The sequence below is a fragment of the Schistocerca nitens genome, chromosome 3, assembly GCF_023898315.1.
Source record: "Schistocerca nitens isolate TAMUIC-IGC-003100 chromosome 3, iqSchNite1.1, whole genome shotgun sequence".
NCBI classification, from domain to species: Eukaryota; Metazoa; Arthropoda; class Insecta; order Orthoptera; family Acrididae; genus Schistocerca; species Schistocerca nitens.
In genome coordinates, this window is record NC_064616.1 from 791,485,161 (window position 1) to 791,629,339 (window position 144,179).

Consider the following 144,179-nt stretch of genomic DNA (forward strand, 5'->3'; position numbering starts at 1 on the left):
TTTGACAGTGCACTGATCTGCTTCATACTTCACCTTCTGTGCTATTTCTGCAGCTATACAGACTGCAAGATCATCTGCAAGTAAGTAAGTCCTAGTTGACGGCCCAACTATGTTACATGGTAAGTCATTTATACACTCCTGGAAATTGAAATAAGAACACCGTGAATTCATTGTCCCAGGAAGGGGAAACTTTATTGACACATTCCTGGGGTCAGATACATCACATGATCACACTGACAGAACCACAGGCACATAGACACAGGCAACAGAGCATGCACAATGTCGGCACTAGTACAGTGTATACCCACCTTTCGCAGCAATGCAGGCTGCTATTCTCCCATGGAGACGATCGTAGAGATGCTGGATGTAGTCCTGTGGAACGGCTTGCCATGCCATTTCCACCTGGCGCCTCAGTTGGACCAGCGTTCGTGCTGGACGTGCAGACCGCGTGAGACGACGCTTCATCCAGTCCCAAACATGCTCAATGGGGGACAGATCCGGAGATCTTGCTGGCCAGGGTAGTTGACTTACACCTTGCAGAGCACGTTGGGTGGTACGGGATACATGCGGACGTGCATTGTCCTGTTGGAACAGCAAGTTCCCTTGCCGGTCTAGGAATGGTAGAACGATGGGTTCGATGACGGTTTGGATGTACCGTGCACTATTCAGTGTCCCCTCGACGATCACCAGTGGTGTACGGCCAGTGTAGGAGATCGCTCCCCACACCATGATGCCGGGTGTTGGCCCTGTGTGCCTCGGTCGTATGCAGTCCTGATTGTGGCGCTCACCTGCACGGCGCCAAACACGCATACGACCATCATTGGCACCAAGGCAGAAGCGACTCTCATCGCTGAAGACGACACGTCTCCATTCGTCCCTCCATTCACGCCTGTCGCGACACCACTGGAGGCGGGCTGCACGATGTTGGGGCGTGAGCGGAAGACGGCCTAACGGTGTGCGGGACCGTAGCCCAGCTTCATGGAGACGGTTGCGAATGGTCCTCGCCGATACCCCAGGAGCAACAGTGTCCCTAATTTGCTGGGAAGTGGCGGTGCGGTCCCCTACGGCACTGCGTAGGATCCTACGGTCTTGGCGTGCATCCGTGCGTCGCTGCGGTCCGGTCCCAGGTCGACGGGCACGTGCACCTTCCGCCGACCACTGGCGACAACATCGATGTACTGTGGAGACCTCACGCCCCACGTGTTGAGCAATTCGGCGGTACGTCCACCCGGCCTCCCGCATGCCCACTATACGCCCTCGCTCAAAGTCCGTCAACTGCACATACGGTTCACGTCCACGCTGTCGCGGCATGCTACCAGTGTTAAAGACTGCGATGGAGCTCCGTATGCCACGGCAAACTGGCTGACACTGACGGCGGCGGTGCACAAATGCTGCGCAGCTAGCGCCATTCGACGGCTGACACCGCGGTTCCTGGTGTGTCCGCTGTGCCGTGCATGTGATCATTGCTTGTACAGCCCTCTCGCAGTGTCCGGAGCAAGTATGGTGGGTCTGACACACCGGTGTCAATGTGTTCTTTTTTCCATTTCCAGGAGTGTATGAATAATAAATGGAAGTGGGACAAGTACAGAACCTTGTGGGACACCTGTGCCCACAGGTAAGTAATCTGATTCTTCACCATTAAAAACAGCCTTCTGATTTTATCATTTCCAGAGCACTACCTGTAAAGCCATATAATTGCAGTTTGTTCAATAAGATTTCATGAGATAAAGTGTCGAAATCTTTTGATAAATCATAGAGTTTCTTTTGAACCACTAGCCTGCTTTCTAGTTGCTTCACACACAGTATTAAAAGTAATAAGGCCAGTTTAACAGTTCCTAACCCTGATCTGAAGCCAAATTGACTATCAGTGAAGATTTTGTTTTCTTCAAAGTATTTTACTATTTGATTATTTAGTATAGCTTCTATCACTTTACACAAGATTGGCACAATTGAAACAGGCCTAATATTATCACTACTTTTTTGTGTATTGGAGTTACTTTAACAAACTTTAGTGTATTTGGGAACTGATCATCCAATATACATGTTTACTACACGTGTTATCAAATTTGGCACTTGAACTGAATCACACTTTAACATGGCTGAACTTAAACCATAAACATCATTACTGAAAATGTTCTTCAATTTCTTCAGTAAATTAGTAACATCCTGTACCTTGACCAGTTTAAAGCTAAATGTACTTTCAGGCTTTGTGGTGTTTCTCAGGTAATAATTATGGTCAGTGGCTATATTGGAAGTGCCGATCACCTTTATTATTTCTTGCACCTTCTCAGTGAAGAATGTATTTAACTGTGCAGCATTCAGATTACTGCTTTCAGCCTGTGAAGTCATTTTCCTATTACACTGGCTATTAATGATGTTCCACATTGCATGTGTCTTATTTTCAGATGTTAGTATTATATCTTCATTTTTTTACACATAGCTTCCTTTAAGGCACGTCTTCATCTTTTCTTTTTCACTGTGAGCATGTTTTTAATTAATTGAGAACCTGTACTTCCATACCAGTCATAATACTAATCACACTCCCTCTTGATCTTCAACACCTTTTCATCCTTGACCTTATTTACTCTAAGTGCCTTTTTACTATTTAGTAACTTAATGGGAAAGGACATCTTAGCATATACAGAAAGAGTGGATATGAGATCTTCCACCTTTTTATCTACTGCATGTTCTCGATAAACCTGCAACCAATTACTTTTATCAACATGAGACTTAAACATATTTAGATTATCGTAATTACCCACACATACTTTCTTCATTGCCATGTGCACTGAGTCAGTGTTACAATTTCTTTTTATATCTGTTTCAAGAAATCGTGGCCAGTGGTCAGATACCCAGGTCTTAATTACCGCTGACTTGAGGTGCATTAGCTCATTTGATACAACTACATTGTCAATACAGGTGCCTGTTCCTTTAAAATGTGGCCTTGTTATTTCAGTGGTTGTAATATAAAGAATTTAATAAATTATCTACATATGAGTTATAGATAGTGGACAACTCAAAATTCAAACTGAAATCTCCACAGATTATTATCCTACACTTATACTTACAGACTGTCTCACATAAAGACTACTTGTTAACGAAATCATCTGTTCAATTGCCTCCAGTCTTAGTTGAGTACAAATCTACAACTATTACATTTGGATCTTTTAATCTAACAGCTGCAATTTCACAGAATATTTTCTAAAAATAATGGCTTAACTTTTGCTATTGGTTCATATTTAATCCCTTTTTTTTTAGAAATATCACACACCCACCATGATTTTTATTAGTTCTACAATATTTTTCAGCTAGGGTGTAGCCCTCAGGGAGTATAGATCTATTTCATCATGCTTTAACCAGTGTTCTACAAGACTGTTTACATCTATGTGGTAAGTCTCTATGACATCTTCCACTACTTCCAACTTTGCAGATAAACATTGTACATTCCAGTAAAGGACATTAAAACTGTCTGATCTGTGCTTGAGTCTGTTTAGCTGGATATCTTCCTCCCCCTTCGGCTTACCACTAAAAATCATTTAGATGGGAGGGGAGCACCGTTTTTAGTGTACTCACCCTGTTAGTATATGGTCTTGTTACTGGGATTAGTGATGATGCTGATTCTTCTGCTGCTGCTGCTGCTGGTGGTGGTAGTGGTTCTGCTGTGGCCGATGGTGGATTTTCAGCTACTGTTGTGACTATGCCTACTGTTGCTGTTGGTGCTCCCGGTGATTCCACAGTTTCCATTTGTGATTAGTTCTTTATGAGGTGAACCTGTGGCTTGACTGTCTGCTGATGTTTCTGCTGCTGATGGTGGTTCTCTTGTGGCATCTGATATTTGTACTGCTGCTGTTGTTGCAGTTACTTCTTTCTGAACTGAAGCCACCACTACTGATGTGGCTAGATTGACTTCTGCTCTGATGGTGATTCTGTTGTGGCATCTGATGGATGTACTACTGTTATTGTTGATACTGTAGCTGTTGTTCCTAGTGTATTTACCATTTCCATTGTGGTTTCTTGTTTTTCATTTAATACTACTATTACTGGTACTGCTAGGCTTAATTGTCTAATGTCTTCACTACTTTTTGTAGGTGAAATTGTTTTTAAGGTACGTTTTACCTTCCAGAAGGACCTTATTAATATGATAATGCTTGCACATAGTTTGCTTTTTCCTCCTCTATTTAAATAAGAAGAATGATGTATGAAGTGCCCCCTGTGCAATATATCATTCACATCCAAGGCACTGACATTGGAGTACACACCTTCGAAGTACATTATTGCACTATTTAGTGTATATATTGCTACATTGTATTCTTGTTTATCATAACGATAGGGAATTGTACATATCACAATTCTGGTATTGGTAATTACTGAACATAATCTTTTTGTGGTACTCATAAGATCGTTAGTGCTTTTATCACAGTCGTTTGAGCCTGAAAGAATTACAATTACATCATCTAAGGTAAAGTCTTTTGTTAACTTGTCTGCATCCTTGATCACATTCCCAAACAATACATTTGGTTTGATCACTGCAGACACATTGAACTGTGATTCCAGAGTTTCCCTTGAAATTGAAGCTCAACGTCTGCCTTGAGCATCTGACAACAGTAGAATCTTTTTGGATCCATTAACATTACATTTCACAGTGTCCCTGCTTTCAAAATTAATAATTACACTTCTGTCTACAGTGTTACTGTGAAATAATTTCAATACAGATCCGTGATTATCAGTCTCAGTTTTAGATACTTTTGTGACGATGTCCTTGTCTACACTTTTTTTGGTCATTAAAAAACTGGATTTGTCAGTGCTTAAACCTACAGCCTTTTCTTGTGTGTTATGTTGGGAGGATGAATTTTTTAGGCCTACCACGGTTTGATTTCTTTGTGGCCTCTCCTGTAACACTAAACTGTTACATTTGGCATAGTTGCAGAAATATTATTTTCGTCCTCTGTTTGAAGAACTTCAAACCTGTTGCCTGTCCTTCTAATTGATGAACGATCTTTTGAAATGCCTCTCACTGTTTTAAATCTCTTTTTAGACACCATATATTGTTTTGTTTTCATCACAGTTTCATTAACACAACATTGATCTTCACATGATTTAGCAATATATTTTTTCTCTCTTCGAATTTCACTATCATTTTGTCGCTTCTGTTGAGGAAGAACATCGAGATAACTTTTTAGTTCTTTCACTTCATCAATGAGCACGTTAATAACTTCATAAGAACACTCTTTGTTATTCAAATTTAATCCTAATTCGTCTCCCATATATAACCAAAGTTTTTGATTCGAATTCACATCTACACAGGTGGAATGAAATACAGTTTTGCGTTTGATACACATTATTCCCTTGCACACATGCTTTCCACAATAACAGAGTCCTGAGACTTTTCGAGGTGAAATTGTACTTTGCTTGTAAGGTGTTGTTGCTACGTTATTTAATTTCACCATTTCCTCACGTCTCTTTTCCATAAGTTTTGATGTTATAAAGAATGTCTATTTATTGCTCCAAGAATCAGTTTTGTACATTGTTTGTACATGTGATATAGGCCAGTGGTAAACCTAGTTAGTTTACAATACAGTAGTCAGTTTGACTACATTATTGACATAATAAAAATGCATAATAATGTAGGTTGGTGTACTACATTTCTTCTACATGTGGTAATAGGAGTTAATAAGTGAGATGATATGATAAGCACAATTGACAATTAGTGAAATTCGGTAAATGAAGTTTACTTATTATGATGTTTCATAAACTCAGACGAAGAATAGAAGCAGTGGTCAAGCAAGAACTGTTTTAACTTTATTTTAAATGCATTTAATATTGGTATGAATTTAGGTAAGAAACCATATGGTTATATAATATAGCTCCAGAATGATACACTCCTCTTTTGAATAAGTTTGTATTTACTGTGTTCCTGTGTAGGTTCATCTTCTGTCTAGTTTCATATGTGTCTATATCATAGTTATGTTTGAAGAGATTTTCCTTTTTCAAGATGCTCCCTTTTCTGAAAATTAGTATTTCGTATATATACAAGCAAGACACTGGCAATATTTTCAGAGTTTTAAAAAGAGGTCTACAGGAATTCTTACATTTAGCTTTTTTGATTACCCTCATAATCTTTTTCTGTATTTTAAATGTTTTTATTTGTGGAATTCCCCCAAAAATTATTCCACACATAAGTAGCGACTGTATACTGCAATGATACATTGCCAGCACTGATGTGCAGCTTGTATTTTGAGTGAGGATCCTAACAGCATACGATAGTGAATTTAAATTGCTTAGGTCTACCTCCCACTTCAGATCTGCTAGAAATTTTGTAAGTCTAGCTTTCAACACATTTCTTCCTTCGATAGCGAAAACAGGGTTTGCAGGATGGAGGTTTTCTGTGGTATGAATGTTAACTGCCACTGTTTTTTCAGCATTTATGATGAGCCTATTGGTCTTGAACCAGTGTGCTAAGGTATGCATAACTGATACTGCAGCCTCCAGCTGATTTTCCTAATTCTGTCATTTAACTATAATATTAGTGTCATTTGCAAGCATTACAGCTGTTCCATAATGTATTTTACTAGCCAAGTCATTGACATACAGCAGAAAAAAGACAGGTTCTAGAACTGACCCTTGTGGGACTCCATACTTGATTTTCTGCTCATCACTGTAAAAACTAGAATTTTTTGTGTTTAACTATCTTTGTGTTTTATTTCTGTAATCTGCTGACAATTGCTGAAGTATGACTGGCTCCACTTTTCGGACTAATTCCATAATTACTTAATTTACACGAGAGTATGCCATGATCAGTTACATAGTTACATCAAAGGCCTTACATAGATCTGGAAATATCCCAGATACATATTGTTTATCATCCACTGCTTTTAATACTTCATTTAAGCAGGCATAAATTGCTGACTGAGTTGACTTTCCAGCTCTGAACCCATGTTGGGAGTCACTTATCAGCCTCTCTTTATTTAAGAAAACTGTTAATCTTATAAGGTACATTTTTTCCATAATTTTGCTGAAGCCTGACAAGACTGAGGCTAGTCTATAATTAGCAATATCACTTTTTGTACCTTTGTTATGCAAAAGTGTGACTTTTGCAGTTTTTAGATTATTTGGAAATACACCACCCTCAAAAGATGAATTTACTATGTCTGTTCCACAATAAATGTGGTTCCACAATAAATGTTGCACTAGCTTTCATAATAGCATCTGGTATCTCATCAACACCCACTAATATTTATTATGTAATTCTATTAGGATTCTTGACAGTTCCTCAGGTGTTGCTGGATACAGGAATAATGTGTGTGAATGCATTTTTTGATCTGAGTGACTGTTTGCCATGGTGTGTATTGATTAACTGCTGTACTGTATTTGAGAAATAATTGTTGAAAGCACTAGCAACATGTTTGGGGTCAGTTAGTTTATTCTTATTCACAATCAGCTCTATATTACTGTGGTTAACTGGCCTGGTACCCATTTCTTTCCTTATAATTTGCAAGGTTTCTTTAATTTCATTCTTGGAACCACACAATATTTTTGTCATTTTCTAGTTTTTTTCTTTTGAAATAACTCGTGTTAGTATTCTTTTGTATCTTTTGAAATGTGCAATAAAGTCAGGACTGGTATTATGCTTGGAGTAGTCATACAATATCCTTTTATTTTGACATGATATCCTTATTCCTTTTGTAATCCACGTGTTTGTTTTTTGAGTAGAGTTCAAAATAGTTGTTTTCTTGGGAAAAGCCATTAAAAAAATGTTTGAATGTAGCCATAAACTTATCATATTTCTCATTGGTCTCATTATAGTCATATACAGCTTTCCAACTTTCACCCTCTAGGAGAGAACAAAAATATTCCACATTTTTTGTACTAAAATTCCTTACAGTGCGTTTTATTCGACTGGGAATTTGGCGTCCTGAAACATTCATTGCAAGAATTTGAGCATAGTGATCGCTAAAACCCATGTTTACAACTTGTGTGTCATAGGCAAATTTGCACATATTTCTCAAGATCTGATCAATAATAGATGTAGAGGGAGGTGTTTCTCGAGTTGGTTCAGTTACTGTTGGACTGATGTTGAATGATTGTAGTAAATTTATAATGTCATCTCTGAATTTATTGAATTTCGAGAAATCAATATTAAAGTCACCACGTATAATTATATTTTTCTTGGGAGAGTGAATTTCTTCCAAGAGTTCCTCCATGTGATTGTAAAACACTTTTTTGTATCCATCTGGTTATCTGTATACACAAATAAAACTGTATTTTTGCCTTGGTAGATCAGCTATAGAGAGTTCTATATCTTTTTCACAGGACAGTTTATGGTATTTAGTTACACTATTGAATTCAATATTTTCTTTAACACATATATAAGTACCCCCATGAATCGACATTTTCCTACAAAGCATACTTGCAAGTTTGAACTGAGGAAGGTATGGTTGGTCTAACATATCTTGTTTGAGCTAATGTTCGGTAAAGCATAATACAGAAATATCATTTAGATCATTTAATATTATTTCTCCTTCATTTAGTTTACTCAGGATCAACTGAAGATTTTGATGGAGTAATTCAAAATTAGGGACAAGGAGGGAATCATTTTTTGCTTGGCCACTTACCTCACTATTTGAGCTAGTGTACTTAGTGGTAAAAAATCCTCTTGTTTTCCAGGGATGGTCTTCATGGTGTTTGCCATGTGGCTTGGTGGTTCACCGTTTGTGGGTTCCTGCCTTTCTTCTGTCGAAATATTCCCAATTTTTACTTTTTTCCGTCCTTTTTCACCCATCTGTCCATTAACGACTGCCTTGTTGCTGCATTTGATGGCCTGAAATTCAACCTAGTCAGTAAGTTGTTATAACTTTCATTGGGCTTATTTTTTGTCATAAAATGGTCCATAACTGTCTGTTTTTTCGTGGCTGGCACTTTCACTTCGAGACTGGTACTTTATATCTGATAGTTCGTTTGCGTATGCTTTTTTCCTGTACCGGTACTTGGTTTTTCAGTTTTCGCAGTGTGTAAGAAAGAAGCAAGCCTATTACAAAAGAAAATCTTTCCTTGTTTCTTCTGATGTATGCCATGAGCTGTATATTCGTTTCTTTTCAGGTGTTCGATTTGGAAATTCACAGATGATCTCTTCCTACACATGCCTGTGATAGTGTTGATTTTTTCTAACATAATGCGGTTTGCAGCTTAGATTTTTCCATTTAGACGTGGTGCGTCATGTCTAATCAGTATTTGATGAATTATTACATTTGTTTTTTGCGTGAATTTAAGTATGTATTCCAAAGAATCTTTCATGGTCCTCTGCAGTTCTTCTAGAGGTTTATCAGTGTCATTTGTGCCAACATTAATGATTAAAGTATCATTGACAGAGAAGTTATCAGTTAATTTGTCTGCGTTAACTGGCGCCCCAGGTTTTATAATACCCTGCACACTGAATTTTTGCCTAATTCGTCTTGTAGTATATTCGCACAGTTTCTGCCATGGCTGTCGCTTAAAACAAGAACTTTATTTCCCTTTGTAGCAGTTGTTTGAGGCCTAACAGATCGCGAGTTTTCACACGAAACATCGTTACGGTTTTTCACTGCATTTTGCTCATTATGAGGTATTTGTGCTTCTGTTTCTTTGTTTTTAATCTTCAATGCACTGTTTTCTTCTTACAACACTTTTTTAACTTCGTTCTTGATCACTTGAGACCACTCGTCAGAAAAGGGCGTTGTTTCTGGCGGAATTTTGGGTTCACTTTTCTTTATCAGCGGTTCACATTTTGGTGTTTAAAGTCTAGTAATTTTCATTTTTAGTGTACTGATAATAAACTGTAGACTGGATACTCGTTCGTGTAGTTTCGGTATTTCACCCTTACAATTTGCACACGATTTCTTCTTACTGGCAATATTTACATTTTTCTGAGGAAATGCACGACATACTTTTACACTGGTCACCACATTGCTATATGTTAAACACATATTTTCGCTATATATATATATATATATATATATATATATATATATATATATATATATATATATATATATATATATATATATATATTACACTTGTCAATATATGAGTTACATTTACAACACTTATTTACGCGAATTTTACTTTTATTTGCCGAGTATTGTGACCGACTATTCGAATTTGACGCCATCTAGCTCATGAGAAACAAAAGCATGGAATCTTCTTCTATAACATGAGTAAGTGTGGGGGAATAGGCTAACTTCTGACGTTAGAAAATGACGCAACAATCCTTTCCCAAACATCAACGTCAAACTTTCTTCTTGAGAAACATTGACATTGTTTTTCTGATTCTTTCCATTGATGGCCTGTGTGAATGCCACCAATGTCAGAAGTTAGAAGCCTTAAGTACGGTGTACCTCAAAGATGTGTTATGGTCCTACCCTCTTCATTTTATTTGTAGATAATGTAAAAATATATGACAATGAAAAAAAACTGTATGCTTATGACATGACTATGCTAAATCTTTCAAACAATTCTGAAGCACCTGAGGAAAACACTTTCACACAGCACAATGGCACATGGAAAACAAATTAATTATTAATATGAAAAGAAACTGTGTTCATGGGTTTCAACACTAACCAAAAGGAAGAACACATAGATGTTTTTCTAGGAGAAAAGGAACTGGAAGAAGTAAGTTCAGTTAAGTTTTTAGGCATAGCAATAGACAACGAACTTAATTGGAAGCAGCAGACATACATACGTACATAAATACAGATAAACAGTGTTTCCAACAAGCTAAGCTCAGTGATACCCACAATGAAACAAATGGGTCAGTATGAGCATCAAGGCCTCTGGGCCACTGTCTACCATTGACTTTTCGAACCACACATGCAAATGATATCACAGTATAAGGAAACACAGCCATCACAGAAATGAAAATAATATTCATACTACATCAGAAAGTCATTCGAATTATATTGAAAAAGAAGCAAAAAGAATCTTGTAGAAACTGTTTCAAAGATCTTAGTATTTTGACATTTCCATTAGTGTATACTCATGTATTCTAGACCATTGTGACTGCATTACAAGATCCCACAAAACTGGAGACCAGTGAAACTGCTCATCCACATAACACAATGAACAGAAAATAATTGCCATGCATTTCACATAGACCTCAAATTTTCGAAAAAAAGACCTAAATACTCTGGTAGAAAGTTACTACAAGCATTGGCAAGAGACTTACAAAACCTCTAACTGGGAAGATGTTCGCTACAACCCTAAAAAAGTTTTTAATAGAAAAAGGACTCTATAGTGCGGCTCAGTTCATGAGCAGAGAATCAGCAAAAGTTCAGTCTGTGAGTGATAAATTGTGCACACCTCATTATGAAAAACTAGAACTAGAAATTAGTGTTGAAAAGTAAACTAGAATTTAGACTGTTTACGTACCATATAAGATTCACAAAAATGCTTTTTTAAATCTGGTGTATGTACTTAAATCGTTTAACGTTGTGTATGTACTGTGCAAGCTGTTACATCTATTTACTGTATATTGGTCGGTTGGTCGATTTTGGAGAAGGGACCAAACAGCCAGGTCATCGGTCCCATCGGATTAGGGAAATATGGGGAAAGAAGTCGACTGTGCACTTTCAAAAGAACCATCTTGGCATTTGCCTGAACCGATTTAGGGAAATCACGGAAAACTTAAATCAGAATGGCCAGACGTGGGTTTGAACTGTAGTCCTCCCAAATGCGAGTCCAGTGTAGTGTTATAACCACGGCACTAAAGAGAGACAGATTTTTTTAAGCATAATGACATGTGCTGTGGTACAATTACATACCTGTACGAACAGTAATGTATGGGAGCAATAAAAATCACAGTCACCATTTGAAAGGCACTGTGCAATGTTTTCACGTCACGTTTGTTAGGTGTGAATTGATCTATAACTTCCTACCTCAATTACAGTCAGCGCATTCAATATTCATTGCAAACCTAAAGTTGAAGGAAAGCGCTACTTCTGCTGTACCTCATCGGGAAATAACATGGAATCGTATCCTGTTATAACTCATCGGAAAATAAAAGGGAGTCATAAAAAGTGTACTCATAGTGATACTGTAGTTAACCACTTCCACGAATCCTCGTACTACCGGACGACATTGAAGCATAGTGATATGACAAATCTGGAAGTGGTGATCTTTGGTGTTAGGACTCACCACCTTTGGGTGGAACGAAATTGATCAAAGATTGTGAAGTACAATGTTAGGGCGTGTTGTTATTGAATGTGTGGGTTGAACAGTTCGGGAAATGGGTCACACCCTGCTTTGACGTTAATGGGTCTGGGAGAAGCTGTGCATACATTGTTGCGGTTACCCGGAGTTTGTGTTGCAACTGACAAGGAATTATTCATTGTAAGTAATTTTGTTGTTTCCCAGCACCATGGAAAATGTACTTTGACGATAGATTGTTACGGGGTTCAAATATAGTAGTGTATTGATACATGTATCTTCCTGTCATGTTTAGTTGTCTCATTTGTATTGAATGTATGACGGACGTAAGGCTGGTTCCGGTTTGAACTGTGTGTAGATGACATCACGTCTTCTCTAATCGTAGGATTGCCTCCTTTGACCCTAGTGACATTTACGTCTGACACTGTTGAATGAAATTGGAAACTGAAGGTTCGTTGTATGGCTTTAGATTATTAATCTGTTGAGGTTAATGTATATTATTTATACCGTGTCATTTTGTTATATTTCACGTAAATCGTAAAGGGAGAATTCATAATGTTGTGAGGTTCTGGTGTTTACACAGAATTGTTTGTGTTGAATGACACATGAGAAGAGAGTAATTTAATTAATATAGAAATGTAATCTCCGTCGGTGTTTTAGTTATTTTATTTAGTAGCGTGCGTTTGAAAGCGAGGGATACACTTGGTGCGGGCTCCTGTGACGCAGGTAGTTTAGGTACTGAGTTGCAGTAACCTGAAGGAGACAACAAACGATGAACTATATTGTTTATCATGTGGTCGCTACTCACAGTACTGCTGTTTCACAGACGTCAATCGGGTATGTAAGCGGCGTTTATCAATTGTGTATGGGAGTGAGCATAATCTCTATACTGATTAAGTGTTCATTCGCCAAATTTTAGAAACGTTAAATAATAGCGCCGTTTGGTATTTTCTGCGACCTGTGTAAGGCATTTGAATGAGTCACAGTATTCTGCAGGAACTGAAGTTTTATGGAATTAATGGTGTAGCCAACCAATGGATAATCTTCTATCTTACAGATAGAATGCAGAAAGCTGTTTGTAGTAGTTCAACCAATGTAATTAGGTGGCATTCTGAATGGGGAGAAATAAAGTATGGGGCTCCCAAGACTTACTCATAATCGACTATTGTTGCTCATACATGTAAACAATCTTCTAATAGACAACAAGCACAATTAGTTCTTTTTGCAGATGACATTAGTATAGTAATCAATCCAAGCATACATACAGAAACACAAGAAATAGTAAACAATGTTCTCAAAAGTATAATTGAGTGGTTTTCTGTGAATGGTCTCACCCTCGGCTTTAAAAATATGCAACACATTCAGTTCTTCACGTCTACAAGTACTACACCAGTGATAAGCGTAACATGCGCTGTGGAAATAATAAACATGGTGGAAGCTACAGAATTCTTAGGGGTCCATTTGATGACAATTTAAACTGGAAAAAGCACATTTTGGAACTCCACATTTTCTTCTAGAATCATTGCAAATCTTGGGGAGAGACAAATCAGTAAATTGACATATTTTCATCCAGTAATGTCATATGGAATGATATTCTCGGGTATCTCATCTTTAAGAAAGAAAGTGTTCATTGTGCAAAAACATGCTGTAAGAATATGTTGTTCTTGCCCATGATCATATTGTAGGCACCTGTTTGAGTTGGGCATTCTAACTACTGCTTCACAGTATATTAATTTCCTCATGAAGTTTGTTGTAAATAATCCACTATAGTTCAAAAGGAACAGTGATGTGATGTGCGTAACTATAATACCAGAAGGAAAAATGACATTCATTACTCCACATTAAGATTGTCTTTGACATAAAAAGTGGTGCACAATGCTGCAACAAAAATTTTTGATCACTTACCCAGTAATATCAAAGTAAAACCTGAAGACAAATTGAAAAAGTTTTTCCGTGACAAGTCCTTGTAAGATTTAAAATGAAATATAATCTGTGGAACATGAAACTGTGTATTTCTTCGTGCTGTGCTGGATTCCATGGCAATGCCCTTATTTTGTATGTGTTGTTACACAGTTATTATAGTGTAGCAATAATTGTAACAGGTCTGTGAGCTGGATTTGTTAGTGATTGTACACATAGGGTGACGTAGACTCTTTAAGGACGATGGTAGTCCAAATCCGCATTGAGTCAACCAAGTTTAAATTTTCTTTGATTTTCCAAAATTATTAAGGCAAAAGATTGAATAGTTCCACTAAAAGGTAAAGTAGATTTCCTTCATGCTTGGAGTTGAGTGTCACTTTCACTAAAGACCTTGTCATTACGTTAAATTACATTAATGCTTGGGCTGTTGATCAAGAATAAGATATTTCGTAATGATGTGGAATGTGTCAGCTTAAGATAAGTTTTCTTTAGCCAATAATTTTTTTGCCCCCTTCATATCTAAAATTTCATTTATTGAGTAGGAGGGGTTGTCATTCAGATCTGCCTTTTTTCTAGTATTGTAGCTATGCACTTTGCTATTATTTTTGTGCTGGGATGATTTATTAACAACAAATTTCATGAAAGTGTATGTATTGCAAAGAAACTGAAGAACCAGAGTTCCTTAAATAAATGTGTACTAGCTGACCTTGGGTAGGCTCCAGCTATCATTCTGATTACACGCTTTTGTGCGAAGTATACTTTTTCTCTGGGTCGACAGAAGTGTCCGATCCCACGCGTCGGCTTTGACCCGTGACGTAAGGGTGCTGTCGTGTGTGACGTCATGACGGCGCGGAGTTTGGTTTGAGTGTGGCTGTCTCCAGTTCTGTTTTATCTTATTTTATTTACTTTTCTGATCTGTTCGTTCTATCTCGTGAGATATTTTTAAATTTAAAAACACTTATTACTTATTTTAATTATCTGTTTCCTCCAATTTCTGTTTTAGTTTATTATATTTATCTTTCTGATCTGTTCGTTCTATCCCGTGAGATTTTTTTTAAAAGACAAAAAACACTAATCAGCTACTGAAGCATCTTTATCTTCTATGGGTTGCAGGGGTTACGACCCCTGGGGAGGTGGGTGGGTATTCATGCATGGCTGTCTTCACTTACACTTTGTAGCTACGCAAGGCATCTAAATTTGTTTATATTTAGTTTGCTTCCCCACCCAAAACACCCCATTTCCCGCGCTTGTCCCATTAGTGTCATTAGGCTTCTTGTGGAAAGTGTGTGTGTTTATTTTTGTTTCCGCCATATTTGGGACGTCATGGGTCAAAGCAGACGGGCGGCATCGGACGCTTCCGTATTTCCTTTTCTCTTAATGATGAATTACCCCAAAATATATGTGTATGAAAGTAGGCCTATTTACTGATATGTCCATCACCAAAATTTCAAATGTTTCAGCAGTTCATCAATGTGCACAGTCCAAAATTTGGAATATTCTGTCTTAGCAGCAGACTTACATTAAAAGTCTATATTTATCCATGGTATTATGTCATTTACGGTACAGAACTATGTATACTGTGCTGTCTCAAAATTTAGTGAGGGGCCACTTGCAGAGCTGCTATTTTCAGAAAGACATTATTTGCAATTTCCTCGGCTAATTCTTGATTAGATTATTCACTTTTCGTTCCATGGCCCCAAAAAATGAGATGATTCTCGTGGATGTGGAACATGTTTGTTGGGTATAATCAGCAAAAAGAACTAGCTTTGCATCTTCACGAACATAGTGGCAAGTCATTAATATATATTAAGAACAATAAGGGACTAAAGAATTCTTGATCTCTCTCCAGTTAGTGGACTCTATTGATTATTTCTGTAGTGATTGTAACAAAAATGAAAAAGAAAAATAAATATTACAATGAAGTACTGGTTTTGGTTTCAGTATGCTTACAAGGGAACCTCCCCATCGCACCCCCCTCAGATTTAGTTATAAGTTGGCACAGTGGATAGGCCTTGAAAAACTGAATACAGATCAATCGAGAAAACAGGAAGAAGTTTTGTGGAACTATGGAAAAAAAGCAAAATATACAAACTGCTTAGTCCATGCGCATGATAGGCAACATCAAGGAATATGTGAGGTCAGGAGTGCCGTGGTTAGCGTGAGCACCTGCGAAACGAGAGGTCCTTGGTTCAAGTCTACCCTCGAGTGAAAAGTTTAATTTTTTGTTTTCAGACAATTATCAAAGTTCAGGCACTCACACATAATCAACTTCGCTCTCCAAAATTCCAGGATATGTTCAGATTTGCTTGGACATATGCAGGATTTGACGGTCTACACACGGAAAATTTTGAAAACGTTACAAACATATGTTTTGACAGAGCACAGGGAAAACTGTGCGACTGTGAAACTGTTGCATTCATTTGTTGCAGTTTATGTGACAAACTCTTATGTTTTCATCACTTTTTTGGGAGTGATTATCACATCCACAAGAAAACCTAAATCGCGAAAGGTAGAAGAATCTTTTTACCCATTCGCCAAGTGTACAAGTTCGGTGGGTCGACAACATATTCCTGTCATGTGGAGCACATGCCGTCACCAGTGTCGTATAGAATATATCAGACGTGTTTTCCTGTGGAGGAATCGGTTGACCTATGACCTTGGGATCAAATGTTTTCGGTTCCCATTGGAGAGGCACGTCGTTTCGTCTACTAATCGCACGGTTTTGCGGTGCGGTCGCAAAACACAGACACTATACTTATTACAGTGAACAGAGACGTCAATGAATGAACGGACAGATCATAACTTTGCGAAAATAAAGAAATTAAAATTTTCACTTGAGGGAAGACTTGAACCAAGGACCTCTCGTTCCGCAGTTGCTCACGCTAACCATGGGACCACGGCGCTCCTGAGCTTACAATATCCTTGATGTTGGATATCCTGTACATGGACTACTCAGTTTGTATATTTTGCTTTTTCTTCATAGTTCCACACAACTTCTTCCTGTTTTCTCGATTTATCTGTGTTCAGTTTTTCAAGGCCTATCCACTGTGCCAACTTATAACTAAATCTGAGGGGGGTGCGATGGGGAGGTTCCCTTGTTAGAAATGTTAATGTCAACACAACACACTTAATCATTTTTGTCACATTATAGTCTGGCTGGAATGGAAACTGCAAACAAATTTTACACAGTTGTTACAGATTGCTTTTATTTTGTCTACGTTTCATGCATGCAAGGAATGCCTTTCTCTTGTGGTGAGTTGGTGATTCATAGGTGCACTCTCTCCTTCAGGCTCATGAGGGCAAGATCACTTTCTACTCCCTCCTATTGAGTAGTCCCCATTGATGTAAGGCGCACAAGCAGTCATCATAACAGCAACAGGAATTGCCATCTGTACTGATTTGAAGCCTTTGTGGGTGATGTAACACCCCTTTAATCATTTCAGTGATACCAGCAATGTATGTGCAACAGTAAGACAGGCCAACACCTGGTGATGCATTTCACTCTATATGTGCCCACAAGTTGATCCGTGATGTCAATGCCCCCTTGTGTTTATTCTAATGCTCCATTACAGAATGCCTTTTTGTATCACCAACTACAGTTGCTGAGAAGGAAGGAGACAAGTATAACTGCTTATGATTTCTTTGGTCCATATGATAATACTAGTGATAAGGAATTGGAAAATACAAACAAAGCTGAGATCTAACATAGTGGATTTTACTGCTAGCAGTCCTATCACTAATAGTACGCTACTGAAAAAATTGTCAGCTACAGTATTGCATCATTGTTGAACCATCTTGTAGTTGGATCTTTTATGACTCTGTAACCCAGGTAACCTTCCTGGCTGGGTTGTTTTCTCAAGTAAATCTGCCCATTCAATGGAAAAACAGTTCCATCTCTTCCTAATTTCTTTGGTATAGATATCTCCATTGCTCTCCATACTATTCCTTTGAATTTAAGCTGCATATGGTCTATGTTCAGTCAGATGGGAAGGTGTGGAGACTTAAGAAGATGCCAAGTGAATTTTTATCTGCTTTTTTAAAATATATTGTGTAAATCGGTTCTATTTCGTACTGGGCCCATGGTACAGTAAATGGTTATCAATCTTTTGAAATACGAAAGTGTCAGTTGCAAAGTCATTATTTACAGAAAGTAATGCTTTTTACCGTTCTGGGGCTTCATCAGAGTGATGTAGGGGTAAAAAATGATGAATAGTGAGGCATAATCAGATAAAAATGGGAAAATGGAGTTAATATAAAAACACAAGAGGCAAAGTTCCAGGCTGTGCATCCTTCTCTACAATTAACCATAACTAGAAACTTGTGTAAAAATTATTTGGAAAACCAACATTTGTCTATTAATGCTCATATATGTCGCTAGGATAAAATTTTATAAGGAACCATCATACTATTGTCATGAGATAAATGACAGCACTACGGAACCTGGACCTGCGAGTACAATGCCAAGTATAATTAGTCTGCTGGCCAGGAAGAATGTGACAAACCAAGAGAAATTTAAGAAATCTTACTTCAGTAGATCATACAATTGAGAACAGGATATGTCAGTCCTAAGCCGGCCACACAAACAGAGCTGTAGAGGCAAGATTATACACCTGTAGTAGCAGACATTACAAGGCAGATGGCATTTGCTAACCATTGTGCTTACAAAAAGCAATTACATAACTAAATTACATGTGTGGAAGGCAGATTATGTAGAACAATGAATTATTAAACCTGAATTTAGTGCAAGAATATTAATAGAATAGGTGAAAATTTGGTACAGATAAAAGGTATCTGACTTGCAAAATTTTTAAAATCTGTCAAGCAGTAAAACTTAAAATGACACTAAAACATTAATCAGACAAATAAAATCAGTTAAATTGTAAGGAATCAAAAAAAGTAGCATTATATTCACAATAAAAGCTATTAGTGGGTTGGAATAGTGGGTACCGTAATATCATAAGACTGGTTTCTGCTAACCAGTTGACCATTCAACAAAATAAATTTCCCTGTACCAGAGTGTTTCAGAATGTAAATTCCTTCCAAAATATTTCTAAGCCCTTTGCCTTTGCTGGCAGTAGGGAGTACATGTGAATTGCTCAACATTGGATAATGATGCCCACTGGATTTTAGGTGCTGTGTGAAGGCTGAATTCTGTTTAATTTGTGCATACTTGTTAAGCAAATGTTCACTAAATCTGATTAAAAATTTCTTACCAGTCTGGCCCACATAGGAAGTCTCACAGCCGGCGCACTACTGTGCAAACCATGGATTCAGTGTGCTTGTCTTTAGTAGATATTTTATTATGGATGTACTGATGCTGGACTCTGTTTGTTGATGAAAAGGTGACGTCCAAACAGTATTTTCCAAATAGATTTGCAAGGTTGTATGATAAGGTGCCCACAAAAGGATTTTAAAAAATCTAGTAATCTTCTGTAACAGACGTAATGGGAGTTTGGATTCATCAGGATTGGTTCTTCCCCATACAGATCAATAATATTAGGGTTGTATTTGTTGCTGACAGCAATATTCTGGAGGTTACCAAATCTTTCTCAGTGGAATACTGATGCAGTGAATCACTGATTTGGAGAAGCTCACTGTATGATGATATGAATCACAAGAAGACGAATTAATAACCAACTTCTAGTAGTAATTGTAAATCTAAGTAATTGATAAACTTGTCAACCGTTACCTCATGGGCGAAGGCCCTCTGAGGGTGAGGGTGAGGGTTAGGGTGTACGTAGTTACAATCTTCAACTAGACATGGAACCTTGTCCAAAGTACCATTAAAGATGATAAAAATGTCATCAACCTAATGCCTATTGAAAAGTGTGTGTTTAGATGTAACTGTATTGTTCTTAAGATAGTTACCTTTTAAATAATTAACAAAAACATTGGCAATAAAGCCCGCCAGACAGCTACCCATGGCTAAACCCTAGTGTTGCTTATAAAACTGATGATTGAATGAAAAATAGTTATATGAAGTGAGTAATTTAAGAAGGGAGACGGTTTCAGTGGTCTCATCTAATTTGAGCGATGCTGTCTACAAAGATTTTTCAGTAAGAGTAATAGTCTCATTCTTTAATTTTTAAAGACAACAGAAAGCAGTCGGGGGTGGGTGGGGGGGGGTGTCCACACAAGACTAACAAGAGCTTTCCTGTTACGAAAGCAAAACATTCTTCAGAAACATTTTGCAGCAGCAGCTGCAGTAAATATTTAGAAATTGGTTCTCCTGGGTTCTCTATCCCATTAGAAATTGGACGAATCTTGTAGCCTGGTTTGCATCCTCACTAAAGCTTTAGGGTTCATGACTTTCAACTTTGCGGCGACTTCAAAACATGTGGTATTAGGGCAGGCCTCAAGACAAGTTTTTAGTTCTTTAGCTATGTGTCAGTGTCTATTTCTTTAATGTTATTATGTTCAAAGAAAGTGTGTTTTAGCTATATAGTCTTCTTTGTGAAGAATGACTGAAGTATTACCATTGTCAGCACGAATTATCATTGTATAATCAGATCTTAGCTTGCCATTGAGAATAGTGAGTGCAAGATATTCTTTATTTCTATGACTATTTTGTGTAGCCCTTTGGATGAATTCACTTGCTCTATATGATACTTTTATTTTGTTGGCCTTACTGCATGGGGTGGCACAAAGTGCCATTTTCAAATCACATCTAGACCTGTAGTGGTCTTTTCATTAAGTTTTGGTTGACTGCAATACTTTACACCTTTCTTCAGTAGCAGCATTTCTTGTGTACTAAACTCTTATTTTATCTAGTGACTTACCAAATGAAAGTGCTGGCAGGTCGACAGACACACAAACGAACACAAACATACACACAAAATTCAAGCTTTCGCAACAAACTGTTGCGAAAGCTTGAATTTTGTGTGTATGTTTGTGTTCGTTTGTGTGTCTGTCGACCTGCCAGCACTTTCATTTGGTAAGTCACATCATCTTTGTTTTCAGATATATTTTTCCTACGTGGAATGTTTCCCTCTATTATAACCAAACTCTTATTTTAGTTAGGCAAAGGGAAAAATGCACTGCTGTGCTAGCATATCGCATTTTAGTGAAGCTATAGCCAGCTTCTTTTAGCTTAAGCAACTTCTTAGTGTGTGTGTGTGTGTGTGTGTGTGTGTGTGAGAGAGATAGATTGGCTAACTTTCCGTAAGACAAAATTAAGGATTTTAAATGAATTATATAAAAGATCACAAGTTAAAATCCTTACAGCAATAAAATAGGCTCTGTAAGATAAGAGATCAAGCTCACCCCGTCCTTAATAAAGTCTATTGATTTCATTAGAAATCAGGATTTTACTACATTTCACCATGTCTTTACTGGAGCACTGATCCTTGCATATGTTCAAATGTTCACGAATATACAGGGTGTTACAAAAAGGTTCGGCCATACTTTCAGGAAACATTCCTCATACACAAATAAAGAAAAGATGTTATGTGGACATGTGTCCGGAAATGCTTAATTTCCATGTTAGAGCTTCTCAACAACAGATTCGGTGACCAATAGATTGGTAGAGGCGGACCAATTCCACGGCCTTCACGCTCTCCTGACCTCAACCCCCTTGACTTTCATTTATGGGGGCATTTGAAAGCTCTTGTCTACGCAACCCCGGTACCAAATGTAGAGACTCTTCGTGCTCGTATTGCGGACGGCTGTGATACAATATGCCATTCTCCAGGGCTGCATCAGCGCATCAGGGATTCCATGCGACGGAGGGTGGATGCATGTATCCTCGCTAACGGAGGACATTTTGAACATTTCTTGTAACAAAGTGTTTGGAGTTACGCTGGTACATTCTGCTGCTGTGCGTTTCCATTCCATGATTAATGTGATTTGAGGAGAAGTAATAAAATGAGCTCTAACATGGAAAGTAAACGTTTCCGGACACATGTCCACATAACATATTTTCTTTCTTTGTGTGTGAGGAATGTTTCCTGAAAGTTTGGCCGTACCTTTTTGTAACACCCTGTATACAGGAAGTAAATGCCCATGGAGGCACTGTTCGCTAAATTGCATATTCATTGAAGTCTTCATTAATTTTAACTTGTAGGCACCTTATCATATGGCCTTGCAAATATATTTAAAAAATGTGGTGTGGACATTGCCTTTTCATCAACAAATGAAATCCAACATCAGTACATCCATAATAAAATACCTACTAAAGACTAATATGCTGAATCTGGGGTTTACACAATAGCATGTGGACTGTGAAGCTTCATATGTGGGCCAGACTGGTAGGAAATTTTGAACCAGATTTGGTGAAAATTTGCTTAACAAGTATGGACGAATTAAGCAGAATTTAGTCTCTGCAGGGCACCTAAAATCTAGTGGGCACCGTTCTCCAACGTTAAGCAAATCACACGTACACCATACTGCCAGCAGAGGGAAAGGACTTTAGAAATCCTACAGAGGGAATAGAAATTCTGAAACACTCTGGTACTGGGAAATGCATTTTGTTCAGTGTTCTATTGGTTAGCAGAAACCAGTCTTATTATGATATTATGGTACCCACTATTCCAACCCACCAATAGCTTTCATTGTAAATGTGATGCTACTTTTTTATTCCTTATCTTTTAACTGGTTTCATTTGTCTGATCAAGGTTTTAGTGTCAGTTTAGGTTTTACTGCTTGACAGGTTTTAAAAATTTGACATTTCATTGATGCCTTTTTAGCTGTATTAAATTTGTGGTTTTGCGCCTGTTTTATTAATACTCTTGCACTAAATTCAGTTTTAATAATTTGTAATGTCTGCTACTACTATAATCTCGTTTCTATGGCCCTGTGGGTGTCGCTGGCTTGGAGGGCTGATGTATCCTGTACTCAACTGCATTATCTACTATTTGTCAGCTGTACGCAACACTCCATGCTGTGTATGCCGGAACGCTGTTGGCTCTGTGTTAAGTAAGATTTCTTAAATTTTTCTTGGTTTGTCATAGTTTTCCTGTCCAGCAGACAGTGTAGTTATACTCGGCATTGTACTCCCGGTTCCACATACTGTAGCACTGTTGTTCATCCCATGACAATAGGATGATGGTTCCTCATAAAATTTTATCTTAGCGCCATATGTGGGCATTAATGGACAAATGTTGGTTTTCCACATTTATTTTTACGTAAGTACATAGTTAGGGTGAATTGTAGATTTGGATGCACAGCCTGTAACTTTGCCTCTTTTGTGTTTTTATATTAACTTCATTTTCTCATTTTAATCTGTTTATGCCTCACTGTCATTTTTCACCTCTAGGTCAGTCTGATGATGCCCCAGAAGGGTGAAAAGCATTTCCTGTAAATAAAAAAGATTTTGCAGCCAAGACTGTCTTATTTCGAGATACATATTTTGTGTTTATTTTTTTGTGGGCTTGGATGTTTATGGTATTAGGTCTTGCTACAATGACCTTGTACTTACTAATCCCTGTATCTGTTACAAAGCTCTGTATTTGCTCAGGTTTATTTGTTGGTAGGAGGTAAAATATGTTTTCACAACCATTTACACTTTAAGTTGGCTCCTGATGTAATTGTTCAAAATGTTTGAAGAAAACATTTAGTATGATTTTATATTACATTTAATGCCTACTACTGACCTTAAACATTTGTTCTGGTCAACATATCAAGGCCCCTCAGGGAGTCCACAACTCTTTTGTGGATATGTGCATGGAGAGCATGGGTCCCTGAGTTTTTCTTCTTTGCTCTCTCTGCAAGAAAGTCTCTGTCCTCCCTTTGTCCTTCTCTTTTCCTTGCCTCTTCTCTTTACCCTGTTCTCCACTGCAGCATTTGAGACCCCTTCTCTTCCTCCCTTTCTTTGTCTTTCCTCCCTTTCTTTGTCTTTCCTCCCTTTCTTTGTCTTTCCTCCCTTTCTTTGTCTTTCCTCCCTTTCTTTGTCTTTCCTCCCTTTCTTTGCCTTTCCTCCCTTTCTTTGCCTTTCCTCCCTTTCTTTGCCTTTCCTCCCTTTCTTTGCCTTTCCTCCCTTTCTTTGCCTTTCCTCCCTTTCTTTGCCTTTCCTCCCTTTCTTTGCCTTTCCTCCCTTTCTTTGCCTTTCCTCCCTTTCTTTGCCTTTCCTCCCTTTCTTTGCCTTTCCTCCCTTTCTTTGCCTTTCCTCCCTTTCTTTGCCTTTCCTCCCTTTCTTTGCCTTTCCTCCCTTTCTTTGCCTTTCCTCCCTTTCTTTGCCTTTCCTCCCTTTCTTTGCCTTTCCTCCCTTTCTTTGCCTTTCCTCCCTTTCTTTGCCTTTCCTCCCTTTCTTTGCCTTTCCTCCCTTTCTTTGCCTTTCCTCCCTTTCTTTGCCTTTCCTCCCTTTCTTTGCCTTTCCTCCCTTTCTTTGCCTTTCCTCCCTTTCTTTGCCTTTCCTCCCTTTCTTTGCCTTTCCTCCCTTTCTTTGCCTTTCCTCCCTTTCTTTGCCTTTCCTCCCTTTCTTTGCCTTTCCTCCCTTTCTTTGCCTTTCCTCCCTTTCTTTGCCTTTCCTCCCTGTGCGTGTCTGGAGGCCGACTCACACGTAACTGGTGACAGGGTAATGCGTAAGTCCGCAGTCCGGGTAGACAGGCAGGACATGTATGTACCCACTGGTAAAGGCCAGGCCCAGGAAGGGGCACTTACCTAAGCTGGTACCTTCCAAACGTGCGGAATGGTCCCACTGTCCGTTTTTCCGGATATGTGACCTGAGGTGTGGACAATCACCCATGGGAGGAGTACCCCCAGAGAGGCTCCCCACGAGGAAGGAGCATGCCATCGGAGACGTCGATAAACATAGGGGATACTTCCGGAATGGTTTCCTCTGTCTAAAACGTCTGCCCCCAAGTAAAAGCTCGATGAGAATCAGCCACGGACAATCTTTCCATCAGTGCCAAAGTTGCTAGTTGTTTCTCGGGCTGACGAAGGTAAAGACTTCCCCACAGTCAACCCTTTCATTATTTAGAAAGGTATCAACGCATTTGCGGGTCGTGTAAAGTCTTTTTCCCAATTATGAAATGGCACCTTGTTGTTAGAAACAATCGGTGCCCTCCAGGCACAAAAACTGCTGCGAACTACACTGCTACACACCTTCCCTGTCCGGTTGGAAGTGCACCACACGTTAAATTCATCATGCGGGGTGGTTTATACATGCTCATTCAATGGATTGTCCAACGAGGACATTCAAAACTACCTTTCTGACCAGGGCATAATGGCTGTACGTAGTCCTGCAAAGGGTTGACAAGGACTTGATACCGACGTTTGACAAACTCCCATCAAACATTAAAGTGGCATATGAGAGAATTTCAGTTTGCCCTTACATCCCCAACCCTACACGTTGCTATCAGTGTCAGCGGTTAATTATGCCAACCAGTCATGTTCCAATATGGCCAAATGCATTACATGTAATAGGGGTGCCCATGAGGGTGATCGTCCACCTCCATCCCCTCATTGTATCAACTGTATGGGCGACCACACTGCTTCGTCTAGAGATTGCCCAATTTTTAATGATAATGAATTATTCAGGAAATCTGAGTGAAGGAAAAGGTGTCTACCTTTGCTGCTCCTAAGTTATTCACCAGCAGAAAACCCTGGTGCGTAAATAAAGCACTGTGCTTGTGCATCTCCTCTGCCTACTAAGGAGGTAGCCACGCAGACTTGGGATCTCACCTTTAGTGCCACGGTAGTCAGATCAGCCAGCCTAAAGATTGCCCATTCAATGTCTCCACTGTCACCTGCTCACTCTAAGGCTCACCCCTCATCGGCTCCTGCTAAACCACTGGCCCAAAAATCGGATGCCTGGACTTCCAAAAAAGAGCCTACTCGTGAAGATTCTTTTACGTACCCTGACCTCACAACCATTGATTCCTCCCTTATCTCAATGTTCTGCTTCCAAGAAGGCTCATATGAAACAAAGTTCCTCTCCTTTTCCGCCACAGCGTGTTTCCTCTATACCACCACCCAGCGGTAGCCGCCCTCAGCTGTCTTCCATATTGCCAAGATGCACAGCTGGCAGCTGATCAAACAGCTGATCACTGGCGGTAGGAGCTGCCCCTGAACATCCTATGGATCAGGATCTTCTGCCTTTGGCTGAATGCCGTTCCACGCCATTGGCTGCCAACTCTCAGCAGTCATTGAATTGACAACAGCTGTGATGAGCTGTTTACCTTTTCTGTCCTCCCTATGCCAATTTTCCATTGGAATATCCGCAGAATTCGCTCCAATTTGGATGAATTGTTGATCCATTTATGATCCTACTCCCCGGCCGTCTTCTGTCTTCAGGAAACAAAGCTACATCCATATGATCGCTTTGTCTTCCCTCATTTGCAATCAGTCTGGTATGATCTCCTCTCTGTTGATGGCACTCTGGCACATGGTGGACTTGTGATTCTTCTCCATGATACTATCCATTATCACCCAATCACCTTAAACAGTTGCTTCCAAGCTGTTGCTGTACTTCTTCCCCTTTCTGGATACGCCTTCTCTCTTTGTACCGTATACGTTCCATTGTCTACACCAATGACAAGAGGCGATCTCCTTCATCTCCTTGGTCATCTCCCGCCCCCTGTTTGCTGGTTGGGGACTTCAGTGCCCCCCACCTGCTTTGGGGATCTCTGCGTCCTTGTCCATGAAGCTCTTCGACCAAGCGGATCTTTTTTGTCTCAACACAGGGGAACCTACCTTTTTGTCTGTCTCCACGTCAACCTTCTCTCATTTGGACCTTTCGATCGGTACTGTTCAACTAGCTCAGCGCTTTGAATGTTTGATCTTGCTGCTAGACACTCGAGTGACCATTTTCCATGTGTCCTTAGATTACAGCTAAAATTGCCATCTATGTGCCAAAGTCGCTGGAAGTTTTCCCAAGCCTATTGGACATTTTTCTCCTCTCTAGCAACATTCAATGACCGTCAGTTTCTTAGCATCAATGATCAGGTCACTTATGTTACAGAAGTTATTCTTACAGCTGCAGAACGTTCAATACCTCATACCTCCAATTTGCCCCCCGGCACCCACCATGCCGTGATGCAGTACGTGAGCGGAGACGTGCTCTTTGCATTTTCCACCACCATCCTACGTTGGCCAACTGTACCCGCTGTAAGCAGTTACGTGCGCAATGCCGTAGCATCATCCGCAATAGCAAGAAGGCAAGCTGGGACTTCCTTACCAGCGCCCTTAACATCTTCACTCCCTCATCTGTAGTTTGTGGAGTCAAATTTGATGGTTATCCAGCATGTCTAGTTTCTCCCTTCCAGTCTCTGGGCTCACTGTCATGCATGATACCTTAGTGGATCCAGCCGCAATTTCTTACCCATAGGGTCAACACTTTGCTGACGTTTGAAGCTCTTCAAATTACTCTCCAGCCTCTCTCCTGAAGAAACGAGCAGCAGAAGTGTGGCCTGTTGCTTTCGCCTCTCAAAATCGCGAAAGCTATAATGCTGTTTTCTCTATGTGGGAACTCCAAAATGTACTCCCTTCCTCTCGCTCTTCCTCCCCAGGACCAGATGGCATTCATGTCCAAATGTTGCTGCATTTATCATACCATAGTCTGCGTTACCTCCTTCAGCTTTGTAATTGAATTAGGACCAACAGTACCTTTCAGAGAAAATGACGGGAAGTTATCATCATTCCTGTTCCAAAACCTGGAAAGGACCAACATCTCCCTTCTCTCGCCAGCCATTTTCTCAGGAAATGCCATACAGTAGCAATATTTTTTGAACTTGAGAGAGCATGGTACCTGTTGGAGGACAGGCATCCTCTGCACACTGTTCTCTTGGGACTTTCGAGGTCGGCTACCCCTTTTTCTTTGTGAATTTATGACAGAGCACACATTTAAGGTGCTGGTGAACACTGCTGTCTCCAGTACTTTCTCCCAAGAAAACGGGGTGCCCCATGGCTCCATGCTATGTGTTGGACTGTTTGCCATCGCCATAAATCCAATTATAGACTGTCTCCTTCCCGATGTCTTGGGCTCCCTCTTTGTCGACATTTTTGTGATCTTCTACAGCTTTCAACGAACCAGCCTTCTTGAACGACGTCTTCAAGGATGTCTCGATTGCCTTCACTCATGGAGCATTGAAACTGGCTTCCGCTTTTCTCCCCGTAAGACTGTCTGTGTAAATTTTGTGCATCATACAGAGTTTCCTCTGCCTTCCCTGCATCTAGGCCATGTCGACCTTCTGTTCGCAGACATTGCCAAATTCTCGGGACTTAAGTTTGAGAAAAAACTGTGCTAATCTTCCCACGTTTCATATCTTTCGGTTTGCTGTCTGTGATCTTTCAACACCCTCTGTGTTCAGAGTGGTACCTCCTGGGGAGCGGACAGAGTGGTGCTTCTCCCCCATATTACGTGTTAGTGCGCTTGAAATTGGACTATGGAAGCATTGTTTAGTCCTCTGCATGGCTGTCTATTCTTTGGTGTCCAACTCGGTACACCGCCATGGACTGCGTTTAGCATATGGAGCTTTTTACACCAACCCCGTGGAGAGCCTTTATGCTGAGACTGCTGAACCTCCGCTGTCCAATTGGCGAGCTGTCCTGATTCGTTACACTAGTCATCATTCACGCCTGCTCATGCAGTCCATGCTCTCTCTCTCTCTTTTTTTTTTTTTTTTTTTTCGCCTCCTGGGATTTAGGGTATGCAGGCCAACCTTCCTCTCTATTACCACCAGGAGTCTGCTTCCATCAACTGCTACATTCTCTTTCCTTCCACTATCCTAAAACTTTCTGGGCAGATGAGGGTACGGCGCCACCTTGGCTTTGTCACCAGACGTGCCTGCTTCGTGACCTTTGTCAGCTTCCCAAGGATAGTACGCCCCCCCCCCCCCCCCCTCCCCCAATAGCTTATCGTCAAACAATTGCTTCTCTATGCGCACGAATGGAGGATTCCACATTTATTTACACTGACGACTTAAAAACCACATTTGGTGTTGGGACTGCCTATGTTGTTGGCAACACCCCTAATAGATTTTGGCTCCCCGATCAGTGTTTGGTTTTTACTGCGGAGCTTCACGCGTTTTTCCAGGCTGTCCAATACATCTGTCGCCATAAGCGGCTACAGTATATTATATGCTTGGATTCGCTCAGCTCTCCCCTCAGCCTCCAAGCTCTTTATCCTGTCCACTTTCTGGTCTACCGGATTCAGGACTGCCTCCACTTCGGGGTTGTGTCTGTTACATTCCGCTGGACCTCCGAGCACATTCGTATCCACGGAAACGAGGCAGACGATATAGCAGTCAAGGCTGTAGTCTCTCTTCCTTGGCCTGCTGTTCACATGGCTCCCTTAGCTGATCTACAGAGTGTTTTATTGCATCATGTTGCTCTTTTATGGCACATACATTAGTCTACACGTCCTGATAATAAATTACGGGATGTGAAACCTCTTCCCTGTGCTTGTACCTCTTCCTCCTGGCCTTGTTGTTGGGGGAGGTAATTTTAACTAGACTCCAGATAAGGCACTGTCTTTTTAGCTACTGACATCTTCTAAGTGGCGATCCTCGCTCTCTTTGTCCCCACTACTTGCAACTATGGACGGTGAGACACCTTTTACTTCAGTGCCCCTATTTTAATCTGCTACTTGCCCATTTACAGATGTCGCCTGATGTATCTTCCCTTTTAGCAGATGACACGCGCTCAGCCGATCGCGTTCCTGAATTTGTCAGCGAGCTGACACCGCTCATTTGAAGCCCGTTTTTGGGAAAACAACCCCCGTTCAGTAGTAGTTTTGAGATTTCCTTCTGTTTTTAGTTTCCCTCGTTTTTGAGTTTCGGTCACATTGCTGATTTAACATTTGGTTTTTTGCCCTTCCCTAAGCCACAGAATGGGTGCTTATGACCATCGCAGTTTTGTGCCCTTAAAAAAAGATAGAAGTTGCCTGATTCCGTAGTCTTGAGTGTGACATGTGAACTGTATAAATTAACTGTAAAACAATTTTAAAATATCCCAAATTAATGATTCCCGTTTCAACATATATAATTTAAAAGGAAATTGATTATATTAAGTCTGAATAAAGAATTTTCTTTAGTTAATGAAAATCTGTTATTAACCAAAAACCATGTGTAATGAGTATCACAAAATTCAAAAGTGCAACTTAATACTTTGACCTGTCAGGGAAAATTCTGTGAATTGAATGATTATATGTAAACAAATTAATAAGTGCATAATTCTGAAAACTTATTAGTGATGAAAATATCGGAAAGAACGTAACGCTATTTTCAAAATAATAGCGTATTTTCTGTTGTCATGGGTGTGACGTGTACAAACTTCTCTAAATAGTTCAGAAAAACAAAAATTTTAAATGTATTAAAATCCCATTTTTGGCAGTTAAAAAATCACATTGCTTAATTAAGTGGTGTTAGAGTTAAATTAATAAACTCAGTTCTTTAAAAGAAACAACTCATTTTTAACTAAAACACCCTCTTAGTTCTTAAACATATTACACAATATGGAGAATTAAGCAGTGTCATGTTAAAATAAAGGATTCAGTAGTTAACAAAATAAAGTAGTATACACCAAACACTCGTAAATAACTTTCTCATGAAAATAATAAAAACTAGATTTTTTCCATTGGATTGCAGGAGGATACAAAATTGTAACAACGTTCTTTTGTAAAGAAAAAATTGAAATGTTATTTTCATTAGCACAAGAGTTTCTTTTCTTTCTCGCAGCATTTTAAAAACACGACATTGATATTATTCTCCACACACTCTGATTGGCAAACAGCAACAAAACTCTGTCCATTTTCCCTCACTTTGAAGCTCTGTGATCTTCAGAAAGATTCATGCTTTAATTTACGTCGTTGGATTTATGGTTGCGTGTACTTTTTCTGATGTTGCTTGATTATCTTAAACATCACTCTTCTCAATCTGAATAAACATAAGAAAATTTCAGCTGTTTCTTGGATTTAGGGATCTCCTGAAAGATTTCGTATGTTGCCATTTCGCTGCCAGATGTTTCTGTAGCTAAAATATTAGGACTGTCATAGTTCCTAAAATAATGGTTAGAATGCACATCAGGAATTGGAATGACCTTGTCTCAAGACTTTCCTTTGTCACGTGTACATCGTTACTTCAACTGAAGAGAACTTTAACATCATTCAGTTTATCACTAGCACAATCAGAAAATTCCTTTGTGTTAGTCACTCTCTTTCTGACTCCTGATTCCTCTCCATATGGTTCTCTTCAATGTCCTCCACCCCCCCCCTCCCCCCGCCCCATCCCATAAACAGTCTCTTTGCAGTGTGAAGCAGCAAAGAAGTTCCACTCAGTTGCAACTCCCAAACATGATATAGCATGGCAGAAGTAGGACAGAGTAAATTTATTTTTAAACTGTGCTGTGAAGTGTATCTGTGAGAAAACATGCGAACTTTTTGTAAATTTGGATTTTACTGTTTTAGATGTACTATTAGTTTTTCAAGAAAGCGCCAAACTGCAAATTTGACGTGAGAAAGGTAATGCAATTGCATAAGAAGAAACATTTGCACTGTCCCATTCACAGCATGTAAATAATGTTAAATATTATTCCTCGAATGCGCAACCTAAATTTCACCTTGTGACATTTAAGAAAAGTTCTTGGTGAAGTCAGATTGCATGGCAACATCATTCTTTGTAAGCTCTTCATACAGAATTAAAAATATTCGGCTTGTTTCTCCTTTATCCAGAAATACCTTTTGAGAGTTAACATTTGGTCCTCTGAGGTGTCCCTGATCCTGGTAGTAAATGAGTTGGTCTTGGTTCATAAAATGTTGACTTGAATTCCTCATAGGCCTCACCAACAGTTGTAATCATATGCTGCTTTCGAACCTGTTCTCATTTTCCACTTAATGAGTCTTTAACAGATTTTACGTTATGAATACTGGGAGTAACTTGACTGTCATCATTGTGACAGAAATACTCAGTTACTTTTTTTGTTTCAGTTGACAAACTTCTTGAACCTTTTGGGGTATCTTAATTTTTTTGTCAGAAAGATCCAGTCCCTTAATCAGTTTCCTAACAGCAGCAGTCTGTTTCCTTGGACTGTTTGGGAATGACTTCACCTTATTTGCAGTTTTACCTAATATCTGCAAAATTTGTAGGACCGTAACTCACTGGTGGTGTTTGTTTCTGCAATATTTTTATGTTTTCTTTCTGTGAATCACCTTTTTCTAGTTTCATCCTTCTTTTGTTTTTCTTCATTCTTCTCATGTTGTCCTTTCTTTCTGTACCTTTTTAAGTTTTCATGTTTCAGTGAATCTTCCTTCATTTTATCCCACAGCTTTCTCATTATTTCTGTTGAAGTTCATTATCTGGGAATGTAAGACATATTATTTACATTTATTTTCGTGTCAGTAGACCTATATTTGGCATAGTCCATATCAATTCATAGGGTAGGAGAAAAAAATTGAAACCTGGTCATTACTCCAATGATACCCTTGTATTTCTTGTGGAGAAATACAGACCAGTTCTCAGCAAAATCACTAAGAAGCACTAAACATAGTTCTTCAGCCTGTACACACCCTTTCACTTCTGCACTGTATTGTTGTTGCAGTTTCTTATGATGCTGGCGTGTTACTGCTTTCACTGACCATTTACCAAGTTCATCAATGAAACAGTCAAAGGCCACAGTTTTCTTAGTTTATCCACCTTGTTCAGATACTATCATTATTATTCTGTCTAAACATTTAGAACACAAAAAGTCATCACTGGAAACATCTTCACTTTGAAACAGTCTTCAAATGAGAACACTTATTCCCAACCTGAACGAAGTCTGTGTTTTTGTTTGTATTACGTACCATTCCTTTATGGATATGCAAATAGGACATTTGCTCTGCTGTGGCCCCAGTCAGAAGAAATTTCAAACAGTCCTTTTCACAGAACATTGCATCTGTGTCAACTGGCAAATTCCTCACAAAAACACAGAACTCACTGGATGGTCCCAGATTTCTTAGAAGCCTCTTCATAAAACAAATTAGCACTGAACAACTACAATACAGAAACCTGCAAACAACCACCATGACAAAGAAACTGACAAGAAACTACAATAAAGTGAAAAGAAGTAGGTGCAACAATGGAAGTGAAAAGAAGTAGATGCAACAATGGAAGTGAAGACATACATTACCCTTGAAAGTATACAAAATGTTTTTTTAAGGTAAAACCTGTCAAAGTGGAAGCTCTCGTTTTCAGAGAATGTAGAACTAGATGGTACTAACCAACAGAAAAAAAAAAAAACAAATTTATGGATTGGCATTTTTGAAAAAAATTTTTTTTCCATAAACTATAAAGTTCAGAACACTGTAGTAAAAGAACGTTGTCAGATAAGTACAAATGGAGGATTTCTTTGTATTCATAAAGCAATTACCTTTAAAATAAAAAACAATAAAAATTTAGAACTGTTCCAGGGATACAGCATTTTAATATTTTTCCAAAATTTGCATGTTCAGAATGGGGTTCACAGTGTCATGTTTGGAGGCCTATATCTCGGGGCAGGAATTTTTTTGGAGGAAACAAAAAGATACGTGTTTCTTACTTACTCCTGAATTTTAACATATGCTACAATCAGTAACATCAGAGACTATGACGGTAACCGCTCTGCCTGAAGTGATGCAGATTATGCAATTTATTTTGCATCTCCAACAAACAGTTTGTTGCAAATTTTATATACTGGTATTTCATTATGCTGGAATATCCTAAAAAGTGTGCGTATTGTCACACCTGTGACAAAAATTACTGTTGTACCTGTGACAACATTTCAGTATAAAATAGTTAGTCTCAAAGTTTAAATATTTATTATAATGTATATGTAATTAATATATTCTTAACCTCACTTTCGCAGAATATTAAAAATTATTAAGTACTTGTTGAAACAAGAAGCAAACTTTCTTTTTTTCTGTCACAGGTGTGACATTCATTGGACACCTCCAGAAAGAGAGAGAAATTCAAAAGAAAGCCTATATGAAAAAAAGTACTCAGTGTAGGAAACCTATTGTTACATAATTTGCTCATTGTTTCACCCTCTGTTTCACAGAAAGCAAATCAGTTCAGCCAATATAAGTTTCTTGGTGTTCATGGAGTACATTAAACTACAATCTTTGTGGTTACAATTCATAACTAAATATCTTGAATACAATGAAAATGAGTTAGAAATCATTAAATCTTATGTTTTGTTAGTGCATTCATGTGCTCAAATCTTCACTTTCCTGATTTTGTAAAAATCACCATTTCGCTCATTTTGGGCTCAATGAGCCAGTTGCCACAAAATATAATTGTAAGTTTTGCTGTCTGTTTGAAATGACTGTGCAGGAACTGATCCTCTGAGTTGGAGGTTGGTAAAACAAACCAATTACTAATTTATTCCAATTGTCAAGTATAACCTCTACCCATACGAAATCATAGGAACTATCTACTTCAATTTCACGAGGTAAATTACTTCTGACAGGAATAGACAATGCACCATGAACTGTGTTTAACCTATCGTTTCTGAACATGGTTAGGTTGTTTGTAAAAGTTTCGGCTAAATTTATGCTCAGCTTTAGCCAGCTTTCTAGTATGTATAATGATTAGTGCTTCTATTAGTGGCTGGAGCTTTCTTTCCCAACAGAGTTACACCAGTTTCCAATTGAAGTACCAATTGTTGCTAGGTCTACCCTTGTGCTGTTTGCTCTGCACCTTCTAGACTGACTCATGTCTACTACTAGGCTCAGTACCAAAGATCCACAGTCAATCCTGTAGATTATTCTACAGGTGCTGAGCTTCGCTTTCGTGTAGCAGGCAATACCATCTCAGCTAGCCATCTGAAATGAGAGAATTGCTTCCAATCCAAAGTGACACACATCATTAGTTCAGACATGAACCACCACCTACAGCTTGTTGCACACTGTGCTCTTCATGGCATCCAAAAGCACCCTTTCAATGTCTGGAATGACTCCTTCTGGTATGCACACAGTGTACAATGGATTCCTTCCCATTTTTGGCAGCCACATTCCTAAGGGGTCCCATTATATGTCTAATGCTCCCAATTATTAGTAACCTAGCTCACTGTGACCTGGGAGGCCATTCAATCAGCCCCTATGGTCATGTGCATTGGTAACAGCCTCAAGCTGTGTAATCAAACAGACTACCACGTGGAACTGTGAGCAGAGGGTCACCAGCTTGACTCACATGTGAACAGAACAACCACAGTCCATATCCATACTAAATGTGGCAGAAAAACAGGGTGTATCAAAAAAATCGGATTTCAAAAAAATCTTAACTATCATGTTGTTTGAGGTTTGTATGTGAACAACATACTGCTGGAAAGAGCAGAATCTAGAATTTCACAGGGTTCTCACTAGGTAGCAGCAGTGTGAGTCCACTTCAGTTCTAGTAAAAATGGTGTCTGGAGAACAGAAAGCATTTTGTGTTCTAAGTTTTGTGTAGTGTGAGTCAGTTATAACTGTTCAGCGTGACTTTCATACTAGGTATGGTGTGGATCCTCCTACAGCAAAGAGCAGTAGATGATGGCATGAACAATTCTGAGGAACAGATTGTTTGTGTAAAGGAAAATCGCCAGATTGTCCCAGAGTGTCTGACACAGACATCGAACGCATCTTGCATAGTTCAACAAGGGGTCCCCAGAAATACGTTCACTGTGGAGCTCGACAGCTCAGTGTGCCTCCAATGTCTGTCTAGCATTTGTTATGTCGACATTTACACATGAAACCCTACAAAATTCAGCTACTGCAAGCTCTTTGTGAAGGTGACCATCATCATCATCATCATCATCATCATCATCATCATCATCATCTACCCCACCCGGTGGACCCAGGGGGTTAGAATAGGGCCGAGGTATTCCTGCCTGTCATAAGAGGTGACTAAATGGAGCCTCGCACATTTCGGCCTTTATGTGATGGTCCCCTGTAGGGTTTGACCTCGATTTTTAAGATTTTCTCAAAGAGTGAGCCAATTGGGGAAGGGCGCCTTACATGGTGCATAGTGTCCATCGTGCACTGAGAACTCTCGCATCCTACGTTGAAGTGGATGTGCACTTCTGCTCATTCTTCCTGTTGGTTTTAGCCCCCTGACCACTCAGGGATCTCTCTGCTGATGGCTGCGCCGTTAACTCCCCACGTATGCCAAGGAGTAGATGCCAGTCACCCTGGAGCATTGGGACTCCTGGCAATGGCCATCCTGCCAGGTGGCCTGTGCTGCGGCTGGGTGGTGCCCGTGGGGAGATCCCCTGGTCGGAGTGGGTGGCATCAGGGCAGAGGACACGCCATGAAGCGTAGTATTTCATCTCTTGCTCTTTGTCAAACACCAGCAGTCTCTAAGCGGTCAAGGGCTAACTTCAATGCTAAGAAATATGATCCCAAATCGTCCCCCCCCCCCCCCCCCCCCCGACCACACCATGTGAGGAACACCAGGCTAAGGATGGCAGCGAAGCTTAATCAGCCTGGTACCATGTATGTAAAAGAGTTGATGGGGAATCTTTCTTGTTAATGAAACATCAGTTTTTTGTGGAGTATTTGGAGGACAATTTTGGGGAGGTGGAGGGCTTCTCCAAAATGCGGTAAAGGTCGGTCTTGATCGAAACAACATCCTCTGCCCAGACATGGGCACTACTCGCCTGTGACAAGCCGGGGGATGTTTGTTTCTTTGATGCCATATAAGAGCTTAAATATGGACCAGGATATCATATTTCACAGGGACCTTATTTCCCAGTCTGACAATGAGCTGCGCACCAATTTAGAGCAACAAGGTGTCCATTTTGTCTGGCACGTCCACCGGTGCTGCCATCTTGGCCTTAGAGGGTGTCACATGAACCCGATAAGGTCAAGGTGATAGTCTACCACTGTGACGTAAAGCCGTAGATACCTTCCCAGATGGGTGCTTAAAGTGCTGGAAGTTTGGCCGTATGTCTTCCCACTGTACTTCCAGCATCACCTGTCGGGATTGTGAATGTCCTTCACATCCCAATTCTCTCTCTGCCCCGCGTCCCATCTGTGTCATCTGCGGAGAGCACCAGTCGCCTTGGGGACCGATGGCCATCGCAGTCTGGTCCCTTTAATCCCACAAACCAACCAACCAGTCGCCTTGCTCACCAGACTGCAGGATTCTCCTGAAAGAAAGAAAAATAATGGAATAAAAGACCCTGGACTGACCGACCCACACTGAGGCTAAGAGAAAGAGAGACTACATCATGTGCATATGTCAACCTATGCCGCCACTATGATAACGATTCTACCATCTTCCATTCTGCCATGTACAGTTGGCTCTGAGCTGTCAGACTTTTCACCTGCCCCCTTGATAGTGGGAGTACTTCCCTCCCCATTGCTCCTGAAGTAGGTTGTGCAGGAGCAACACCCCCCCCCCCCCCTCCCTCCCCAACGCTCGGGACGTCAGTCCCCACTTTTCAGCCAGAGAAGTGTCGTCCTCTTTGCCATCGCCATTAACCGTATAATGGCCTGTCTCCCGCCGGGCATCTCTGGCTCCCTTTTTGTTGATGATTTTGCCATCTATGCAGTTATCCACAGACCTGTCTCACTGAGCAGTGTCTTCAGCGATGTCTTGATCATCTTTACTCTTGGAGCATCGACAATGGCTTTCACTTTTCCACTGACAAAACCGTCTGTATGAATTTCTGGCATCGCAAACGGTTTCTCACACCATCTTTACATCTTGAGCCTGTTGCCCTTCCATTAGTTAAAACTACGAAATTCCTAGGGCTCTTGCTTGATGGGAAACACTCGTGGTTCTCCCATGTGTCTTCCCTGGCAGCCTGCTGTACGTGGTCCCTCAATCTCCATGTCCTCAATAGTACTTCCTGGGGTACCTATTGAACCACCCTCCTCCGTTTGTACCAGTCCTGTCTCCGTTCGAAAATAGACTATGGGTGCTTTGTCTATGCATCTACACGTCCATCTCTCTTATGTCGTCTCAACACTATCCCCCATTTTGGCATCCATTTGGCTATGGGCATGTTTTACACCAGCCCGTTTGAGAGTCTGTATGCTGAAACTGCTGAACTACCACTGTCTTACCGCCTTCACGTTCTCATCAGCAGGTATGCATGCCGTTTGTCTGCCATGCGTGGCAACCTATACTATGCTACCTCCTCCGATGATTCCTTTGATCGCCAGTATGTGGTGTGTCCCTTTTCTCTTCTCTGTTACCTCCTGGAATCTGCTTTTGGCACTTGATACAGTGGCTTAACTTCACACTACCTGCAACTTTCCCAGTGGGTGTGAACCCTTCACAACCTTGGCTTCATGAAGTGGCCCATGTTAACTTTGACCTCCATTCGCTTCCTAAGGTCACTACTCCAGCCTTGGTCTATCACCATCAGTTTCACAACCTTCACATGGAACTTCTTGATAGTACCTTTGTATACACTGATGGCTCTTGGACTAACCATTGGGTCAGGTGTGCCTTCATCATTGGCACCTGTGTCTTTAGATATTGGCTTCCAGCAAACTTCTCAGTATTTACAGCCGAGCTCTTCGCCCTGTATCAGACCATGGAGTTCATCTGGTGACACAGCCTTTTCGATTGTGTTCTCTGCTCAGACCCACTCAGTGCCCTTCAAAGTATGTGTGTTGTACACTGCCCATCCCTTAGTGCAGTGGGTCCACAAAACTCACTTGCTCACTCTTGGTGGAGTCAGTGTGATGCTTCTGTGGGTTCCTGGTCATGTTGGTCTGACAGGAAACGAGGCTGCTGACACTGCTGCCAAGGCTGCAGTGCTGCCTCAGCCTGCAAGTTCCTATGTTCCCTCCAATGATCTCTGTGTTGCTGTCTGTCAGGAGGTGCTGTCCAGTTGGCACCGCCAATGGTCCTGCCTTCATGGGAATAATCTCGGGATTATTAAACCTCTCCCAGCGGCTTGGACAACCTTCTCTCGGCCCTCCCGCTGGGAGGTGGTCATTTTAACTAGGCTGCATATTGGGCACTGTGTTTTTAGCCATTGTCATTTAATAAGTGGCGCTACCCCACCACTTTGTACACATTGCTCCCAAGTTTTAACTGTCCACCACTTCCTGATGGAATGCCTATTTTTTAACCATTTACGTCCCCGCTTGGGTTTGCCGTCTTGAGTTATCGACTGTTTTAGCAAATGACGCATGGGCTGTCGACTGAATCTTATTTTTTATCTGCCAAAGCAATATTGCGAAGCCCATTTAATTTTTAGTTTTGGACCTCTGTTTCAGTATGGTGTCTTTTTTAGCCCTTTTTCCACATGCTGTTTTTAGCTGTCTTCTATTATGTCAGTAGGGACTGACGTATTGTCATTTTTTAACTGCTCTCTGTCTTTGTGTTGTATAGTTCTGACTTTGGTGCATATGACCTCAGTTGATTTTTGTGCCCTAAAGCAAAACAAAACCCAAACCAAACCACATTCAAACCCTACCATCAACTCTTACCAACTGAAATTGGGACTCATCTGACCAGGCAACAGTTTCCCAGTCATCTAGCGTCCAACGATATGGTCACGAGCCCAGGAGAGGTACTGCAGACGATCTTGTGCTGTTAGGAAAGGTACTCACATCGATCATCTGCTGCTATAGCCCATTAACACCAAATTTTGCTCCACTGTCCTAATTGATACATTCATAATATGTCCCACATTGATTTGTGTGGTTATTTTGTGCAGTGTTGCTTGTTTGGTAGCATTGTAAACTCTAAGCAAATGCTGCTGCTCTAGGTCATTAAGCGAAGGGCGGCAGCCACTGTATTGTCCATGGTGAGAGATAATGCCTGGAATTTGGTATTCTTGGCACACTCTTGACACTGAAGATCTCAGAATATTGAATTCTGAAATGGAATGTCAGACGCATCTAGCTCCAATTACCATTTCATGTTAAAGTCTCTTAAAATCCTGTAGCACGCTGATAATCACGTGGGAAACTGTTAAACATTAATCACCTGAGTACAAGTGACAGCTTTGCCAAGGTTCTTCCCTTTCGTACCTTTTGTAAAGGGTACTACTGCCATCTGTATCTGTGCATATCGCTATCCTATGACTTTTTACCTCAGTGTATAATTATGTATAATAATCCTTGTCTTTAAGAAGGTTTACAACCCCAGTAGAATGATTAACTGTATAAAATGACATTTATGATAAAAAATATTCTTCTGGTTGGTATCTTGAACATAAAATATTGAGGAGAGAGAGAACCACCCCTACTAAATGGGGCATGGTATGACGTGTGCGTGCATGCATGCGTGCTTTTAAAGAGGATTCTTTGCCATAAGAAATAAACTGGTATGGAGTAAGGAATATTATCTGGCTTTTGAATAGGGTATTTCCACTTTAAATAAGCAAATTGACAGGTGAAAGAAGTGTAATAGGTGAGTTTCATATCAATACAGTAACATGGCTGAACTCTATGCAATAATTTATGTTAGATTCTCCTCGATACTGCATAATGTTTTTGCCTTCATGTTTAATGGAAAAATTGCTGCCCACATATTGCCATTCTTATTAGTATACCCGTAAGATTGTTTCCATCAAAGTAGAATTATTGATGAGTATTTCTCCTCCAGTGCAGATTTTGGTGATTTCTTTGGTGTTCGCCTTGCAATGTGCTAAATACTTTTTTTATACAGGTAAGCCTGTCGACGTGAGGAAGTCATGCATCATGGCTTCTATAAACAACCCTTCTGTGGGTATTTACAGTAATGGTGGAGCCGATCCAGGTATTAGACGTCAAAAACTCGTTAAACGCATGATTCTTTGCTTGTAATTGTTCGCACATCACCTTGTGTGCATATACATTCCACAATTGCAGAACAAATTATTGCACGTTGTCAGTACAAGGGTCAAGGATGTTTTTTACTCACCTAGGTTTTGCTTTATAGAATAATTTTATGTGGATGGGGAGTATCGGAGGCCTAAAATAGCCAGAAGTAATTTATGGTAATGCAGAGTCTTCAGTGGATTGCAATAGTTTCTGGTAGGAGAGGTGAGACAGATACTGAGAGAAGTTCTCTTGCTTGGCATTTCAATCCATTTTCACTGCCCTGTTCCCACCTGTTGATGCACTGCCCTTTGCATGTTACATTGAACATTGAAGTCACATGTGTGCATGCTTATTATTTACACACTAGCTGTACTGATATTGCCAAGTTTGGATTAGATATCATTCTAGTTAACTGATCAAGTTGCTAACACTTTGTAAAAAAAAGTGATTCTATCATTTGTTAGTTGCTATTGTTTGACTTAACCTTTTATGTTTACATGATTATTGATTTTGTGCATACTAAATAAAAACCTTTAAGTTAGCTGCATTACGCAATAAGAAGTATCCAGATAGCTGTGTAAAGCTGCTGTCATTACTCTGGTGTGTCAGATGGGTTGACCAATTCTATAATCTGACAGCCAACACTCACATCTGTAGTTCCAGTTGGAGAACTGCAAGGTTTTTAGATTTCGCTGGTTGCGTTGGTTGTGTGGTGCAAAGCTAACGATCCCAGATATCTTGTTAAAGCTCAAATGAGTTCAAATCATGTGGTACACACACTACTGTCTTCTCAGCAGATTACTCCTCTGCATATCATGCAGTAAGAAAGTGTTTCTTCATGTCCATGCACTCCATGTGCACAACTGAACAATACTTTGACACTCAGTAAGCACTCATGATATCCATGTAAACTATTGAATTGGCATTCCACCTCATTATGAGTGCCCTTTCTGTGGGATGGCAGGGTGAGAAGGGGCAAGTTTTACTGTAGGCACTACATAGAACTGCAAATTCCACTCACTATTTGCTCTAATAAGATTCATCATGGCACAGATATGTGGCAGTGTTAATTGCTATGAAGTACCTACTACTGAGTAATCTAAAGGCCATGGCCAAGTACTTAATCATGGAGGTCACATCCTACAAAATCAGTAGCTTGTCTCTTCAATAAGTGAATTATTTTAGGTTGGTGTCTGGATACTTCGATCATGTGCTGCAGATTACTTGTAGAGTAGTAATTTATGAAAAATGTGCTTTGTTTTAATGCCACTTTTAATGATTATTATGACTAAATACATTCATACAGTTTTACAGTTCTGAAACAGATATAGGAGAAATTGAAAAATGACATATAAAATTTGGGCGTGAATCATCCACATGTAATATTGCTGGAAGAATTCTTTGAGATATTACATTAGTAACAGTGTTTTGATTAGTATCTGAAAACTTTATTTCAGGTGCAAGTAAAAATGTTCCAAAAAGTGCAGCAGAATCTGGTGGTGTACGCAAACCTTCGTATCTTGGCTTGTCATGCTCTGTGAGTGGATACGGGAGGGCATCTGCATACGGACTGCGCTCGAGAGATCACAGCCCAGCACCAACATCTGTTCAGCCTAGACTTAGCACACCAGTGCAAGCCATGGATGATGCAGAGTGTGTACGTTAAATTTCTGGCACTTGCTTTTTGTTACTACTGTCATGTTTTGCCTCACTGGTGAAACTGTGGTAGACACTTAACATTCAGTATTTAGTGATTATAATTAAAGAAATTGAGCTGTCGTTTTTTCCTTGTAAGTTTGTAAGTTACATGCTACTTTTATTTGTCAGATGATTATTGGTTTCTATTATGTGGTAAGTGAAGGAAATATTTTAAATGTGGACACAATTTTGACTGTAAAAACATTTATTTTGATGGTAAACAGTCTTGGTCAGTTTTTGAACATCCTCAGACCATCATACTGAAATTTAAATATAGAATGGATTTAGCTGGATGTCTGATAATAGCAGTAACATAAAATCATCATATATAACAAATATTAAAAGAACAAATTATAACAATTGCGGCAGGCAGTGATGGTGAATGAAGCTGGTGTTGTAACTCAGTGTCAACTGCTAAGGAGAGCAACACAGTTGTTGCTTAAATATGTGATGCTCTGCCCACTGCATACCGAATTACATCAGCTATAGCTAATGAGGTGTACAACAAGTAAAACAGTGTGTGTGTGTATATATATATATATATATATATATATATATATATATGACCCGAAAGTGAATAACAAATGAAGAAAGATGTACATTAAGTGATATAAAGTAAATGCTATAAACAGCATTTCCTCAATATGTGATAAGATAACCAGTCATAATCAGAGGTGAGGACATCTGTGGAGGATTTATTGCAAACTGTCAGATTTTATGCCACCAAAGACAGCGATTAAGTGACGCCAATGGTTCCCATGGGGCTGTGGTGTATCAATATGCGACATCCAGCAAATGATATCAGAGCAGTGACAGTGACTGGATGTTAAATATGTACTGGCAAACTCGAAAATGTAAAACAATGACCTGTGAATATAGTTGTTTACAGATGAATATTCCATGAAATTCCATAAAATAGGCATACATAATGTCAGATGTATAGGAATACAGGTAACATCACTACCATACAATACATCAGACCCATCTAAGTAGTCATAAATGTAAAACAAATGCATAAGCAGTCAACAGTTTAAAAATACTGTGAATGTGACTAAACAACTATAAAGTCCATTAAATAGCAATAAGCATGAAGTTACAATTATTATTTGGAGGAAGAAAAGAGGAATAAAAATCGAAGCGGAACGGCATTTTTTAGTTAACTTGGAGCAAAATCCTCATGTTACATAAAGGGAGGTACTGCACAGTAATTATCACAAAACTAGGCCTATGGAGGTAGTAATGAATAAAAAGTAAAAACATAAGCAGCCAAGAGTTTAAAATATATTGAACCAAGTTTTATAAAATCATGAAAACATTTATTAAAAAATAAGAGAATAAAAGGGGAACAGAAAAGCAGGAACATTTTGTAGTATGTCTTCAAAAAAAAATGATGGAAATACTTGTCTCTGAAGTCTTGTTGCTCATTCAGTATAGACAGGGGTTTATTTTTCTAGTGAGTATAAATTTTGGTATAAATCCTTCCAAATGATTGTGATGTCTTTTTGTTATTGTTATTGTTTCTATGGCTAATCAGTCGCAACTTTGAATTTGTTTTCTGTTGAAACACAAACACCACTTCCACGCTGCTTTCATGGTAAAAGACTACAGCACTTAAGCAGTATTTTCACATGCACTGCGACCTAGTTGCAGTCTGTAATACCTAGCATGGCATGCATTCTACATGTCGGCCTGCATGCCAGTACGTATTTAACACCCAGTTGCTGCCACACCTCTGAAATAGTCTTCTACTGTATGGCACATGTCAATATGATGCCGTCTCTTTGGGAACTATTAGCATCGTTTAATTGCTGTCTTTGGTGGCACAAAATCTATGCATTTGCAGTAAATCCCCACAGATGGCTATCTATTCTCACAACTGATAATCTTGTTATCTCTCTTGTGCATGTATTTATCACATATTGACAAAATGTTGTTTATAGTAGTTACTTTATATCATGTAATATATCTATTTGTTCATTTATTGGCTTTCATGTAACCAATTTGTATATACCTTATTGTAATAACTGTATTATGTCCTGTATGCCTGATTGGCTATTGCTGATGTAATTTCGGTATGCAGTGTGTGAATCATCACATATTTAAATAACTACATTGTTCTCCTTAGCAGTTAACACTAAGAGTTAAAACACCAGCTCCCACCACCACCACCACCACCACCACCACCACCACCAAGGGATATAATTTATCTTCTAATATTTGTTATATAATGTATTTTATGTTATTACTGTTATCAGACATCACATTAAATCCGTTCTATCCAAAAATTACTGAAGGAAATGTAGTTTTCATTGAAACACTGGGAAAAAAATTTAACATAATGTCTGGTTCATGCAATAGTAGCAGCACTCTAAAATATTTTGCTATTAATGGAAGTTCGTCTTGATATTAGTTGCAGTTTCGGTGCTGATGTATTAGTGTGTGGAAGACATTATTAGGAAGCCATAAACTGCTGTAATTTTGTACTTGAATTTGCCAAGCTCAGGCAGTTGAATAAACATGAAAGAAACTGAAATAGTGGTGTACCACATCATATTCTCTTCATGGATTTTTATGTTTCATTGATTAATTTTAAAAGAATGCAATAGCTTGCAAATTGGACACAAGTGTACATTGTTACCAAATTTGTCAACATTGACGTGTAAACATCAGTGAATTAAATGAATCTTCCATTTTCAGTTATATTTTAGGTTACAAATTTTGACACATTGATGAAAACACTTGTCTGGTCAGAACACTGGTTGTAAGGCAGCCCTTCTTTAAGCCATTTATTAGGTTCCTTAGGGCAAGTAATCCAAAATATTCCAGATTTAATGAACTGGTGATTTCTTAACTTTCACTGCTTCTTAAAAATTCAGTTTACATGTTTTTGAACTTGGGAAGTAAACTGCTGACATATTTTCAAAGGACATCTTCAATTCAGTCTTTTTTAAAAAAAAGTTCCCTCAGAAAGATTGGGAAATTCTGGGGCCATTCCACATCAAATCACGCAGGTCATGCCACCCATCATCTCAGATTTTCATAAAACTTTGCACATTTGCCTATATTTATAATGTAAGAATTTCTGCAAAATCTTTTTGCTCTCACACTAAAACTTTATATCAAATTTTAAATGCAGTGATATTCTGATAACTGGGCTCTGCAGGAATGTCAATGCAAAATTGTACTTACCAGCATAAATGCCCATAAGTCAGGTGTTTATGAAGCTTTTGATTTGGAATTTTTTTTTCATAAGTTAAGAAAAGCACATACTTAACAGACATGTAATTATTTAAGTGGTTAAGTTACAAAGAACAATACAAAAATTTAATATGCATCACTTTCCAATTTCCGTAAAAAGTACACACATTGAAAAATGTGCACACATTCCTCCAGCCTGGTGGGAACTTATAATTGGTCTTAAATAATTCCAAAGACAGTATACTTTGTAGTAAAATAAAATTATTAATGGTTTTTTCTACAAATGGATGCACAAATCTGAAATCACAATACTTTGTGATTTAAAAAATAATTCTAAGAAAGTTCATCCATATCTGACAACCATTGCTTGAGATTTTCACGGAACGTTTCTACTGCATGTCAATAGTCAGTGCAAAATTGCTCCATATTTCAAGTAATTTGAGGGGAAAAAATGGAAATTTTTACAAACATAAATGCTGCAACTATGATGATGATGATGATGATGATGATGATGATAAGCAGACACAGCAAAACCAGCAAAATATCGCCCCATAACATGCCTACCAACAATATACAAAATATTAACTTTAGTCATTACACAGAAATTAATGACACATACAACACACAACAAAATTATAAATGAAGAACAAAAAGACTGCTGCAAAGGAACACGAGGATGTAAAGAGCAACTGATAATTGATGCAGAGGTGACATATCAAGCTAAAACTAAACAAAGGTTGCTACACTACGCATACATTGATCACCAAAAAGCTTTTGATAGTGTACCCCACTCACAGTTACTACAAATATTGGAGATACACAAAGTAGACCCTAAATTGATACAGTTCCTAAACATAGTAATGAAAAATTGGAGAACCACACTTAATATCCAAACAAATTCAAATAATATCACGTCACAGCCAATACAGATTAAGTGTGGAATATACCAAGGAGACTCATTAAGTCCTTTCTGGTTCTGCCTTGCTCTGAATCCACTATCTAACATGCGAAATAATACAAATTATGGATATAATATTATTGGAACATACCAACACAAAATCACACATTTGCTATACATAGATGATCTAAAACTATTGGCAGCAACAAATCAACAACTCAACCAATTACTAAAGATAACAGAAGTATTCAGCAATGATACAGATATGGCTTTTGGAACAGACAAATGTAAGAAAAATAGCATAGTCAAGGGAAAACACACTAAACAAGAAGATTACATATTGGATAACCACAGCGACCAGCGACTGCATAGAAGCGATGGAGGAAAAAAAAAAAACAAAAAAATAAACAGATGCCTATAAGTATCTAGGATACAGACAAAAATAGGAATAGATAATACAAATATTAAAGAAGAACTAAAAGAAAAATATAGACAGACTAACAAAAATACTGAAAACAGAATTGACAGCAAGAAACAAGACAAAAGCTATAAATACTTATGCTATACCAATATTGACCTACTCATTTGGAGTAGTGAAATGGAGTAACACGGACCTAGAAGCACTCAACACACTTACACGATCACAATGCAACAAATATAGAATACATCACATACATTCAGCAACAGAAAGATTCACATTAAGCAGAAAGGAAGGAGGAAGGGGATTTATCGACATAAAAAACCTACATTATGGACAGGTAGACAATTTAAGAAAACTTTCTAGAACGAGCAGAAACTAGCAAAATACACAAAGCAATCACTCATATAAATACACCGGCTACACCACTACAATTTCATAACCACCTCCACAACCCTTTAGATCACATATCAACAGATACGAAGAAAGTAAATCGGAAAAAGAAAACACTACATGGCAAGCACCCGTATCATCTAACACAGCCACACATCGATCAAGACGCATCCAACACTTGGCTAAGAAAAGGCAATATATACAGTGAGACGGAAGGATTCGTGATTGCAATACAAGATCAAACAATAAACACCAGATATTACAGCAAGCATATTATTAAAGATCCCAATACCACAACAGATAAATGCAGACTTTGCAAACAACAAATAGAAACAGTAGATCACATCACAAGCGGATGTACAATACTAGCAAATACAGAATAACCCAGAAGACATGACAATGTAGCAAAAATAATACATCAACAGCTTGCCTTACAACATAAACTAATAAAACAACACATTCACAAATACAAGTATGCACCACAAAATGTACTGGAGAATGATGAATACAAATTATACTGGAACAGAACCAGTATAACAGATAAAACACCACCACATAACAAACCTGACATCATACTCACCAATAAAAAGAAGAAATTAACACAACTAATCGAAATATCCATACCCAATACAACAAATATACAAAAGAAAACATGAGAAAAATTGAAAAATACATCCAACTGTCTGAGGAAGTCAAGGACATGTGGCATCAGGATAAAGTTGACATTATTCCAATTATACTATCAACTACAGGAGTCATACCACACAATATCCACCAGTACATCAATGCAATACAGCTACATCCAAACATGTATATACAGCTACAGAAAACCGTAATTATTGATACATGTTCAATTACCCGAAAGTTCCTAAATGCAATGTAACATATACCGTACAGTTAAAAGGAAGTCACGCTTGATCAAGGTCCGCGTCACTTTCCATTTTTGACCAGACATAACGTCTGAGAAAAGAAAGAAATAGTAATAATAATCACAGAAAGTATATCATTTTCAAGACATTACTGTCATAGTTCCTAGAGGTCACAGAAGGGATGTATCTTCATTTTTTAATAAAGATTACTATTCTTGATTTATGGGAATATAGAAAATTAACTTGAGCTGTTGTGGTTCAAACAATGATTTTTAAATATGTAAAATACTGGCAGCTGATAAAAGATTTAGTTTTATTACAACTCTTGTAGTATTTTTAAAAAGAGCCCTGAGTTTTGATAGATATTGGACGTTCATTTAACATAATCACATCATTGCTCAGACGATCATTCACGTCAATTATGTAAACCGACAACATATAGTAAGGCTGCCTCATGAAAGTATGGAACCAAAAGTTATAAATGTAATTGAAACATTTTCAGTTCATGGATTAACTTTACTTAGGGTGTCAAATTAGCACTTTTAAAAAATTATTCTAGCCACACTAACGTTTTAAAATGTACATGTTCAGCAATGAAGATCTCTTACGCTATCAATGAAACTTCTTAAGATTATCGCTGTTTTTAATCCACTGTGACAAATTATATTCTGTTAACTTCATATCTTTTTCATTACGGTAATACATTCTGCCCAATGATGTTGATTTATATACACCAACAGCACATAAAATGTTTTACAAAGGCACAAAACAAGAGTCTTCTGTCTCTCAGGCCAAAAGAATGATACTGCTGGTCCAGGTGGGTGGAGAAAAAGTAGTTAAATGTCTCCATCTTAGACATTTCTGATGAAGGAAAAGTACCACCTGTCATCATATACAGCTGCTACAAAAGAATTTTGTTGAAGACTAGTGCATGTCCATTGTGGGGGCATTTTCATTGAATGAGAAAATCATGGAAAGCTTTTCAGAGGACTTACTCTTCTAGTCTCTAAAGAATCACAAGAAAGTGGTATGTAATTGTGAAAATTCCTGGTACCAGGTATTGTGCAGGTTGTCAAAAATCTATTCTTGAGGTTCTTGCATAGGAAATCTATATTGAGTTCTCTAAGAAGTGAAAAAAAGTAAATATTAGCTTTGCAGAAATCAAACACCAGATGCAGTTGTTATTTGTCCATCAACTAGTTGAAGACTAGCTCTTTTCAATATATGTTTTATAGTTCCTCCCAAACCATTGAACACAGATTTACTGTGGTTAGTAGCGAAAAAGGAATACTCAGCATCAATAGAAAAATTGTTTTCGTGCTCACACAAATTTTTAAATCTTTTCTATTCTTATATTGAGCAACTCATTCATCAGTGAAATGATGCACTTTCTTCACTTGGAGGTAATGCTCTGCCAGCTACTTAACCATTTTTTTCTGGACAGCATTTACAAATCCTGCATCATCTTCCATATCATCACTTACAAAGCAATGGATTCACTATGACCAATTTACATTCTTCATTTACTGCATAAACACACACAGGATGGGTTGTACAGCTGCTTCTTGTCCAGTTGTAACTCTGAATTGCAAAACTGTAGTTTTCAGCAAAATCCATTAACAGAATTGCTTTATCCAAAGCTAGATTTTCTTTCAATTTTTTCAATGATTTTGACTGACACTTGGATATAAATGAGTGTGGTTTAAGTGCCTGTAATTTTGTTACCAACAAGTCTATGTATTCACAAACAGTTGCAGACTGCTTTACCAATTCTGCCCGATGATCTGTGTTTATCCACTGGCTGAACTCAATTTCCTCATCAGCATATTTGTAAGAGAATTTCTGTTTTAATAGTTCTGACAGTTTGCCATCACTGGGACAATTATCACAGTGGTTAAGCATGCAGTGGTAGTTTTCAGAGTCACATACAAGAAGTTTCATAAGTTCTTTGTATGTTTCTTCAATGTGTTCTGCATCCAAAGGCAGTTTTAAATTTTGGTGGCACACACACACACACACACACACACACACACACACACACACACACACACACACACACACAGAATGAGTGCTGGCAGCACCGGGTAAAATACCACTTTGGTCTTGACGAACAAAATTTAGAAAGACCGAAGTTAATGTTCAGATTCTCTCATTTAAAACGAGAGTACAGTTCTCTTAAGTTGCAAGGGAGGAGTCTTTCTTGCATATACACATTCTTCTGAACGGTAACTTTTTCTTTTGCGCTTGGTAGCATTTGACTATATTGTCGCAGAAGAAGCTGAGTAGCACTGTCACTGTGGTGTAGCAGTTATGATACTAGTGTTGCATGGAGGGTTGAGAGTTCAAAACTCACCTGAACTGTGAAATTTTAATTTCTATATTCAGTTCGAGGACATTCTAGAAGTATCCACAAATATCAAGAATCATTGTACTGGAATGTTCTGCAGCTGTATATATACTGTAAGTGTTCTGGCCAGAGGCAGTTCGCTCTGCACTCTTGTATGTGCAAGTGCTGAATACACCTTCTACGTGACAATATTCATCATTTTGGTAGAAATCAATGACAGTGTTTACCACTTCATCAGGAGTAACTGGCCCCCTTTTTGGTTCAGGAATTGATAAAATACCAATTTCTGTTTTCAATTTCCTTGCTTGTCGAACCACATACTCACTAACATTGAATTCCAAAATTGTTTTATTTTGACCAAGAGGGTGGAGCGAAAGTTGAAATTGCACTTTTTCAGGCTCACTTACGCTAGGCACTTTTTCTATTATTAACAATATATTGGCATCAAAATCTTCGGCTTTATTAACAATGTCATCGTCAAATTTTTCTTCTCTACGATCAGAATCTTCCAAACTGCAAGCCTGGCACACTTTTCTTTTCAAAATGTGCTTCACTTTTTCTAGCTTCTTTTTGCCATATGAAACCTTGCTGTCATTTGGAATGGAGTGAAGTTTTAAGGCAGAGCACCCCAAATCATGTAAAGTTTTATTTGCACTCTGAACACTTTCTTAGTACTGATTTGTGAAATTTCACCTCCGGGTCATCTGCATAGTTTGATTTCTATCAGTGATGTCAGTTTTCTGGTCACAAATCTTATGACATGCTGTGCACAGTTTTTGGCCTGGTTTTCCTTAGACTCTTTCAGTGCTTTTTAGACAGACAAGCAAATTGACCTCAAAGATTTTTTAACTGTTTGTGTTTTTAGAAAGGATCAGAAGTTCTTTCATGACCTTCAAAAACTTTTAAGTAATAGTATCTGTGATGTCCACATACAGCTGCACTTACTTGATTTTGTGGAAAGCTTGTGTTGGACCACAGCAATATCAAATCTCATTTGTCTTCACTCAGCTCTTCTATTTTTTGCAGAGTATTTACTAAGGTATAGGTTGTCAAATGACATGGTGTTTTTAGTAATTTTTAAACAGTGAATGAATTAATTTTCAATTGCAATTAACTGAGTATTAATGCATGTAAAACATAATTTATACAAGTGGAATGTTAGGTCCACACCACAAACAGATATGATCTGTCTCATAGAAAGTCAAAGAGCAACTGAGGCCAAATAGACTGTTTCATGCCAGTTATTCTCAACAGTAAATTTCAGCAATTGTTGCATTGTTTCCATGCCTAGAAAGCTTTCAAACAAGCTACTGCTGTCTAAGAGCACTATTTTATCACTGTGAGCAGGTGACTGGCTGAACACACAAATCATATCTATTATAGTGTTTAAAAAATTACTGAATTAGTCGAATGAAAGGAAATAAATTTTCAAACTTAAAGTCAACATGCCTGCCTGGAATGAGTTATACTTAAATATGCTAATTTGATACCCATGCATCTGAGGCAGTGAGACAGTGAGTGGATGAACTTACCTAAAATGACCCTTTTCCATCATAGCAAAATGTATTTTGATTTCAGATATGTGTCATAAAATTTTTATTTTATTAGAAAAGTTAGAATTTAGGGGATTATTTAAGACCAAAATCAGGTTCCCAGCAAGTTGGAGAAATGTGATATAAACATTTTTTCACACAGTCACAGTTTTTGTGAAATTGAAAATTAACACTAATATTTTTTAAAAATTTTCTTTGTAACTTTACTGCTTCAATAAATGGATATCTGTTAACTGTATGCCTTACTTCTGGAAAAAAAAAAAAAATCGAAATCAAAAGCTTCATAAACACCTGAGTTATGGGCATTTATGCAGATAAGTACCATTTTTCTTTGACACTAACGCAGAGCCCAGTTATCAGAATATCACTACATTTAAAATCTGTTACAAAATAAAGTTGTAGTCTGAGACCAAAAAGATTTTGCAGAAGTTCCCATGTAATAAGTAAAAGCAAATGTGCAAAGTTCTGTGAAAATCGTAGATAGAGGGTTACAAATCCTCGAATTATTGCGTGTTTTGACGTGGAATGACCCTGTGTGCCTGTAATGCACTAGGTGTGATATGGTAATTTGTCATAGTGGTAACTGATCAGGATTGGTGTGATGCATCCGTTGTATTAAACCGTTGACTTTAGGTTTACAAAGACCAAATAGAGAGAAAACATTTCAGATATGGACCTGTAAATTTACAGAGTGTTGTTCACTATGCAGTGGAGTGCCACACAGATTTCAGTTACTTCAAAGTTCCTCACATTGCTACAGTATGTACTTGCTTTCAAAGTACATAACTGTGTGTAAAACTTTCTTGGTTCATATCTTATGTATATTGTCTTTGTTGTTCATTTTGTGAATTTTTTCCAAATATTAAACAATGAAAAAAAGTCTAAACTTCTTTCTTGTTTTGCATTGAATAGCACTCTGGGCCAACTGCACGAACATTGATTAAAAAGCAAGATAACTGAGAGTTCCGTGATCACTGCTAAAGCTTAATCACCAATAAATTCTCTCTGTGTTGCACCAGTGATTAACACTGGTTAGCAAAATGCATTCAGTTAACTGGGAATTTGACTGCAGTAACTCACTGTGTTACAAAGGAAAGTGGTTATTGTACATTCAAAGATAATAATTGCTGTCTGTGGTACTTACATGCACTTCCCAGTTTGTTATTGTAGTGTGGCTATTGTTACTGCAGTACGGAGATAAAGAAAAGTACACCGAATTTCTCGAAATTTCAAAATGATACATTTTTAGAACTGGTAGGCTTTGATGAGAATTTTAGAATGCAAAAAATGCACAGTTTCATGTTTCACTGTGTAAATGTTCTATGGTGTATTAAGTGTATTTAATACAAATAGTATTAATCATTTATAAAATGTGTACATGAAGTGGAATCAACCATTCCCACAACTTATAAATAATTTGATTTCGTTTATTGCACTGAATGTTGGTGTGTGTGTGTGGTGGCATAATAATGTAACAGGTTATTAAATTAAGTAGTGACAAGATTTTAATTATTCCACAGAGCCAGGCTGTCGAGCAACAATATCCCATATTATTAAATTGTGGTCCCTGATGATGTGGTAGGAAAATGAAAAATAAGATTTCCTGTTCTGTGTTATATCTCGCAGAAGATTGAATACTTCTGAGAGTATAATCTGCTGTACCAGTGACTTCAGGAAATCATCCAGTGCACTGAAACCATACATCAGACTGTAATTCTGCTCAGGAAGAAGCTTTATGTATTGTGGAGACATTGGTGCTATGATAACCGATAAATCAGTGATAATTCTTTGCGGTGTTGTCCTATGTACATTAGTACCATTTTTAAATGGCTACTCTGTTTGTAAAGATTAGGAAACATCGTTCCATTGAAGAAAGGTGCTGGAACAAAATTTTCAAAACAAAAATTTATTACAAAATCCGTTCATGACAGATTTTTTTAAAAAATTCCTTCTTACTTGCTACAAACACAAAGCTGCCTAATTTCTACTGCAATTTTACAACGGCTTCAATCATTTCAATTTAACAATTAAAAAAACTTTCAATAAAATCTGGCAGTGGACTAAATTTTAAAGGGACAACTGTAATCTTAAAAGGATATTCAATAAACAAGGGTAGCCTAACCAACACTGGTTGCCTAAAGAAACTACAGGGTTATTACAAATGATTGAAGCGATTTCACAGCTCTACAATAACTTTATTATTTGAGATATTTTCACAATGCTTTGCACACACATACAAAAACTCAAAGTTTTTTTAGGCATTCACAAATGTTCGATATGTGCCCGTTTAGTGATTCGGCAGACATCAAGCCGATAATAAAGTTCCTCCCACACTCAGCGCAGCATGTCCCCATCAATGAGTTCGAAAGCATCGTTGATGCGAGTTCGCAGTTCTGGCACGTTTCTTGGTAGAGGAGGTTTAAACACTGAATCTTTCACATAACCCCACAGAAAGAAATCGCATGGGGTCAAGTCGGGAGAGCGTGGAGGCCATGACATGAATTGCTGATCATGATCTCCACCACGACCGATCCATCGGTTTTCCAATCTCCTGTTTAAGAAATGCCGAACATCATGATGGAAGTGCGGTGGAGCACCATCTTGTTCAAAGATGAAGTCGGTGCTGTCGGTCTCCAGTTGTGGCATGAGCCAATTTTCCAGCATGTCCAGATACACGTGTCCTGTAACGTTTTTTTCGCAGAAGAAAAAGGGGCCATAAACTTTAAACCGTGAGATTGCACAAAACACGTTCACTTTTGGTGAATTGCGAATTTGCTGCACGAATGCGTGAGGATTCTCTACCGCCCAGATTCGCACATTGTGTCTGTTCACTTCACCATTAAGAAAAAATGTTGCTTCATCACTGAAAAAAAGTTTCGCACTGAACGCATCCTCTTCCATGAGCTGTTGCAACTGCGCCGAAAATTCAAAGCGTTTGACTTTGTCATCGGGTGTCAGGGCTTGTAGCAATTGTAAACGGTAAGGCTTCTGCTTTAGCCTTTTCCGTAAGATTTTCCAAACCGTTTGCTGTGGTACGTTTAGCTTCCTGCTTGCTTTATTCGTCGACTTCCGTGGGCTACGCGTGAAACTTGCCAGCATGCGTTCAACCGTTTCTTCACTCACTGCAGGCCGACCCGTTGATTTCCCCTTACAGAGGCATCCAGAAGCTTTAAACTGCGCATACCATTGCCGAATGGAGTTAGCAGTTGGTGGATCTTTGTTGAACTTCGTCCTAAAGTGTCGTTGTACTGTTATGACTGACTGATGTGAGTGCATTTCAAGCACGACATACGCTTTCTCGGCTCCTGTCGCCATTTTGTCTCACTGCGCTCTCGAGCGCTCTGGCGGCAGAAACCTGAAGAGCGGCTTCAGCCGAACAAAACTTTGAGTTTTTCTATGTATCTGTAGTGTGTCGTGACCATATGTCAATGAATGGAGCTACAGTGAATTTATGAAATCGCTTCAATCATTTGTAATAGCCCTGTAGTTAACAAGATCTTGTTAGGAGATTCTCAAAATGGCCAACAATAATTCCCATTCCCTTGGGCCGGACACAGAATGGCCAAGCCTACCCAGTCACCTGTCATCACAGTCAAACCCACGATCACACGGAAGGCAAAATAAGCAGGCTTCTAGAACACACAGAGAAGTGCCATTAATTTAACAAGCTTCACACACACACACACACACACACACACACACACACACACACACACACACCCACACCCTTCCCCTCATGCAGTTGGATGATAAGGAAAAAGTCTTTGAGAAAATTACTTTGGTCACAATATGGTAATAACAGCTTCTCCTTTGTTGAGCTCAAATGCTTGACGGTTAAGCGAAAGGTTCCTGATCCATCACCACACCACAGTTACTGTTTGAAGTTGTTTGTGAAATTTTGAACTGCTGCAATCAACACCCTGAGTATATGTTTAACAAAGTTAGCGTGTCATCACAAGTCCACACAGTTCCCAAGTGCAGCTCACCAAGTTATTGTTTGTACGTATCTGCAACAAAGTCCTGCTGGATGACAAGGACGCACACACACTCATCCTGGTTGAAATGAAAATGTACTGAGACTGAACACAGTGTCCACTTTGCGGCTGTATCTTGCTACTTCTGGATGCTGCTGCACAGAGCAACTGCCAGCACAAGTGCGTCCTGCACCTTCTCACGGCTTCCTCAACAACATCTGACTAACCTCTTTGTGCATATGGCATGCCATTTCATAGGTTTCGTGCTGCACAGAACCTGCATCCCTGAGTGTGATACCAGCAATATTGCATAGTGCAAATCTATAGGGCGGACTTGATGTGGACAAAACAGTTTTCAATAACTATATTAAATGCATCCGTTGGATATGCCCTTAATGTCTTTAGAACTCTGTTCATGGGAGGTGAAGGGTTATTTAGATTAGTAGGCAATTCCAAGCTTTCGTTGATTTGGCCTAGTAACCATAACACTGTTTTGAAAGACGAAATCTTGCTTCAAATTTCTTGTCACCATAATCTTTGAGAGAATTTCCTCTTTTGACAACTACTCCAGTACAGTTGCGGTGATGCTTTGTGGTAAAGGTATAATATTTCATCATCTATGCCATCTAAAACGTCCAAATGCACCATCAACTTACATTATTTTAATTGCGATTATCTCCCTCACCGGCCGCTGTGGCCGAGCAGTTCGAGGCACTTCAGTCCGAAACCACGCTGCTGCTATGGTTGCAGGTTCGAATCCTGCCTCGGGCATGGATCTGTGTTATGTCCTTAGGTTAGTTAGGTTTAAGTAGTTCTAAGTGCCATAGTGCGTAGAGCCATTTGAACCATTTTCAACTCCCTCATTTAACCGATGTTGATGAAGTGGAATTTTGCATTGACTAGGGTTACATGCTGACTTAACTGCAGTAAACTTTTAATCAGCGTTGGTGCAGTCAGTCATGACAGGACCAGAAAAGACTAGAACCAATCTATACTTGGGCTTTCTTCAGTTGTGAGGCTCTTTGTAAGTGACTTTGTTCATTGGTACAGTGTAGTACTTTGTCTTCATCAGATTGTTTTTGATCTCTCTCCTGAAAATCTCAATGCTTAAATGAAATTTTGTTAGCTTCACTTAGTTGTTCACGTAATGTTAATAACTACTCCATTCATGTAGGTACTTTGACTTGGTTACAACAAACTGGAAGAGCTGTAGAGCTTTGTCTGCAGGCAGTACCACACTTACCCAACGGATAGTATTATGTGTTGTAGCTACTAGTAAATGCTAAACTGTGCTGTCTCTTTTATGCTAGTGAGTGATACTGTTCCTGATACGTTGGTGACTTTACACTTGACTTCACAGAAAAGAAGGCTGCGGCATCCTGTGAGGACTTGACTTTTAACAAAACATAGGTGAAGTAGCTTCACTTCTTTCCCCACAAAAATTGTTGTACTGGACAGTTTACAGCACTCAATAAAAAGTTTATAGATGGAAGACTGAAGAACTTCTGCAGTTGTTTTAAAATATTGCATACCCAGCTACTTGCATTATCATTTTAGTACCAAATCTACTTGAAAGAAAATTTAGTTTTATAGATGTCAGTATGTCCATCATGTGTAATGCAGATTTCAAGAACCAAAGATTGGCTACTTGGTCTGGAAACTGAACAAAAAATGAAATAAGCTGCTCATTGCATAGGAGGTACCAATATGGAAGGTAATTAAACAGTTCTGCAAATATGAGAATTTCCTTTGTCAGATAAATAATATTAAGTTGTAAGTTTTATTAATAACCAGAAAATTAATAAATAAAGTATTAATATTAAAGGAATCCAAATAAAGAAGAATTATTTTAAGAATAAACACGAGCTTTTGAGCCATCAAAGTTTTTGCATTCAAGCATTCTCACACCCTGGCCCAAAAGGTGAAAACTTCTTGGCCTAATAAACAGTTTAACGTAAGGGATGATAATGGGTGATTTTGAAACACACGTTAAAAAAATGGATTACTTTTTTGCTAAAATTTTCTGATTTTGTGCTAGCTGAAATAACTGTAGTGGAATTTGTAGACAACAGAATATAAATCACAGATACATTCCTTAATAAAAGCAGAAAATGGAAGGTAACAGACTCAATTAAAAATGAGCTTGAATTAAAGTAATTTTAATTAAATCTTCTGCAGAAAAAAATAAAAATATACAGGGTGGTTATAATTTAACTTCAGCTTCTTGAGCCAGTGTATAAAGAAAACTGTTTACTTTAAGGATAATCAACTTCATAGGAATGATGTTCAGATTGTATACTGCAGGATTTGCAGTGTTAGTAGTGTGTCATGGCTTGCTGGTAAGGTGCAGCTACTGGTACAGCAAGATAGGGTTAATAGACAAGTGCCAGTGTGAATTAGTTTCAGCCAATCAATGTCATGTCTGGACAAGGTGAGCAGGGCTTTACTCCTAAAAGTGGTATTAGCAAAACAGCAATAGTACAGATGCTATTTGTAAGTAAATGCATTAAAGGAATATGGAGAGGTCCTCTTTCCACAGTGCGGTTGAACATGATTTGGAAGTTAGAATTACCAGGCAATTTGGGAATTGCTCTTGGGAGAAAGCAGTGGCCAATTGCACCACAAATGGTTGAAGTTACTGTAGCCATGGCTGAGAATGCTGGATGTAAAGTGCAATCTTGGAGTATCGCATGAGCTGTGTCACGTCAGCTGAACGCTCCATCGTCCACCATTCAGAAATGCTACGAATAATTCTGAAATTGTATCTCTAGTATGGTTGCAGGTGGATGCAGATGGCCGTCACATTGGGCAATGTTTGTAACCCAGAATGTAAACATTTTATACTATTAACAGTTGTTACCCCGTCATGTGTAAATTAATTTTTTAATACTTTATTCGTTATCTCTCTTCTCCGTGTCCGTACAGATGCTATCACAAAGTTTCATTGTCCTATAGTCCCTCATTTTTCATGGGAGCCTCTCAAGTAGTCAAAGTTTAGTTATAAACACCCTGTATATTTTTTGTGTAGAACAGTGTCAGATAACTATGTTGCCCATGCCATGCTTTGAAGGCAGCCTGGCCTGGATGTGCTATTATAAAATAGTGGCTGTAGAAAATTCAACTCTGAATTGCAAATTGTTGTTAAAAAAATCATCATTTTTATTTAATATTCTTAGCCAAATACTGGTATTATGTGCCTTATACGGCACAGTATGCATTAGCATTCTGTCATCGCCCACATAAATTCTGCACCTTTGATGATATGTCTCGATGTTTCAGAGGTAAAGTTAAGCAAAGCCTGGTTTCTACAAAACTAGATCTCTCCCAAAATTATCACAGTAGTCCTGTGAAATATGTTGAAAAAAATCTCTAACAGTGAGAGAATCTTTCTATCCCTCCTTGTAATATAAAAATTCAAAAGTGTCAACTAGGTTACATGCACATATACTGAAAAATGTGCATTATCTGTGTATCCTGGCTGTAAACTAGAATGCATTATAGTAAAACCTATATTTTGTTGCTGAGTGAAACACTCATTTCAGCCACAAAATGAAAGCTTTTATTTGTTATGCTTTCTGAAAATGTATGCTATAAAATATTGTGTAACTTTTACTGTATAATGTCATGGGTGGCAGTTACCCAAACTTTGAGTGTTGCATGTAGCATAATGAAATTGGTAAGTACAATTTTTTCATCTTTCTTCCTTTACATATGAGTTAGTTAAAGATTTGAATAATTCTTTATAGAAAATCTAGAAATTATTGCTGTAAGGAGTGAAGTTATCTTGTTGCCCATCAGCATTTCTCTCTCTTTCCTGATTGTGGATACCTCCATTTGTGCAGATTAGCAGATTAATTTGCAAGGATGCCTTTCAAGTCTTCAGGTTGTTGAGTTTCTGCCATATTGGCAAGCTTATTGGTGTTCTTGTGAAACTTTTCTCTTGTGGAATCGGGCTGTGTTGTTAGTGACGTGATGTCTTCTTGGTGAGTTAGATTCCACCCTCTCACTCACATGAGGTAAGGCAATATCATCTCGGTATGTTCTGCTTTCCTCAGTGTTGGCTTTCTGCCTGTTTTGTCATTGTGATTGAGACATGGGCATTGGCTGGGACTATGGAATATAGATTAGCATTTTTGTAGTAAGAGTTCCAGAATCAACCAAGACGACATATTTGAAGTGTCAGAATGAACCAATGAAACAGTCTACAGTGCAGATATTTATATGTATGATTTTATATTCACACTTACATTACTGAGGTAAAGAAATAGAAAAGTATTCCTCATTCATAAAGTTGTACCTTATCTGCATTTCATATACACCAATGTATTAGCTAAAATAAATCATACAGAAAGTTTATTCAATGCATTTTTACCTCTGCAAACTCCTTAAAATTTAGGGCAATGGTTTAGTTAATTTGATGCAGCACAGTAACTATTATGAATAGTCCTTCATTGAGCGAATGAATCGGACAGTAAGATGTGCAAAAATAATTTTTTTTCCACCTAGTAGTTTCCTTAAAATTGGATGTGTGTTTCATAGTGGATGGAACGCCGTCTCTCAACACAGAATGCAAGAAGCATGTCTGTAGCAGTGAAAGGGATAATGCAGCGAGTTTTGAAAGAAGTCTTAAAAACAAAAATTTTTCTTTAAAGAAAATAGACTTGAAGCATGTAACAAATCTGATTATGGGAAGACATTTCAATCAGGATTTTGCTGCTAAAAGTGCACTAAAACTTAATGTATATGAACAAAAAATATTGTTGCTAAAAGAAAGCATGCAATCTCACACTACTGGCATACTAGAGAAGTTACGAGAAAGATCATCCTTCAAATATGACTTAACACATGTGATTTTGTGCTTGAATCCAGAAATCATGTTAAACCACAAAATAACTGAAAGATGATGAACAGTATCCCTTGCAATTTTGGTATAAAACAATGTCACATTCAGAGGCAGACTGCGCCAAACTTGAATTTGGAGATTTGCAGAGAAAAGAGAATTGAAGAAAAGATAAAATCTTAATAGAAAAGCGAAAATTCTCTCTCTAATTTGTCGATTGATATACTCACATTATCTTTAAAGCCGTGTCCAAATTTCAAAGATTTTGTGCAAATAATTTTAATAATCTCACATGGAAGTGTTTGTTGGGTAAGGCTTTTCTGTAAACTCTGAAATTATATGACGTAAGAGAAACTCTGGACCTCAGCCACAATCTGGCATTGAAATAAATCCAATGGTGACAAATGAAAATCTGTGTTGGATCAGGATTCGAAGCCAAATTTCCCACATTATATGATTGGTTGTGTTAACCATTTAGACTATCCAACCATGCTTTCCGTCCAACTCAAATTACCAACATGTCGCACACACCATATGTAGCATCCACTATCTGTGATCCTCTTTGCTGGCAGATTTACCAGATTCCTGCTAAGAGTTCACACTTAATATAAGTCTGCACTGAAGGTATCATTATTTGCTGTCAGGTGCACATGTACATACATACATATATATACAGGGTGTTACAAAAAGGTACGGCCAAACTTTCAGGAAACATTCCTCACACACAAATAAAGAAAAGATGTTATGTGGACATGTGTCCGGAAATGCTTAATTTCCATGTCAGAGCTCATTTTAGTTTCGTCCACGTACGCTCAATGGAGCACGTTATCATGATTTCATACGGGATACTCTACCTGTGCTGCCAGAACATGTGCCTTTACAAGTACGACACAACATGTGGTTCATGCGTGATATAGCTCCTGCACATTTCAGTCGAAGTGTTCATACTCTTCTCAACAACAGGTTCGGTGACATATGGATTGGTAGAGGCAGACCAATTCAGTGGCCTCCACGCTCTCCTGACCTCAACCCTCTTGACTTTCATTTATGAGACATTTGAAAGCTCTTGTCTACGCAACCCTGGTACCAAATGTAGAGACTCTTCGTGCTCGTATTGTGGACAGCTGTGATACAATACGCCATTCTCCAGGGCTGCATCAGCGCATCAGGGATTCCATGCGATGGAGGGTGGATGCATGTATCCTCGCTAATGGAGGACATTCTGAACATTTCCTGTAATAAGTGTTTGAAGTCACGCTGGTACATTCTGTTGCTGTGTGTTTCCATTCCATGATTAATGTGATTTGAAGAGAAGTAATAAAATGATCTCTAACATGGAAAGTAAGCGTTTCTGGACACATGTCCACATAACATATTTTCTTTCTTTGTGTGTGAGGAATGTTTCCTGAAACCTTTTTGTAACACCCTGTATATATGTGTGTGTGGTGTCTCCCCTCGGGGGCTCAAGACTCTTCCGCGAGTTCGGACACAGAGCTGTTACTGCCTGTTCTTCATCCTGGGCTGCATTTACTGCTCCTCGTCCCCTTCCCCCCTGTCCTCGCTGCTTCCCTCTGCCCCTTCCTTCTCCTCTCTGTTTTCTTACCTTACTTGATCTGGCTATCCACCTGGTTTTTGGTATTACTTCCAGTTTTTGTTCCCCTTGCCTTTTCTTTTTCACCTTTCATTTTTGGCTTTTTTGGTCCCCCTTTGGGGTGTGACCTCCATTTCTAAATTTTCTGTCTGTAGTGTGAGCCATTTTGGAAGAAATCCTTTCCTAGCATGGATACTGTAATTCATTCTCCCACATCCCCACTCACCCCACTGGGTCACAGACTGGTGTAGGCAGTCCTTATAGTGGGGGCTGCTATGTACCCATCTTGCTGAGGCCACTGACAACACAGGGATCAAATTTTTGATAAGCTTTTATCCTTGATACTGTAGAGGATTTGATGAATTGCATAATCTATTACCAACTTGGTGTGGAGCTATATAACTTTAAAAGTTTTTGCAAATTTCGTTAATTTCAAATTTTTCACATCATAGCATGAACTTATTATATAATGTGTTTCTGGCGATAACACTCCGCTGCCAGAAAGAAACGTATGTTAACAGAGTAGACATAAAATTTATATTCACTGCTAAGAGAACACTATCATCTTGATGAGAACTTAAGATAAAATTACAGAAAACTACCTTTCAGTTTTGTTGAAACTAAATTTGTATATTTCCATGAAAGTAAAACATGAATTGATCAGACTCTGCAATATTCATGTAGTTTCATACAGTTTCCAATTAGTCCCCCAGAGCTTTTAAGGAAGCAAATAAATTTGGATTAGTAGTAGTTTCTTGTAAAATGAAGAACGGCATCGGTTTTTGAGAACTTTTTAAGGAGTGTGAAATATATATTTTGTAAGAAACGGAAAGAAACACTGATGTGAGACTATTTTGCAAAATAAGTGTACAAATGGTATTACTAGTTCTATTTTAAGATCCAAAACTCTTGATGTCTCTCATAAGGTGACAGTCTTTCATTAGTGGAGTGCAGTTGTTCTGAAATTTTTATGTAGGTGTGGCCCTGAATAGCGTATCATTTAGTTTAAGTTCTATTATTATTACTATTATTATTATTATTATTATTATTATTATTATTATTAAATAAAACAGGATGGGAGATCATCAACCAGAGTCAATGGTCATGTCCAGAATTCTGATGATCCAGACTGCAGTCATCCCATTATGGCTGTGCCTGGAGCGGTTCGTGTTATTGAATTGGAACTGGCTACTCAGCAAAAGGGTTTCGTGCAGCATCAGCAAGAGCCAGATTCTCCTGCAAAATCTGTTGTTCAGCAGAGAGTTGAACGGCTGTATGGGCCTGGTGCCCTGGCCCAGGCTTTCTTAAAAAGAATAAGTGGTTCAGTGCCAAAATCACCTACCATTGATGATGATTCACAGGTTAGTATTTTGGATGCATATGTTTGAGGTAAAGTCCAAAATAGATCTTAAAATGACTGACAACAGGTAAAAATAAGTTTTGTAACGATAGTAATGAAAAAATCCTCCTCCCCCTTTTGAGGGATATCACCACAGTTGCTAATGCACAATAATAATGATTAAGTAAACAAGAGATACTGAAATCTCATGTTTTCCTTGCCAATTAAAGAGGGAAGAGGAAGAGAGATAACACTGCACGAATTTGAAAATGAAATTGACTTACATTGCTTCTTCTGTTTTTTATTTCAACTTTGTGGAGTTACCCTTCATAACTTAAATGCATTCTGGGATTGTTTTTTCAAGTCATCTTATTTGTTCATGTCAAGTTGAGTTTTGTGAGCCATCTATGACACTTCCTTCCTCTTTACCGATCTTTCCCCATCCTTAGTTATTTGTGTGATTCCTTCCTTTTTTTCTATTTCAGCCCTTAATTTGTGTCACTAAACTTTTAGTTAGCTAAAATTAGGTTGTGATGCTTAATGGTGCACTCTGAGAGAAACTTAATTCTCACTAATAAATAGTATCAGTGACTAAATGTATAAAGAAAGCACAGAGTAGCAGGTGTTGTAATAGTTGTACACTCTTTCCAGGTGTCACCTTCGGAAAATGATATTAAGGTGGTATGTAGTTCTTCACCCCCAGCTCTGCCTGTGCTGAGGCACCTAAGACCAGAGTTTCGTGCTCAGCTTCCTATAGGCAGAACGCGGCGTGTCCCACCACCGACTCACCAAGAGTCGGAGTTGGCAGGATCTACCTCAGAACAACAACAACAACCTCCTCCTGACTTACGACCAGCTGCTCCTGATGTTGTACTTCCACGTCCCACTCTGACTCCTCATGAATCAACTATCAGGGACGGCCATTTCTTCCTGAAGGTTAGATATGTACTTTCATTGCACGTAAGTTTGAGTAGAGTTAAATGTTGCTGTTTAAGACGCTTTAACTTGGACGATATTAACCCTGACCATCATTTAGTATGTGTGTTGTTGTATCACATCCTACAAGGTGATCTGTGTTTGAAATGTTACCCACAAAAGTACCTTGTGCTTCATTTCACCTATTTAAGTGTGTAAGCATTATTGAGGGTGGTCTATTGATAGTGACCGGGTGAAATATCTCACGAAATTAGCATCAAACAAAAAATAACAAAAAATTTGTTAGAGCGTTACGGGGGAAACAGATGGCGCTATGAATGGCCCTCTTGATGAGGCTGCCATAAGTCAAATTCATAAAAACTGCTATTTTTTTTTAAATAGGTACCCCCACTTTTATTACATATTTGTATAGTACGTCAATAAATATGAACGATTTGGAACATTTTTTTCGCTTTATGATGGATGGTGCTATAATATTCTAACACTTATAATATGCCTCACCCATTTAGATAAACAGTTGGTAACAAGGTGGTTTTTTAAATTACAACCCAAAAAGTAGTTATATTTAGACTTTATTTTTGTTGTTCCAGTGTGATACATTTACTTTTGTGTCCTTATCGTAAATTATGGGAATGCGTGCTGTTACTGCATGAGCAACTATAATAACCTCATTAATTAATAAATGCTCAAAATTATGTCCTTAAACTTCAATGCATTTGGCAATATGAGTGACAAAATTCCTCAACAGTGAGTAGATTGCGTTCAGTGATTGTCGCACATGCATTGACAATGTACTGATGCATGTTTTCAGACATTGTTGGTGGATCACGATGACAAATATCTTTAAATTTTCCCCAAAGAAAGAAGTCCGGAGATGTAAGGTCCAGTGATTGTGCAGGCCATGGTATGGTGCTTCTATGACCAATCCATCTGTCATTAAATATTTTATTTAATACCGCTTCAACTGCATGCATGCTATGTGCCGGACGTCCATGTTGAAAGTACATCGCCATTCTGTCATGAAGTGAAACATCTTATAGTAGAATCAATAAAACATTAATTAAGAAATTGGCATACATTGCACCATTTAGAATGCCATCGATAAAATAAGGGCCAATTAGATGTCCTCCCATAATTCCACACCATACGTTAACCCGTCAGGGTCACTGATGTTCCACTTGTTGCAGCCATTGTGGATTTTCCGTTGCCCTATAGTGCATATTATGCCGATATACGTTACCTCTGTTTGTGAATGACACTTAGTCACTAAATAGAACTCTTGAAAGAAACATGTTATCGTCTTGTAATTAATATTGTGCCCAGTGGCAAAAATTTAAAAGATGTTCAAAATCACCACTGTGAAATTCCTGGTGCATATAAATAGGGTAAGGGTGGAATGTATGATGTAGAATTTTCAAAACAGATGTTTTTGAATGTCTTGATTCTTGCTCAGTTCTCTGCTACTGACGTGTGGATTAGCCTCAGCTGCAGCTTAAACACTTATTTGGGCATCTTCATTTGTTGCAGTTCTTGGTTGCTACTTCTTCTTTGGCTGAACGCTTCCGGTTTCTTTAAATACATTAACTATGAGACAAAAGGTCTGAACAATTGTATGTTGTGTGCCAGGATAACGATCAATATACAAAACACAAGCTTGTTGGGCATTTTGATCACAATAGCCATAAGTAAATACCATATCTACCTTTTCTGTGACTGTTAAACATTCCATTTTAACAAGATTGTATTATTATTTCTGGACAAGCATATTATCATACCTAATTTAAGTAATGAATTGCACACAGTGCTATTGGGTGCTTTGCTACATTTGTGAGAATTTTACAGCGCCATCCATAACAAAGTGAAACAGATGTTCCGAATCAACCATTCCTATTTATTTATGTACTTTATGAATATGTAATAAAAAATTGGGGTACCTATTTAAAAAAAAATGCAGTTTCTATGAATTTGACCTATTGCAGTGCCACCTAGTGGGCCATCTATAGTGCCATCTGTTTTCTCCTGTCACGCTTGAACAGATTTGTTGTTCTTATTTTTTTGTTTCATGCTAATTTTGTGTGACATTTGGCCCAGTCACTACAATGGACCACCCTATGTAGTGCTTTCCTTGCAACATGAACTGTTCTGTGAGAAAATCTTAGTTATCACACATCAGCATATTACACCATTATGTGTAGTAAAAATATTGCATTTCATACTTTTGAGAATGATATATAGTGTATTATAATTAATAGTAATAACTGACATAATTGAAAGTGTATGATGATAGAAGCAAAAACATGGGTCCAAAACTGAACCATTCGTAAAATATTTGTAAATGTGTGATTAAGAGTTGTCATTGGCTTCAGTATGAAATATTGTCCTAGTTAGTACTAATGTGTTGGAAATGTAATGGTCTTTAAGTCTGGGCTCAAATTTCACCCATGGCACATGGCTGGAGAGTGTGGTGTCTGTTGGAGGAGTCACATTCTTCTGCCGATGTAGGAAGACATCCAACATGCCAATATGGTCAGAGATGGATGGGTCAAGAAAGGCCTGTACTGGACCTAAAATTTCCTTTCCAGGGTCATCTCAAAAGTGAACTGTGAAGTGTATATGAATGGCACTCACATTGATGCGAATGAGGAACTGGAACAACTGATTGTAGAGTCTTTTCAAACTTTGAGATATACAAGGGTGTTTGAAAGAGTTTGTAACTTGTGGCAGAGACGAATATAGTATTCTGCAAATGTACAGTAAACTGTTAAATGTACGAGGGTTGAAACTTAAACATTAGCAACTATTTATTTAGAACTTACACAAAACATGTTTCAAAGTTTCACTGTCCTTGAAAAATAGTCACCAACATTGTACTTAACCTGTTGCCAGTGGTATGGATGTCATAGGATACCATTAGCTATACACTTGAGCATTGTCATGCAAAATGAAGGGTGGGTCACACAAAGTGTCATAGCTTCTTTTTCTAAGCTGGTCGCAGACTGCATTTAAAAAATGGGAACAGCTTAGAGAAGGAATGGGTGACACTGTCTGCAGGACCTGCCCATCATTTAGCAGGACAGTGCTCGGATGCATATGTTGTCAGTTGTGACTGATATGCTCAGCTGGGAAATGCTGCACCTTCCACCATACTACCCAGACTTAAGCTCCTGTGACTCCAACTTGCTTCCTAAATTGAAGGAAGCACTTCATGGCAATTGCTTCAGTATTGGTAGAGATTCATTGCGCAGTGGACTACACCACTCAAATTATCAGCACAACGGGTACTGCTAAGGCTATCCTAAGACTTCCATATCACTGGCAACAGGTTATGCAGAATGCTGGTGACTACTTTGAGCAACAGTAAAACTTTGAAACACACATCTATTCTTAAAAGTTGTAAACAAATAATTGCCACCATTAAAGTACCAACCTTTGTAACATAATGAAGTAGTCGAATAAAAGCTACGTGGAATTCATGCTGCATCAAACTTATATTCAGGCTCCAAACTTCCAACTACTTCACCTGTCATCATCAAGCATTTGCTGCAGGCTGTTTCATACTTAATTTAGTTGGCCAAATTGTCTTGAAAATGTCACGAAGTCATAAACTTCCTTATGTTTCCAGAGATGTCTGTGATAGAACTACATTGGTGTTGGTGACTGTTGTTTGGTGCTTGGCTGTTTTATTTCTCTGTTGCCCTTCATCATAAAGTGCTTTTTCCATGCACCAGTTAGGGAATAGCTGCTGTCCCAGTTAAAGTTGTTCTGATTCTTGGTTGTTGGCAGAATCCCAGTAGGTAAATGCATGGTATAATATTTTCATTTCAGCAAACCTAATCATATGTTTGTTCATGAGGCTGTGTTTGGCAACAGATTTGGAGAAACTGTATGTAATGTGATGCCAGTGCTCTGTATTGTCCTGAAACCATTCGTGTTGAATGACAAGTGTAACAGCTACAACATTCATCAGTAATTTTATAAATTTCAGGAACACAGAGGCCAAGGCTGTCATTTACTGTCTCCAGGTACTCTTAGATGTACTTGGGTAATCAGAAAATGGATTGAGTTCAGTTTCTGCCTAGGACTCTGCCTATTTTATTTGTTGCTCTGCAGACAAGAAGAGATGCTATAGGCTGATAATCTTCAAATGATTCTGTGTTTGTTTCTTAGGGATGGCTACCAAAATATTGTGGAATATTTTTCAGAATCTAATATCTGAATCCATGTGTTCTTGTCACAGTTTTAGGTTTGTGTATCAGCGCGTTTAAAATTGCTTTCTTTTGGGTTGGTGCCGGCCGGGGTGGCCAAGCAGTTCTAGGCGTTACAGTCTGGAACCATGCGACCGCTACGGTCGCAGGTTCGAATCATACCTCGGGCATGGATGTTTGTGATGTCCTTAGGTTAGCTAGGGTTAAGTAGTATTAAGTTCTAGGGGACTGATGACCTCAGAAGTTAAGCCCCATAGTGCTCAGAGCCGTTTGAACCATTTTTGGGTTGGTTTGTAAGTTTTGCACATTGAGATATAGGTCATTATGTGTTGGCTACCAGTAAACAGGGACCTATCTGCTCATCTGATTCTCATTGAAGAAGAATTTCTAAAAAAAGGGTAATTTCCATTCTCTCCCCCCCTCATCCCATCTCGGCACTGAATTTGATGTTAGAATTATCAATTAGCAGGTGTATAGCTTAGATTCCATGTGGCCAGATCATAAAGGTGTCATCACCATAGTGAAAGAAGCAAGATGGATGAAGAGGAGTTAAATTCAACTTGTGTTCTTCAAAATCTCTCTGTGAAAACCAATGTTATCATGCTGAAGTTGTGGTGTATTTCTTGTTAATGTAGGCCATGGGTGAAATTTGAGCCCAGTTAGATGGAGACTTAATAAGTTTGCATATCAAATACATTTGCACTAAGAAAAGATTTCATACTAAAGTAAGTGATGGCTCATAACCACATTTGTTATAGCCTTGCTAAAGGGTCATTTGTGGACCCATATTTACTGGATCATTTGTGTGTGTGTGTGTGTGTGTGTGTGTGTGTGTGTGTGTGTGTGTGCGTTCGTTCGTTCGTTCGTTCGTTCACTGTTGTGATACACTATGTAGAGTGAAATGTTTAATCAAATCAACATTTGGTAAGGCTTATTTTGCATTTAGAAGAACCTGTGCAAACCTGAAATTCGTGCGAGATCAACACTTTAGTAATTCAATAAGATATAGATGCTACTGTTGTACTTTTGATCATTTAACAATACTGGACTCATAGTAAAGACACTATATCTACAACATTCTCTTCTGAAACCAGGCTTTTCTCCCTCAATAGTTACTTCAGCCTTGTTAGTGAACTCTTGTTTAACAGTACCAGAATACATATAGACAGTGTTTATAAAAATCTTACTTAATCTCTAGTTTTCTTTTTCACCCCAAAGAATTGAACTTTCTGAAAAACTGCCATTGTAAACTTCCACTGAAGTGATAGTACTTTTGTGCATTTCATTTTCGCTTGTCAATCTTAATTTTTACCAGTCAGTCGGGTAATTACCTGTTCCAGAATGAATTGTTTACTCTGCAACCAACGGTAAACTTCTGGGTAAATTGCCATTGTAGGACTGTGTGTTTGAGTCCTGCTCCAGCACACAGGATTGCCCTACCAGGATTTTAAAATTGTTGCATCCAGTAGCTGCTTATCTGCTTCTGTAGATAGTATTTCTCCTTTCCAGAACACACTGCCTGCACATTATGTGCATGTTAATCATATTCTCCCTCTTCTTGTCCAGCATTGTGACTGCCAGTCACTCCTTACTGTCAGTATGTTTGTGTTCTTCCTTCACTTCCCTCTCAAATGTATTTCATTAGTGTTAAATTACATTCCGATCTTCAAGCATATAATACTGCTACATATAGCTCATAGGCTTTATCTTGACCCATTTAAATGGAGTCTTGCAGATTGGGGAGGAAGCATGTTCTGTCCCATGCTTAAGAGGAGGGAGTAAGCTCTGGCTCCCTTATACAGTGCCCATTTGAGATAAATGGAATTGCGCTTGTGCTTCATATTAGGTGTTTACAAAGGTAAAAATGGCAGCAGTAACTAACATAGAAATGTTCTGATTGTAACACAAGTGAAGAGTACAGTACAAGAAAATGAAACTAAAGATACCATTCACCAAAGGCTATCACTGTACTTTAATATTATTTAATCACAAATGTTGACAGAAAATCGAGGAAGATACAAATTATGGTCTGAGGTCTTAATGTGTGAACAGTGAACTAGGAAGCAAAGCAGTAAATAAAAAGTGTAAACCCATGAGTAGTTTCCAACTGTTGGAACAAAATAGTTGAAATTTATGAAAAGTGTGTTGTTGGTTTACCATAAATGAGATTTTTCTACAATTGAACATAATTTGTAAACTATTCCCAGAAATTCTTATTTATCAATTCAACATTAAATTTTATATTTTTGCTCTTTAGAGATGAGAAAGTACCTTACTCTTCTGCTTTTGTCACAGCAAGTGCATCAGGAAGTGGAAAGGCTGCTGTCGCTGGTGAGAAAGACTGAAAGTGAGCTGGAAAACAATGAAAAATTGAATGAGGAAGCAAAAGGCAAGCTCCGGGCGGCAGCTGGTCAGGCTGGCCTTCTCGTGCGTCAGAAATTGCAGCAATTTGAAGGCCTGTGTCAAAAGAACATTGTAAGTATATTAGTATGCAGTTATGTCAGATATTCATTGCTGTTAATGTACTGCAAAAAGAATGATTTCCTGCACTGACTTGACTACTTAAACAGTGGGCAACAGATGCATTGGATGAATTGCAGTTTGGAGCGATTTTATACACTTGGTGTGGCTACCATTTAGGAAGAGTTTAGACAAAGACTGAAGATACTACTGCTGTTACAGATTTTCACATCAGTTTGTATGAAACAGGCAGTGGCTAGAAGTTTTACTAGAGTAACGTAGGGCATCTCCTTCAGAAAACCATAAAAAACATGTTAGATGTAGACAAATTCTGAGGTTTTGACGGTTGGTGCTGAGAAGGTGAGGGACAAACTTCACTGCAATTTTTCTTATGTTCAGGTCATTGCCTAGAATTTGTTGACGTGTACCACACGACAGCCCAAGTCTGTTACAAACATCATAAATTACCAGCCTTTGGCTTTCGTGAACCGCGTCACACACTTTCATGATCATTTCCGGTGTTGTGCATGTTGAGATTCTTGGCCTTCCAAGAAGTGATTGAATCACTCAAATGTTCTTGCTTGACTCTGTAAACTCTCGCCAAATGCCTCTGTCGGCATGTGGTGGGCTTCTGCTGCAGTTTTCTTCAACTTGATGCAAAGCTGTTGTTCCTTCACATTATCCATTTCACAATGCATAGCAGCACTGAAACATGTCTCGACATGCACTGCTACCACTCACAGCTATGTGCATCAAAAATGATTCACCTTTGTGCGACTGTAGCTAAGATCTATCTAGAAACATCTAATGGCAGAATATCGTATTGCTATAGGTTTGACCAGTAAAATGAAATTCTCAGATGTTTTGGGTAGCGTCTTGTATGTCAAATTAACTTGAGATATTTTAATTGCAATATCTAAAAATTGTATTATCAACAATGGAGTAACTGTTCGTAAGTGTACATTAGGGTGTGAAATGGCGAGTTTATGGTTCACTGTTGATCTGATATTCACAATGGACTACCTCGTCTCTCAGTAATAAAATGTCATAAATCATATGGAGGTGTATCTTTTACTTAATTTGGGTAGCATGCTGAATGGATATACGCCGAAGTCCTGTTTTTGTGAAGAATTCCAGGACATCACATTAGTATTAGTTAAGTACCTGCATTACACTGCCCATCTGAACTGATTTTATTTTGTTGATCTTAAATTGCAACAAACTTACCGTTTTCACTGTCAAGAAGTAAAATACATTTAGTTGGAGTTAAGGCACAATGGTGTGGAATGAACTGGGATCAGTCGATACAGGATAAAGTGGTAATTCTGTGTTGAGTTTCAGGTATGCTGATCATAGAAATAAAAGAAAATAGAATGAACTTGAACCTACAGATATAAACCAGGACTGTGGAGCTAAATGTTGGAGCTAAACTAAGAGAACAGAAATTGAATTGCATAACCAAAATGAGATGTGGGATGACAAACATTGTCTACTTCAACAAACAATACAAGGATTTAAAAAAGTTAATATTGTCTGCTTTGGTCAGCTTAGTGTGATTAGGTCCCCGGAGGAACTTTTTGTTCAGATTTGTTCATTATTAACTTTTTAAAAATGAGTGATCTAGATGAAGTTGTTGTTTGCTAACTGGAGGTAGGTGAGAATGTAGCCTTAGAACAAGATAGTGGTGATGAGCAATCTTCTGTGAATAATGAAAATTTATATTACTGAAGTTGTAAAGGGAGAGCTGTGGGCAGAGATATAAGTATTGTATGCTCTCCATTTCATAGATGTGATCAGCGGAAATGTTGGGCAGCAATAGCAACCTATTTGAACAGCTCACAAAATTCTTAGGGGATAAAATTGTGCAAGCAGAGAAGTAAAAGGAGTGAAAGACCAATCAGCCAGTAGAATCGCACAGATTGACAATGTGGAGGAACTAACCAGTTCCAAATTTTCTGTCCAATTATCAGGTGTGATGCACACTGCCCCCCCCCCCCCCCCCCACACACACACACACAATTAGTGCAGTAAAGAATAAAGTCAGTTAGGTAGAGAATGATTTTGTTATATAAAATGGAAAGGAACAAGAAGTTTTAAGATCATATATAAGTCAGGATGAGATTTTTACTCTGCAGCGAGTGTGCGCTGATATGAAACTTCCTGGCAGATTAAAACTGTTTGCCGGACTGAGACTGAATCGCATACATAATAGTATTAGAAATGAAAGGGAAATGTTTGTGCAAGAATTTAAAGTAAAGTGTCTGTTGATAGGAAGTTGGCAGATGTAGTCAGTAAAACAGAAGGAGAAATTAACAAAATTAATCAGTCTAGATGTAAGCAGTGACGTTGATGCATGTCAAAGTAGCATAATCAGGTATTAGTAATAATACACTTGTTTAAATTACAAGTAATCTAAATTGTTAAGTGTTTCAGTAGTGGTTGTGGCAGTGGATGGGGAAATGTAAACATTAAAGAATTTTCCAGGATAAAAGGTTACACACTGTTGATTTCATTTAACAGTGTAAAGATAATTTTGTTTCTGGAATGTCTGAAGCCTTTTAAAAGTAAATTCATAAAAAAAAAAAAAAAATTGGATGGGGAAGAATTGTCTTGGAACAGTCAAAATATTAGCACAGATATGATTTTCAATGAATCTGAAAAAAATGTTTTTTAAACAAATATTCTTCAGAGATTAAGTAAGTTGGAATAAAAAGTGAATTCCTAAATGGGCCTAATTTCAGGGAAGGTAGTGGATGAACAAAAGATGTTTGTAAACAAGAGTGAAAAACATTAGTACATTTGAATAAACCACTTGATTGGTTGGTGCGTTAAAGCAGAGATTACCAAACAGTGCAGTGGGAACTGGTATATAGGCATCACAATTCTATTAAACAGTTTACAAGATATGTGGACAAGTTAGACAGAACATGAGAGAGAAATGGAAGACTAGGAGATATACGAAGAGAATATTGTCATCACTAGAATGGGGAGTGGTCTCAAAATTAACATGAGGAAAGATGCAGGAGTAGAGATGCAGGAGTAGAGATCCAAGAAATTATAGGAATAATTATCAGTGTAATAATAATAAGCGGGAGAACTATTGGAATGACAGGAATAGAGATGAAAACAGGGAACGTGAACAGGATGTAGACCATGGAAGGAAACAAGTGGCAATTTGATAACAGGAGAATAGAAAATAGAAGGATGCCCCATTGGGAGCCTATCAGTTTGGGGTGAGAAAAATGGACAGAAATTAGGCTAATGGCTACAGAAGGAGGGGAAGAAATGATCCACAACTGATATTTGACCATGGGAATAATAGACCATACCAGGTAAATAGAGGTAATTTTAATAGGAAACTCTGGGAAACTTTACTAAGTAGAATGAAAGGTAAGGAAGATGGAAATAAGAGCAATGAAATGGAACTGGGTGAAGATCTTCTGACAAACGTGATGAATCAAGTAGCCAATCTGTGTCAGTAGAAGAGAAAGTTGCTAATAATTATGATGAATGCAGATTTGTAAGATCAGTGGGAACTGAAACTGTAGGGAGGGGTGGGGTGTTTGAACCAGTAATTGTTGAGGTCGATGGTGGTGAGGCTGCAGATCATGCACTAAAAGGGAATAAAATAGGTCAGATAGTAGTCGTGAGGAGAATATTGAGATTATTGATGTTCGTACTGAGGATAATGAACAGATGGATGAGAGGCGTTATTATGAAGATGAGAATTTTTGTGATCATAATATGGTAAATGAGTTGTATAATGAATTGATTACAGAAAAGATGTGGGAAGGTGCGAAGTTGAACTCTAAGGAAAAAGAGGAGCTAAAGAAATTTCTTGGGAATATTGTGACATCTTTGATGAAAAATCGGGGAGAGTAAGAAATTGTCAGCTTAAGTAGAAAACATGTGATTAATTCTTTATCAAGCCTTATGGTGTACCTATATGCAAAAGGAAAGCAATTGTAAACTACAGAAGATGCAAAAGTGGAAAATAGTATAGTAGTAGTCAGAACAATAACCCATTGATGGAAGTCTCAAAAAAGGGATGGGGGAGTGAGACTAGTATTAGATTCCAGACATTTAAATAAATGTTTGGAGAGAGAAACATATCACCCTGAAAGTATAGATGAATTATTAAAGTTTAAAGATATAGAATAAAAGATTAATTAGTATTTGACTTCTGGATAACAGCAGGTTGCATTCAATCAGAGTCAATGTACACAGTGTGGAAGATGTTCTCAATATTGTGTGGTACCATTTGGTTTAAACATTCTGTGCAGAATCTATTTGTGCAATAGACTTTGTTTTAGGAAGTGAACTTTTGGCAAAATAGACTATTTGTATGGATGATGTTTTGATAACTGGGAAACCATGGAACATCTTGAAACCTTAACACTTTAAACACTGCCCTCTTTACACCCGGCACTTGGCTGTGAACTGACATATTTAATGGATGTTTGAAATTAGATTGCAAAGAACAGAAAAATGGTAGGAATATGGTTCTTGCATGATTTAAAAGGAAAAAGTAAGAGCTTTGCATGAATGTGAGTTTATTTTACAATATAAAATACAAATGGGTGTTACAATTAAAAAAAGAAAACACAAAAGTATCATGGATAAAAAAAGTTTTACATGAACTCTCTCTTAAGTAATGCCATTATTACTGTATCTAAATTTAAAACAAAATATCACTGGACTGTCTAACTGCAGGTACCTGTAAAGTAGAGTATTTTAATAGTTCAGATGTAGTTAGCTTTTGTGATAAAATCCTGGAAACACTGTGGGACGCAAAGGCTAACGCCCCAGTCCTTCCACCACCATCTACGTCCCTTCCTGATGCGCTTACCCGTCTCTTTCTTCCCCCTGTCTGAACATACTTTGCAATACCTAGTAGTGTTCACCTTGGTTGCAGTGGGTGGGACATTCTCTGGAAAGTGCCTTGCAAATGTCCTCTCAATTTGTGAGGATGAAGCGGCTTGTTGCTGAAAAATATTTCTGCCCTTCTCAGCCAAATTTTTCCCCACTCTGTGAATAAAGTCTACTAGGGATACATTCTTCCTAGTGATCTCTTTTTATAAAACAAAACTGTTGACAGTTGACACGATAAACAAATGGAAAAACGGCTTTTACCACCACTTAAAAGTTTTTCGGGCAAACGGATAATAGCTGGAGAACTGATTTGCTCTGTCAACCCCAGCTTTATTCTTATTGTAATCAATAATAACGCCTGGCTTTACAATTTCTGCTATTCCACCTTTGGCCCTCACTTGAATACTATTGCTGGTAGACTTATGCTTTGTGGAAAGGCAAAAAACTTCTCATTTTGACTTCCACTTCACTGCCAAGAGATGGTGTTTCCTTTGAAAAACTATCTTTTTTTAGTTTTAGTGTTCTGAATATTCGTCACAAACCTTTCCTGTTTTTCATTACAGTTCCCACTCCAAGAGCCTTATTTTCCCACAAAATGTCCAAAAGAGATGGACTGGTGTAGTACCTATCCATATAAATGCAATGTCCTTTGCCAAAGTACTGTGAACACAACTTTTTACAAGGTCCTGGATACTATTGTCAACACTGCCTGCAGAAGCTGTATATACATCACAGTTTAGCATATACCCAGTTGATGAATCGCAGAGACCATACAATTTTTTTCCATATTTATTGGATTTGTTTTTCATGTATACTCTGAAGCTTGTTCTTCCACGAAAGGGACACATTGCCTCATCTATTGTCAGATTCATGCCTGGACAAAAACTAATTTGTCTTCTGTTCACAAAGACATCAAACAAAGGCCTCACTTTGTGAAGTGGGTCGCACTTTTCTTCGCCTCTGCTAATGAACGTAGCATTGTCATTCAAGAGTAACATCGACAATGTAGCACACAATCGATCGCGACGCAGCAGTTTACTTGCAAATCCTGTCAGCGAAAACGGGTCTGTTGACCAATAATTACTGATTTTCGGCAATTTGACGACGCACATATGCAAAATAATACTGAGAGAGCAGTAAATCTCATGCAATTTTACTGCAGACCACTTATGCCAAACAGAGTTTATTTTCAGGTTACCTTTGTGTTTCATTGTCGTAATAACATTACCAGTGTACAGATTCGTTTCACTTTTGATGAGCCGAATAAGGTAGTCATCAAAGAAATAACTAAAATATCGAAGCTCCTCAGTGGCATCTGAATAATGCGATGCTACGCCGACTACTTCCTGGAAATCCGGCAGTACTGGCTGATCGTCTAGTTCCGACCAATCTCGCTCTTTGTGCTCAGTGAGTCACACATGATCACATACCACAGATGGTGACTGATGGTCTGTACCATTGTCTGCATAGAAAAAAAATAATGCTAAGATTGGTACCAAAAGGTACTAAATGCATGTGAAGTAATGAACATTACTCACAATACAAAATGCGGTAATGAACTCTTCACTTTGAGCAATTGAGACATAAACATACCTGAATCATCACTTGTACTTTTGTCTGGAGAGTACGAATTCTCTTTGTCAGAATCGTCAATTTCAGATCCTGCATCTCCATAAAGAATATCGAAGATCTCTGCCTCCGTCAACTCGCTGCGTGATATCTTCACGATCGTAAACACCTGTGAAAGAACTGCAGGTAACTTCGTCTTTCCAGTGCTCACAACCGCTCCCAGGATGAGATAGCTGATAAGTGCTTGCCTCTTGGGGAAGAAGAGTGAAATACCTCCACATTAGTTGACAAAACTGCTTCGGAGACGCGCTAAACGCGCTTACGGAGCCAAATATAGGCTCGCCCGTACGGTATACAGGCGCCATCGCCAACGTCAGGGCGCCCGCGTCCGTATGGCGTACGGGCAACGTGCTGTAAGTGTTAAGAGAAGTAAGAGAGAAGTTAAGGAAAGGGGGAAGACATTAAAACTATAAAAGTGTAAATTTGCTGTGAGATAACTAAATTTTCTGGGCCACAGTATAACTGAGGGAGTTTTGTCTGACAGTGATGAAATCTTAACCATAGCAAAGTTTTTGAAATGAAGAGTGAAGAAAGAATTAAGATTGTTTCTTGGGTTAGCCAGTTTTTATAGAAAATATCTAAAAACACCCACCTTACATGCACCATTTTTGAACAACCTTTTAAGGAAAAATGGAATATGGGAGGAGAGTGAGAAATGCCATGTAGATTTGTATGAGATAAAGGAACAAATTTGTATAAGTGAAATACTACACAGACCTGGTGTTTCATTACCATTTTGTTCCATGACATGTATTAATTTTGGATTAGCAGTTCGCCTATTCCAAGAGAAGGTAGGTAATGGAAAAAAGATAAACCAACTGCCTTTGCAATTGAAGCACTTCATAAACATGAAAAGAATTGTGTGGTTACTGAGAAAGAACTTTTGGCCATTGAATGGGGATTTATGAAAGTCAGAATTATTTAGTTTGACACAATCATTGTTTTATCTGATGGGCAGTTTATCTGCAACAGTTTGACAGTACAATAAAATATATAAAATGGAAAGAGAATGTCATTTCAGATGCTTCATCTAGATTACCAGTGAAAGGGAGTGAAGATGAGTGACATTGCAGATGGAAAAAGAGGTTTTAAAAATATGTACATAAAACGGGTAAAAGATAAAAGTTTAGAAAAATTTGCAACCAATTTAGGAGGTATCAGAATCATGATGGACGCTGGAAACTATTGAAAAGCTATTTAGGAAAGAAGGGGCATGAAAAAGTTCAAAAAATATTATCATGCATATAACGGAATTTTGTTTTGAAAGCAGTCCTGATAGTGACAGTTGGAAAGTTTGCTGGCCAGAGCAACATATTGAAACTATTACAAAATACACACTCGAAAGTTTGGACATGGTGGGCCATAAAAATGTGTTCAAAAAATTCAGGAAAATGTGTATTTATGAAACATTGCTAGGTCAGTTACAAAGTGTTGAGCTACTCGTGGTAGGTGCCAATGAGTAAGAGTCACCAATCATAAATGTAAAGACAGCATACAGAGTGTTACTTTGAAAGGGTGTTAGTAGTAGTAGTAGTAGTAGTAGTAGTAGTCGTGGTGGTGGTGGTGGTGGATCTGAAAATGATGAGGTTTGGTTTGTGGGGTGCTCAACTGCGCGGTCATCAGTGCCGGTACAAATTTCAAACCTTTGCTCAGTCCAATCTTGCCACGCGCATGGATGATGATGAAATGATAACTCAAACCCCACTGCAAAGTATTATCTACCCACATTCACAAAAATTTCATTGCTTTTACTTCATCAATTCAATGTCCTATTACTATTTGTCATTCGAATGGGATGAGCATGTGTGCTGTTTTATTTGCATTCAGCAACAGTTTATTTCTCTCGTTTGTTGCACTGATGTGCTATTGAGCAACAGATTTGTATGATCAGCAAATAGTACAGGAGAAATTTTAGGAAGGTTCAGGGGAAGATCATCAATAAAAAGCAGTAAGAGAAGGGGACACGGAACATAGCCTTGTGGCACACCCCAAGTAATCATTACTTTGTTACAGCAAGTAATTTCTTTGCTAATGCTAGATATTTCAACTACTTGCATCCTATTTGTTAAGTATGACTCAAACCATTGATTACATACACCTCAGATGCCGTGTGTGTCTAATTTCTGAAGCATATCAAATACTCTGGATGATTACGTCACAGAGCAAAAAGGCATCATTAACAGATCTATGCGTGTGGGAAATTCTAACACTTGACTACTCATGACTTTTCAATTACCTTCGATACTGCTGATAGGAAGGATATTGGCTGATAATTATTCACATTAGTGGGTTGCACTTTTTGAAAACTGGGATGACATTGAGATTTTTCAGAGTTGTGGAAAGCAGCCATTGCATAATGAACTGTTTATTACATCGCAAAGAGGTCCAGCAGTTTGTGTGTTAATATTTTTTATTAAATGGTCGGACAATCAGTACCACAAAAGCAAGAGTTTTTTTGTTTCTCGTATTGTTTTTATAATCTCTGCAATGGATGTTGATCTTAAGAAGAGTGACCTGTCTGGTTTTTTAGCACTATTTCAAAAGTTTTCTACGGTTTGGTCATTCCTGAAGAAAGGTTGCTTATGTTACTTGTGAAAAGTGCACAAAAAAAAAAACACTTATTTCTTTAGGATGTAATATTTTTCCCATCCTCATTTAGAAAATCAGGCATTGGTTGTTTAGGCTTTGTTCCTGTTATACCACTGACAGCTTTCCACACAGCTAAACTCATGTTGCTTGCATTGTTAATGTACTAGTTGACTGACAGCTTTTTTGCCTTGGATATCACTTCCTGAAGAACTTCATTGTATTTTTTGAAATAATTATGAAAATTAGGGTCTCTGTTGCTTTTACTTTGTCTGGACAATTCTTAGTCTTTTTATCAGTATCTTCTTACTAGTAAACATTTTTCCATGACTGCTGTTTCAACAAATCTTCATATAATTATCAGGATCATTAATGCACCTCCCGTGAATTATTTTAGGTTAGGTGGATGTGGAATTTACTGTATATGGTAGGCCTACATCAAAGAGGAGACCTTGGTGGTCAGAAAGACCATTTGACAAGTTCTCAAGTGTTACTACTAGGATAGAGTAACAGTTTACAAGGATTGTTTCAGTGAAAGAAGAGGAAGTGGGAGTTACTCTAGTAGGTTCTTTTACAATATTTTCCACTGAGAATGTTGCTAGCACACTTCTGAATTCACTGGCTTCCTTTGAAGCTACTGTTAAATTTACATTGAAATCAGAGCACAGAATAATAATTTTTCCTTTCAAAATGTAATAATTAATTCCATATTTTGTAGAAAGTGAGCCATGTTTCCATCTGATAATCTGTAGATGCAAATGATGACTGACTGCTGTTGTTTCAGTTAAAGTAAACAATGTTCAAAGTGTTTTTCTACATTTAGATGATGATTTTATTGACTTGACTTGACTGGACTGAATGTCATCTCTTAAAAGTATTGGCAAGGAGCACCTCTTTTAGTGGCACTGCAGTAGCTAGCACCTGTGACATACTTCGGAAAATTAAAAAATGAGTGCTCATCAGCTTTTATCCACTGTTCAGCAACGTGTATAATATCCATAGTGGGAAGGTTGGACATGAAATAAATTTCAAATTCTAGGAATTTATTCCATATAGATTGGAAGTTGTGATAAAAAATATGGAAGGTTTCTTTAGTTTCATAAGGCTTGTCAAACCTACTGATAAAAAAATTTCCACACTCTGAAGGCCAACTTAACTTAATGGGTTCTGTATGGCCCGATATTGCTGCATTCTGTAGTACTTCAACATAATCTGTAATAAAATCGCATATATCTAATATGCCAAGACAGTTTAGGTGCAGTCCATGATGTTAGTGAAATATCCTGCTGAAATAAGTGTTAATGAAGTTAACATTTTTCAAATGCTTACATACTTTTGCAAATCTCTAATTATCAGACTCTTTCATCATTTACACATGATCAGTTTGGAAGGTCATAATAGTGTGGCACATCAATGAACATCACAGTAGTATATGTTAATTCGCTGAGACATAACTTCAAAACATGAGATGGAGAGGCATTGTTAGTTTCATTTTTGTGTATGTCGTTAGATCCACCAGCAAGTATCACAAAATCAAGATTGGTAAGATATTACACATCTGAAGAATCGACCAGATTTTGTAAGTGATCTAGACATGCATCAGGTTTGACAAATCCTATAGCTTTCACATTTACTTTATTTAACAGTCTACTTGTAATTCCTCAGACATGACTATCCACCAGTATAATTAGTTTTCTCTGTTCAGAGTCTCGGTTGTATAAGGCTTGCCTAGCCACATGCGACGCCATCTAGGTAGACTTTTATTTCCGTAGCTGCTCTTGGGAATGAGGTGAATCCCTTGAAATTTTCTTTTCGTCCTCCCAGTGGAAAGTTTGGGCTGCTGGAAGATACTGAGACCCAATCCAATTAGAGGGCTCATGTAGGCAGTCATCAAAAAACAAAAATATTTCGCAGTTGTAGTTTTTATAACAACAGAATACACGCTGTTAGTCAAAATGTATTTTTGACAGTTAAAAGGAAATATGGGAGACTTTGAAAAAGTCTCGCCTTTAAACATTTAAATGGGTTTAGAGGGGATTGCAGTTGCATGTACATTAAAATATGTTACCAAGTTGTGAATTGGGACACTGTTCGAAACCTCAAGTTACCAACAAGTGATAAACTTGCAGAAGACAAAAACCCTAGGGGAATATGCCATAGAGACTGAGCTCCAGACCACCTTAAACTACAGTAATGGTATTATGATGTGCAGGGACCTGGTGGACATTGCCAAAGGTGGCCTGAAAGTTGAGTGGGGTCAAGAACGTATCATGAAAAGGGTGGAAGGTGATCCGATTAAATCAGACTTTTTCATGCTCAATTTTAATGGCACTAAACTCCCCGAGCGTATTAAAGCCTGTTTCCTTCGCTTAACCATGTGGCCATACATCCTCAACCCAATGCACTGTTCTAAATGCCAGTGCTATGGGTAAAACACTTTCAGATGTAAGAGAGAAGCCATTTGTGGCAAATACGGTAAGGTTGCCTGCAAAGGAGTCAATGTTCATCTCCTCCAAAGTGTGTGAATTGCTCTAGGGCTCACTCTGTCTGGAGTGGGGACTGCTGTGTTGTCCTTGAAGAATGGAAGATAAATGAGATCAAAGCAACAAAATGGCTCACATAAGTGAAGCCAAAAAGATGGACAAAGCTGTGCAGTCGCACACCTTCACTGCCTCCTTTGCTTCCGTTCTGAAACAGCCAGTCCAGAAAACTGACGTCGTTACACAGACAGAGGTTGCTAGTGTCAGCACTAGTACCTGCGTTTGTCAATGCGCTTTTGCTGCTGCAGTTCTTTCAGTCTCTCTTTCTCCCCCAGAACTTCAGGAAAGGTCGTGGTTTCTAACATTGCAGAACTCCTTAACCCTTTGAAGATTCAGTCCGGTCCACCGTCCAGTGTTGCGACTACCACTTCTACGATTGTGGCTCCAAAGCATCCCCAGACCAAAAAAAACTGAAGTTAAAGCTGAAGAATCACCAACAAGGTGAGACAGGAAGTAAACAGACAGATAATGTTGACATCATAGTCTCAAACCCCTCTCTTGAATCTTCAGAGGCGATTGACCTCGATGACAGACTAGGGCGTTCACAACCCCTCCCCCCGCCCCCAGACTGAAACTCCACCCATTGCGGGATCCCCTCCATTGCAGAAACTCAGAATGAAAGTGCTACCACCATGATAATAGACGATGCCCATCCTGTAGTGGAACATTAAGAGATTTAGGACCCATGTGGATGAACTGTAGCTCATAGCACAGGCACACCACTTGTACTTGTATTCACAAGAACCACATTTTAAAGATACTGACACCCCTATGCAACTGTGCTGTATCCTACATCACAAGGATGATCTGACTGCGGAAAGAGTTGAGGAAGGGATTGCTGTGTTTATCAATAACGCCCACGATTCCTCTGCTTCCCCCCTTAGCTACTACCGACGTGCAAGCAGTTGCAGTTGAAATGCTTGTGTGTTGGAGGATCACTGTTTGCTCTCGGTGTGCATCTCCCCAAGATATGGTAGGCTCAGAGGCTATCACAGACCTTATAGAACAACTCTCCTGACCATTTCTCTTACTGGGAGACTTCAGTGACTGTCATGTCTTGTGGGGTTTGACCTCTACTCGCTTTCAGGGTCAGATTTTGGAAAGCCTCAAGATGTCTGGTGAGCTGTGCATCCTCGACACAGGTACTCCCACTTCTGTGCTGATACTGGGTCATTCTCAGCTATTGACCTCTGTCTGCTCTCTAGCCCTCGTGGACTGTTCAGTGGGAAGTTATTGACAACCTTCATTCCAGTGTCACCTACTGTATGGAGTGTTACCTTAACAGAAGCCACCAAAATGGTCAGGAGGGCTAAATGGATGCTGTTCAGTCAGCTGGTGATGTCTGAAGACCACAGCAGTGTCAAGGAATGGGTGGACCGCATTGCACGATTGATCTGTCGTGCTGCTGACTTATCCATCCCAAAGTTTTCAGGTCATCTTAGGAGGCGACCTCTACCTTGGTGAACTGATAAGTGCCATTCAGTGATCTGTGACAGGCGTGCTGCTCTTAGAGGGTTTAAATGCTGCCCAGAAGCAGACAACCTCACAGCTTTTAGAGTTGTGAGAACCAATGCTCGACGTGTAATTAAGGAGAGCGAGAAAAGGTCGTGGTAAGCTTTCATGGACTGATCAACTCTTCCACTTTCTCTACAAAGTATGGAAAGCTATCCAGAGGATTTCCAGTAAACACACTTGTTTACCAATAACAGAAGTGCTGAAATGGGGGTTTCTCCAAACAATAACCTGAGACATCGCTCAGATGTTGGCAGTGTTTTGCAAAAACTACTGCCAGTGCCAGACAGTACCTGGCATTTCGCCACTGTCGTGCAACTGTAGAAAGGGGCGAGTGGACTTGCAGATCCAACAATTCTTAAAACTGCCCTTTCTCCACGTGGAAGCTGGAATCGGTCGTGTCTTATACTTGTGATAATGCACCCAGTCACATCCAAATCCAGTACTGCAAGCTTCGACATTTTCCAGTAGCATCAAAGAGAATCCTTCTCTAATGGTTTTAATTTAATATGGCAGACAGATCAGTTCCTTAGCTCGTGGAGAGAGGCAATTTTGATACCTCTCCTCAAACCAGGATAGGAGGGCACACATCCCAGTAGTTAATGGAGGATCACCTTAATGAGCTGTGTAGGAAAGACCCTGGAGTGAATGCATAACCATCATCTTGTCTGGTTCTTAGATACAAGGAAACTCTTTAGCCAGTCTGTGTGTATTCGGGAGATTTCGGTCCACTGTCGACAACCTGATCCTGCTAGAGGTAGCTGTTCAACAGGGTATCCTACATAAACACCAATGTATTGGCATATTCTTCGATATCTATAAGGCGTACGATACTACTTGGAAACACAGTATTCTTGTGCAACTGCAGCAATTGGCCTTTCATGGACACTACTCCATCTTCATATGGTCTTTTCTGTCTGGTTTTTCAGGTCCTGAGTTGGTGACATGCTGACCGATCGATTTAAGCTGGAGAATGGTGTTCCTCAGGCAATGTTTTAAGTGTTACCCTCTTTGCCATAGCCATAAACAGGATCATTTCCCATACAATGCTACTTACTTGTACACAATTTTGTTTTCTGTTCCTCCTCCAGTGTTGCAACAGCGACTTTTCAGTCGCAGTTCATAGTGTGGAGATCAGGGGAGTGGGCTGTAAAGACAGGTTTTCAGTTTTCTGCAGATTGTGTGCATGCATGCGTGTGTGTTAATGATTCTCATTGTATTTTTAATTTACTGACTTGTGTAGGAAGGATACCATTGTACATTTTAAAAGAAGATTATTGACTCGGTCCACCATGAGGGATTAGGTTGGCCACGGGGTCTTACAGAACCAGCCCCATACCCAGTCTCTGTGCTGAGGCTGGTGAACTGCCACTCACCGTCAGACGGCATCTCCTCGTGATGTGCCAGGAGTGTGTTTTGCACAACTCTGACTTCATGTGCATATCGTACTGTTACTCATCCACTTCAGGAACATGTTTTCTCCAATCGTCCACGAGCAACAAGCCCATTTGGGACCCGTGTACAGTATGTGGTGGAGTCATTTTGTATTGAGCACGTACAACCGCAGACTGCTTGCCATCGTGGTTACTTCAGAGGCCCAGAGTAATACTGGATTTAGTGCAGTGCAGTACAGGACAGATTGCACTCCTGCATAATTTTTTAATATGTTATTACATAACGTTTAACTGAGCGTTACAACTCTACAGCTGTCTTCATGGATGGGTCAAAACAGGCAGACTCCATTGGTTGCTTTGTTTTCTCTGATCGTGTCTTCGAGGTCAGACTGCCTGGAGACTGTACTGTCTTTGATGTGGAATTACATGTGATTTTAGGAGCACTGGAGCAGATGGGATGTGCTTAAAGTGTTAAATTCCTCGTCTTCAGATTCTCTGAGTGCATTTCACTCTCTACAACCCTTGTACCCATCAGATAAAATAGTTCAGAATATCCAGGACACCCTCCTCCAACTAAAATGGTTGGGGAAAGAAGTGTCTTTCTGCTGCCACAGTTTGTGCAGTGTGCCATCCTCCTGCATGCTATCTCCTTGCATTTGAGGTACAGAGTGATGTATCAATGGGAAAACGAGTGACTGCAAGTGACGTCAGCTGCGTCTAGTAAAGCCCACTTCGTGACCGTGGCAGAATTCCTTCCAACCATGGAGACAGGAAGAGATCTTCCTTACTTGTCTTTGCATAGGCCCCAGTCCTATGACACATGGCTTCTTGCTCCAGTGTTTTTGGCCATTGTGCTTGTGGTGTACAGATCACTGTGGGCCACATTGTACTAGACTGTGTTTTGTTTTTGGACTAGAGGGTAATTGCAGATTTGCCGGCAGATCTTTCCTCTATTTTAAGTGACATTGAAACAAAGGTGGTTATAGTTTTAAGGTTTTGTGATCTGTCCAACTTGGTTCTGCAAATTTTAGGGAGATGTTCTTAATGTATTAACAGGGTGACAGGCCCACCCACTTTTTTGTAAATAGTCAGCCAGTCACATTTCCCTGTGCCTTTCTTTTAGCTCTTCTGTGGTTTTACTTCTGTTTTAATCCTATGTGTAGCACCTTCCAACCTTCTCTATTGCATTAAGGCCTGTGAGGTGCAGGGTCAATGCAAGTGAGGTGAGAGTGAGTGAATGTGTGTCACTTCATAGGTTCCTTTCACATTGTGTAATAAACATTTTAGTAATTTTCTCCCCATTCATTTCTTTTAATATGTGTGAGGGTGCTAATAACCTCAGCATCGAGTGCTTGTTTGCTGCAAACACACCCTAGAGCAGGGGCGGGCAAACGTTGCATGCGGCTCATGAGCGCACAGAGCTGCAAGTGTGCTGCTCGCGTGCAATCGTTGACTGGGGAAGTGGTGACAGCAGGCAGGTTGTGGCAGTGTAGTGCCAGGCTAAGCCGTGGACGTTGATGCGTAGCGATCACTACGTAGTGAACGTTTTATTTCAAGAATCAGAAAATGCAGAGTGAAACAAGGAAACAGAGAAGTGGAGATTTGCTATGTTTTAAAAAGGAATGGGAGAATCATTTTTCTCTGTGCAAAAACGTGAAAATTCGAAATGTTTAATATGTGGCAGTATTCTTGCTGGTCAGCGGAAGTTTAGTATTGAAGGCCATTATAGCAAATTTCACAAGGACGAGTACAATGTATTGTCGGATTCTGAGCTGATGGGGAAATTGACTGAGCTTAAGAAGAGCGATCTGACGATACGAGATGACTCTAATGTAAGTTGCTGTGATCACGAGAGATCTGTGACTTCCTTTCGTCATGTCTCTCATCTAACTGATTTAGCATTTTATGGAGCACTGTTTTCAATTTTTCAGGACAACAACAATAATAGCCCAGCGGTACGTGCAAGTTATAAGATTGCGCTTAATATAGCGAGAGCTGGAAAACCATTTGCTGAATTAGTAAGTGTCGGTTAACAGCAAACATCAGTGATGAAAATTTAAGTAACTGTTTGTGTTTGTCTGTATGTAGAAATTTTGTTCCACTCAACCTGTGATAATTAAATAAAATGTGTCGTAGGTAATAGGTACTCTTTCAAAACACGACATCTTTCAAGCACTCCTACTAATCTTATTCCTTCATTCGATAAAGCAAGCTAGGAAACAAAAAGCATTGCAGAGGAAGGAGCGGACACAAGGTATGGTGGGGAGGGGAGATAAGCGGGTGGCCAACTTGCCCCTGTGTGCACGCAGAACACCTGTTAACTGCACGTGTGCAAGTGCACCGCACACGTGCAGGATTCCAGCCCGCCCCTGCCCTAGAGTAACATACCCCTGCAATGCCGCTGTGCTGTAATGGCACCTCGTGCAAAGATATACTGTGGTGTTTGGCCATTGTGCATAATTGCTGCCTACACTAATGCCTAGACCATAGTGGTGGTGATCCCAGGAACATTCTGTGGTGTATGATGTGTTCTCTCTCCAGGCTAACTGGTGGCCAGAATCACATGAGATTCATGTGGGATGATCTTGGTGGATGTGTTTCTCAATGAACCCCTCTCCCTGAGCCATGCACAACTGCAAACTGCCTTGAGAGAACGTAACCCCAACAAACATGCTCTCTGAGCCAACAAACTCAGTTGATGCTTGCATGGTTGAAGTGGGATGCGTTTAGCAGGCTTCAGAGCATACAGACCAGTCTGATTTAATTGCTGTGAAATGATTCTGGCAGAGGCGTGTGTACTGATAGTGGTTGCAGGGTCTGAATTTATCTGGCTAGGAGTGAGATGTCTGTTCCTTTTTGCTACGTATCAATACTCTTGCACTGTTGTGGTCAGCCTGTAACCACCTTAAACGACCTTTTTTAATCATGAAATGACACTTTTGGACACACCCATTACTGTGACCGCAGTAGTGACACTCTGACTGGCTTTGAGCCGTCCAACTTCTTGTCCACAATTGTAAGCACTCAAATGATGTCTTGCAGACATGTTGCCATACCACACGGAGTGTCACACTCATCGGTTGCACAAACTTCATCAAACACCGTGCTGTATGAACTGTTGAATACAGAGTGTTCATGCACAGACTTTGTTGCAGTTACCACATCCCACCATCTACATTTTCTTTCAGTATCACTTGTCGGTTGTTCTGTAGCAAGTGTTGGTTATTCCATAGCATCTTCATCTACATTATTACTCTGCAATTCACAATTGTCTCATTGAGGGTTCATTGAAGCACCTTTAAGCTATTTCTCTCAAACAGTCCACAGAAAAAATTAACAATTTAATCTTTCCCTGTGAGTTCTGATTTGTCTTTATTTTATTATGATGATCATTTCTCCCTATATAGGTGGGCTTCACTGTGGGTAGCAAAAGAATAGTTGATGATTTTAGTTTTGAAGTTTATGTGCACTTTCTTTATGTTTGCTGCCATCATGTCTTTATTCAGTTAAAACTTTATACACTAAATGAATTATGTAATTTATTTTTATTTTTTTTACTTAGTCACACCAGGTCTGTTGTGGTCTAATTCTTTGTGTGAAACACAATTCACATTTGTCCTTATACACTAAAAAAGTTGTTTGCCTATCAGCTGATGTTGCTTTTTCAAAATTTGAATGTGTGAGTGAGCTGTTGTATTACTGTTATACACTCTGTAAATGGAAAATACCATTTTGTATTCACCTATGTTAAGATTGCACAAGAAGTGTGATTGCTAATGTAAACTGTAACTGAGGGTTGCAATCCATATTACCTTGGAATCCTGGTATTTTTGGTTTCTGCTTATTGTAAAATTACCCCCCCCCCTTTTTTTTTTACTATATACAACTTATTTTACGTAAATCGTTGATCTAAAATATGTTGTTCTTAAACATTTGATTCAGAGATGCATATAGACGAATTTAAGGTGTATATAGATTGAGTAATCTGCCATTCAGTTCACTGACAGCTCTTGGAAAGTATAATTTCTTATGACTGGTTATTTTATATGTGGTAGATCAAACTGTACTGTTATTAAAATAGCATAACATAAATTCTGACTGTTACTCAAAACTTTCACCTGTAGGTGTACACACTGTGTGTGCTCTGTAGGGTGGACAAGACTGTCAGTATTTTTACTCATATCTACTATTTATTCGATCAGTGGGAATTGATACATTCACACCCTATGTGAATGATACAGGGTGTTTCAAAAATGACCGGTATATTTGAAACGGCAATAAAAACTAAACGAGCAGCGATAGGAATACACCGTTTGTTGCAATATGCTTGGGACAACAGTACATTTTCAGGCAGACAAACTTTCGAAATTACAGTAGTTACAATTTTCAACAACAGATGGCGCTGCGGTCTGGGAAACTCTATAGTACGATATTTTCCACATATCCACCATGCGTAGCAATAATATGGCGTAGTCTCTGAATGAAAGTACCCGAAACCTTTGACAACGTGTCTGGCGGAATGGCTTCACATGCAGATGAGATGTACTGCTTCGGCTGTTCAATTGTTTCTGGATTCTGGCGGTACACCTGGTCTTTCAAGTGTCCCCACAGAAAGAAGTCACAGGGGTTCATGTCTGGCGAATAGGGAGGCCAATCCACGCCCCCTCCTGTATGTTTCGGATAGCCCAAAGCAATCACACGGTCATTGAAATATTCATTCAGGAAATTAAAGACGTCGGCTGTGCGATGTGGCCGGGCACCATCTTGCATAAACCACGAGGTGTTCGCAGTGTCGTCTAAGGCAGTTTGTACTGCCACAAATTCACGAAGAATGTCCAGATAGCGTGATGCAGTAATCGTTTCGGATCTGAAAAATGGGCCAATGATTCCTTTGGAAGAAATGGCGGCCCAGACCAGTACTTTTTGAGGATGCAGGGACGATGGGACTGCAACATGGGGCTTTTCGGTTCCCCATATGCGCCAGTTCTGTTTATTGACGAAGCCGTCCAGGTAAAAATAAGCTTCGTCAGTAAACCAAATGCTGCCCACATGCATATCGCCATCATCAATCCTGTGCACTATATCGTTAGCGAATGTCTCTCGTGCAGCAATGGTAGCGGCACTGAGGGGTTTCCGCGTTTGAATTTTGTATGGATAGAGGTGTAAACTCTGGCGCATGAGACGATACGTGGACGTTGGCGTCATTTGGACCGCAGCTGCAACACGGCGAACGGAAACCCGAGGCCGCTGTTGGATCACCTGCTGCACTAGCTGCGCGTTGCCCTCTGTGGTTGCCGTACGCGGTCGCCCTACCTTTCCAGCACGTTCATCCGTCACGTTCCCAGTCCGTTGAAATTTTTCAAACAGATCCTTTATTGTATCGCTTTTCGGTCCTTTGGTTACATTAAACCTCCGTTGAAAACTTCATCTTGTTGCAACAACACTGTGTTCTAGGCGGTGGAATTCCAACACCAGAAAAATCCTCTGTTCTAAGGAATAAACCATGTTGTCTACAGCACACTTGCACGTTGTGAACAGCACACGCTTACAGCAGAAAGACGACGTACAGAATGGCGCACCCACAGACTGCGTTGTCTTCTATATCTTTCACATCACTTGCAGCGCCATCTGTTGTTGGAAATTGTAACTACTGTAATTTCGAAAGTTTGTCCGCCTGAAAATGTACTGTTGTCCCAAGCATATTGCAACAAACGGTGTATTTCTATCGCTGCTCGTTTAGTTTTTATTGCCGTTTCAAATATACCGGTCATTTTTGAAACACCCTGTATATTATCATCATATTATATTTTTACGTTTTTAATTAAGTCTTGTGTAGTAATTGTCATTGTATATGAACATTGAACAGCTACACAAATAATTTGGAATATGTGCTTGTTAACGTAGCAACTCAACTGTAACATTCATTTGAGGTACCTGATCTGCAGATTTATTTTAAAGGTTTTCAGCATTAACATTTGTGTCGCTACTAATTCATAGTTTCATTGCAGTGATACTCTTGTTCAATTAGTGCACTTATTTGATGAAGGAAAAAAAACTGTTATGGAAAGTAAGGCATGATGGCTTATAAGAGAATTGTTGGCATTGTCTATAATACATGTCATTGCACACAATTTGACACTGGAAATTATTAGAGAGAAAAGATGAGGATGAAAAGATAATTGTAACAGAGACGCATATTTTTATTTTGTGGTAGAACTAACTACTGCATATGAATTCGTGAGCTTTTACTAAGCTGTAGTAACATGATGTAAGAAGTAATAAAAAGGGACAAATTAATTCTATATGTTAAATCTAATCACTATATATTATTGGAAAGCTTTGTGTACATGTTCAGTAGAAACTTCTGCAAGGAAATGCACAACATTACTGAAACAGGAGACGAGGAATGTTACCTTTAATGTACATAATTGTAGTTTGTTCTGAAGTTTCTTTTTTTCTTTTATTTTTATATAATTTTACTGTGTGTTTTCAACCTTAAGTTTATAACTTCATTGTCAATCATGTATAAAGTATGTTGCCCTGTGCTGCAAGTGTGTTATCAGAAAAAGTGATCCATTTAAGTGATTTTTGCCAGGACTAAATAACATACATTACATTAGTGGAGAGTTACCTGTTATGATGAAAGACGAGAAACTATGTGAATGAGTAGCTCAATTATGAAAGGTTTAAGCCTTGGTTGTTTCAAATACAATATAACCTAGATTATCTGACCTTTGAATAACATACTCCTTGGGTTATCCAGTCATGCACAACTATCGGTCTGCACTCTGCACCGAACAGCATGTCAGCATTATTGATAGATCTTATTCCTGTCGGAGCAGGTGTCCATCCGAGTCAGGTTATTTACACGTGTTTTTGACCAACTACTCTACTCCGACTGTTTGCTTTACTGTAATCTTTAATCTGCTGTTTTATCTGTGCACTCAACAAGTTTTTCTGCACTTGTTTTAATTTTAAAGTTGCTGTTTGGTTTTATACAGTTTATTAATTTGTGATTAACAAATGTAAGGAATTCTGAAAGGCTAAAAATGGCTACGAATCAAAAAAGGAAATGTGTTGTGTATGCAGTCAAACAGAAACTGTGTTGTGCAAAGATGCAGCAAAGGTAAGTCTGTTAGTAAATAAGCCTGTGTAATGGGCGTTAGAGGACAACCACTAAAGGCTGGGAAAAGAACCGAAAATACCTTGAAGCTTCTTCATGAACTTCAGGTGGCAAAAGTGCTGTAAAAACTAGAAGTGTTGAAGGAAAAAAAAGTGAGCTCTTGGATTGTGTTGTGTAGGTTTGATTTTGTCGGGAGGATGTAAGGGCACATAAAAGAAAAAAACTCTTCATTTTCACAAAAAACTGTGGTATGAAGAATACGAATTTCAAGCAAATGATGGTGGAAAAGTTGTCATGTCATTGGACAACTTGCTATTTGAGGATGAAAAGCTATGCAGGTAGGCAGTTTGCTGAAAATTTTGAAAAAATAGTCTCTGAACATAAACTAGTAGCTGATTAGTTACACAAAATTGAGACGGGGCTAAACTGTAAAATGCTATCACAAAATACCCTTGCTCCAAAGAATCAGTCTCGGGCACGAAAATAGGGAAGGGCAGGCTGACCGTTGCAACATGCCACAACACAAGTGGTGACCAAAAATTGCTACTGTTAGTAACTGGTAAATCCGAGAAACCAAGAGCCTTTATAAACATAAAGTATAAGTACTTCTGATTATTACAAAGCTCAAAAAAAGTGCTTGGATAAATGGTAATTTGTTTGAAGAATGGTTTTTCGGTGGATTTGTTCTGGCTATTAACAAATACTTGAAATAAAAAAAACCTACTACTCCATGCAGTTGTACTGCTAGACAACACCCAAAGCCACACCCCTGAGACTAAATTTCAACAAGGTGACAGAAAAGCTGTATTTGCCCCTCTCCCACATGCCAACAATAATCCAACCAATGGAACACGGTGCTGGTGAGTGAGTGAAACGACATTACAGGAGGAAGTAAATCAGCTTTTGTTAGGTTTTTCATTGCTTCAGAACAGTCGCTACCCTCTTCTGTTTTCTCTATGTAATTCATGCAATTTATGCAGTTGCTTAAGCTTGGGAAGAACTTAAGATAACCACTCTACAAAAATCGTGGAAGACTGTTTGTCCTTGCTTAAACAAACAGCAAGAACTTCGACAGACTAATGAGTCAGACACTGGAGATTTTGTCACTAATTTGCAAACTCTTCAGAATACATGGCCTGGTGATATAGAGGAATGGCCAGCAGAAGGTGACATCGCAACTGTTACTGGTGAAGAACCTGTCAAGATGGTCAGATCATTGATCTTGTTTTGGAACAATATAGTGTTGAGCAAGAGGAGTCAGATGATGAAGAAAAGGAAGACCAAGAGATCAGCCACTCTGCAGCAAAGGATGTGTTAGAGACTGCCCTCTAAAGATCTGGAACAGCAGCCAACCGCTACACTTATTGATACAATGTGAGCAAAGAAGTGGCATAACACAGCTGCAAAGTCTAGGTTTAAAAAACTGAAACAAGAAACATTTTACACTTTTTAAAAAGATTTTCAGTGTCCAAATTTTTCTGTTTTCCTTTCTTTTTATTAGAAATGTAATTTTTTTCATTAGTTTTGATTTATTACATCATTTTGAGCTCTGTAAATGACTTGTTTAATTCTCCTCTGATTATCTAACCTTTTTCGCATTTGAACCACCCTCTGTTCCCAAGAGTAAGTTACTTGAGGTTCTGCTGGAACCCACAACCCCACATTTTTTTCTGTGATACTAAGTTGTTTATTGGTAACTAACTGTGTATTGCTTTATACATAATATCTTCTGTATACATTTTTATTCACAAATTTTGTTGTTTACCTTAAAATGTGTTCTCAATGCCAGCTCTTACATGGATTGCCTGGAAGAGTCTTGCACAACCGGTGATATACAATTCCCTTCAGGGGGTACTGAAATGTAACAGACCAGTTTCGAAAGCATATTTAACAGAGAGGTACCGCAACTCTCGGTTCGTTGGGGGCTAGTAATCGCAGATATTCTGGTTAACAAGATACTTACAATGTGACAACCAGTAATCTCTGCCCTGTGAATGATGTAATATGTAACTGACTATGAAATACCAACATATTAAACCTATGAAACTTTGTCAATATCTGAAATCGTCATTGTTTTACTTAACATATAATGAAATCGTGTTGTGCCATAGGTCTCACTTTCGTTTTGTAGGCCAGAATACTTAAAGCAATGTTTCGAATAACACAAGAACTGCTATTATCCATATTTGTACATAATGTATGTAATTTACTAAATAATTAACATTTTGCAAAATAATGAAACCTAGTGTGTACAATCAAATTGTCAAGATACTTCATGTTAAAGACAGAATGACTGTTAAATTGGTCAAAAGCTCTAATCAAATGTCTATTGAAAACATGGTAGGAACACTATGCTTAATTTCATTACAGTAAAACCCCTTTTTAACTAATCTCTGGGATCCAAACGTTTTTTACTTAAGTAGGGATTTTCCTTAAGTGGGTGGTTTTGCCAGAGTACACAGAACCAGTGAGCAAGAATCATAGATAAAGCATGTATAGGTGGTGTAAGTGCTATTTAATTATAAAATTAGCAACATCCTGTGCTACAAATTTAAAGCAGCTAATATATAATTATCACTCTGTTCGCAAAAATTCTTTTTTAAAAATCAATATCTTTATTTTGCCCTTCCAGCATATTTCACTGAAAGAAGTTGTTGCTCCAGTTGGTTGGTATTAGAACTGAGTCATCTACATTAAAAGAAGAAAAGAAATTCCTGTTAGTATAAATTTTTTGCACAGCAGCAGCAAAACTTGATGCAAAGCCTGCCTGCCTTTGATATTTTTCATAATTGTTGCTGCCAGCTTCTACCTGTATTCTTTCATAAGCATTTCACTTTCATCAGTCTCACATATGGAACTCAGGATGCCGTCATCAAAACAATAAGTGTTCTGGACTGTTGAATTTTGGGACCGATGACCATAGCAGTCTGGTCCCTTTAATCCCACAAACCAACCAACCAACCAACTGTTGAATTTTCAGAAATATCAGTTTTGCTACTCCATTCTTCTTCTGGAAGAACTTTGTCTCAAACAGCAACTGGTGTACCACGGCTAGCTATGGTGAAACAGTTTAACAAAGTCTGTCGTTTTACAGAATTCCAGGCAGCAATGCAGAGTCTCATCACTTCCTTCTTCTCAAAGAATGAAATTAACTTTTATACAACTGATACTTTGTATTTGGAGTTAAGCGTGTATTGTGCCCAGGTCCGGAGGCTGCAGCTTACTTGTGCAGTTTGAAGGAAGGAACAAAAAATTTTCAGTATTCTGAAACTGTTTCCTTAGTATGTACAGTATGCAGGTCAATAAGTACAATTTTCCTTCCTACTGTACCATCTTGGCATCTAAACACCCAAAAAAGTCATCAGAAATCTTTTAACATCTCTAGCGACTGCTGTTGTACTCTAAAGTACAAAGTAGTGTTTTTATGTTGTGGGAACACCTGGGATATAATGGCGTTGGCTACTTCACACATCCGTCTCTATTTCCATACAATAGCATCATCCCTCCTGTACTTTTTACCTCCATGCCATTTTTGTCCCATAATGGAATATGATTTTTCAGGAAATAAATTAAAAGACACCCATTTCATCAGCATTCAAAATGTATCTGGGCTCATACCATGTCTCAATCGTGGCAATGTAATGTTCTACCAATAGTTCACATTTTCTGTGACCAGAGCCTCACATTCTCCACTTAGACTTTGAAACGACTAATTATGATGTGTTTTAAAAACGATGTAATCAACCATTCAATACACTGAAATTTTCAGTGCCGATCTGCAGAAAGATTTCATGAGCCTTCTCTTACGGTATGTTTTTACTTTTAGGAATTCTTCCACTTCTCAGTCCTTGAAAACTAATTTAGAATATTTTCCACATCACACACATAACAATGTTCTTTTGTGCACCAGTAGGAATTGTTAGCTTGAGCATAGAAGAATGCTTCCTTATCTTTGAATATGCTGCACATGTAGATGTTGCTAAATAGTATTTCTTCACCATGTTGGAAAGATTCGTGTTAAGATTGTCATCATCAGCTTTTGCTGAACTTAGTTTTCTACGTTTGCAGGCTGTAAAACTCCACAAAAATAAAATTGACAACTTTGACACTTCAGAAACCAAACTAAACTTTTCATGCTTCGTACTTCTAAGCTGAGTGACTGTGATGTAAGATCTTGTGACCTAAGCCACATGGGAATTGATTTCCAATTGTTTAAACACATCTGCCATTTTCACTGTAAGTGAAGTAGACTTACTGACTATGTTCTAGGTGCATGTTGAATTGATTACCATTTACTGCACCACACGACAAATTATGACCTGTGAAGTGGAAACAAATCAGAAACTCACTAAAACATGTTAGGAATTACATAAAACTGAATTTCAGTTTGCAAAATATTTAACGTTTATGAGAAGTTTCCTTTTAAGGAATAAAGTGAGATTCGTTAAAAGCAGAGAGAAATAATGTTCTTATGAGAGTTTGTTAGGACCAATGGAAATATTTAAGAAGGGTGTCCTTAAAAGTGGGTTCAATAATTCGTGTTTTACCGTATTGCATAATTGATAAAATTGTTGGGATTGTTGCTTGGTCATCATATTTGATGTAAATTCAAGTGATGTCATTGTTTTCTGGCTGATTGGTCTGTATGAAATGAGTAAGAGAGATATAAAATTTCTGCACGTATGTCAAATTAACTTGATATTAATTGCAGTATCTAAAAATTGTAATGTCAACAATGAAATAACTGTTTGTAAGCATGTATAAGGATGCAAGTTAGAGTTAATGGTTGACTGTTGGTCCGACATTTGTGATGGACCATCTGTGTTGCTTTGAGTAACAAAATGTCCTAACTTGTATGAAGTCGTATCTTTTACTTAATTCACCTAGCTCGGTGAATGGGTATACATCCACATCCTGCTCTTGTGAAGAATTGCAGGACAGTGAATAAGTAGTAGTTATGTACCTGCACTAGTTCCAGTTTGGAATATCAGCAGTATGTGGAAAAAGATAATTACCGCTCACCATAAAGATGACGCGAGCTGCAGACAGGCACAACAGAAAGACACACACAAGCTTTTGGCTGAAGTCTTCTCCAGAAAAGGAAGCACCACTCCCTCCCTCCCCGCCCCTCCCCAACGCTCATGCACGCTGTGGGGTTGAGACTTGGGGGGATTGGTGATGGGGAGTGAAACAGGAAAAGAGAGGGGAGGGGAAAACAGGTGGATGTGTTGGCAGATGGTGGCACACACAGGTTGAGAGACAAGACTGGGGAGGTGGTGTTTGGACAGAAAGGGGTAGACACTGTTAGGTGGAAGATGGGGCAACAGTAGGTTACTGTAGGTTGAGACGAATAATTTCGTGAGTGGAGAATGTGTTGTGAGTATCTCCCATCTGCACAGTTCAGGAAAGCTGGTGGCGGAGGGGAGGATCCAGATAGCTTGGGTAGTGAAGAAACTGTTGAAATCTGTCTATCTTCTTCACTTCTTAAATAATCAGACAGATCTTACCAAACAGGTGATACATAATACTGCTCTGTGCACTTAATTATATAAGCTATTTTCCATGATTTCAATATTTTTATCACATCACATTTTTTACCTCCAAAATTACGTAATAAATTTAATTTCAAAGTAGCACGATATTGTTTTAAATATTGTCAAAAGTTTATCTTTCGAAGCTTTCTCACAACTCAAGAGTAAGAAGACATGGCACAAAACAACTAATTACTTTATGCAGATCATAAAATCAGTGATTCATCCTGTAACATAGTTCAAATCATAAACAAAAGGCATAATAAAAACAAAAGCATACTGGGTAATAGCAATCCTACCATCATGTAGTCAAATATTGAATGTTCAGTTTGCACTAAAAATTCATTTGTAAAGTATAGCTTAACACATGAAGAAAATGTGCATTAACAAAACAGTGTTTTGCATTGTCTGTGAGAAACAAAATATTTTAAAACACCACTGGTGCTTTTCTGAACCATGACTGCCAGGATGCTTCTGTTTTGTAATGAATGCACTGTGGTACTGTAATGATGTTGTGCACTACTACTAATCTTCTATTTATATTTGTTCTTAAGCGGACGCAACGTAACTGTTGACTGCAAATTTGTACTGCTTTACCGTCACAGATTGGTATTTTATTCTCTCTCAGCAATTTTCAACTATAAATTACAATGATTTGTCCATATCAAGAAGTAAGTGTGTGTGTGTGTGTGTGTGTGTGTGTGTGTGTGTGTGTGTGTGTGTGTGTAAATGTTAAAGTATTAGCCTTGTTAGATATGTTTACTGAATTTATGATCAATCCCTGAAATTTGCGTGTCCAAGTTCTGTCAAAACATTGTTGTAAATATGTCAAAACATGGGGTTGTAAATAATATTGTAGTGTTTGTAGCATGCGCCCCCCCCCCCCCCCTACACACACACACACACACACACACACACACACACACACACACACACACACTTGTAAGCTATTGTTTATAATCTGACAATGAAACTGGTTTTGATAAATTGTCCACCAATTAAGCTGCAACCAACTGTAAAATTGTAATCATTTTTCAGAAATATATGTTTCTAAAAATTTCAGACAGTTTTCTCCACATTGGTGTTTTGCAAGTGATAGACTGTAAAATTTTGAGAAAGTGGTGTTGAAAGTTTATTTAGCCTAGACAGTTCAGGTAATATTTAGGTATCTACGTCAGGAACATCTTTCATTTCATCACCACTGCATTGTACTTTAGTACTAAATGGGACTGTAATTCAATTTCATCACTATTTTCAACTTGTACACTCTTGTTTAAAGTTCGCATATTGGTCAGTTGTCTTGAATACTAATCTTAGTTTTGCTGGCTTCTACAGTTAAGGCTATTGGTGCTACAATTACAGTTTGTCACAGTTTTGCAAATTTCCTGAAGTGTGCACCATTCATCACTTTCATTGGTTCATAGTATTGGGACATCATCATCAATCCATAACTGCTTTGAAAAAGGGTCATTCCTTTGAGTACTGGCATGTGGAAATCCAGATAAACGTGTTTGGGAGATTAAACCTGTTTGAGATTGCACAGTAGCACATGCTTGAGATTTAGCTACCAATAAGCTTTCAGCTGTTTTCCCCTCTGCTCAGAAACATTAAGAATAATGAGCTGTTTCTGTGGTAAACTACTTCTATTTGGAATTAGCCACCTTTGACTCATGGTACTGTCTTCCTGGTCTGGGATTCCCTAAATCACTTCAGATGGTAGTGTGTGTGACTCATTCAGTTAAGTCAACTGATTCCTTTACCAGTCGTAACAAAACTACTTCAATTTTATGTTATTGCTGAACCCTAGCAAAAAAGGAGGAAAAATAGTTAAACAGGTATTTCTTGTCCAGTGGTAGTCCAGTGTTTCCTCTGAATGCTATTTTCAGTAAAGTAGCATTCAGTTTGTAATTCTCTAAAGTTGGGTCTTCAGAAATGCCTTCCCTCTTCTTTCTGTTGTGAACAGTCTTTCACTTAATCAGTTGAACAAAACATCAGTGTGCTTTTTTGTCTGCAAAAATTGTAACTGTACAACTTGCTTTTACTGTCCATTGTTTTTGGCAGGGAATGGTGTGACTGCAACCTATTCTAAACTACATCAGTGGTTAGATTGACGTATTGAAATTCACAAGAGTGTGTGTGCTCGTGTGTATTCAGGTGTACCTTTTATGTACTGCTCTGCCGACAAATATGGGTAGGCATAGCAATAAATTTGATATTTTCTTTACTACTTGCAGACACAAAGTTCAGATGAGCAATTCCCAACTACAAATGAAGACCTGGAGGGTTTTTGGGATATGGTAAAACTTCAGGTGGATCATGTTGACCGCCTTTTTGAAGACATTGAGAGGCTTCGTGCTGCCAACTGGATTGAGGTATGTTGTATCAAGAACTTGGCCCTTTTAAGTATTGGGTATATATTAATGCTATAATAGTCCCAGAATAATGGGATTTGTAATTAAAAACAATAATAATTTATCATTGTTTATGGAAGTTTGGAGTAGGTTATAAAAAGTGGGGTCTCTCTCTCTCTCTCTCTCTCTCTCTCTCTCTCTCTCTCTCTGGGGGGGGGGGGGGGGGGGTAGGCACATAAAATCCAATACAGTCCTTAATTTATGTTTGTACTGCAGCTAATTGAGTGGGTGTATGACCAGGGTGGGCACCAATAAGAGTTTATTAGCCACAAGTTTTATGACCACATTAAATTTTGTACACAGTGAATTTTTCAAATATTTCATTGGTATGTGTTTGTAATTGCTGCTAAGTTCCTGTGATATATTCATACAAACCTTAAATGATTTTTAGTTGCAAATTAGATGAGTGGCAAAACATTTTCATTATATTCCTTAAAGTTACTTAAATTTCTTTCTTTCTTTCTTTCTGTTCTGCTTTCCTGCCTTCCTTTGTTCCTTCCCCATACATTGCATTCATAATCACCACAGTATAGTAATAATTTCAGTGGCACTTAAAACTCTACTCCTATCTGTTCTATTTTAAACTCAGTATATCACATAGTACAAAAATTTATCTTGTAGGAACAACCAACTGTGGTGAAGGGTGCGACTCAGCGTCGTCGTGGCACACAACGCAAGTCCAACTTGACAACAACTGCACGATCTGCTGATTCGAGTGGAACTGTAGAAGCAATCCGTAAGGCACGAGATGATGTCCGTCGCAAGATGATGGAAGATCGTCGCCGTGCTGCTGCTGCTGCTGCTCGTGCCTGCCAGCAACAGGATGATGCACCAGTACAAATCTTCCAATAAAATTTCTCGGCTCTCATACAGTATCTGTTTAACCAGAACCTGTCTTCAGACTGTTGAGTTAATGTGTTAAATATGGAAAAGATATAATGTGTGAGGAGAGTGCTATTTTATTTTGTGTATAAAAGTGGATTTATTTGGTAGGGGGGGGGGGGGGGCTAAATGTCTCAGCAACACAGGCTGACAGTATTATTTGTGTTGTAATATGGCTTGATGTTAATTTCAGTAGCATAGTGAAGTTTTCACTGGAGTTGTGTGGCTGTTAATTTCTGTTTTAGGAATGTGTTAGCTGGTGATTTATGATCCACTTTCTCTTTTCGGCAGCTGTTGTAATGTTAAAGATTAATGCGGTGGTGTCACACAGTATTTTTAATTTTTTTATTTTATTTTGAGACTGCGTGTAAGCAAAGCCTTGGAAAAGGAATGCAAAACTATTACCCAGCTGAAGTCACATATTGTTAAATTATAAACATTGTCCTTTTACATGACTGTATCATTAATGCTTTGAGTGTTGGCATTGTATTTTTTAATTATTATTTCTGTTGTTATTAATACATTTATCTTGCATGAGTTGTTGTTGGTTCAAGTTTGCTCTGTGCTGTGAGACTGTTACTAGCATTCTGTCTGCCAGACTGCTGAATAAGTGACACACTATTTCCACGGCCAAAATCTGCTGTTAAAATTCTTAAAAACATGAATCTGATTAGAAATACAGTACATGTTGGAACGTTTTGTTACTCTCATCTTATATAGGTCTACAGCTGTGTATTTAAGACTCCCAATAGTTTGTTCTGATATGGGTCACAGGGATAAACACAGATAACGTGTTAAAGTAGGACGAATTGAGGAAGCTTGTGGAAAAGTCAGAAACCTTATCACTTCGTATGCTTTTTCAGTGTTTGTTTGGCAGAAAAGATGGGCAGATGTGTGGTTGCACATTTTGCAGAAATTTAATATGTTCCAGACTATATTGTAAAGAAGAAAGTAATATTTTTCATTGTAAACTGGTGCATTGTCTTTAAAGGCTTCAAAATGCATTTTTTTAGACTAATTTGGCCACAGTTGGGTAATAGCAATCGTGCTAACCAATATTGTGGCAATAACCTGAATGTGGATGTAACTTAAAGTTGTGGGTGCAAATGCAAAAAATGTTTGTGGCAAAAAAAATCTTATTGTAATGATACAGCTTTCAGTGGGGTTGTTGACATTGTAGGTACAAATAGTCTAACTGCAGTGCTGAGTGATTTTATTCTTTCACTGTCCATGAAACATCACTTCAGGTATGTAGTGATCTAGAGAAAAATTACATAAACAATTAGTACAAATATAGGGTTTTCTTTATTTTGTGATTGTAGTGTAGTAAAGTTTAAATTTGACCACCCGTGACTGAAAACTTTGAAATTTTTAGTAAAGACATTTTCCACTCTGATCTGTAAATTTGTATCGGTCATGGACAGTTTCAAACTTTGGGTCATTCTCAAGTAAATGCTGAGTAGTATTACTGCATTGTATGCAACGACTCAATATATTGCCAATATTTTGAAAGGCATGTAAACCATTAATCAGCCAACAACCAAAATTAACTTCGCAAATAACGTCGCAAATTGGTACGTGTCCAGACATTGTATAAAGCATATTGTCATCCTGTCATGTGAGAAATTACTGTAGATGGCAGAAATGAGGTTGCTTTTAGAATTGTGTACATGTTATAAAATTTTATGGGACTACTACATCTGAACTTTTGGGCCAATGTCTCCCCCCTTCAATGTTATTGTTAATATAGGGATTCTGTTACCTGTGCTGTTAGAAGAGTAGCTAATAAATACTAAAAATTTGCCACTTAAATAATGATGGCAAGGTCTTGATTGCACAATAAATTTATTTATGATCATTTTATGCCTTCAATGAATCTTTTCAAGCTGAGCAAATGGGTCATGTTATACGGACCAACGTTTCTGCCACTGTTGCAAATGCCCATCTTTTGTAGTGTTGCTTAATCCTGCTCCTAGTTAAATATACCAACAAAAATAATCAAATTTTGAAAATCTAATGTAACTGGATATATAAAGAATCTAATATTGTTATAATCAGTATTTCCTTCTCATACCATCCGGTAAGTCTCCCCTGACCTGGGGTTCTGGATGACTTGCAAACGCACTCCGTTTTGTAAACCTCATCAGTCCTGTTTCTTTATCACTCTCTTTCCCTCCAACAGTTCTGCCAGAAGGAGCCACTTTCTCTGAAATCTTGCAGATTTCCTTAACCATTATATGTGTATGTTCTCCTGCTGCCACTTTGTGGGTGGATTTTTATCCATCCATTTGCATTATGTGCTCCTAGTGTCACTCTTTCAAGAATCTAATTGAAACTTAATTTTCAATTGGATAGCAGAATTGGAGAAGTGGGTACTGACATCTTTTATTTAAATGCTTGTTTGGTGATATTGACAAATGAGGGACAAGCCAGTACAGTAACACAGTACTGCTCACAACAGTGTTACGTGCTCTTGGTTGCGGTCTTTACTGTTGCCCCTGATAGGACTGCCTAATGAATGATGTTGCCCCATAGGCCAGCTACTGATGTGTGACCCTGTATTTGTTGCCATGAATTTAGTAGGTCACTTCACAATTCCTCTTACCTCTTTAGCTATTATTTAAGCTCCCAAAAAGTGTACTTACACTGCTCTCATTATGTCTGCCCCCACCAATTTGCTGTGTTGTCAGAACTGTATATGGCCCTACATGTTTCACTTTCTTTATTACCAGAATGTTTGGTATATTAAAATACCACACTTTCTGAAGATGAACACAGTGAAACTCATTAAGTGGTGTGAAACTGAGTAGGTGATAGCTTTTGCCCTAATTATTTAAGTGTTGAGGGAATGGTAACTAACCTCTACTGAAATGTTATGTCTTAGGGTAATTAACAAACTGGACCTATGAGTAATGAAAACAATAATATTGGAGTTGTTTGAGAGTGTCAATTTCCTCTAAATAAAACCCACAAGGATGATACCTTGAGTTACAGTGGGTGTGCCTCATTAGCTAGGTGTATTTTCTCTGGTGTTTAAGCAGTTATTTACAATTCTGTTTCTGCAATGTGTAGATGGAGTAAGCCCAAACAAACACTGCTTATCATGTCTTTTGTGTAGGACCAGTATCAACGGAAAATGTCAGTTTGTTTCCTCTTGCAGACAAAATTATTTTCAAAGCGGAATTTTACTTGCCCATTCAATAATGCAGTCCCAAGTTAGTCTAGTGTGACATTTGTTTTATTGATACATATTAACAGTGATAGTAAAACCAGAAATAGCGGTACTCTAGCAGTGAATGAGAAGTGCTGCTGTGTGGTAGTAGCAGTTGGTGAGGGTGTTGCTGTCACTATTGGTGGACTGGTTATCCTTTGTGTTGTATTGTTATTAACACATATTGATAAAACAGGTATTGCACTAGACTAATTTGCAACCTCCCTATTGAATAGGCATGTAAAATTCCACTTAAAAAATTATTTTATTTGTGATTGGAAATGGGCACTTTCTGTTGACAATGTGCATTGCATGAAAGATGCGATGAGCAGTATTTATTTTGGCTGACCTCTACTACACATTGCAAAAATGCATTTGCAAATGTCTGCCAAAACAGCAGAGAAAATGTGCATGATGACTCTTAGGAGGGATGCCCTGTATATGTGGCCTTGTTTTAAAGTGAAAATTGTCTGTGCCCATTTCGAGAGATGAAGATGTATAAAATTATGAAACGATGATTTTAATAACATAATGTAGTAGGATATGACTGACTGGAATTTGTGGTATTTTCACTGAGCAGTCTAGATAGAATTTTCACTCCTTTGGTCAGTTCATTGTAATGTCGAGGAAACATCTGTGATAATAAAACACATTCCCTTGTGCTTTGTCTCATTCCTAATAACAGCTGCATTAGTTCTTTCTTTTTGCATATGTAACGAAAATGACAGATTATTAGTCTAGTTGTCAGCTTATTAAACACTTTTCCCAGGTAGGTTTAAGTGCTACAATATTTCTGTCTATTTCCTGTTGATTTTTGCAGAAACTTCTGTGATGTCCCTTACAGCCAGTCTGACAGTAACATAGTATCACTGTTTTAAAGTTAAAGATCAGTTTTGTTCAGATGCTTATGTGATACTTGTAAATATGGAGGTATATAACAGGAAATTTGTTAAGTACTCTATCTTTACTAAATGATGACTGTTAACTGGGAGATCTTTCTGAAATGAAGTATTTATGGGAACAATGTTATACGTGATATACTCACATTTTTTCCTGTGTGTATATAATTTCCTTGGGGAGGAATGTTGGGGGGGGGGGGGGGGGGTAGGAGACTGCTAGGAACAGCCCTGACAGGGTATATGTAACACAATATGGCACTGGTAGTTACTCTTGGAACCACCTCATAGTTGCTTTTAAGTTTTCTAAATGTAGCATGCCTTCTAGTTAATAATTTTTTTTCATTAACCATACAGGCATTTAGCATGGCTGTTTTCTCTCTCTCTTCATTGGGTATTTTAATTGGCAACCTAAACTTGATCAAATTTCTTCAGTGAAAAACTGAAAAATTGGGACATAGCTGAAAATAAGTTTTGAAAATAATTTTCTGTTTTTAATATTTTACATTTTTGTTAATACTTACAGTTTGCAGAATATTGACTTCGTGTGATTGGTTCTTATATTGGAGCCATAGATACGGATTTCTCAGATTTTAGCAGAGGTGGGAGAGTATCAGACTAGGAATCTGGAGGTATGGGTTTAAGTTCCCTGTTGGTCTTTGGATATTTGTCATCACTTCTTTCATCTCTGGAAATAATTTTTGTACTGATTTGCACTATTTCAGATTCTTTGTTCCACTGTAGGTTCCCCTTTAATAGGCTGAAGGAATCAGTCCAAAGTTTGGAGCAGGAGCAGGCTAGTAAAAGCATACCACCTCCATTAGTACTGCAGTGTTCAAACTAACATTAATGTTGAAGAGGTTGCAATAATGTGAGAGAAATAGATGAAACATGTTTATTTGCTGTTATGCTTTTTCATGTTCTGTGCTAACTGTTGATCTTCAGCAAGTATCTGATGGTACATTCAGCCAAATGGATTGAGCAGTTGTTTATTATTGTAGAATACTGTTCAACATTCAGTTTACATAATTCCTCTGGTAGTTGTTCCAAAAGAAAAAGTCGTATTATTCATAACTTACTACCATTGTTTTTAGATCTTCTGCAGTGATTTAAACAAATTTTCCTATTGGTACACAGTGTTGAAACATTTTGGCATAAAACACCAATTTTTAAATTTGTAAGAAATTGGTTTGTTGAGCCTATCATTGTTACTGTTTTATATGGAAACACAGTTCAGATTATTTTTATGCTGTTAATATAAAAAGCTATAAAAAGACTGATAATTTGTATTTTAAATTATTATCGAAATAGATGATTTCAAATGTACATTTCATGCAGTTGGATTTGTTAATTCTTTATGTACTGTATGTACTATCACTAGTAAAGTTTTTGCACATGTAGTTTAATGTACACAATTTATTTTTGATGTAATTTGAAATTGCCAAACAAGCAGTGAAAGTGTGTGTGTGTGTGTGTGTGTGTGTGTGTGTGTGTGTGTGTGTGTGTGGTTTTAGGTATGTGAGATGTGCTTTCTGTGTACAGGGTTAAAAAAACTGACTCATAAGTCTGAAAAAAGACAATTTTAAGTTCAATAGTTTGGTATAGTGTGCTGTATGTAAGCAGGTGGCAGCACAGTGTGTTCTGTGCAGAGAGAGAGAGAGAGAGAGAGAGAGAGAGAGAGAGAGAGAGAGAGAGAGGGGGGGGGCAGGGGGAGAGGGGGGGTGAGATGAGGCATTGTGGTGGTGCCAGTAGGTTCTGTCTGTCCCACACCTCACACTGCAGCTGTCACCTGTCTGAGTAACTGGCAATGCAGGAGTGATAGCTACACCTGTCCACTGTTTCTGCTTCAGACTCTGCTTAGCAAAATTTATATACTTGAAAAACTTTAGTTGTTGCTTCTTAATATAATACTTATCAGGTTTGCTTTGTCATCTGAAGATACTATTGGCGGGAGTATCACATGGTAAACTGCTCCTTGCCACTGCACATCACCCCACCACCTGCCTTCTTATGTGCACACTGCTACAGCAGCATGTATAAAACAATAAAGTTTACTTGAAACATATTACTGGGTGAAGAATGTCGATCTTTTGTGCAAAATTTATTAACCGAGTTTGATTTTTAAGCAATCTGTTCTGATGTTAGTTCTTCATGCTATCCACTCATAGTAGCAGCAGCAGCAGTAGTAGCATTTATTTCAGCTATTAAAGTGAAACTTATCAGTGGTGAGTAATAAGCTCTTCTCCTCGGTTACAAATATTTGTTATAACATATGTAGAAATGTAGGAAAGTTTCCCTGGAGTTTAACATACATTAATGAAATATGCAGTTAAAACACCAAGGTACTGGAAAATGTCTTCTCTTGGCATCAGGTGTATGTATGTTCCATATGTTTGTTTCAGTTTCTCAAATAGTGCCATATCTCTGCCTCTGGATGGTTTTAATTGTGCAGTGATAATGCACATGGTGCAATGTAGTGTGTAGTGGTCATCATTAATTTCTTTGGAAGAGCCATATGTTAGTTTTGATGAAAACTTTGATTTTCAAGGTGATTGAAATTTACTTAAAATTTTGATTTTTCACTCGATATTTAGTTGGTTGTACACAGAAGTATCTGCAGAAATGTGGTAGATCCAGCTGTGGAGGGGAAAATGCTAATGCTGTCTGAGATGTTCATTTTGATACTATTCTTTAATTTTGTTAACACAGATGAACCTTTTGTATTTTATGAGCAAGAGTTTGATTCTCAGTAACAAACTATACTTGAAAGATGCTGTATGCTTATTTAAGTTTCTTTCCATTATCTAGAGGAATGTGCTGGCAAAAAAGTGGTGGTCTCTCCTTTTAAAGTAGTATGGCATACAGTTTGTTACTATCTAGCTTTTGCACTAGAGTGGCTAATATAATAAAGAGTAATACAGTTCAAGCAATGTCTGGAGGAAAATAACTGTAAATTCCTTACAGGTGTAGTAAATTACTGATATTCAGTTGGCACATTTTGTAATGAAATTGCTCTTACCTTATTATTTTGAAGCTTTTCATTCCGACATTCATTCTCAGTGATTTTAGTCAATATGCATCTGAGTTTAATATTAATATAAATGACTACTTCATTTTATTACTTCTCTTCATTAACTTGAGGAGAATGAACAAATGAATTTCAGTATATTATTGTAAACCCACAGCAAATTATTATTTTCTCATGAAGTATGGTAAAATTTCAATATTTTTCGTGATTCCCATAATACTTCTCAGGGTACAGTATAAATGTAATTTTTTGTGTATTTAAGAGCAAAGACATTTTTATGAGTTTATATTTATAAAAATATTTAACTGGCAGTATGTTGATTGAGATTAAGTTGCTTTTATCGTTGTAGGAGAAAGCAACTGTGTTCAGTTCAATTTTTGTTTTTGAAATAACATGATGCATTTAATTGAAGACTTTAAAATCCAAATGTGAAGTGCAAAAAGAAAATTGCGGCTAAATGAGTGCTCTTACATGTCCCCCCCCCCCCCCCCCTAAATTTGTCATCCCTATACTGTTTTATTGGCGTTTGTCATTGACACTGTAAAATATTTTCAAAATAAACATGAAAAATATATTCTGACAATTGTCAGTATTGTTATATTATGCCTTATGTCTCACCTAAGTGGTGAAACAGAAACACATGCTGGTCATGTAATGAAATTCAAATGCAGGAGCTAGTAATGTTATTTTAGACATTAAATATATTAGAAACTTAAATAAACAAGTTTTCACTACATTTTATTGAAGTGGAAAATAAAACTGTCAAGTTGAACCATTATAAAATTTTTGTAACAACTTAATTTCCATTCTTTACATGACTGACCACATTTACATGGTTAATAGTTGCATTCAAATGTAGAGATATTAGTCATATGTTACACTATTAATGAATGAAAGGATTGTCAGATCTGTTATTACTTTCAGACAGGGTGTGCTGAATGTCTATTAACTTTTTGGAAGTTAGAATACACAAATGTCAGATGCCATAAATTTCTTTGGTTTGTTGCTACCCACCAAACTGTTTTACTGTAGGGAAGCAACAAAACAGTAGTTTGAACAGTAATGATAACTTGAACTCCAGTACCTCCCACACCAGGAATGATTGTTTGCAGGTTTACATACTTATTCTGCTAAGTGCTTTTAGGACTGGGGGATTTAATTAGAAGTGTAGAATCCTCAAAACAATTTAATCTCATCTGGGTGACACCTCAGTAAAACATTTTCCCCTTTGCAAACTATTCATTGCATTCATTAGCTTAATTATTTTATGAAGTGAAGTGCCTGTGGACAATTAAAATTGCATGTGTATGAAACTTAAAAACATTGTGGTTTCTGCATTATCTTATTATTGAGATGCTTATCAGTAAAACTGAAACTGTGTATGTGATCAATTTCTAGCTTTGAGGCTGTGCCAGTGCCTAATGAAACTGAGTCAATAAAGCAGGTATTATAATGGACCACTGTGTGTGTGTGTGTGTGTGTGTGTGTGTGTGTGTGTGTGTGTGTGGTGTTAAGATTAATTTTTGTATGCTGAAATTCTTGACTGAGTTCAACTTGTGATATTACTGTAGGTTGCAAAAAAATGACAATTTTGATATTACATTGATATATATCATTGTTCTTTTAAAAATGATTTACATGAATAGACTGGGTTGCAAATTTCTATGTGACTTTGTTACAGTTGGTGGAAAATATAGTGGTCTGAATTTTCGGAATATGTAACAATTTTAAAATTCTTTTTCTAATTGCTTGCTTTGTGTGTGTGTGTGTGTGTGTGTGTGTGTGTGTGTGTGTGTCATAATTCTAGTGATATGATGCCTGTTGAGTAAGTGTTGCTTCTGTTATGTTCAGCAAGTCATTAACATGCCAAATACTAAGATTTAGCATTTATTGGTTTTGTATTTTCATATTCATTTGAAGTATAATGTGCTGACTTTTAATAATAAAATAGCTTCATATCAAAAAGTGTGCTATGTATTTGAATTGTTTATTTGTGTGGCCAGAGGAAGGCAGCATTTGGATGACTAGTAAAGTGATTAGTGAGTTTAAAACTTCTTTGTGAGTCATGTGTTAGTAAAATCTTTGATTAGTAGAAAACTGATATTTGTCGAATTTCACTTACAAATGGTATCTAATGGAGAAACTTGGTTTGTATTGTGGAGGGAAATGGCACATTACAGAATTATGCTGTAAATGGTAGTGTCATTAAGCATAGTGTTTTATAAAAGGTATTGTACCTCTTTCCTTGATCTTGAAACTATAAAAAGCCAGGGAGAAAGTTTTGTTAGTGATCAAATATGGTCAACAAAAACCTGAAACGATACACATGGACTGAAAGTTAATACTACACAGCTGTTGATATATTTTAGCAGTCTTATATATGAATGTGTGGTTGTCTTCAAATTATAAAATGGAGTTTAGTATTTTTACTAACTCTGGTTCTGTGTGTTTATTATACAATTGCTGAGAAACATATTTTTAGTACTGGCAATCCTCTACATAGGCCAAGTGAAAAACTGATTCGGGCAGTTAATATAGCAACTTGTTTTGTCACATAATCCTTTATTCAAATCTGTCAAATAAAAGCTTTATGCCTTGAGATTCATTTTATAATAATGCAGTATTTTTAACTTGAGAGCACGATCTAAGGTACAGCACAGACTAACGTTTTTATTTTGTGATTAGTTTCATTACTTTTACTCTAAGTGCATTGTGTTAATCAGTGTGAACATTTGCAAATTGAACAGTAATCATACTTTCATTGAAAAATAGTCTACATGTAATTAAACACAACTTAGCTTTGAAAAGTGACATACTTTCAGATTAAAAATATGAAGCACTATGCATTTAAAGGGAGACGATTTTGTTGGTTGCACTGTTTAAATTTGTTAACAAAGTTATGTTTGTACATATAACACTTGGTTTGTAAAAGTGTGTTTTATTTCTGATTCCTTACCTCCATTCATTCCTTTCTTTTATCTTTGTCAGGCACTGAAAATACACTCATGGGTTACATAAGCCTAGGTTGTCAGTACCTAGTATATTGTTTGTGTGAAACCCTAAATTAAGGAATGCACTTTTAATGAATATATTCGTTAGTCCTGGCAAAACTTGTGTAAGAAAAATATTATACCTGCCCCCTTTAATAAAGTCTGTTTTTAAGGAGTTAACATGAAACTGGCTAAAAATTAAAATCCAGTTTTTACACAATTCCTAAAATGTCAAAGTGAGTTTCTGATTTTTCAGTCCCACATTTAACATTTAATGCGTCACATGACACAATCAGTTGACACATACCTAGATCATAGTCAATAATGCAACTACATTTGTAGTGATTATAGTAGGAAATTTCTGGTAGAACATAAACTTAGGGAGTAAAGGAGACTACTCACCACAAAGCGAGCGTCAAGTTGATTTGTGCATAAAAATAAGGAAAAGTTGCTAGCTTTTGGAGTAAGTACTTTACTGAGGTAGAGTACAAATGCACAGGTGTGCATATGCCCCTATATGGTGCCAGCTGGATGCACAATGCTAGTGCTACTGGCAAACTAGGCTGTGGTGATGAGATAATGAGTCAGGCAGTTTGTCACTGAGGAATGGGACAGGGTAGGTCAGCAGGTGCACAGGTTGGGCATGTGATGCAGGTGTCACAGTAGGTCTGGTATGGTGCACACTGTAAGTGATGTGGGGATGTGAATTGGAAGGAGGCAATTACACAGAGAAAGGGAAAACATGGTGTGGGAACATGTATCAACCAGAGATTCAGGCCAGGATGATTACAGGAATGAAGGATGTGTTGCAAGGATATCTTCCATCTGCTTAGTTCAGAGGTAGGTGGAGGTAAGGATCTAGATGGTCCAGGTTTTGAAGCAACCATTGAAATTGAGAATTTTATGCTGAGCTACATGTTGTACTGTTGCGGAGACAACTTTATTCTTGGCAACATTTTGGTGGGGGCCATTCATCCAAGTGGATCACTGGTTGGCAGTCATACTGAAATAAAAAGCTGTGCAGTATTTGCAGCAGATATGGTGAAATGTGTGCTTTCACAAGTGGCTAAATGTGTGGAGTACAATAAGCCTGTGACAGGAATGGAGTAGGAGGTGCTTGGTACGTGGATTGAATGGGTCTTGCACCTTGTCACGTTAGAAGGTGTTGAGAGTGGCATAGGGATGGACTAGGACATTGTGGAGGTCGGGTGGGTGACGGAACACAACGAGGTGTGGGAAGGATCTTTGGTAGGATGTACCTCATATCAGAGTATGATGATAGATAATTTAAGCCCTAAAATACTGGTACCAACAGATACACAGATCAAATCAAAAATAGATTTCTGCTTTGCCTAATGAAACTACGTAGGCCATGTGATCTGATGTCCATCACTGAGTGTACGTAGTGTGAGAAGTGTAGTTGGATACTGAACTGTTGAAGTTATGAATTTTGTGGTGTTATGGCTTGCAAACATAGAAAACTTAGTTCTTCAAAAGCTAGCAATCATTTGTGATGTTGATGACAATTGTATCTTAAAACTTCGACATGTAAAAGAAATAAGATTCAGTGTTACCTGTGTGGCATTCTTGGGCAAGGAAGCATTGTTAAATGCCGAAGCTAAATGTACCTGTATATCTAAAAGGAAGGACATGAAATCACCCTGAAGATTGGCATGCTTCATAACTCATGTCCCACAAAACCTCATTCTGTCAAGAGAACAAAAATTCTGCAGAGGTAAAAAAAGTAAAGAAAGGATCACTATGCAATTGTGTGTAAATAGTGATGGAAGTGAAAAGTTTCTTCCACTAATAAAGGGAACATGTAAAAATACTTGGGAATAAAACAGCTGTGTGTGGGTGACATCAGAAATCTGAGATTTTTCAGGTGTTAAGTGTCAAGATGGTGCAGCAGGAAGGAAAATTGTACTTATTGACCTTTGCCTGGTACATCCCAAAGAAACATGATTTTAAGGATGTAAATGTGTTCATTCCTCTGAATTGCTCAAATCATCTGCAGCCTATGGCCTTGGGCATAATATCTTTGTTTCTAATTGTCTCTACCATTTGAATTTATTTTTTGCCCATCTTTCACAGATGTAGGAAACACAGGAACTGACACCCCTTTGTAGAATTTCATGATGGTCTTGTTTTGCACTTGATGGCCCAATGTTCTGCTGATTGTACCATGGACAGCTTGGAATTTTTTTATTTAGTATCAGTCAAAATCAAAACTTACTGTCCAGCCTAAATAAGAGATTTGAGAGACTTGATCTAAAACTGGATTATCTAAAACAATTTTTGATCTGACTGGATAATTTCCTTGGGTTGCCATTTTCATTTTATTACCAGAAATTTTAAAGTTCTATGTAGTGCACATTTCACTTAGCTGGTATACTTATCTCTGGATGCCATCTTCATTCATTTTAATGATGATATTGTCTGCAAACAGAAACACATTCGGGTACTCCTTATTCCAGATCTTATCTGCTTTGTTAACTTTACATTTCCATTTGTGAAGAATGACGTCAATGTAAATATTAAAAAGGGCAGGTGATAGTCCACAACCTTGTCTTACTCCTTGGTTAACTATTTCTTCTAATTGATTCCAACCTGTGTGTATTGCAATGCATGTATTTTTGTAAAGACTTTCCACTACCTGTATTAGCTGATATGGATATCCACACTCAGACATAATCATCCATAGGCAATCACAGTGAGAGACCTTCTCAGGATCTATAAAGGCCATATGGGTTTCTGTATGCTGTGTGTTTTTCTATGATGATTTTAATCACACACACACACTGTGCATGAATGACATCTTCTAAATCCATTTTGTTGTTCAGAAATAATAGCTTCTTTGATACTCTTCATGTGATTACTGATTCTCTTTGAGTAGAGTTTGTAGCCAGTGTTTACAAGACTGATGCCATGGTAATGCCCGCATCTCGTGGTCGTGCGGTAGCGTTCTCGCTTCCCACGCCCGGGTTCCCGGGTTCGATTCCCGGCGGGGTCAGGGATTTTCTCTGCCTCGTGATGGCTGGGTGTTGTGTGATGTCCTTAGGTTAGTTAGGTTTAAGTAGTTCTAAGTTCTAGGGGACTGATGACCATAGCTGTTAAGTCCCATAGTGCTCAGAGCCATTTGAACCATTTGAACCATGGTAGTTTTTGGAGTCATTTTGTTCCCCTTTTTTGAAAAGAGAGAGTGTTTCTGCTGTGTACCAAGGGTGTGTTGCCTTGCAGTTCATCCAACATTCATTTATTATTTGCAAAAGTAATTTTTATCTATTGATAACCCTCCATATTTAATCACATCTGCATTTATTTCATGTATTCTAGTAGCTTTTCTGTTCTTCATAGCTTTTAACCCCTCTTGTACCTCCTTGACAATTACTGGATGTAATGTTTCATTGTACGTAATTTCACCACCCTCATCTTTGGCTTTGTGTGTGCTCCGCGCGTCTGTATAATCATTTATCCATTGGTCATTGGGTATAATGTTCAGTGAGGCAGTGTATTATTCTTGTTCAGGACCTTCATGACTTTGCATGCACATTGCTGGCTATTGTTACGTCATGTTCTAATACACTTATGAATCCTATGACTTGGTGTTATTTGCACACTATTTGTTTTGCAGCATCCCTTTATATTTTGTGTGTTTCCCAGTGTTCTAGTGTTTCTGTGTGTAGAAACTTCAAATAAGCTACATGTTTTTCTCTAAAGGCTTCTTTAATTTCTGTGTTCTAAATTGAGAGTTGCTTTTTCTCATCTGTTTCCTTCCTTTTGCCAAGTGCTTTTGAGACTGCTTTGATGATGCGGGTCTTAATATTACTCCATTCTAGATCAGTCTCTTTATTGACTGGCAGAGAAGCAAGCTTTTCTAGGAGTCTGCACTGTGTGAACAACTCATGTTGTGTATTCTTTTGGAGTTTGTTTCCTTCTATTTTGATAGTAGCCTGATCTTTCTGTCTTAGAGGAAGTGGTCACTACCTATGTCCCTCCTACATAAATTTGTATATCTTGCATAAGATCCTTTATTTTATCATTAATTAATATATAATAATTCAGACCTTAATCCTCATACTCCATGTAAACTTGTGAAAGTCTTTCTTTCTGTAAAATGTGTTGGTAATATTAAAATTTTTAAGAGGCAAATTTGCAAAATTCCTATCCATTTCTATTATTAAGTGTATTTTCTCTAGTAGTCCTATTCCTGGTATAGATAGGTTTCTGACTTTTGCATTACAGTCACCAGAAGTGACAACATGATTTGTCTCTTTAATTTTGTTCACTTCTTTCAGAAGATCATCATAAAGTGTCAGTATAATCATTCCTTCCTGGGGCCTATACACTGATAACTGTTAGGTGATCTCTTGGAATCTGAAATCAGAATGGCATTATTCTTTAATTTCTGAAACTGTATTCATGAATCTTTCCTCCACATTTACCACTGACAAAATGCTAGTCCAGCACCATCTCGTTTTCTTCATGGAATGCCACTGTCAGCCATCCAGCAGTCTGTCAAATCTTTTGTTCCTTTGTTCTTTCTTAGTTTCTGTTATTATTGCAATGTCTACTTTCCTCTCTTTGGGAACACTTTCACTTGCTCTCTTTCTCAATCCTCAAACATTCGACATAGCCAAAGACATGGAATCAGTAATACCAAATTGTTTGGTCTTAAAGATTTTCTGCTTGTCACCAGTTGATCCAGTCCTGTATCTGAGGCTGTTCGTGAGTTTACCAGTAATTTTAGAATCCTCCAGCTGTGTTAGGAGTGCTGCACGAGGTTAAGTTGTGTGATGGAGCTGCTACCTGTAGGTGTTGCAATGTGCCTGATTTTCTGCTGGGGTCGTCTCCCATAGGGAAGCTGGCTTCACTTGACCTTTAGAGCCCTCCCTGCCCTACACTCTATTACAGCCAAATCTATAGCAGCTGTAGTGCAGAAATCAATTTCATTCATTGAGGGGAAGGTAGTGATGATTCAGCATTGTACTGTGCATATGTTTGGTGCTGTCTGGAATTCTGTGTCACACCAGACACTGTTAAATTATTTCACAGGGATTGGCTATGATTTATCAGTTGCTGTTGAAGACAACTGTTCCAGAAGTATTCTGGAGGAGGATCATTGATATTTCTGAAACAAGTGACATTCCAGGACTGCAGAATGAAATTTTTACTTTGCAGTCGAGTGTGTGCTGATACGAAACTTGCTGGCATGTTAAAACTGTGTGCTGGTCCAAGACTCGAACTAAAGGCCTTTGCCTTTTGCAGGAAAGTGCTCTATAACTGAGCTACCCAGTCTGGCTCATAGTCTTAATCTATCAAGTTTCATATCAGCACACAGTTGGCTGCAGAATGAAAATGTCATTCTGGATACATCCCCCAGGCTGTGGCTAAGCCGTACCTCTGCAATATCCATTCTTCCTCATGTTTCACAGGAGAATTACTGTGGAGTTTGGAAGGTAGGAGATAAGATACTGGCAAAAGTAAAGCCGTGAAGACTGGTCACGAGTCATGCTTAGGTAACTCAGTTGTTAAAGCACTTGACCACAAAAGGCAAAGGTCCTGACTTCAGGTCTCCATCCAGGGCACAGTTTTAATCTGTCAGGAAGTTTCATTCCTGGATTGTGTTGCGATGATGACATCCTGACTTTCACATCTTGGTACTGATGCAATAAACACTGAGGTAAGAGCTGATGGTGAAGAGGAGACTGTTGCATCAGGTTCAATTGTTGCTATGCAAAGAGTTGTTACCATCAGTAATTTCCTTGCTTCTTTAAATTAAGATGAATTGGGTGTATCTAATACCATGCCAACAAACTAAAGTGATAACTTCTTTTCACTACAATATGCTGGAAAGACAAAATAAACAAATCTTCTTAATTAAAAAAATGAAACATTCTGCAGAAAGCATAATAAATTTGTAGCACAGGATATTGGTAATTTTATGGGTAAATAGCACTAACACATGTTTGAATTATGATTCAGTTTTGCTACTTCAATGTACCCTAATGAAACTCCCATTTAAGGAAATCCTGTGTTTAAAGAAAAAGTATTTGGGCCTCCAGAAATTTGTTTTTATTGAATATCGTTAAAGAAGTGTCAGTTTTCAGTCCTGACACAGCTTCTCATTCTTTCATTCCAGCTCACCAAATTGTCACATTGTATGTGACCTTATTTGTGTGTGAAAATAAAAATGCACTGCTGGTTTGTTAGGAGACACTAATCAGAGAAACAAATGCTTTTATGGATTAATAACAACAAAGAACACATGAAAAGCTCTTTATCAGCAACAGGTGGAACATTTGTCTGTTTACTGCATGACAATTTCATAGAGAACGAAAACTAGTTTGGTTTCAGATTTATTCTGATGCACACAGATAAAACTGAGAGGAGATGTTAGTCTGAGTAAAACTGCTCTCTTGAAGCCTGCAATGTTGTGACAACTCTGGAATGATTGTATTTGACAACCTAATAAGCAGATGAAGCTGAATGAACAACTGCAACTGGAACAATGTAGGTTGGATTTTTTGATGGAAGTGGTATGTGATGTGGAATCAAAAAGTACAAAAAAAAAGAAATTTGAAGCAGGGCATCTACACACTTAGTGGTGTGGTGCTAATGCTACTTACTGTAAAAGGTCAGCAGAGGGAGATACCGTGAAATGTGAAATATGAGGGGTGGGGATGAGAGAAGGATCAGTGAAAACTTCACTACTGTATGCTGTCAATTAGAAAATTCTAACCAAGACTTGTTTAATATTTGTCAAGTAATGTGTGTTTTGTTTTTGCTAGTATATCCATCTTCAGTTTCTTTTATCTCCAGCAGGAATAATTACACATTTGTTTTCATAACAGGTGTTTATATGTAAGGCTCATTAGCAATTTTTTATTCTTAAATCTTTCAGGTTGCTTATTTACTGGTGATGCAGATAAATAAACTGGAATGGCTGAGAAATGATATGAACCAAAATTACAGAACTACAAACACTGATATCTCAAAATGAACAATGTGTTCAGACTGAGCACCATAAACTGCCCTGTCTAGTGTCTTACAGCATTTCTTTTTCAGCTGTGCAGTTGAATACATTATGTCCAACAGCAGTGCAAAAGTGCAGTAGAGAGATTCATGAGTGCTACGTACAGGTTGACAATTATTGAAATACACTCCTGGAAATGGAAAAAAGAACACATTGACACCGGTGTGTCAGACCCACCATACTTGCTCCGGACACTGCGAGAGGGCTGTACAAGCAATGATCACACGCACGGCACAGCGGACACACCAGGAACCGCGGTGTTGGCCGTCGAATGGCGCTAGCTGCGCAGCATTTGTGCACCGCCGCCGTCAGTGTCAGCCAGTTTGCCGTGGCATACGGAGCTCCATCGCAGTCTTTAACACTGGTAGCATGCCGCGACAGCGTGGACGTGAACCGTATGTGCAGTTGACGGACTTTGAGCGAGGGCGGTATAGTGGGCATGCGGGAGGCCGGGTGGACGTACCGCCGAATTGCTCAACACGTGGGGCGTGAGGTCTCCACAGTACATCGATGTTGTCGCCAGTGGTCGGCGGAAGGTGCACGTGCCCGTCGACCTGGGACCGGACCGCAGCGACGCACGGATGCACGCCAAGACCGTAGGATCCTACGCAGTGCCGTAGGGGACCGCACCGCCACTTCCCAGCAAATTAGGGACACTGTTGCTCCTGGGGTATCGGCGAGGACCATTCGCAACCGTCTCCATGAAGCTGGGCTACGGTCCCGCACACCGTTAGGCCGTCTTCCGCTCACGCCCCAACATCGTGCAGCCCGCCTCCAGTGGTGTCGCGACAGGCGTGAATGGAGGGACGAATGGAGACGTGTCGTCTTCAGCGATGAGAGTCGCTTCTGCCTTGGTGCCAATGATGGTCGTATGCGTGTTTGGCGCCGTGCAGGTGAGCCCCACAATCAGGACTGCATACGACCGAGGCACACAGGGCCAACACCCGGCATCATGGTGTGGGGAGCGATCTCCTACACTGGCCGTACACCACTGGTGATCGTCGAGGGGACACTGAATAGTGCACGGTACATCCAAACCGTCATCGAACCCATCGTTCTACCATTCCTAGACCGGCAAGGGAACTTGCTGTTCCAACAGGACAATGCACGTCCGCATGTATCCCGTGCCACCCAACGTGCTCTAGAAGGTGTAAGTCAACTACCCTGGCCAGCAAGATCTCCGGATCTGTCCCCCATTGAGCATGTTTGGGACTGGATGAAGCGTCGTCTCACGCGGTCTGCACGTCCAGCACGAACGCTGGTCCAACTGAGGCGCCAGGTGGAAATGGCATGGCAAGCCGTTCCACAGGACTACATCCAGCATCTCTACGATCGTCTCCATGGGAGAATAGCAGCCTGCATTGCTGCGAAAGGTGGATATACACTGTACTAGTGCCGACATTGTGCATGCTCTGTTGCCTGTGTCTATGTGCCTGTGGTTCTGTCAGTGTGATCATGTGATGTATCTGACCCCAGGAATGTGTCAATAAAGTTTCCCCTTCCTGGGACAATGAATTCACAGTGTTCTTATTTCAATTTCCAGGAGTGTATATGAAATAAAATTGTCATAACTTCTGAACGGTTTGTAGTAGGAGGTTCAAACTGCCATGATTGGAATTTGTACGAGCATATATGATTTTGTTTAGCGACAAAGCCGACTTTCGTTTGGATGGGTTCGTCAACGAGCAAAACTGGCACATTTGGAGGACTGAGAATCCGCATTTCGTAATCAAGAAGTCTCTTCACCCTCAATGGGTAACTGTGTGGTCTGCAATGTCCAGTTACAGAATAAGCGGTGTGATGTTCCTTGATGGCACAGTGACTGGCCGGCCGGAGTGGCCGAGCGGTTCTAGGCGCTACAGTCTGGAACCGCGCGACCGCTACGGTCGCAGGTTCGAATCCTGCTTCGGGCATGGATGTGTGTGATGTCCTTAGGTTAGTTAGGTTTAAGTAGTTCTAAGTTCTAGGGGACTGATGACCTCAGCAGTTAAGTCCCATAGTGCTCAGAGCCATTTGAGCACAGTGACTGCCGGATCTCACGTGAAGGTTTTGGAAGATGATTTCATCCCCATTGTGCAAAGTGACCCAGATTTTGACAAGATCATGGTGCATACGACCCGGGACAACCGGGAGATCCGGGAAAAACCCGAGAATTTTTTAGAATTCCGGGATTTTTTTAGAATTCTGGAAATTTTTCATTGTCTTGTTTTCAATTAAATTTTTTGACTTTGACTGGTAAGAACCAGTTCTCTAACAAAGGATATTACTGTATCTCGCTACTACAGAATAATTATGCAGCAATAAAACATGAACGAGGAAAAAAAAAAAAGAAAATCTAAGTTGAAAAGGAAATGCACCATATACAACAACAAAACACAGTGCTCATACAAGCGTCTGCCAACAGCAAAATGCGTCGATGGCTTAGGAAGACTATGCAGTGCTTCATAACAGCAAATTGCCTCCGACGAGCGTGACGTCACAACTGTTTACATTAGATTCCTTTGAGCGGTTGCGAACGAGTTCATGCGTATGCGCAATTGAGTCGCGTTTGAGTAGTACCACAGTCTAACATAACAATCGCGACACTTCGCCTAGATTTTGTTGCCTTCAGCGCCAGCAGCGCCCCAAGCGGCCGGTAGGTTGAACTGTGAGTTCGGCGCGATCGTGAAATCGAATAGTGACTGTTTATTTTGATTTACACAATGGTTTCTACCATCGGGAGCGTTTGTAGCGCAATAAATTGCAGCAGCAATAGGAAGAAGTCACCACAGCTGTCTTTTTCAGGTTTCCTAAGGATCCTGAGAGGTATATACATCATGTTACTAAAGTGTATCGTCAGGATTCACTTGCAAACTGTATGTGTATAAATGATGAATGTTTCGTTTTAGGAGCAAAAAATGGCTAGTTAATAGCAGACGAGAAGACCTTATGAAGAAAGACCCGGTTTACCTGTATAATAATATTAGGTTTTGTTCGCTACATTTCGAACAAAACCAGTTCATGAACGCAGACAATTACAAACTCGTGTGGAATGCAGTACTCACACTATTTGACATTCCAAATAACGCACCTCAACTGACGATGAAGAGGAAACTGCCACAAAGGTTCGACAGTCAATCTAAAGCTGTAAAACAGTCCTATGACACAGAAGCAGCCAGTTCAACTCTCCATGTATTAGTGCCAGATTCGTGAGAATCAACAACACAGACCTGCTTTGACGATGAAGTGGTTAGATTAAGTGCAGCTGTTCGTGTCTTACAAAAGCGTGTGTAGTGTCAAAATGTGCAGATCGCTAGACTTCGAGCGAAACTATTATGGGACAAGGAAAGTGCCTACAGACAGACTGTTTGAAAATTATTCAAATATTTGGTTTTGCGTGAAATGTAATATAATCAGCTCATTATAATGTTTTCAGCATATTTCTCCCACTATTTGTTAGTTGCTTGTCCCACTTAGAATAATATAAAGATGAAGGTCGTACTTGTGGCAACAGGCGACAATGACAAACACAGTAGGCCTACAGAACGATAAACGAGCTGTCCATCGCTTTTGCATGTAGAGGTACATGTCTGTGCTTCTTACATGTGATTCTGTATGTTTATATTCTTTTGATATCGACGTGGTAAGCTGCAATTCTGTCCAATGTCACAAGTGTTTCTTCACGAATGTGTTGTAGCTTGCCACTATATTCATGGTTTTTGTCCATACTTGCGCTTATTTTAGAATCATTTTTAGAAACATATATGCCTTCTGATACTACACAAACTCTTGGAGGCAATAAACTAACTCGAATAATTCGGAAATAACGTAGGAAATGGATGCAAACAAACATTATGCTTACGACGCATCTGACGTTCACCTTACCTGCCGCTTGGAGCGCTAGTGTCGCTCCACCTGTCAAACGGCAACAACTTTTACAGCAGTGAGTGTCGCGACTGTCGCTAGAGCATCTTCTTCAGGGTGTGCGGTCTTCACCCTGGTTATTTGGAGTCCCTGCAGGATGTCCCTGCACTGCCTCCATGCATCTCTTTGACGATATGTTGGTGATGCTTCTCTTTTTTTCGTGTCTTCTCGTTAGCCCTTTTCAGGATATGTATTGGCTTCTGGGTTGCCCGCGTGTGCGGACAACTGTGCTGGTCCGTGGACAGACCGTCTTCAGTGCTCCCGGCGCGGACGGCGTTGGGAGCGCCTTATTTTGACGGCTGTTGAACAGCCGCCGGTGAGGCGATCATCACTGTTTCAGCCACTCTCTGCAGCGTGTCGGCAAGGTGAGTTACCTTGTCGATTGCCGCAGAGAGTGCTGAAATTGCTGCGGCCAGCCCTCCTTCCAGCGCTGATGTTGTAGCGCCTTGGCTGGCCGCTGCTGTGTGGCGTGAGGCGACTGGCGCGTTACCGCGCCTTTCGCCCCCCGCCGTTGCGTGTTCTTCTTTGCGCACCTTCCCTTGGATTTGGAAGGCACGCTGGTCGTCAGGTGTGCGCTCGCGCGCACGTTTTCTGACGCGGGTGCGCCAGCTTCTGTTGCCCTCTTCAGTGGAGGCGGAGTTAGCAGCGTTGGCTGCCGGCGTCGGCCTTGCGTGTGCCGGCCGCCTCGCCGGTTTTGCGCCTGGGCGCGGACGGCGGAGGGAGCGGTCGGCAGTCGTCGTCGCCTGCTGCCCCTTCTGGCGAGCTATTGCGGCTTTGAAGACTTCGCAGCCGCGGTAGCTCGCCACGTGTGGGCCGCTGCAGTTTGCACACTTGGGAGCGTGCGACCTCGGTAGCGGACACAGTCTGCTGGCATGGGCCCCGGCACACTTCACGCACTTCTCGGGGAAGGAGCAGTGGCGAGCCACATGCCCCATCCCCTGGCAGCGGAAGCATTGCACCAGGCCCCTCTTCTGCTTCAGGTTTTCGACGGTGACCATGGTATTGGCCACCCTCGTCACCTGGTAGAGCCGCCTGTTTTCTGGTGTATCGGTGGCGATAACCAGAAGTGACGGCGACTCCTTGTGGCTGACGTGCGACTTCACGCGCGTCACGTTGCGCACGCTGAAGTCGAGGTCTGTCAGCTCCTCTCGTAGCAGCTCCGGTTGAGCTGCCATCGGTAGTCCCTTAAAGACTATCTTCAGTAGTCGCTCGGGGACGGCGGCGTGTGTGAACCAGTGGAGGCCCTGGTTTGACGCCTCGCTCGTCACCCGGATGTAGTCTTCGGTGTTGGCGACTTGTAGCCGCACAAGGTTCCCTGCCGCAGCTCGCAAGGTGAAGTCGGCAGTCGTCCACTGCCTCACGAGCTGCAGGAACCCTTTATAGTCTTCTGCCACCTCGAAGACTATGGGCGGCGGCCTCCGGTGTGGCCGTCCGGTGGTAGGGACGGCTTCTTCATCGTTCAGGCGGCCTGCTTGGACAGCGGCCGTGGGCGCCGACTGCTCGGGAGTAGGCTGCTCGGTCTTCTCTTCGACCGCAAGTGCCTTAAAACGGTTTGCGGTCGATGTGGGCGGCGGTGAGGGCGTCGTCCGTGGTCTGGCCGCACGTCTCGACGTGACGGTCGTCCATGTCGATCCAGCACCGCTATCGTCTGGTAGGGCGCGCCGTCTGCCCCCGTTAGTTGAGACAGCAAGCTGCCTCCTCTTCTTTGGCGTCTTTTTGGCGCCGGTTGCTGCGGTGGTGTAGGACCGCTTGCGCCGCTCGCCCGCCGGGCGTTGCTGCGCGCTGGCCTTTGTTCTCCGCGCCCTCTCGTCGGCCGGTAGTGCGCCGTGCACTACGATATCGTCTTCGCCGGATTCGTCGTCCATGTGGTAGTCCGTGGACGGTGGCCGGGTCATCCTAGGCGGCGGGTCAGACGGGGCCGCCGGGGGAGCACGCTCCTCCGGACGGCGGTCTGCCACACCAACATCTCCAGTCGTCGTATTTGGGGTGCTGGATGGGGCCGTCGACCGAGCGGGCTCGGCCGAACGGCGATCCGCCACACCCATAGCTCTGCTCAACGATCCTCGGAACTCCGGGGGTGCCCACGACATCTCTGCGCGCTGCCGGAGCGACGACTGCGGTGCGCGGTGACGCGACTGTTATATTAGACTGTGGTAGTATCACAGTCTAACATAACAGTCGCGACACTTCGCCTAGATTTTGTTGCCTTCAGCGCCAGCAGCGCCCCAAGCGGCCGGTAGGTTGAACTGTGAGTTCGGCGCGATCGTGAAATTGAATAGTGACTGTTTATTTTGATTTACACAATGGTTTCTACCATCGGGAGCGTTTGTAGCGCAATAAATTGCAGCAGCAATAGGAAGAAGACACCACAGCTGTCTTTTTCAGGTTTCCTAAGGATCCTGAGAGGTATATACCATCATGTTACTAAAGTGTATCGTCAGGATTCACTTGCAAACTGTATGTGGTAGTACCTTCTCCCGCTTCTGGCTACAGAAGTGTGGCACTATAAGCAATAGCAGCGAGCAGCCAGATGCTATTCGCAAAAATTTTACTGGTGTGCCTAAGCTGCCAGATCCACGTATGCGCAACAAGCCCGGAACTAAGGGGCGGGGACAAGCCGGGGTATCTGCCCCGGGCGGCAGTTTCAGGGAGGAAGAAGACATTGTTTCACACAGCGCCTAGCATCCAACGCACGTTGGTCTATCTATTATTTATATAATTTTCAGACGCATCCCTGTTGGTTTTTGAACAAATTCTAAGTTGATTTTTGAATACATGCATAGTGTACGTGATGTCTCTGCCAGGGGAATCCCCGTCGCATCTAGAAATAAACCCTCCTGCAGACAAAAGGGGACGGGGCTATACGAGCTGAGCGGAATAAAGCCGAACGGATGAATGCCAATCGCCGTTTATATGGTTGACTGAGTTTGCAAGTGATCAGCGTTGTTATAATTACTAGCGAAATCCATAGATTCAGACTACCAGAATGGAAATAAATGACTAACAGGAATAACAGGTAACAAAGATTACGTATTATCTTCTCCTTGTATCGAATAAGATGAAATTTTGACAGAAAATTTTTGAGCAGACCGCTACACTAGTAAGGGCCATTTATACAGTCCCCGGCTAGCAGCCGCTGAAGTTCTATTCTGGGAGTAGCGCGGAAAACGCGTTCTACGAACACGTAATAAAGCCCAGCCGGAGAACAAATGCCGGATAAATAAACCGGTGATTGTGGCAGGGTTAGTGATGTTAACCAAGAGGATAAGTTTTGACACTGGCGGGAATAGTTACAGAATTTGTGACAAGATTTTTTGTTAGAACGAGGAAGGAGAAAAAACGGGGACTCAAACAAATTATGGAAGAAGATGACGATTCCAAATATATATAAAAATTTCGTACTACTACTTTTCGATCACCTGCTTCAGAAGCTATAGAGTGTGAATGAAATGTGATATTGTTTCCTAATATAAAACGTTTTGCTTGTAGTAGGCCAAATAGTCATTAGTAGGCCCAATAGTCATTTGATATTAGTACTTCGTGAATTATATTCTGTCGTGTTATAAAAATGGCTATTTGTGCCAAAGCAGTCTTTTATTTGGTGTGTGTAACAATTGCTGCAATATTAGGTAGGCCTATTTCGTTTTATCTAGCAGATAATGACAAAATATACCTAATCAGATCTAGAAACCACACCAGTCCTGACTACTATTTGTATTAACAGCTTTTCTCGTATTAGACAACGACGTTTCGTTTTTTCATGTAGCAAAATGTTGACGAACTTTGATGAGTTAATAGATTCTTTCCCAGAAAGGAACGTACGCCATATAAAGCAGTGGCAAGATAAGACAGAAAAAAATGCTAGGACCTAAGGATTGAAGAAATGTGTACTGTCTTGCTTGTCTTTACTGGTTTTATGTATCCTATATTCAATTTTACGCCACACAAAACAGCAAGTTATTAGCTAATAGACACTAAAGACTGCAAATTTTCTGAAGCGTTCATGTTCTGTCGGTTACAAATAGTCCCATCCAGTATTAATTGCGAGTTATTTTTTTTAAGAGGGGCAGGATGTCAAACCGGCCGACTGGGATCAGGAGAGGCACCATAGGACATTTTAATTTCCTCTGGCTTGAATATAGTTTGATGGCACCCATTAGAAATATTACACGTTTGAATTCCACAAATGGTTCAAATGGCTCTGAGCACTATAGGACTTAACATCTGAGGTCATCAGTCCCCTAGAACTTAGAACAACTTAAACCTAACTAACCTAAGGACATCACACACATCCATGCCCGAGGCAGGATTCGAACCTGCGACCGTAGCGGTCGCGCGGTTCCTGACTGTAGCGCCTAGAACCGCTCGGTTACTCTGGCCGGCTGAATTCCACAGACCGAAATACAGAGACGTGCGATGGAAGGATGCTGTGTGAACTGGCGTGGCACTGCACTTTGGCACACTTACGACGAAATAACATGTCTTAGGCCTACGTTCCCTCGAACATATATGTTTTATGTATCAGACGCTTCAGAAAGATGTGCACTAAAAATGAAGATATCTTTGAAAAGTCGATGTTTTACATTTTTCGCATCCTACCTCAAACGCTCGAGGGAGGTGGAGCGCCACTATCTAATATCGCCCCGGTTTGGAAATATCGTAGATCCGGACCCGATGCACAGAACAGTCTGAGTTGTGGGGAGGTGGGTAGTTTCCACGTGACCCGTGTTTACGTTAAGTGATTTTGCTGTTTCCTCTTCGTTAATTGCTCACACGTCATATGAAAACAAAACTGATTCCTTTGACCGGAGCTATCAAGTGAATTAAAATTCGTTCACATATTTACGGAAGGCTAAAATATGTTATTAGTTTCAGATTTTATTTTATTTCCATCTTTCTGACAGTCAAGCGTTAATCGCCTTGCAGAACAATGAAGTTATTTTTGTCGGTTTGCTAAAGAAATTTGACTTTTATTAATCTTTTCTGTTGATGCAGCGTGTGGAATTCCACACTATTGGCTAGTTTAAACTGTTCGCTGCATTTCAAGTGCACGTTTTTATCTTCTAGCACGTAGCCACAATAAAAAACCAAACATGAGGTAATGCCGTACTGTTACTCCAAGAAAATTTACATCCGAATCTGGATATACGAATGTGCACTTTAAGCCGAACTATGCATTTCAGTATGGTTCACAAAACTCCCATGCTCTTGGAGTATCCTATAATGTCATGATTATTTTGTGACATAATCTAAGATCTTTTAATGTTTTATACGTACGAACGTTGGGCTTCCTGCGTCATCGTAGCTGTGCAAGCGCGGTGACACGTGTTACCTGGCGCTCTCTGGAAACTGCTGAAGCGAACTTATTTCTAACAGGTCGCGGAAAAATATTCCGAATGGTTGTTTGAAAAGCGTTACTTTCAAAGTAAATTTCCTTTTACGCAAGATGAACTCTGTGCTCGAATGTACGATGAATTTCTTAAATCGCAGAGCGTTTGGCTCTCATTCAAAAATCAACTCTTTGAGGATGACCATTTAAAATAATTTCGAGCCCAGAAGGCCAGATATTTGTTGCTGTTGGCTGACTACATCAGGTGTCCTATGCTCTGAATATCCGCTGTCATCAGCTGGCGAGATCGCTTGACATGAGCTACGACTGGCTTACACCCCTGTTCATGTTGCTGCACATCAGACACCTTTCCGAAACGTGTTTTTTTTCTGCGTTTCGTTTTCCAAAGTACCAGGAAATTCTACGCTGGTGTATAAAACGACAACCATTTAAAGGATTGATAAGTTCCGAGGAAAAGTATACTGTTACTTAACACAGAAAATGTGTATTTTCATCCGGGAGAAAGTGTATTTTTAACCAGGAAATCCGGGAAAAATCCGAAAATTTTTTTCCACATGTACACCCTGAAGATGTAGTTCATTTAAGACAGAACTTGACCTCATCGAAGGACGACTGTGTTTGATGGTGAGGAGCATTTCGGGGACTCCATTCTCGGCCACACATTCAGAATTTTGGACATTAAAATATAGTCAATAATTGAAAACAATAAACTGATCAAGTTGCATTATACTGAGGTGATAAGTCATGGGATGCTTCCTAATATAGTGTCGGACCTCCTTTTGCCCAGTCTAGTGCAAGCTTTCGAAATGAGTTGTTACAGAAGAATGCTGAAGATTAGATGGGTAGATCACATAACTAATGAGGAGGTATTGAATAGGATTGGGGAGAAGAGAAGTTTGTGGCACAACTTAACTAGAAGAAGGGATCGGTTGGTAGGACATGTCTTGAGCCATCAAGGGATCACCAATTTAGTATTGGAGGGCAGCGTGGAGGTAAAAATCGTAGAGGGAGACCAAGAGATGAATACACTAAGCAGATTCAGAAGGATGTAGGTTGCAGTAGGTACACTATTTGTTAACTATACTATATTAATCTGATCACGCACTGTCGGATCAGAGTAGTTTTCTGTAGCAGATTCTGATTTTACATGCTCATTTCTGTACAGACAGTTCATTCATTGACAGCAGCCACACATTCAGAATTTTGGGCATTAAAATATAATCAATAATTGAAAACAATAAACTGATCAAGTTGCATTATACTGAGGTGATAAGTCATGGGATGCTTCCTAATATAATGTCGGACCTCCTTTTGCCCAGTCTAGTGCAGCAACTCGATATGGCATGGACTCAATAAGTCATTCAAAGTTCCCTACAGAAATACTGAGCCATCGAGTATAAGTCTCAGGAAGTCGTTTCTGAAAGTATTTGTATGGAGTGTAGCCATGCATGGAAGTGAAACGTGGACGATAAATAGTTTGGACAAGAAGAGCATAGAAGCTTTAGAAATGTGGTGTTACAGAAGAATGCTGAAGATTAGATGGGTAGGTCACATAACTAATGACGAGGTATTGAATAGGATTGGGGAGAAGAGAAGTTTGTGGCACAACTTGACTAGAAGAAGGGATCGGTTGGTAGGACATGTCCTGAGCCATCAAGGGATCACCAATTTAGTATTGGAGGGCAGCGTGGAGGTAAAAATCGTAGAGGGAGACCAAGAGATGAATACAGTAAGCAGATTCAGAAGGATGTAGGTTGCAGTAGGTACTGAGAGATGAAGAAGCTTGCACAGGATATAGCTGCATGGAGAGAGCTGCATCAAACCAGTCTCAGGACTGAAGACCACAACAACAACAACTGCTACTATAGCTGTCCATAATTGTGAAAGTCTGCTGGTGCAGGGTATTGCAAACGAACTGACTAATTTTTCAGGATTTTCTTCAAACCAATCACGAACAATTGTGGCCCAGTGACACGGTGCACTGTCATCTGTAAAAATCCCATCATATAGTTTGGGAATATAAAGTCCATGAACGGCTGCAAATGGTCTCCAAGCAGCTGAGCACGACCATTTCGAGCCAATGATCTGTTCAGTTGGATGAGAGGACCCAGTCAATTCCATGTAAACACAGCCCTCACCATTATGGAGCCACCATCGTCTTGCACAGTGCCTTCTCGACAAGTTGGATCCATGGCTTCATGGGGTCTGCGCCACACTCGAACCATACCATCAGCTCTTACCAACTGAAATCAATAGTCACTTGACTGGGTCTTGGTTTTCCAGTCATCTAGGGTCCAACCAATATGGTCATGAGCCCAGCAGAGGCACTGCATGCAATGTCGTGCTGTCAGCAAATGCACTTGTATCGGTCGTCTGATGCCATAGCCCATTAACACCAGATTTCACCACACAGTCCTAATGGATACGTTGGTTGTATGTCCCACATTGATTTCTGTGTGTGTTTCACTCAGTTCACACTGACAATTCTACGCTAATGCCACTGCCCTCAGTCATTAAGGGAAGGGCAATGGTCACTGTGCTGTCTGTGCCGACAGGTAACGCCTGAAATGTGGTATTTCTGGCACGCTCTTGACACTGTGGGTCTCATAATATTGAGTTCCCTAACAATTTTCGAAATGGAATGTCCCACGCATTTAGCTCCAATTACTATTCCTCGTACAGAGTCTGTTCATTTCCGTCGTGCAACCATAATTGCTCTAGAAACCTTTTCACATTAATCATCTGAGAAGAGAGCGAGAGAGAGAGAGGGAGAGGGAGAGAGGGAGAGATGTACTACCACCATCCGTATATGTGCATATCGCTATCCCATGAGTTTCATCACTGCAGTGTAAGTATAAATGCTATGGGGTGCGGAGGGGGTAGGGACTTGCTCATTAATATTGTCCCTGGGTAGCTTGTTCCTTGTTTCTGATATCCATGAAAGGAAAGAAAAACAAATTAAAATAAAAAATAAATGGGAAATTACAATATGAAACAAATATGCAAATCCACTACGAGGGTTGTTTGAAAAGTTCTCAGAATGGAATACAAACTCGGTGAAACTTTATTTTCCAATGTAGTCTCCTTGTTCACTAATGCACTTCATCCAGCAGTGCTCCAAGGCATCGATCCTATCTTGAAAATTATATTCGTTGAGCCCTGTAAAATACCCATCAACTTCAGTTGTCAGTTCTTTGTTTAAAAGAATCTTTATCCACCGAGGAACATTTTGACGTGGGGAAGAGAGAAGTCTGATGAAGCCAAATCAGGGGAATAAGGCAGTGCGGCAACAATTTATATGTTAGTTCATGTATTTTTTTGTGCGTATATTTTGCTGTATTTGGTCTAGGAGGTTAATGTAGTATAGTCTTGCATTTTTTTTGACTAGTGGGAAGATGCTCCATCAGCAGAACCCCCTCCTCATCCTAGAAAACTTTTCTGGCCAACTTTCCTGCCTTTGCTTCCTGTTGGGGTGATGAATCAACGCATTCCCATTGCTGTGACTGTTTTCTCTCTGTGGTGTAGTACTGGACGCATGTTTCATCTGTGGTCACAAACTGGTGCAAAACTGGAAAGAGGTCAAACATTGCTCACACATTCCGATTGTGATGCATTTCTGACACAGTGTTAAGAGTCGTGGCACCCTTGTAGCAGGTAATTTTCTTAGATCTAGTGCCACTGTTAAAACATGATATGCATGTTCAGATGATTCCCATAAAGCTTCAGCAACTTCCTGCACTTTGTTGCACTTTCCTAAAATTCTCCCAATTAACAGAAGTCGACCATTTACCTTCCCTACTTCAATCCTTACACGCTCATTCCATTTCATATCACTTTGCAAAATTATATGCCTAGATATTTCATTGACGTGCTGACATTCAGCTTTGGTGCTTGCAGTTTTGCATAGTGGTTTGCGTCGTTGGGTAGCGTGCTGCAAACTGCCAGTTCAAACTGGACCACTAGCCATTGTTATTTAGTATTTATCATTTGTGAAAGTGTCTTGAAATATCTTATGTTTGTACATTCTGCAATATTCAATGTTTGGATAAATATTAGCATTATGGAATATTCTGTGTTTGTGCAAATAGCTGCACTCTCCATCCAGGAAGTCAGTTATATTCTGGCCATACATTGAAGTCAGTAACACATGGGATTTCAGTGATAAGTATTGTACTTCACTGATAACCCTGCCTTTGGATGTGAACTTAATTGTGGTGTTGGCACGACATTGTTTTGTTGGAGGCACTGGGTACTTTAAAACATCTGCATCACGATGGATCCAATTAGGCAATGTAAAAGCAGTTGCCTATGCGAACAGGAACCGGAATACTAGCAGTACGTCATTCCTAAGATCCATATATTCAGAAGACACATTTATTCCAAAACAGCAGTATGTCAGCATCCATCAGTGTTTTCCAGAGACACTGATCAGGCCCCAACAAAATAACTGAAAGAATTCAACCAAGTCACCATACACAGCATGTTTCCCAATGTTTATCCAAATGCGTACTTTCACTAGGATGGTACAGCCCAGCAGTGGCCTGAGAACAATGAAGAGAAGCACAATAGCTGGGACAAATTCCAGGCCGAACTGAACAAAATATTTGGTGACAATCTACGGCAAGTCCACCATAGTGGAAGGACAATTAAAGAACAGGGGCCAACGTCATTGCAACATGATACTCATACATACAGAATGTTCTTGCTCAATGTAACATTGTGAATTTGAGTATGACAGAAGATGGCAGAATTTCACATCTGACGAAAGGAATCACAGAAGACATTAGCAAGCTCTCCTAGTAAAGGATGTCACAACAACCGATGTATTCATCAAATGGTGCCAGTGAATCGAGGAAATGGAACAGAAGAAAGATGTAGGACTGACTGCTAAATGTAGACCCTGTGACAGTTCTAGGAAATCATGGCGAACTCGCCACACGCATATGTCAGATAGTAAGGGAAGAGATACAGCACTGTATGGTAACCCGAACTGTCGGGCCGCATACAGAAGAGGTAGCAGCCATGTATGTCAGGAGGTAACAGGGAATGTGAATGAAGAGGTGTCTCAATCTTTAGTGTCAGTCTCCACAAACAACGGAAGATGCCACAAAGAATGGATTTGACCAACTGGCTTTATGCTGCAGCCATCAGACAAGAACCCAACTATGCCAAAGCGGAGGAGGGAACCACGTCCATGTCCCCCCCCCCGCCCCTCCCTTCCCATTGCCCATCGGCATGGGCGCTCCTGCATTTATTTTAAGAATGGTTTTCCCCAGAGCCCTTAAAATTTGTTATTTTAAAAGAATGTAGTCATAAAGTTATTCTCGGATGGGACTTCTTGCAGGCATCACAAGCAGTAATAGACCGTGGAACATCAGATTTACGGACTGACAAAGCTGTTTCAACTTGCACACACAACAAAGATTGCTTGCCATCATCAGCACACCAGTTCCATTTGACAATCAAGACATTAACTTACGCTGCAAAGCTTTCATTATTGCAAAAAGGTCCTAAAGCTCACAAAAAATCAACATCGGCATAGATACTTTGCAAGACAACATATGACACATCGCAGAGGGCACCCTGCATCACCACTAGTCATTTCCCTTCCTGTTCCACTCGCAAATAGACGAGGGAAAAACAACTGTTTATATGCCTCTGTATGAGACCTAGGGGAGTTCTAGGGGACTGATGACCTCGGAAGTTAAGTCCCATAGTGTTCAGAGCCATTTGAACCGTTTTTTGAACAAAATCATGAAGAAAGGTGTCTATCTATTGCCATGCACAGCTGACATCCTAGACTGTTTGAAAGGAGCAAAGTATTTCTGAGCAGTGAATATGCAACCAGGCTAGTGGCAAATTGAGGTTGATGATGCTGACCAGGAAAAGACAGCCATCACGACTCCTGATGGCCTCTATGGGCTTAAACTTATGCCATTTGGAGTGTAATTCTCCATCCACACTGAAACACGTCATGGACAGTCTACTTCAACATCTTAAGTGGACGATTTGCTATCTGGATGACAAGGTACTTTTTTGAAGACATTTAAAGAACACTGAAGCTACCTGACAGCTGTGTTTACGTGTGTTCACACTGTAGGTCTCTGCCTGAATCCAAAATCCTGTTTTTCACCCAAGAAAAATAAACCTTCTGGCACCTACTGAATGGCAATGCAATCCACCCCGATACAAAGAAAATAAGAGCAATCACGGATTTTCCAACTCCTTGGTACGTTTGTCATGTGGAAGTTTTTTCAGAATGTAGTCATACTACCAGCGATTCATAAAGGATTTCTGTACAAGGCAAATCCCGTGCAAGAACTACAATAGGATGATGCCATATTTTCCTGGAATGAGGTGCAAGGAAGAAGCTCTTTCCTTTTCCTTAATGGGAATATTATTCAATTGCTGGGCCTGTGAAATCCTGCTCTCTTTTATGAAATGGCACTTTGCCTCTGACTAGGGTGTCATTGTCGTCCATTGTGTAATGAAAAAGGTAGATTCTTCCTTAGTGCCCATACGCACTCTCTTTCTCACCTTTGACAGAGTGGTGCTTCTGTCAAAGCTCAAAGCAGGATATGAAATTATCCCCGTCCGGCCATACATTTCGAACTCGATGTGCTGCTACCAATGTCATCATTTCAACCACACTAGAACATCTGGTCGACAGCCAGCCAAATGTGTCACCTGCGGTAGGGATGCACACGAGGACAATTGTCCAACTCCTTCTCCCCGCTGTATCAACTGCAGTGGTGGCCATGCTGCCTCCTCTCGGGAGTGTCCAGAGTATCTTGATGAGAGGGCTGTTCAAGAGATCTGGGTAAGGGAAAAGATGCCTTATCCAGTCCCTCGCAAGTTACTGGCAAGTCGCAAACCCTGCGTTCTCCCGTCTGGTACCTATAATTCTGTTCTTGTTACCCCCACTCCATGAAGGACATGGCCACGCAGATGTGCGACCTCCAGTTCAGCTCTGAGGTTGTGAAATCGCCCAGTGTCACGGTAGCATCGCCATCCCCCCCGTCCAGCTGTGCAATAAGCCGTTAAACTCTCGCATCTAGGGGCGAAACCACCAGTTACACAACAAGTAGGCCGGAAAGGACAGAAGGAGTACTCTCGTGGAGACTTCCTCCGTCCCTCCAGCCAAAGAACACCCGGCTCTTCATCTAACCGGAAAGGCTCGAAGAAGTTCACCAAAGGCAAACGATCTTCTCCTTTGCCATGTCGAAGATCCACTTCGATGATGTCGGCACGTGATACCTTAGCCCGGCCAGCTTCCATGTTGCCGGTGTGTACCAACAACCGTTTTTCGTCACTGGACTCCACATGTCACTACAACGATAATTTCTGCGGCGGAAAACGCCATCCCTCGTTCTCTAGGCTGCCCCCGGTGAAAGACAGTCCCTTGATGATCGCTGAGGCAATTAAAAAGCGTCGGCAAGCTCTACAGCGACATAAGCGGCACCCTTCCCTACAGCATGTAATAACCTTTAAGCGACTCCGTGCCCACGTTTCCCAGCTTACAAAACGACGGAAACAGGAATGTTGGGGGCGGTACGTGTCGACCACTGGGTGCCATATGTCACATTCCGAAGTCTGGACGAAGATGAGACGTCGTTTTGGGTACCAGACCCCAACAGGTGTCCCTGGCGTTAACATCAATGGCGTGCTCTCTACCGACGCAAACGTGATTGTCAAGCACTTTGCTGAGCGCTATGCTCGAGCCTCTGCATCGGAGAACTACACCCCCCCCCTCCCCCAGCCCTTTGCACCTTCAATCAAATGTCAGATGGAAAGGAAAGTACTCTCGTTCACTACACGCTACATTGAACCCTATAACGCCCCATTTACAGAGTGGGAGCTCGTCAGCGCCCTTGCACATTACCCCGACACAGCCCCTGGGCCGGATCGGATCCGCAGTCGGATGATTAAACATTTCTCATCTGAATACAAGCGATATCTCTTCGTCATCTTACACCGGATCTGGTGCGATGGCGTCTTTTCAGCTCAATGGTGGGAGAGCACCATTATTCGAGTGCTAAAACCCGGTAAAAATCTGCTTGATGTTGATATCGGCTCATCACCCTCACCAACGTTATCTGTAAGCTACTGGAATCTATGGTGTGTCGACGGTTGGGTTGTGTCGCGAAGTCACGTGGCCTACTGGCTCCATGTCAGGGCGGCTTCCGCCAGGGTCGCTCTACCACTGATAATCTTGTGTCCCTCGAGTCTGCCATCCGAATAGACTATTCCAGACGCCAACGACTGGTTGCCATCTTTTTTGATTTACAAAAACCGTATGATACGACCTGACGACATCAAATCGTTGCCACGTTATACGATCCAGATTTTTATCCAAAATTTCCTAGCTCCATACTATCCATGTCCAAGTTGGTGCCTCCCATAGTTCCCCCATATTCAGGAGAATGGCATTCTGCAGGGCTCTGTATTTAGTTTATCTCTATTTTTAGTGGCTATTAACGGTCTAGCAGCAGCTGTAGGGCCGTCGATCTCAACTTCTTTGTATGCGCATGACTTCTGCATTTCGTATTGCTCCTCCAGTACTGGAGTTTCTGAGCGGCGCCTACAGGGAGCCATTCACAAGGCACAGTCATGGGCTCTAGCCCACGGCTTCCATTGTTCAGCAATGATGTCGTGTGTCATGCACTTCTGTCGGCGTCGTACCTTTCATCCAGAACCTGATCTTTGTCTTAATGGCGATCCACTCACTGTAGTGCAGACGTATCGATTCTTAGGACTGGTTTTCGACGCCTGCTTGACTTGGCTACGTCACCTTTGTCAGCTTATGCAGGAGTGCTGGCAGCACTTCAATGCTCTCCGCTGCCTGAGCAACACCAACTGAGATGCAGATCGCTCTACGCTGCTGCAGCTCTACAGAGCCGTTGTTCAATCCCGCCTTGACTATGGGAGTCTGGTTTACGGTTCGATGGCGCTCTCAGCGTTGCGTTTACTCGGCCCAGTGCACCACTGTGGCGTTCGCCTAGCGACGGGAGCTTTTAGAATGAGTCCGGTGACCAGTGTCCTGGTGGAGGCCGGAGTCCCTCCATTGCGGATCCAATGTGCGCAACTGCTTGCCAGTTATGTTCCACACATTCGTAGTTCTCCTGAGCATCTTAATTACCATCTCCTTTTCCCACCCGCAGCAGTTCGTCTCCCGCATCGGCGGCCTAGGTTAGGGCTCACGATTGCGGTTCACGTGCGATCCCTTCTCTCCAGACTGGAGTCCTTCCATTTACCACCTTTACTTGAGGTCCATTCACGTACAGAGACTAAGTCCGAGTCGTTCACTTAAGGTGGCCAATAAAACTGACCGCCCCTAACAACGCTAAGTCCAGCCATCTGCACAATCTGGCAACACTGTATGAGGAGGAAGTGTCAGGAGGAAGTGTTAACTACTTCTTGACAGTCGGCTGTTAGCAGCAGTGGGGCAAGGTCGTCGTGCCGGAGTGTTTACTGTTTACCGTCCGCTGCGGCGAGTGTCACGCGTCCGTGTCTCGGTAGTGCCGTGGCGCACTCGTACCAAATTGGTTCAAATGGCTCTGAGCACTATGGGACTCAACTGCTGTGGTTATCAGTCCCCTAGAACTTAGAACTACTTAAACCTAACTAACCTAAGGACATCACACACATCCATGCCCGAGGCAGGATTCGAACCTGCGACCGTAGCAGTCGCACGGTTCCGGACTGCGCGCCTAGAACCGCGAGACCACCGCGGCCGGCACACTCGTACCACAAGTACACAATTAAGATCACTTTTCAAGCGGACTACGAAAGACCTCGAGCACTTGACATTGAACGTTTCATCCGGAGAGAACTTCACATTGCACCTTAAGACATAATTGTGCTCCACTTTTCTATAACACAAAGTGTCATCTACATAAAACTGATCAATGAAAAGGCGTGCACTGATGTTGTGTGCCGACACACTCATGGACTTAAATTTAAGCATCCTGATGGCCACATAGGAACTGTCACGATCGACCACGCTCGATTAGGCCTTCGCACTCTGAGGGTCTTCGAGCTGCCATTCGAAGTTCCGCCAGATGTTGTGATGACAGCTTTCAAACCGTACGGAAACGTGCTAAGCCACCTGGCTGAAAAATGGGAAACGTTTGAGACATACCCCATCTTAAACGGAGTGCGACAAATTAAGATTGAACTGACAAAGCATGTGCCATCCTATTTAATAATTGGTGGCTGCAGAGCCATTGTCAAGTACGACGGACAACCGCGTACTTGCGCCGGCTGTGGCCAGGAAGGACATGTCTGATCGGCCTGCATTCAGCGCCGACTGATTCAGACACCGGTTGGTGAAGTTCCATCCCCGGCGACGCCTACTTCACTCCCCATCACGTATGCAGCGGCTGCAACCACAACAGCTGTTCCTGCCCAGGATCGTAACACCATATTGCAGTCAATGGTCGATGACAGTGTGGTGGACAGCATAGCCCCCTCTACGACGTCATCAGCAGACTTGCCTCAAGACGGTGATCAATTGTGCCACCGAGACGAGCCTAAAGAGAAGATGGAAGTAGAAACGAAAATTGTCCAGACTTCTGCCTTCCTACCAATGGAGACCGCATCAGACGAAAGCCGCCCGCACTCTGACACAGAACAACATGTCCGGAAAGAACGGTCCCCTCGAAAACGCAAGAAACGGCGCCATACGCCATCCGATGATTGCCTGCTTCGGATGTGTGACCCGGAAGAACATCCGGCGTCGGACGACACTCAAGACTCTATCACTACATCTCACCCTTCCCATCACGATGCTACGGCGGATACAATTTCTGAGTCTCGGTCTGACAACACCATTTCTGCTACTAAACATGCGCGCGAGCGCTCTACTGACAGCACTAATCAACAGTTACCAATTGCTGCATCTGATTCTTGGGCGGATGATGTCGAGGATGAGCCACAGCACCAGGAGGATGCCAAGGCCAGAGATGCTCCTTCGGCTGTACCCGGCACCGACCAACAACGGTGACTACGGCTGTATCGTCAGCCTCTGTGGGGCCGCCCATGCCACGCACTCCTGGCCTCCTAAACAACCCAGTTGCCGACCTGGCTGACCAATCATACCGTCTAGCGACGATTAACATCAACAACATACGTGCCCGACATAAACTAGCGATGCTACAGGATCTGCTCAACGCAGCAGACATCGACATTGCGCTCCTTCAAGAGGTGTATGTCGCAGACTTCAAGGAACCCTATGGCTACAAGACTTGGGTCTCACATGTGTCTCCCAATGGCAGTGGTGTGGCGATCCTTCTCCGCGAAGGTATACCCGCCGAAGACGTCGAGTATCTCCCTGACACCAGAGGCATGGCTCTTACTATCCAAGGAGTCAAACTTATTAACATCTATGCACCGTCAGGATCTGGTCGGCGTCGCGAACGATCCACCTTTTTCGCACATACAATCACGCCCCTCTTTATGGGTCGTCAGGACGCCTTGATAATCGGAGGGGACTTCAACTGTAGCCAAGCACGTAAGGATCAGTTACCACATCATTCTCCCTGCGCAGAACTTGCGACAGTTGTAAATAATCATCAATTGGTGAACTCGTGGGAACATGTTTGTGGCAGTCGACCCGGATTTACTCATTACACCAGCCATTCCTCTAGCCGCATCGACCGGATTTACATCTCGCGCTCCATAGCTGTGGGGACGACAGCTGCCGAAGTTTGGCCCACAGCTTTTTCTGACCACGAGGCCTACATCTGTGCCATTACCCTCGGCCGCCAGAAGGTATAGCGCAGCCGTGGTCCTTGGAAATTGAACGTCTCCCACCTAGCCTCTCAGGAATGTCTACGCCTTATACAGAACACGTGGGATTCCTGTAGGCGCCGACGTGGCACCTACCGGTCTACACTGTCGTGGTGCTTACTCTGCTCCAAACCAGCCCTTTGGATGACCTTGATAGGCTACGGACGAGATGTAGCAGCATGGACGAGACATACCATGGACTTTTACTACAGCATCTTAAGGGAACGTACAACTTCGCCGTACTCACCTGCAAGGCAGATGACGGTGAACCGTGCCAAGGAACAGATCATCAGATTAACACGTTGCCACCTTGAGGGTGCGATCGTCAGAGCGCGCACTCAAGACAAAGTGGCCCAGGAGGAACCCTCCATGTACCACGTCATTGCAGAACGACGGCGCCGACGCAGGACACAAATCCAAACTAGCACGACGGACGACGCCTTGATACCCAGCGCAACATAGGAAACGCCCTTCATGCTCACTACACTAGGCTGTACTCGGAACATCGACATCCCCCAGAGGTGATCGCCTAAGTCTCTCAACTCACTTAGGCACGATCTCTCCGACAGCGGCAGCGGATTTGACTGCAGATGTAATGGAAGCGGAAATCATTGATGCAATACAGGCAGGGGCTGCTCATAAGTCCCCGGGACCTGCTGGCCTTCCTCTTGAATTTTACCATACATATCAACAACTGCTGGCACCAGCATGGAGTGATGTTTGCCGCGATCTTATGTCACCAACGACGCAGATCCCTGGGGCTTTCCTAGAAGGACTGATTGTGCCCATACACAAACCACGAGGCGGATCCAGGATCAGTGATTATCGCCCCTTGACCTTACTCAACAGTGATTTGAAGATTTTCACCCGGCTTCTGGCGGCACACCTAAAGCGATCGGTACAATGTGTTGTGTCGCAGGACCAGGCATCGTTAGGTGGTGACCATAATATTCGCACAACCCTGTGCCGATATCGAGATATGATCGCGCTAGCCAAAGCTCGCCAACTACCAGGAGTTTTGGCCTCACTCGACTTTAGCCAGGCCTTCGACAGAGTCGACCACACATTTTTGATGGAGGTACTGCGACACATGGGGTATCCGGACATCATAGTTAAGGTACTGATGCGTCTCCTACGCGGCGCAACGTCCAAGGTGTTATATAATGGCCGTCTCACGCCGCCTATACAGATGCAGCGATCGGTGCGACAAGGCTGCCCTCTTTCGGCTATATTGTACGCCCTCGTCTTGGAACCACTCCTCTGCGGCCTCTGACAACGCCTGACTGGGATATCTCTTGGTGGACACACTTTTTGCTGCACTGCCTATGCGGACGATCTGGTACTCCTTCTTCGCAGTAATGAAGATGTTCGTGCAGCACTGGCGTGGGTGGCGACCTACGGCGCGGCATCGGGGAGCCATCTCAGTCTCCACAAATAGCACGCCCTGTCTATAGGCAGAGGTCTAGCCGACGAGAGCGTCGCACCGCTACGAATCAGTGACACAATCCGCTGTCTTGGCATTGAATTTACATCTGACATGAAGCGTTCAACAGCCCTTAACTATAGGAGTTTATTAAATCAGATGAGAGCAGGAATAAGTGACCACCGTCTTAGACATCTAGACCTCCTGCAACGGACACGATATGCTAACATCTATTTGGCGTCACGTATCCCCCATTTTGCACAGATAATCCCGATACCACCTTCCCTGACTCACCGCATGTTGGCGTTTTTGGGATCCTTTGTTAATACTGGAATGTTATTTAAGATTCGTTACGAGTCCCTAACCATCCCGAGGAGCAGAGGGGGTTTAGGCCTTTGTCATGTTCAGAACAGACCGAAGGCCCTGTTCATCAGCTGTCACCTGCGACTGTGGCGACGAGGCCCGACGTGCCTCACAAGTCTCTTACTGGAGGCCTTACGACCAACTTCACTCTCACCCCCTGTGATGATATCGGACATCCCAGCACCTTTCTTCTACATTAGCCACTTCTTCCTTGAATTAAGCTACATCCATAACGCACTACTACCCACACGCTTGACGATGACGAGGGCGATATATGCTGCCATGCAACTGAACAGGATGCCGAATGTGATTGAAAGCAAACACCCCACTACAAAGTGGCGTGCAGTGTGGCAGGCAGTGAATGCCACCACCCTTGTTACTGACGTGTAATCTGCATGGTACGTAACTGTTAATGGGAAACAGTTGTGCTAGTCCCGCCTAAATCACATCCAGCTCGCCGATTTACCGTTGTGTGCCACATGCCAAGTGACTGACACGGATGAACATCGTTTCGAATGCTGGTCGGCAAAGGACGTTTGGTATTTGGTGTGTCAGATATTGGCTTTTCTCACACGTAATACTCCCGACAGTATAACTACCCGATCCCTTCTTTTCCCCGATGAGATGTACACTCCTGGAAATTGAAATAAGAACACCGTGAATTCATTGTCCCAGGAAGGGGAAACTTTATTGACACATTCCTGGGGTCAGATACATCACATGATCACACTGACAGAACCACAGGCACATAGACACAGGCAACAGAGCATGCACAATGTCGGCACTAGTACAGTGTATATCCACCTTTCGCAGCAATGCAGGCTGCTATTCTCCCATGGAGACGATCGTAGAGATGCTGGATGTAGTCCTGTGGAACGGCTTGCCATGCCATTTCCACCTGGCGCCTCAGTTGGACCAACGTTCGTGCTGGACGTGCAGACCGCGTGAGACGACGCTTCATCCAGTCCCAAACATGCTCAATGGGGGACAGATCCGGAGATCTTGCTGGTCAGGGTAGTTGACTTACACCTTCTAGAGCACGTTGGGTGGCACGGGATACATGCGGACGTGCATTGTCCTGTTGGAACAGCAAGTTCCCTTGCCGGTCTAGGAATGGTAGAACGATGGGTTCGATGACGGTTTGGATGTACCGTGCACTATTCAGTGTCCCCTCGACGATCACCAGTGGTGTACGGCCAGTGTAGGAGATCGCTCCCCACACCATGATGCCGGGTGTTGGCCCTGTGTGCCTCGGTCGTATGCAGTCCTGATTGTGGCGCTCACCTGCACGGCGCCACACGCATACGACCATCATTGGCACCAAGGCAGAAGCGACTCTCATCGCTGAAGACGACACGTCTCCATTCGTCCCTCCATTCACGCCTGTCGCGACACCACTGGAGGCGGGCTGCACGATGTTGGGGCGTGAGCGGAAGACGGCCTAACGGTGTGCGGGACTGTAGCCCAGCTTCATGGAGACGGTTGCGAATGGTCCTCGCCGATACCCCAGGAGCAACAGTGTCCCTAATTTGCTGGGAAGTGGCGGTGCGGTCCCCTACGGCACTGCGTAGGATCCTACGGTCTTGGCGTGCATCCGTGCGTCGCTGCGGTCCGGTCCCAGGTCGACGGGCACGTGCACCTTCCGCCGACCACTGGCGACAACATCGATGTACTGTGGAGACCTCACGCCCCACGTGTTGAGCAATTCGGCGGTACGTCCACCCGGCCTCTCGCATGCCCACTATACGCCCTCGCTCAAAGTCCGTCAACTGCACATACGGTTCACGTCCACGCTGTCGCGGCATGCTACCAGTGTTAAAGACTGCGATGGAGCTCCGTATGCCACGTCAAACTGGCTGACACTGACGGCGGCGGTGCACAAATGCTGCGCAGCTAGCGCCATTCGACGGCCAACACCGCGGTTCCTGGTGTGTCCGCTGTGCCGTGCGTGTGATCATTGCTTGTACAGCCCTCTCGCAGTGTCCGGAGCAAGTATGGTGGGTGTGACACACCGGTGTCAATGTGTTCTTTTTTCCATTTCTAGGAGTGTATTTCCCAAGAGCAAAAACTAACTCTTTGACGTGGATTAGCGGCCACGCTGTTCACTACCTATTCGGTAATGGTGAAAAGACATTACCCGAATTTTGGTATTACCTCAACGAACGACATTGTGCGATCGTCAAGAACCCTAAATATAGGCAATATTTTTCTAATTTTCTTTGGAGCGCATTCTACACTGCTGGCCACCGTAAATG

At 40.1% G+C, this 144,179-nt stretch overlaps 1 protein-coding gene across 2 annotated transcripts; it reads left to right on the plus strand.

Annotated features, from left to right (window-relative positions):
• Positions 1 to 12,219: 12,219 nt before the first annotated feature.
• LOC126248809 (disks large-associated protein 2-like) lies at positions 12,220 to 107,724 on the plus strand. Of its 2 annotated transcripts, XM_049950211.1 has the most exons (8): positions 12,220 to 12,360; positions 40,602 to 40,691; positions 42,193 to 42,392; positions 63,588 to 63,875; positions 64,505 to 64,789; positions 71,290 to 71,469; positions 100,876 to 101,013; positions 101,674 to 107,724. In XM_049950211.1, exons 2-8 carry the CDS (start codon positions 40,634 to 40,636, stop codon positions 101,902 to 101,904), a joined length of 1,380 nt encoding a protein of 459 aa, XP_049806168.1. In that variant the 5' UTR covers positions 12,220 to 12,360; positions 40,602 to 40,633; the 3' UTR covers positions 101,905 to 107,724. The 2 variants fall into 2 exon arrangements, with proteins under 2 accessions (XP_049806168.1, XP_049806169.1); XM_049950212.1 differs by lacking the exon at positions 40,602 to 40,691.
• Positions 107,725 to 144,179: the final 36,455 nt, after the last annotated feature.

Bases quoted from the DNA above. Each gene is read 5' to 3' on its own strand.
- LOC126248809 (XM_049950211.1), top strand. From the start codon at position 40,634: ATGGCTTCTATAAACAACCCTTCTGTGGGTATTTACAGTAATGGTGGA. The intron at 71,470-100,875 runs GTAAGTATATTA...TACTACTTGCAG, and splicing joins GCCTGTGTCAAAAGAACATT to ACACAAAGTTCAGATGAGCA. The intron at 101,014-101,673 runs GTATGTTGTATC...TTTATCTTGTAG, and splicing joins GTGCTGCCAACTGGATTGAG to GAACAACCAACTGTGGTGAA.